The 115232-nt window shown below is 44.0% G+C and overlaps 2 protein-coding genes across 3 annotated transcripts; one reads left to right on the forward strand and one right to left on the reverse strand.

The window, feature by feature from the left end:
* Positions 1-11492: 11492 nt before the first annotated feature.
* Positions 11493-12674, forward strand: Atoh7 (atonal bHLH transcription factor 7). Its single transcript, XM_076916515.1, has one exon. It carries the CDS (start codon positions 11649-11651, stop codon positions 12096-12098), a length of 450 nt encoding a protein of 149 aa, XP_076772630.1. The 5' UTR covers positions 11493-11648; the 3' UTR covers positions 12099-12674.
* A 7865-nt stretch (positions 12675-20539) lies between these two features.
* Mypn (myopalladin) lies at positions 20540-114909 on the reverse strand. 2 transcript variants are annotated; one of them, XM_034524828.2, is made up of 20 exons: positions 110200-110435; positions 98455-99351; positions 74538-74713; positions 72694-72745; positions 69323-69434; positions 67861-67932; positions 57824-57965; positions 55512-55535; positions 53295-53411; positions 51000-51372; positions 42298-42888; positions 41139-41277; positions 36237-36458; positions 34254-34403; positions 32356-32438; positions 30063-30189; positions 28723-28930; positions 25242-25407; positions 23228-23361; positions 20540-21766 (listed from the first exon to the last, which is right to left on the reverse strand). In XM_034524828.2, exons 2-20 carry the CDS (start codon positions 99348-99350, stop codon positions 21597-21599), a joined length of 3954 nt encoding a protein of 1317 aa, XP_034380719.1. In that variant the 5' UTR covers position 99351; positions 110200-110435; the 3' UTR covers positions 20540-21596. The 2 variants fall into 2 exon arrangements, with proteins under 2 accessions (XP_034380719.1, XP_076773309.1); XM_076917194.1 differs by lacking the exons at positions 98455-99351; positions 110200-110435 and adding an exon at positions 114832-114909.
* Between the last annotated feature and the right edge of the window lie 323 nt (positions 114910-115232).

A 115232-nucleotide genomic window follows, 5' to 3' on the forward strand; every position in this document is an offset into this window, starting at 1 on the left:
GGTGCTGGGAGTTGAACTCCGGTCCCCTGTAAGAACAGTACATGTTCTTAACCATTGAGCCATCTCTCCAGCCTATTCATTTTTAATTTTATTTCAAACATGCCCCCCTCCCAGCTGTGTGTCTATCACAGTGTCTATAGTTATCCACTTATAACCAGCTTTGTTTCCTATATTCTCAAAGTGAAACGTTCTGTGCTCCTTGCCTGGGCTAACGCCACAAACCCACTTCCTGACGCACACGGTGTCTGCCCACTCCACTCTGGAGGACCGAAGCTTGAGAACACTTCAGTGTCACATTCTATTTTGCTTGATGGGAGAAATTCAAAGCGTCCTGGCGGCTAGCAGGACAAAAGCCCAGCTGTGCCGGGCTGCACACAAACGAGGGCATCTCTGGAGACTACCTTCCAGTTTGCCCTCAAATCCTGGGAGAGTTTTAATCATGTCACCAAACAGCCTCACTGGACCGATCTCAGGAACAATCATAGGCGCTAGGCTGAGTTGGGAAAAGTGACAAGCCTGATTTGCATAAGCATGTATCCTAATTAGAATGTCAAAAGTTGGCGCCAGAGAGGTGGGGTTGTGCTCTGACTTCCATCACTTTAATTCCCTTCAATTTCCAGTCATTACAACTGTCTGCTAACTCAGATCCTCCTTTCCAAAGCCCAAACACTGGCCTCTGGTAACTGGAGAGGCTGAACTCTTCGGGAAGCTCCTGCCTCAAGACTATGATTTTGTTTCTACGTAAACCGACGAAAGCACAAATATTTAGATTCGCAACTGAGTTCGGAAGCAAACACCGTGCTCCAAATCCAGAAGCTTGCTCGCGGGTGCAGGGGAGGGGTCGGGAGTATTTAAATCTTTTCAGGTTGTCCCCCGAGAGGAAAAAAAAAAAAGAGCATCTTCCAATAGTCGCTGAGATTTTGCTATTTGAGCACAAGGATCTGTAGGAGGAATTGTTCAATGCGTAGCGTTTTAATATTGTGTGGAGAGCATCTAGGGCGATAAGACTTGAAGTAGGAAGGGGCTGAGAAGAATCGGAACTCTGGGTCTCAGGCATAGAACCGCCCCGACCCATTAGCGATGTCTTAAGTATGCATCAGTGATCTCCGAGCCTGATTTCTGGGCTCCCGGTTTAATCAGGCATTCTCTCCTTCCGCCCTCATTCCTTTCTGCGGCGGGAGGCCACCTTGTTAATTAGAAGGTGGGAGCGTCTCTAATCTCCTGGGGGTGGCTTCAGGCTCCAGAACTAGATAAGAGGGTGACTCCACCCCGGGGGAGGGGGCATGGCTGCCCTCGCTCATGCAACATATGGGAAACCTGCCAGGCCTTCAATTGGAGTTTCTGCAGCAAGCATTAGTGAGAAGCCTTCCCTGCTGGGAACGCACGGTGCAAAGCCAAGGGCGGACAGCATGGCCAGGAGAGGCTGAGTCAGTACTTAGACTGGGTAGCATCTGGCAAGCTATACCAATTGTCAATCAGTGGCCCTCCTTGGGTGGGTTTAATTTTATGGTTATTTGCACAGACTTGCTTCTCCTAATGGGCAGGGAGGAGCTCAGAGCATCCTCCCATTGTTCTGGTGGAGAGTGATGTCTTGGTAGTCAGTCCCACGGACTAGCTGACGTTGAGGCTGTTAGAAGTTAGTTGGAATCTAGCCGTGCCGCTAAGGAGGATAGGTGGGCTTGCTGGCCACCAGACAAGTTCTGAGCTCAGTGAGAGACCTTGTCTCAAAGGAATAAGGCAGAGATCGACAGAGCAGGACACTCAAGTGTCTTCCTCTGGCCTGCTGAGTATGCCTATAGTATTACTGCACACATACGTGTCCGTATACCACACATACACTCGCACACATACACACTAAAACAAAATAAAATAACACAGAAACAGTGATGGAGCCCACCGCTCTGAGCTGCTGACAGGCTACACTAGGGTAATTTATTGAAATGGTTTAACACAGTATCTGGATCATTCACAAACTATTATTATTATTATTATTATTATTATTATTAATCATTCCATTCGTTTACATCTTAAATGATATCTCCCTTCCTTGTTAATCCTTCACAACCCCCCCATCCCATTCTCCCTATCCTCCCTCCCCTTTAGCTCTATGAGGGTGCCCCCCCATCCCCGCCCCATCACGGACTTTTATTAAATCTTGAGTATTGGAAATTACAATAAAGCCAAGTGGTAATGTTGTATGCTTTTAATCCCAGCACTGGGGAGGCGGAGGCAGGTGGATCTCTGAGTCGGAGGCCAGCCAGGTTTGTAGAACGAGTTCCAGGACAGCCAGGGCTACACAGAGAAACCCTGTCTTGGAAAACCAATAAACAAACAAACAGATCCAGCAAGGGCTCGTTGGTAGAGAGCTTGCCCAGTGTTCTGTATGGCCTGGGAAATGATCTGTGATTGCTGTACATTTGGTTTCAAATGAGAGGGTTTATGTACAACCAAGTAAAAGAAAACAAGGAGCAGACACACAGACGGACAGGGAGATGGATAGCAAAATCCCACCAAATCAAGTGCTAACAATATCCAGTAGACATGGCTGGAGTAGCCTAATGAGGGGGAAGGCATAAAGATCACATCATTAAATTGAGGGTTTACAGTGTCCAGCAGAAATCCACATAACCTCAGCACTCAGGAGATGAAAGCAAGGAGTTCAAGGTCATCCTTAGCTATACTGGAACTTGGGGCCAGCCTTGGATACCTGAGTTCCTCCCCCAGTCCCCAAGTCTTAAAAACTTTTCCTCCAAATACACACACACACACACACACACACACACACACACGCACACACACACGCACACACACACACACACACACTCAAGTTTAAATATGCAGGGTCAGAAGACTTGAATGAGGAGCACTGATTTTTAAAATATTAAATTTTAGCATTTTGTGTGTCTTCTGGCTGGCTCAGTGAGGCACTTGACACCAAGCCTGACGACGTGAGTTCTAGGCCCTGGTTCCAAATGGTAGAGGGGAAAAACAAACCCTGAATGTTGTTCTCTGACCTCCATGTGTGTACCAGGACATGCACACCCAGACACACACAAATACGTCAATGTAATTTTTAAAAAGTGGGACTTGAAGCCGGGTGATACTGGCAGATGCCTTTAATCCCAGCAAAGGCATAGGCAGGCAGGGGTCTCTGAGTTCAAGGCCTGCCTGGCTCTCTATAGAGAGCAAGTTCCAGGCCAGCCATGGCTACACAGAGAAACCTGGACTAGAAATAAAATAAAATAAAATAAAATAAAATAAAATAAAATAAAATAAAATAAAATAAAATAAAATATAAAAGTTGGTTTTTAGGGACTGGAGGAGATGGCCCAGCAGTTAATAGTTCTTGCAGAGTACCAGGCACCCATACGGTGGCTCACAATGCCTATAACTCTACTTCCACAGGCTCCGTTATCCTTGTCTGGCCAACTCAGGCACCAGCTATGCATATGATGCACATATAAGATAAAATAAACTCTTTTAAAAATAGTTTAAAACAAATGAGAATCTAGCATCATTAACTTCTTCATTTACATTTCTTGCTCGTTCTCTGTCTCTCTCCTTTTTTTAAATTATTTTATTTTATTTTGTTTTTCGAGACAGGGTTTCTCTGTGTAGTCCTGGCTGTCCTGGAACTCATTCTGTAGACCAGGCTGGCCTCGAACACAGAAATCCGCCTGCCTCTGCCTCCCAAGTGCTGGGATTAAAGGCGTGCGCCACCACTGCCCGGCCCCTCTTTTTTTAATCAGTGAGATGAAGCCCTAACTATCTTGGTACATTTTGATTCACTCTGACATGAATTGGTGAATGAATGTGTTGAAAGTTCTCCCTGCCAATTGCTGGCTCTTTGAACTGGTTACAGTTATGACAGTGGCTTTGCCATGTGGAATACATACCGTGAAGGTTTTATGCTGCCAAAGTTGGTCTCCTTAGCTCAACATCAGCTTCGGGTAAGAACTGCAGCCAACCAAACAACTAACACTGAACACTCTAGGGAGACCATCGTGTGTAAACCCTGCCCCTTCCCCCAGAGAACTTACAATCTAAGTGGAAGGATAGGAAATAAGTTTACAGGAAGGTACAGATGACATCAGTTTAAAGCTTTCAGTTCGGCTTCTAGTGCCTACAACCCTTGTACCTAGAGAGTCAATAAATCCATGTGAGACAGTTAAACAGGTTGGTACATTGTTGCCAGTGAGTAGAAGAGGGGAGCCATTCAGGCATCCTATAACTTAGGCTTCCAGTTGGTCTCCTAAGACAGCATCGTATTGTTCTAATTTGTCCTTGCTGGAGGGAGCTGAGGCAAAGCTTCTGAAGAACTACACAGGACGGCCAGGACGAACTTCTAGAAGCCCAACTTCAGACTCCAGAGACCAGCGTGTCTAGACATTTAAAATAACTTCAGCCAAGGAGCTTAAACTGCTGACGGAACAAAGCACCCCCCCAGGTGCCCCCCATAAACACCCCCCTCCCACAGGCTGGGAGTGGACATCAGTGGCTGGGCTGGGCCACTGAAACCTGGGCTCTTAGCTGACTCAGGAGCTGCCTAAAACCTGGTTGGTAATGAGAGGACCCTTTGGGGAGGAGAGCCACCTGCTCACTGAAAAACAGCGGATGTCACATTTTTCAGAGCAGGAACAAAGGCAGCAGGCTTTTGGAGGACACAGTAGTCACCCCGCCCTGCCCCCTACAGTCCCCCCCCCCCCCCAGTCACTATTAGCAGAAGGAAAAAGAATTGAGTTGCTATGGGAACCGGGACCATTCTCTGGGTCTCTCATTTTCTGGCTTCTTTTTATTCCCATTTTCCATCTAATATTCAGTATTTTATTTATTTATTTGTATATCTGCATGCCAGTCAGAGGACAGCACGTGGGAGTTGGTTATCTTCTTCCACCGTGTGGCTTCAGCTTGTCATGAAGCTTACTGCTAAGTACTTTACCTGTCCAGCCTTCCCACTGGCCCTATTTGTTGTAGTCTTTGTTTGTTTTGTGTGAAACACCTTTAACTAAGTAACCCAGGCTATTCTCAAGGTCAAGATCCTGCTGTTTCAGCCACCCAAGGGTTGGGGCTACAGAGTGGTACCCCATGTTAGTATTCTGTCTAAACTCTACCTTCACAGTTACCTGGCAACAGCCAGGTATGCTCCTCCCCACAGTTACCTAGCAACAGCCAGGTAGGCCTGGTCCACTATAAAAGGGGCTGCTTGCCCCCTCCTCACTCTCTTACTCTCTTACCCTCTTGCCCTCTTGCCTCTCTGTCCCCTCCCCCCTTCTCTTCCTCTCTCTCCACATGGTCATGGCTGGCCTTTACTTCTCTTCTTCATCTTCTCTCTTATTCTTCCATCTTCTTCCCCCCACCTTTGCCCTATCTCCTGAATAAACCTCCCCCCCTTGGAACCGTGTGGTCTGGAGTGGTCTGTTTGCTGCAGTCGGACTTCTAACAACTAACACTGGTGGGGAGGAGCATACCTGGCTGTTGCCAGGTAACTGTGGAGGTGGAGTTTAGACAGAATACTAACACCCCACATCCGGCTTCCAACAATATTTCTTGTGCATCTACTTTGTCCTAGCCACCAGGTTAGGTGCTGAGGATACAGTTGGGAGCCACACAGAAGTTCCTGAATTTCCAAACACAGAAGGAAGGAAACAACATCAGACGGAGCTGAATGGCACCCTGTGTAAAGAAGAAAAGGAAATAAAGGATTGAGGTGTAATTCTTAAAAGCCACTTTGGAAAAATTTAGTCTGCCTAGCTGGGGAGCTGGGAAATGGCATTTAAAGCTGCAGGAACAGCTAGTGGGATGGACATAAGCAAGCACTGGCAGGGATAGAGGGATGACAAGCATACTTCCGGGGGAGCCGTAAGGTGGCAGGCAGAAAGGTGTGTGCGTGTGTGTGGGGTGATGGTATTTACGCACATTATACAAGGATGACAAAGACAGCAGGCAGGTTGGTTTGGGAAAGGAGGTGACACAAAATTTCCCTTCAGGAAATGAACTGTAGTAGGTGACGTGTTTATAAAAAGATAAAGAGATAAAGAGACTATGTTCTGTGGGTGTGTGGAGAGGTAGTGGGGAAGGGGATGTCTCAGCGGGCCCATGCAGAGGCATCTCTTCCTCCCCTCCCCACCAGGGACCAGTCACACACTGGTATAGCATAGAATAGAGTTTATTCAGGGCATGGGGAGGGGAGCCAGGAGGGTAGTAGAGGCAGAGAGAGAGATAGAGATAGAGATGAGAGAGAGAGAGAGAGAGAGAGAGAGAGAGAGAGAGAGAGAGAGAGGAAGAAGGAGGAGGAGGAGGAGGAAGAAGAAAAGAAGGAGGAGGAGGAGGAGGAGGAGAAGGAGGAGAAGGAGGAGAAGGAGGAGAAGGAGGAGAAGGAGGAGAAGGAGGAGAAGAAGGAGGAGAAGAAGGAGGAGAAGGAGGAGAAGGAGGAGAAGAAGGAGAAGAAGGAGAAGAAGGAGAAGAAGGAGAAGAAGAAGGAGGAGAAGGTAGAGGAGGAGGAGGAGGAGGAGGAGGAGGAGGAGGAGGAGAAGTAGAGAAGTAGAGGCTGGCCATGACCACATGGAGAGAGGGGGGAAGGAAGGGGGAGGGGCGAGGGGGACAGAGAGAAGCTAGAGGCAAGAGATCAAGGGGGGGGGGCAAGCAACCCCTTTTATAGTGGACCAGGCCTACCTGGCTGTTGCCAGGTAACTGTGGGGAGGAGCATACCTGGCTGTTGCCAGGTAACTGTGGAGGTGGAGTTTAGATATAATACTAACAGTAGGAAAGATGGCCTCAAGACCACAGGAGCCATGGTAGGCCTGGAGGGGAGAGAGCACAAGAAGAAAAAAACTGAGACATGTCAGAGATGGAGAAACTTCTCTTTAAAACCTGGAGTAGCCTGCCTTTAATCCCAGCACTCAGGAGGCAGAGGTAGGAGCTCTGTGAGCTTGAGGCTAGCCTGATCTATAGAGTTCTAAGATAGCCAGGTCAACACAGAGAAACCCTGTCTCTCCCCCCACCCCCCCCAAAAAAAAACCCTCCCAAAACAATGAATGCCAACCCTGCCCTTCCTACACACATAAAAACAAACAAACAAACAAGCAAATAAACAACCCCCACAAAACTAGAGTAATGCTTTATTAAAAAAAAAAAAAAAAAAGCTTAAAGAGTTACAGAGATAGATACCATGGGTAGGATGATGGCACGAAGTCCAGAAGGAGTCAGACATGCCAGCCAAACAAAGGAAACTCTCTGGGTTTCATATACTCTCAGAGGGTGCTGGAGTTTTACACCATGTGAACTCTTTGGGGGAGATAGTGCAAGCTTTGAGGATGTGAGTTCAAATCTCCAGCTCCCACATAGTGCAGCTGCACTGTTTGTGGTCTCAGGGTTGTTGCAGGCAGAGACAGAGGCATTGTCTGAGGTTTGTTGATTGTCAGCCTGGCTCAAGGATCAGTGAGAGACCCAGTATGGTGGAGAGTGATCACAGCAGGTGTCCTTGAAGTTTACACCTGGGGGAGATGGAAATGCCATCTTGCTCTCTCCTCCTCCTGTGGTCCTAAAGACAAACCAAGGTATGATTCCACCAAAGTTCACCCCAGTGAACCAATAACTTTATTAGGCTTACAGAGAGACGGATTAGAGTGTGTAGGCAGGAGTTTGGGTGACCTTAGGGCAGCCTTACTGGAAAGTTTGGGCTCAACAGGGTTACTGGCTCTCCATGGCTGTGAAGGTGAAGCCACCTCTGATAGTCCTTCGTTACCTATATTCTTAGATCCTCAGAGATTCCTATAATCCTCAGAGGCCCTGAGGTCTCATTCAATAAGAACAGAACTGCACATATGTTTGGGAGGGGTAGTTAGATACTCAGGTAAGGGTCCCATGATCCGATTGACCTCCTTCTGAGACGGAACATCAACTCTCAGTAAACCCAGTTGTGATGATCTTGGTTGAGCAGGCACGGCTGAACTCCTGAAGACGGTGGCTCTGAGGACAGTCCTGTACAAAGACAGGACACCAGATGTCCTCCCCCAGCTTCTTCATTAGTGTGAACATTTTACACACACACACACATGCACACACACACACACACATGAACACACACATGAACACACACAATAATAATAAAATAACAACAAATTCAGGGCTGGGTCTCAATATGTAGCCCTGGCTGGCCTGGAACACTCTATGTAGACCAGGCTGGCCTCAACCTCACAGAGGTCCCAATTGCTTTCTAAGTGCTGGGATTAAAGATGTTCCTCACCTACAATATAAAGATAATAAATCAGCCTTCTGAACCACAGCAGGTTCGAAGCGTTCTGCCGGCAGCTCATCAGGTGGTTTGTGTGGATGGAAAGCAGAAGTTAGCCAAGAGATGCGATGGCCTTGTTTGAATCAGTTGTCCGCATCAATTAACCAAAGTTTAGCTGCTGCACCGATATGCAGCCATTCATTGCTTGGTTAGATCCCTCACCCAGTTAATTTCATTGAATTTGAATGACGCCATGTCACTTTGGTCTGCTGGGCTCTGGGGCTGAATACAAGTCAAAGGTCTCCTGCAACAGTAACCACCAATTCAACTGGTTAGTCAAAGGCTGCCTGCAACAGTAACCGCCAATTCAACTGGTTACCTTAAGCTGTCAATACAGACCTGTGGAGCTTAGCTGACACATAATGTCCTTCCCGTCCAAAAGTTTGGAAATAAGAATCAGCCCCAGGATTGAGATGTCGCTCAGTAAAGAGAGTGCTTGCCCAGCATGTAAGAAATACCACATAGTCCTCTGTGGTGGCACATGCCTGTGACCCCAGCATTTGGGAGGTGAGGCAGGAGGATCAGAAGTTCAAGGTTATTCTTAGGCTGTATAGCAAGGCCAGCAAGAGCATCATGAAACCCTGTCACACAGAAGAAAAAAAATCTTGTTTACAAAATACAAAATTCAGAGATAGCTTGGGTTCCCTGCAGGTAGGTGTGTGTGTGTGTGTGTGTGTGTGTCTGTCTGTCTGTCTGTCTGTCTGTCTGTCTGTCTGTCTATCTCTGTGTGGGGGGATTGCAAATCATTACTATGGATTATTCAAGAGACATGTACTTATTATTAAATCAGTTTATCTAATTATTGCCCCAGTCACTCCATCTGGGTCATTTACTGACTACTAAGTATTTTCCGGGCCTTGTCCTAGACACTGGGGTTGCAAACGTATACAAAGAATGTTCATAAATGTGTTGAAGAGAATTCTGGCTTCAATCAAGTCTATTATTCAATGTTGACATCGATAGATTTCCTCTTCTCCTATTGATCTCAGAAGCTTTCCTGTGCCAATTTTCTGTCACAAGTGTCACAGGACTGTCCAGGTGTGGGACAGCAGTACTCTCAATGTCTTCCAAGATGCCTTTGGGAAGTACATTACTAGATGCTTCCCCCACGCCTTGTCCCTGACACCCTTTTAGTTAAGGTCCTCTAACTTTGGATCAATTTCATGTCACATGTAGTTTGTGTCCCAGTGTTTCTCTGTCCTCTGTATGATAATGCTTTTGATTCTCTGGTAAGTGGGCCAAAAATCTTAACCTATTCTGGAGACACAATTTGCAAAACCATACGCCTTATTAATACTTTGGGCACTAATGGGCAGAAGAAGCACATGGGCTGTTGTGCAGGGAGATAATCCACGGTGCCTCATAGAGAGGACTCTTCAGGGGAGGAGGGCAAGCTAAATTAATACGAGGAACAATAGCACTAAGAAAGCAGACTTCTGCGAAAACCTTCAAAAGCGTACGTTTGACATCCCGATGACTGAAGAACACAGTTGTTCCCAGCACAGAACTGCTGCTTCCACCGTGACTGTTAGGACTGAGGACTGACGGGCTGAGTGGCTCTGTGCAAAAAGTCTGTGTCCAACATCTGTCGCTCGGAAGATTATTAATGTTCAACTGCTTCCCATTGTCTTCACGTTATTCAACTTCATTTCCCTGTCAGTGCTTTAGCTGGGGATTAATAAACTATTTATGGGAAGACAGGGCTTGAAGTCAGGGTGACAGTGTTGGGGTTGTAGTCTGAGGTACCGGGGGCGGGGGGAGGGGAGCGCTGGGAGGGCGGGGAATCAGTCCAAGTTAAAAGGCCTCTTGATTTGTATGAATTTGTAGATGATTTAATGAAACAAAAATGTCTGAGGATATACCTATGGTTCGAAAGGAGAGAGAGAGCTTCCTCAGCCCTTTCTGAAATATCAAACTGAAACCACTGCAGCCTGTCTCTTTGCCTCTGGATTCCCCTGAAAAACAAGAAACAAGCTGAGATGAGAGAAGGAAATTAAAGATTTCTCCGTGCAAATGTAATAATTACCAATGGTGGAAACCATGTTTTGTTACTGTTCTTGAGGACAGAGGATATACTAGAACACTGAGTTGCATGAAATATTTTTTAGTGGTATAAGAGATGGGCAAAAAAGAAAATCCATTAAAAAGTATTTTTCAACTTCCCAAAATTATTTAGATGTTTCTATTTTGCACACACATGTGAATGAATGAAGATGTTTTATTGAGTTTAAATGGCAAATGATGAAGTGATTAGTTATCATTTCAGTGTGTGACCCACCTATATTAATGGACAGGAAAATGAAATGGAGACGCTGAATTAATGTGCCAAGGCCTCGGAACTCACAGAACATAGTATCAAGTTGAAAACAGACATGTTAGCATCTTTGGATTCATTTTAAATTGTCTCACAGAAATTACTTGCAGAGTCACATTCCAGACCTGCAACAGCATTTGGACTTCCTAATTTGTATGAATTTATTTAGTAAATTAAATGAAAATGTTAATGCTTTAGAATGTAAAATTGCCACTTTCTTAACAAAGCAAAATCTTGCTAGACTTCAAATATGGATGTCAGAATCAACATCTTCCTTCAAAATGGTTTTCTACTTAATCATTTAAAAACCTGGCCTTTGTTTTTGATATGTAAGCTGCCCGCTGGTATGGGAAAAGATGGACCAGGCTCTCCCTCCACCCCCACCTTGTTATTCTATTGGGGACAGCCAGACTAGGCCACTCCAGATGGTGTGTTAGTTAGCGTTGGACATAGCTTTGGAGAAACTTCAACAGACGAAGGCAGTGATGTCAGGATTTTGCTGTGCGTCGCCCCCCTCCCCCCTGCCGTTCCCAGGGTAGGAAGGTGCTGAGATGGGAGCGGAGGGACGCCCGCCCACCTGCCACCACCTGTTCCCTCCTTGAGCCCTGGGCTATAAATTCTCATCCCTCACCACCCTGTCCGGCGCTCTTCAACATCTTCTGCAAGCGATCCAAGCGCTCCTGACCTAGCTGAGCATCTGCGAAGATTTCGGCACCCCGAAGAGCAGTCTCAGGCTTTCCCAGAGAACTGGAAGGGCTTTCGGCCCCGCACCCCCAAGAACGAATCGCAGCAAGCTGCAAGAAAGTTTCCTCCTTGTTCAACTTCTCGTGTTTGGGGTGGGGTGGGGTGGGGTGGGGGTGGGGAAATGACTTTTTCCTGAGCATCCCTTCCACTGCATCTGGGCAAGGGAAGGGACATCAGCCTGGCTACCCAGCAGGACACAAGCCAGGGTCCCACACAGTGTCCTCTGACCACAGACTGATTGCTCGTGAGTCGCTCCGTCCGTGTCTTATTCACTCCCCGGAGCCCCGCAGAGCGTGGATGAAGTCGGCCTGCAAATCCCACGGCCCTCCGGCGGGAGCGCGCGGCGCGCCCCCGTGCGCGGGCGCAGCCGAGCGCGCGCCCCCGTGCTCGGGGCCCGGGCGTCTGGAGAGCGCGGCGCGCAGGCGCCTGGCGGCCAACGCGCGCGAGCGGCGTCGCATGCAGGGCCTGAACACGGCGTTCGATCGGCTGCGCCGGGTGGTGCCGCAGTGGGGCCAGGACAAGAAGCTGTCCAAGTACGAGACCCTGCAGATGGCGCTCAGCTACATCGTCGCGCTCACCCGCATCCTGGCCGAAGCCGAGCGGGACTGGGTGGGGCTGCGCTGCGAGCAGCGGGGTCGCGATCACCCCTATCTCCCATTCCCGGGTGCTAGGCTCCAGGTAGACCCTGAGCCCTACGGGCAGAGGCTCTTCGGCTTCCAGCCGGAGCCCTTCCCCATGGCCAGCTAAGCCTCAGGGCAGTCCCCTTTTCGGCTTAATTTCCTTCCCCTTTCAGACCCGTGGATGAAATGAGTTCATTGCCCGCTTTCCTCCACTTTTCGTGTGTTTTGTAGGTTTCCTGAGTGGACACTGTGAATGACTTTGGACTGCTGTGAAAATAATGTTCTATCCCCTTTAGCCTAAGGCACGGGGCTAGGGTCTAGCCAAGTTGGTAGAGGACTTGTCTTGCATGTATAAAAGCCGTGGGTTCGAGCCCCCAGCTATCGCGTAGGCAGAACACGGTGATGCACGGCCTGTAATCCTAGCGTCATTTAGGAGGTGGAGAAATATATATATATATATATGAGAGACCCTGTGTCAGAAAAAAAAAAAGTTGGGTAAGACTGGTACTAAACCATCAGACAGATAGTTAACCTTCTTAAACTTTCCAAGTTTGTCCCTATTGGGAGAAGTTATATTATGTGATTCATGTTCTGAGCAGCTACTTCGCGGTGTAAATGCATTTATGCCCTGTATATTGTGTTTGCATGCATCAGGTAGAGCAAGACTTGTTTTTTTGTTTTTGTTTTTGTTTTTTTTGGGGCGGGGGTGGGGAGGTTGGTAGAGTACTTGGGCATGAGCGCTCCGTATTTTTTTAACTGTACACATTAAAATATGGATTTTGTAAAATACAACTAATGTGAGTGTGTTTTAAACTTACACATATTCTCCTAGATTCCTGGAGACAGTCAAGACCAACTGGGAGGGTGATGTTGAATGCTTCCCGGGTATAGACCGGGAGTGTTTTAACCCCCCAAGCCAGTGTGGTGGCTCACTGTACAATCTCAGCTCTCTCTTGAAAGCTGAGGCAGGAGAAGTATCCTGGGTAATATTAAGCTAAATTAAAATAATTTAAATAAATAATTTAAAGCTAAATTAAAATAAATTAAAATAATTTCAGGTTGGAAGATATTTAATAGTCAATATTTTAGTTTCCTTATCAAACCAGTTAGTAAATTTCCTTACAAGTACCCAGATATATATGCATTCCAACACGTGTCCACACACATAGTTATATACATCTGCATACAGTGATGCATAGCCAACCAGAAGAGTATTCCTGTTTCTATAACAACAGGAAAATCAATGTTGCTTGAGGAAGTGCTTTCCTTATAATCTGCAGTCTGAACAGTGAAGGCTTCACTACTGTCATGGCTGGTGGAAAGAGAGCATCTAAACACACGAAATGGGTTCGGATTGCTTTAACCAGTTTGCTGAGCCGTGAACAGACCAAACCTTCATCTAGACTGGCTGTGCTCAGCAGCACTTTGTGAATTGGGGGCTTTGTGAATCGGGGAGGGGGGGGGAAGCCTGTTCACAGTTAGGAAAAGCAGGACACTGAAGTTATCGGTGCATTTGGAATTTGTCTCAAAAAGTCAACAAAAGCAACAGCACCCAAATTTTCTGACTGTGGACTCCAAAGCCCAGCTACCAGCACAGTCTATAAATCTATAGGACATCTCCATCAAAATGACTGTCCTAGCTTAGTCATGCTAAAGTGTTTGCCTAGCCTGGCCCTGGGTTCTATTCAAAGTTCGGTATGAAGTGCCTGCATTCAGGAATGGAGGATCAAAAGTTCCCAGGCATTCTTAGCTACATGGTGAGTTTGAGACCAACCTGGACTACATGAGACGCTGTCTTAAAAAAATAATCAAAAGTCTATTATGGGCCCCTGGAAGGCTGTTGAAGGCTGTCCCTTTCATCTGCTGCTGTTAATAAGATAACAAAGTTGGTTCAGGACTTTGATTTCTCACCGTCAATTATAGAGAAAAATGCTTAACCTCTTGACTCCCTAGCCCCAGAAAATGCTATGACAAAAAGCAAAGAAAACAAAACAAGGTGGTGGGAGGAGTCCTGAGGGTGACCTCTGATCTCTCATGTACACACACACACACAGACACACCCATACTATACAGACACACACACCCCACACATATACAAGCACATACTATAGATACACAAACACCACAGCACACATATACACCGCATATACACAAACACACATACACAAGCACACAAATACCACACATACACAACCACACGCACCCCACATACACAAGCACATCCACTCACCACATATACACATACAGATACCACACATACACACACCACACATACACACACACACCACACAAGCACACACCTGAGCACACACACATACCACACACACAGCACATCACACACACACATACCACACACACAGCACATCACACACACACACACACACCATACACACAAGGACACACATACAAGCACCCACACATACCACACATCTTGGTGAAATCAGTATTCAGATATTCTCAATCTTTATTCCGTTGTTTTTGAAGACTTGCCCATCAGCTACGGCACTTTTTCCAGTGTTCACATTTGAAATAGTTTTCTTTCCTTCTTAAAGATCTGTTGACTTCTACGACAACACAGCATATGGGTTGCTCTATTTCAGCAAAGCATGGATATTGACCGTCACCTGTTTCTACGCAGGTTCCATCCCTGCTTGTGCAGCTGGGAGGCCCGCGCATGCGCATGTCACCATCACTGGCAGTGCCGCAGGCCCCCCACCCCCCCCCCACCCCCCCATTGCTTCAGTGCAGGACCAGTGCAGGATGGTGAGAGAGCTCCTGAGGGGCCCCGGGGAATTAAAACAACGACTGGGGTGGGGAGTAGATTCTCTAAGCAACCCCCCATGAATAACACTTGCTTTGTTCCTGTCCCAGGAAAGCTGAAACATTTTGCTTATTTTGCCGCTAAAAAAAAAAAAAAAGAAAAGAAAAGAAAAGAAAGAAAATGAAAAGTGTGTGAAATCCATGCAAATTATTAAAATTCCCCTTATGTTTCCCCTAATAATTCATAGACATAAAGTGTTTTAAAATGCAGATCTTTCTATTGGAAATGAAGGGCTAAAGTAGGCCAGAAAATTTATTTATTTATTTATTTTTATGTGCATTTGGTGTTCTTGACCTACATGGATTTCTGTATGAGGGAGTTAGAGCCCTGAAGCTTGAGTTACAGGCAGTTATGAGCCTCCTGGGCTACATACATATGGGTTCCGGGAATTGAACTTGGGACCTCAATGCTCTTTATTTACCAAGCCATCTCTCTGGCCTCGAGGAAATTTAATGTTAAAATTTATAAAAAGTAAATGAAACAGAAGTTCTCATTTAGAAACAGAAATGGGGACAAGGTACAAACCTTCATTTACCAATGTTATATTAAAAAATCCAGTTACAGGGTGGGGTGGGGGAGGGAGAAGGGGGGAGGGGGGAGAGGAAGTGCTCACTGGTGACCCAAGTTAGACGCACATAAGGTAGGAGGGAAATCCTTTCTGAAGAGTGCCAAGACATTTTACACCCCGCCCCCCACATCACACACACACACACACACACACACACACACACACACACACACACAGAGGATGATGATGATGCCGGGCGGTGGTGGCGCACGCCTTTAATCCCAGCATTTGGGAGGCAGAGACAGGCGGATTTCTGAGTTTGAGGCCAGCCTGGTCTACAAAGTGAGTTCCAGGACAGCCAGGGCTACAGAGAGAAACCCTGTCTCGAAAAAACAAAACAAAACAAAAACAAAAAAAAAAAGAGGATGATGGTGACGATGACGATGACGATGACGATGACGATGACGATGACGATGACGATGACGATAACGATAACGATAATAATAATAATAATAATAATAATAATAATAATAAAAACATCGATCGCAGAAGCTTGGCCTGTTGGCACATTTTTGTAATCCTACCACTATGAGATGGAGATGGAGAGTTAGTTCAAGGTCATCCTTTGCTACATAGCAAGCTGGTCAGTGAATAGCCTGGGCTACATGAAACCTCTCAAAAACAACACGCATGCGTGGCCTATAATCACAGCGCTTGGAAGGCTAGGCATGAGGATTCAGAGTTCGAAGCCAGCCTGTTCTACTTAGTAAGAAATGGATCAGCCTAGGCTACAGAACGAGATTGTCTCCAAAATTAAACAAAATGTACATGTATCTCAGCCTTCAATTGTTTATTGTCAGATGACATTCAGCAATTTTAATTTCCCTATTCACTCATGCGTTAAAATCTTTTAGCAAACTGGGCTTTAAAGGCATACAGCCGTTTCTTTATGCCTCAGCATTTATTGCACCGTCCCCAGAGATTTGAAGCGTGTGTTCATTGTCTGTTTCTTGCAACTCTGGGGCTATTACTTCCGTATTAACAAAAAGGTAGCGTGCTTGCAGTTTCCTAACGTCCGGGATGCTGACTAACATAATTAGGCAGAAATCAGGGGTGAACATGTTTTTAACTAATATGCAATTTTTTTGCACTGTACAGATTTTTTTTTAAAATAAAACAACACATGATATTAGCAACTTTTAAAAGCATCCAGATAAGCACTGTGGCGTCAAGTTTGTACAATGCTTCTTCGGTCATTCGCTCTCTGAAATACTGATGCACTTCAAACAGGAAAAGGCAACTGTGGTGAAAAGTGTACTCTCACAAATTCGGTTGGAGCCCAGGTGAGGTACCCCACTGGTAAGATACATTGACTTTCAACCCAGTCACCAATCCAAATATTTGACCTCAGGGTTACCCAAGGGCTCTTGAAGGACTTTTATAAGGTCAATTATGAGTGAATTTGCCTATGCTTCCGGTTCCTCTAGCAGCTTTGAGTTTATAACCAATTTATAACATTACTGGGACATGGGTGAGGGGGTTTCTTACAGGAGCAGAAATGACTCAGAGACAGCTGTGTCACCAAGGCCTACCCCATCCTTGGAGACAGCTCACAAGTGTTGGGAACCTGGAGCAACTGCACACCCTGCTGGCAGGTTGGGGAGCATTCTTTTTAGGTGCCTCGATTGGTTTGAACCTCTCCACCGGATTGGTCTGCTTGGCTTGTCTGAGAGCAGTCTGTACTGTTTCATCTTGGGAAGGAGGGGCCTAGTGAACCTGGTGGGTTTCAGGGCTCTCTCAGTGAGCTGTAGTCTTCACCCGCTTCTGTGGTTAAAACAACCCATTCATAAGTAAACATTAATCTCAATCGGGGGCTCCTACCCTTTGATCATTCAGTTCCTGGATAAAAGACCTTTATATTTACAATAAGTCTTTATTAGCACTAAACCTGGGAAGATATCTACCCTTTATGCTTTTAAAGTATATTTCCTGTTATAACCCTGAGTTATTACTTACTATGTTTCATCTGGACTGCCCTTAACTCCAATTGGCCAGTCCTCAGGGCCATGCTTTCTTGACTCCTAACCCATGGCATCTTTCTCCTCTCTCCATCTTCTTCTCTCTCTCTCTCCCTCCCTACCTGCAACTTCCTCTTGAGCCTCCAGCCCCACCATTCCCCTCCACAGGCCAATCACAGGCTCTAGCCTTTTAAGGACCAATTAAATTAGGGGGAAGGTTCACATTGTATTACTTGAGTACACTGATGTTTTGCTATGGTGTGTGTGTGTGTGTGTGTGTGTGACCACTTCTTGAAGATCCAGTATTAACATTAGAATACAAGCAGCATCAGGCCAACCCACTACACATTTGCAGGACAAACATGAACCATTTGAGGAGTCTTCAAAGAACCTGTCCCTACAAAAGCCAGCTTGACTCCTAGGGGAACAATTCTCCATGATAGGTTACTCAGAGCCCTGTCAGGGAACAGCCAGTTATGCCTAAGATTGGGGTTACCACAGCTTGGGGTAGGGGGACAGGCCAGGGGTGCCAAGTATCACACAATGCATAGGACAGCTCTCTACAGTGAATGATTACCCAGCAGTGAGGAGACTGGTGAAACCTAGTAGCACAAACTGGAGCACTGAGGCTTGTTGTATTTTGAGTGAGACAGCGCCCCCTAGTGTCAAACATTAGTATTTTAAAAAATAAGATTTTTTTTTTTAAAAAATAAGATTTTTTAAGATTAAAAAAAAATACTCAGTGAGCTGGCATCGGAGATGAAGGGTATTAGAAGACATAGGATTAGAGCCAGGTACAGTGGCGGCAATATTACACATACATATTCCAGAGGCGTTCTCACAATCCAGAAAGTGGTTTTTGGTTGTAAGGGATTTCATAACAAATGCCACTATGGAAACAACATATTACTACATTCTGTGTGAGGTTGAAGTTGCCCCTAGAGCTGACAAGATGGCTGAGCGGGTAAAGGGGACATGCTGCCAAGCCTGACAGCCTGGGTTTGATCCCTGGGACCTTTTTGGTTGAAGGAGGGAACAGACTCCCTCAGGTTGTCATCTGACTTCTACATGTGTGCTGGGGCACGTCTTGCCCTATGTAAAAATAAAATTGCCTGTCATTTCATATATGACATGGGACACAAGGGTCACTGCCTGGAATCTGCATTTCCGGTGGATGTAAACTTTTACTCAAAACTGAAGAGTGAGATTTTTGAGTGTGTTTAAATGTGTGTGTGTGCGCGTTCGTGTGCATATGCATGCATACGTGCCTGTGTCCACGTGCATCTGTCTGGGAAGGCCAGAGGTCAACACTAGTGACACCTTCAAACGTTTGATACTTTTTTTTTCTTGAGACAGGGTTTCTCACTGAACCCGGAGCTCAATAACTGAGCCAGGCTGTCTGGCTAGCAGGCTTCACTCAGGGCCTCTCCTGTCTTTCTGTGTGTCTCTCCCCAGGGCTGGGATTACAGGTGCATGCTGCCTCAGTTTGCTTTTGTGTACTCCTAGCTGACCTGGAATTCACTGTGTAGATCAGGCTATCCTAGAACTCACAGAGATCTGCCTGCCTCTGCCTCCTGAGTGCTGGGATGATAGGTATGTACCACTGTATCTGGCTGGTTTTGATTTTTTGAAATGGGGGTCTCATGTAGCCCAGGCTGGCTTCAAACTCCCTGTGAAGCAGAGACTGATTTTTGCACTCTTAATCCTCCTGCCTCAACGTCCCATGTGCTAGAGCTATGAGCACATACCACAATGCCTGGCCTGACAAAATTTTGTTATGAAAAAAAAAAAGTTAGGGGCTGGAGAGATGGCTCAGTGGTTAAGAGCACTGACTGCTCTCCCAGAGGTCCTGAGTTCAATTCCCAGCAACCACATGGTGGTTTACAACCATCTGTAATGGGATCTGATGGGGTGTTTGAAGACAGTGACAGTGTACTCACATACATGAAATATATAAATAAGTCTTTTTAAAAAGAAAAAGAAAATATAGGATGAAGAACACTGGAAACTTCCGTTTACAGATGCCTTAAATATATATCATCTCTCTGTTAATCACATTGTGAGCTCTGGAGGGCAGAGCCTGTGTCTTACTTATTTGGGGTGCTGTGTCTTACTTATTTGGGGTACTGGGTACCGTACAGCATGTGTATAGGTTAGAGGACAACTTACAGAAGCTCACCTTTCACCAAGAGAAAGGTGGGGTCCTGTGGGTTCCAGGTCTCAAACTCAGGCAACCAGACTTGGTGGCAAGCACCTGTTAAACCAACTCTCCTGCCCTTTATTTTTGTTATTTTTTTCTTTTTTTATTGGATATCTTATTTACATTTCAGATACCATCCCTTTCCCCATTTTCCCTACCTAGAAAACCCCTATCCCCCTTCTCCTTTTTGCTTTTATACAATTTTTTTAATGTTAACGAATGGCTTTATAAATTTGGTAATGCTCAATATCAATCAGAAGTGTAACCTAATACCCAACCTAGAGATATCAACTATCTTTGACTGGCGGAGATATGTGAACATCTGCCTCCATGTCTGGCCCCCCTCTCTCTTTCTCTCTCATCACCTAGCTCCTCCTCTCCTTCTCCTCCTCCTCTCCTTACTCCTCTTCTCCATACTCCTCCCACCTTAGCTCCTCCTACATATCACCCTTCCTGTTAAAATAAAACTTTTCTTTCAAAATACAGTTAGAGCATAACTATACCAATTTATGTCAGTAAGGTGCAAGATAGACCTAATACCCAGTCCATCATTTTGTTGACTAAGCGGAACCTCTGTCATCTGTCCTAAATAAAAGACTTAGTTCTGAACCTGGCTTTTTTTTTTTTTCTTGGCTTTAAAATGAATGTCAGCTGAAAACCATTCTCTCAAATCTTTTCTCTCAAAGTAAATAGCAATGATTGGCTATGAGACTATAAGTTTTCAACCCCCTCAGAAATCCAGAATGACTGAGTTAAATGAAATTATGGGAAGCACAAAGCATAGCTTCTAAAACATAGCCAATTTATAGAGACTGCTGAACACCCGGACAGTCCCTATACTACAGAACGTTGGAGCATCCGATCTTCAGCCTTCTGGCCCAGGATCATCTGACAGACCTTAGTGATGCAGAATTATTAAGGGCTGATTACTCTGTCTTCTGCCCTTTATTTTTATTTTCAAGTCTCCCACGGTACCTAACATAGGATCTTACACAGAGTAGACACACGTAAGATTTTTTTTTTGAGTAAATGAATTTTATTTTTATACTGGAAATCCTTGCCTTGAAGCAAAGGAAGTTTCAAGCCTTTCTAAGCAATTACTATCTCCAGCTAAAACCACTTGAGAAGGATACCAGCTGATGGGGGACCTGGCATAGAGAACATCCGAGATTTGAGCAAAAGGAATTGACAACAGACGCCTGGCCCTGGCTTGCCTGCAGCAAACCACTGTGACAACCATTCCCGGGGACATGTTTGGACTGGCTAAGAAGGGTAGAAACCGAATGGTAGTTCAGTCTAGGAGTCATTACCCAGCAGATGTATATTTCGAAGGTCTCCACTGTGTTCGGTACCCATCTAGGCACTAGGGATGGAGGTGGGTGTGGCTTTCTGCCTAAAATGGCGCTGATAGGCTGGTGGAGCTTTGTTTTGACCACGTAATAAGTGGAGTGTGAAACCTGAGTGTCCTAATAAATTCTCTCTTGTTTTGTTTTCTCTTTAAAATTCAGGCACATTTTGGCTTCTTATTACGTGACTTCACAGGTAGAACAATGCAAACTAAGCGTTTTGCCACTTCGGAGGGGAGGGGCGTTTGGCAAGATCCTCTAATGTTACACGGGTGAGTTCATTTAATGAATTCACCAGGATGACCGATACAGATGTAACCCATGAAAGGTGACAATGAGATCCCCATCTTTCTCCTCTGTGTCTATCCTAAGGTTGCTAACTTCTCTCAGCCTTGGCTATGGCTCCTAACTCTTCCTAGTTGGGCCTAGTATCCCTAATACACCGGGTGGGGGAGCATGCTAGCCCCCTACCCCCCCACCAAATTGTGTGGCAGTGGTTTGGGTATATTATCTACTGGCATCTACTGGCATCTTTAAGATGCACAGCCTTATATCTCTCCCTCAGCCAAGGCTCAGAAAGCCCCAGCCAACGTACTGAAAACACTTCTTGCCGCGAGTCCCCACACGATGGAAACTCACTCAAAATCCAGTTGTTGGGAAACCACTGCATACGATGAGTCTTCCTTCCCCTCCACAGTCCACCCTCTTTCCACAGCAGACACCCAGACACCCTTAAAGTTCATCGCTCTCCACTACACTCCGAGAAGTGCAGGAATACATCATCGTGCTTTCCATGGAGGAGAAGGCAGAAAAGATGTCGAGTCCTTTGCTGGTGAGAGACCCGTAGCGGCTGCCGCTGGGCCGGATGGATATGGGCGTTGGGATTTGCTGGTGCCACTGAGCTGGAAAATGGACCAAATAAAGTATTATGATCAAAGGAATCAATGGGAGGAATATTGCTGAACACATTTGACCCTTGTGTCATTATTTTCTGCTTGGTAAAGCATTTGAGCATAGTTGAGTCTCAGAGAGCCCATTTTTAAATTATTATTATTATTTTATTTTATTTTATTATTATTATTATTTTTTTTTTTTTTTTTTTTTTTTTTGGTTTTTCGAGACAGGGTTTCTCTGTGTAGCCCTGGCTGTCCTGGAACTCACTCTGTAGACCAGGCTGGCCTCGAACTCAGAAATCTGCCTGCCTCTGCTTCCCAAGTGCTGGGATTAAAGGTGTGCGCTACCACTGCCCGGCTGAAGAGCACTATTCTTAAGAGGGCCCAGGAAGAGTTCCTCACACTCAAATGACAGTTTGTCTCCAGTTTATAGGGGATCTGATACTCCGTTTGGCCAAGTACTCATTGTACACTTACATGGATGGAGGCACATAACACACCTCCCCATTTGTAAAAAGAAACATTAAAACCTTCCTGATGCTAACTTGGTAATATACTCCTTTAATCCTAAGCACTTGGGACATGGAGGCAGGAAGATCGGGAGTTCAAATCCAGCCTTGGCCACATAGCAAGTTTGCGTCAGTCTAGGCTTCATGAGACCCTGTCTAAAATTGAGGAAGTGCAGAGAGACAGGTAGAGTTATGGAGACTTGAGAAGAGAAAGAAGCCTTCATCCTGGAATGAAATCTCCCACCAGCTGGGAAGTAAATATTCCAGCATAAGGCCAGGCATGGTAGAGCATGCCTTTAATCCCAGCACTCTGGAAGCAGAAGCAGGTGAATCTCTGTGAAATTCACCAGCCTAGTCTACAGAAAGAGTTCCAGGCCAACTAGGGGTGTCGCAGAACAAACAAGAAAATCCAGCACAATTCACAACTGCTTGCTGTTTCCTCTTCCTTCCCAGCTGGAAATTACTAGTTGCAACTCCAGGGATCTGGCTCCCTCTTCTGACCTTCCCAGGTGCCTGCACTCACTTGGTAAGGACTCACACAAATACACATTAATAAAAGTAAACTTTAAAAATAAAAATCTCTACTCATGTCTTTTCCCTGTTGATACGTGAGGTTATAGAAGGGTTCTGGAGATGGCTTCACTAGAATTATAATCTGATAAGGTAAGTCTGAGAGTCAATAAGGTCGGACAAGGAATTCAATACATGCCCTTTTCTTTGTACATGGAGTTTCTGTCAGAATTCCTAGAAAAAGAAGGAGTAGTAAAGGCACTTGATGCCAAGCAGTCTGACCACTTGATTCTCAAAACCAGAAAACAAATGGCGGGGAGAGGCCGTCTTTCAATCACTAAGTATAATGTAATCTATCCAATGTATGCATGGGACGTTCTACAATGATCTTTAAAATTACTTAAAAACCGTCATCCACACACAGATGTTCCTTGCATGAGGTCATACTTACCATATATATCCAACCTAGCTGTGCATGACACGATGCCGGCTTCGTTCTTGGCTGACAGTGTGTACCACCCAGCATCAGACTTCTTGGCTGGCTGGATGAGGAGGCAGACATAGCCTGTTGTGTCCTGGTGCATGCTGGGAAGAGAAATATTCACCTTTAACTTAGGAGCAGAAGCATCTCGGTTCATTTTAGGCTTGGAGAAACTTTGAGGAGGGACAGGAGAAATTTTGCTTTTTAACCTTAGCCTAGAGAAGCCTTCATCTTGTTCTCCTTTGTGTTCTTCCTATTCCTCCCTCAGGCCCCGACCTCTCTTTGAGACAGAGTTTCCTGGCTGGTCTGGAACTCACTAGGTAGACCAAGCTAGCCTCAGCTCAGAGATCCTCCTGATTCTTCTTGTTATTACATCTAGCCCTCTCCTCCTCCCCCTCCTAAAGACTAATTTATTTGAGTATGTATATATGTATGTATGCATGTATGTATGCATGCATGTATGTATGCATGCATGTGTGTATGTATGCATGTATGCATGCATGTATGTGTGTGTATGTATGTATGCATGTATGTATGTATGCACGTATGCATGCTGTATGTATGTATGTATGCATGCATGTGTGTATGCATGTATGCATGCGTGTATATATGTATGCATGCATGTGTGTATGTATGCATGTATGTATGCATGCATGCATGTGTGTATGTATGTATATATGTACACCACATATATACGGATACCCATAAGGGGGCATCAGATTCTCTGGAACTAGAGTTACAGGTGGTTACGAGCCACCATGTGGGTGCTGGGAACTAAACTTGGGTCCTCTGCAAGAGCAGCAAGTGCTCTAACTACTGAGCCAGCTCTCCACTTCGCCTTTGTAAGACAGCATCTCATGTAACTCAGAGAGGCCTTGAACTCACTACCAAGCTGAGAACTTCAACTTTTGGTCTTCCTGCCTCTACCTCTCAAATGCTGGGATATGACATCATATCCAGCCCCAACACAGCCTTTTACTTCTTAAAACACCAAAACCAAAATCTTTCCCAGGTCCTAATACAATAGAGACTATGACACAAGTATGCAAGATCTTATGTGTTCCTTGTATAATTTTTAAGATTTATTATTTTCATCATGTGAATATGTGTGTGCCTCTGTAAGCTTATGTTCTCCATGTAGACGCAGGAGCCGGTGGAGGTATCTTAAAGGGGGTGTTGGGTCCCCTAGAAGTGGAGTTACGGACGGGCAGCTGTGAGTTACCCAGTGTGCATGCTGGGAATTGAACTTGGGTCCTTTGCTGAGCCCTTTTTCTGGTCCCTTCCTTGTATGTTTTTAAAAACTTTTGTTTTCATTTTGAAGGCAGAGTCTCCTATAGTCCAGCACAGCCTCTGACTTGCTATGGAGCCGAGTTGTTAACTGTGAACTCCTAATCCTATGGATGCCTGGGCACTCACTTTTCCTCAGTCTTTCTCTCTCTCTTTCTCTCTCTGGTATATATATATATATATATATATATATATATATATATATATATATATAATTTATATAAATACACTGTCACTGTCTTCAGACACACTAGAAGAAGGCATCAGATCCCATTACAGATGGTTATGAGCCACCTTGTGGTTGCTGGGAATTGAACTCAGGGCCTTTGGAAGAACAGTCAGTGTTCTTAACCACTGAGCCATCTCTCCAGCCCTGGTAAACACATTTTTTTTTCAAGGCAAAGTAAAGGAAACAAAACAAAACAAAACAAAACAAAACTTCTGAGAGGGAGAGGGGCTCAAAGGAAAGAATTCCACCTCTCTCCCTCCTTTTGAGACCAAGTCTTACTCTAGTCTAAGGTTGATTTGGAACTCACTGTGTAGCCCATGCTGGCCCAGAACATATACAATGTGGCTGAAACTCAGGAGCACTGAACTTAATAAAAGCAGCCAGCTGCAAAAGGCTGCAGGCTTATTTGGATGGTCCCATGGGCCCTTCTGAACATAGAAGTGTCCACGGAGGTGGTGTCTGCTGTACCTGATCCTCTCTCTAGTGAACGGGATGGTCTCGTTGTCTTTCTTCCAGTAGAACACAGGCGGGGGCATGCCTATGACTCGGCCTTCCAGTCGCACAGGGTGGCCCTCGGGAACGCCGCTGTTCTGGAGTTTTTCCAGGATCACGGGTGCCTTCTTTACCTCTTTGGCTGAACAAGAGAAATGACTTTTCTATTTGTTTTTGAGACAGAGTCCTATGGTGTAGCCTTGGCTGTCCTGGAACTTTCTTTGTAGACCAGGCTGGCTTTCAACTCTGCCTCTGCTCCCAAGTGCTGGGATTAAAGGTATGCACCACAATACTGAGTCTGAAACGGTGACTTTTTAAAAATGTTTTTTCAAACGTACGTTCAAATGGTTAACGTGTGTGTGTGTGTGTGTGTGTGTGTGTGTGTGTGTGTGTGTATGTGTGTGTGTACTTTTTTTCAGGATTCAGTTCTCCTATTCCTCTATATGGGACCCAAGGATTGAACCCAGGACAGCATGCTTGGTGGCAGGCAACTTTACTCACTGAGCCATCTTGATAGTTTTGAGAATTTTTCATGCACTAAAACTGATTTCTTTTTGGAGGAATTTACTTCATAGGAATTAAATTTTCACTAACTTTATCTCTTTTTTTTTGCTTATTTATTATTTATGTGCACATATATGAGCCAGAATGAGTTTATGTGCACTATGTGAGTTCAGGAACCCTTGAAGGCTAAGAGAGGACTTCATACCCACTGGAACAGGAGTTAAAGGCTGTTATGAGCTGCTGTGTGGGTGCTGGGAGCCAAACCCAGGTCGTTTGCATGAGCAGCAAGTGCTCTAACCACTGGGCAACCTCTCCAGCCCCCAGCCAACCTGCTAGGTTTAATCACACTGTCATTTTTCTTTCTCATAATGTATTTGGAACAAAAGTCTATACAGAGGTGATGGCACACATTTTTAAATCCCAACACTTGGGAGGCAGAGGCAGGCGGATTTCTGAGTTCAAGGCCAGCCTGGTCTATAGAGTGAGTTCCAGGACAGCCAGGGCTACACAGAGAAACCCTGTCTCAAAATACAGAACAAAACTCCCAAAATCCAAAAACAACAACCAACCAACCAACCAATCAAAACCAAAACCAAACAAACAAACAAAACCAACCCCCCCAAAACCAAAATCAAAACAAAAACAGAAAAAAACTTTACGAAATTATGCATTCTAAGAAGCAGCCTCATATATCAAAGTCATTGTTTTAGAAATACGAAGAAAATGTAAAAGTCCGCTGTCCATGCAAAATGACTGTTTTCTTATTATGTTGGCAAGGCTAAATTAAGAGCAGGGAAAAGGATTCACAGAGGAATGGCCACGGGCCTTGAGGGAGGGGAAACAGTCCTGGATTTCTTTCCTCTTCTTTCTTCCTACCTTCTTTTCTTTTTGAGGCATTTTCTCCGTGTAGCCTTGGCTGTCCTTGAACTGAGAGACCCACCTGCCTCTGCTTCCCGGATGCTGGGACTAAAGACATGAGTCACCACTGCCTGGCTCAATCGGTTTTCTTAATGAGCCACCCACAGTTAGAGGAAGCCTAGCCTTAGAATTCTTAAGTTCCAAAATGAAATTCTGGCTGGACCCTTGCTCTGCATCTGAGGATACCTGACTTCCCTTTCTTAGGCCTTGCTGTGGTTGGTTCACATCATCTTTTTTTTTTTTTTTTTTTTTTTTTTTTAAGATTTATTTATTTATTTTATGTGAAGAAGGCATTGAATCCAGTTACAGATGGTTGTGAGCCACCATGTGGGTGCTGGGAATTGAACTCAGGACCTCTGGAAGAACGGCCAGTGCTCTTAACCCCTGAGCTATCTCTCCAGCCCAAGTTCACATCATCTTAGAAAGGTAGAGGCTCATTTGTTTAGCGATTCCACATTTGATGAGCGCCTTCCACTGAGGCAAACATCAGGGAAACAACAAGCCAGGGTTTCAGGAAGTGGCTCAGTGGGGAAAGACTTACCATTAAGCCTGAAGACCTGTTCTTGATCCCTCAGGCTTGCTGGCATGCCAGCCTACTCCTGCAACCTGTACGCTGACTGCCACACAGAGGCCATGGGATACCCCACCCCTTCTCCATAACTGAAAGTGAAAAAACTTAAAGGGGGATTCTCACTCAAGTCTCAGGATGGCGCCCACCCGAAAACTCACGAGAGACTGGCTTGCTGCAAACACATGAGGCAGTTTAATATCAGAGCTCTGGGCCAGCCCATATCTCTATATCTCTCACATAGGAGATACAGGGACTGACCCCGAGGCTCACAGGATTAGGACTTTTTATAGGCAAGGGGTGGGGGAAGTGGGAGATTTTTACATGGGTACACATGATTGGTTGTTTTACATTTTTGAACATCAGCAGGCTGTATAGGCCGAGCGGGCCCAAAAGGGGGAAGGGTGGAAGAACACCAGATGGCCCATTACTCATTTGGACATATCTCTGTTCTAAGGATGTCCTCGTATACTTTTTTTCTTTCATGGTCCAGCCAGGTCCTTGGAAGACTTAACAGGCCTTTGTCCTTCATCTTATAACTCTATATTTTCTGTAACTCATTAACTAGGACCAAACCTGCTGACAGGCATTTTTAACCATTTAGGTTAGGGAAAAAGAAATCACAGGGCCCTGCTATTTTTATTTAGTTTGGGCCTATTTCAAAATTTTCTTTCAAAAGCACAACACAGCAAACCAGAGCCTCTGGCCTCAGAAGCCCAGAGTCTGCAGGGAGGCAAAGCAGTGAGCCATTATCCAGTAGTCCACGCACTCTGCGAATCTTGCCTGTTCTTGTGCCGTAGAAACAGAGGCGGTTGCCAAGGGCTGTCTGACAAACCCACTGTGCCCCGGTTGTGACACTGGACTTAGGCTGTTACATTATTCACTTCTGTTTTTATTCTTGAGAGGGAACCTGTGATAACTAGGCTGGTCTCAACCTCGCTGTGTAGGCCGACTTCCTGTTCCACCTGTGCAGCTGTAGAGTATCAGATATATGCATGCCGCCATAGCTGGTGTAAGTTGGCTACCTGTGCTCTCAGGCACTCTACCAACTGAGCTGATAAACCCCTGGTCCTGAAATTAGGCTTTACAAAAGGGTGCTAGGTAAAGAACATTCCAGGTAGGAGGACCATGGGCGTGATGCAAGGATATGTAATTTAGGCAACAGAGGAGCCTAGTGTGGTCCAAGAATCAGTCTGAAGGGCATACGGTTAGACTGTAGTGCCAGCCAGTTAAATAACGCATTGATTGCGTGGTCGATTATTGCAATTTCTCCCGCTGATTATATGATTACAATGAAGAAGCAGCCATTTTACATGTCTAGATTACTACGTACCTCAGGAAGCGGTGCAGAAAATATGGTCTGCTACTGCCAAGGAGGAAGAGATTGCTGGATCGAGGGTCTCGTCTGAGTATTTGGACAGTCACTTTGGAGGGAGTTCTGCCCAGGAGTCCCATAGCAATCCTTACCTACCACAGTGAGCTCCAGACTAAAGGAATTCTGCCCCGTTTTGTTGGTGGCCACACACGTGTAGGTTCCTGCATCCCGTTGGGTGAGCGGGTCGATGAGCAGAGAGTGGACTCCCGTCTCTCTGACCAGCATCTTGTGGGAGGCGTCGGGTAGCACAGGTTGCCCATTGAGCAGCCATGTCAGCTCCGGGGGTGGCAAGCCACTCACCTAACAGATGACAGAATGGTTGATGCAGATGACATAGACAGGCAGATTCATCTGGTGACTGAATTCTTTATCCTTATTGGCACCAAATATAGAGTCAAGGAAGACACGGAAGAGTGGGGACTCTGCCACAGCCTTGGAAGGGGGGGTCTGAATGGGGCTGCGACTTTGAACCATTTCAGTCCTGAATGATCCACGTGATTGCGTCCCAGAGTGATGATGGAAACAAATAGAAAAACCCAGGCTGCGGCGTCAGTAAGAGAGAGATGACTTCAGCTTAGATACCAGAGTTAGAAAAGGCAGCTATTAAATCAATGTTCTCAAATTTTGTTCATGGACTAGATTTTAAAAAGAAAACTTTGAGAACTAATTATAACATTAAAACAGAATCTCTGGGGAGAGAGACCAGGAGCTTGTATTTTTTAAAGTTTAGAGACTCAGGGGAGCGTACAACCTGAATATTATTTAGGCACCAACTGGGGGAATGAGAGCCGCACACAGAAAGGGGCTCTCCGCACAGGCTTGCTCTCCAGCCTGCACTGACCTGCGCCTACATTTCCCATAACACCCTGCACAGTTGTCTGGCATAGAAGTGATGACATCAGTGTCCTGTTACACAGAGAGGGCAATGTTACCATTGCCCTGCCTATATGAAGCCTCATTTCTGATTGGGAAATTAGAATGCAGAATGACAAAAGGTGACAGAAGTGGCTTAGTGCAAGAAAAAAGGAAGTTTCTCCCTTCCCTGTAACCAAAGACGCAAGATTCAAGCTTCTGACTTCATAAAGGGTTCCAGGGACCACATAGAAAAGTCCACAAGTTATCTTCTCAGAATAATCAACCTGATATAATGCCCACATAAAATGGTTTTACTTTAACGATTTTATGTTTCCATACTCTGTATTATTAAGGTATGGTGATTTAAGATGCTAAGGACACATTTGTATATGGTATCAAAAAGATTAAGCACTCTGGAAGAGCCTATGGAGAGGACAGTTTCCCTCCCCTTCCCCAAGACCCCTTCATCTGAGAGGAAAACCTCGTAAAAACAAATACAAACAAAAATGAGGGTAAAGAAATAACCAGATGCAAAATCTGGACAGGCCTGGTTCTAAGGACGGGTGCTTGGAAGTACCTTACAGTCCAGCCGACAGAGGCGGCCCTCGTGAGCCACCATATCCCCAGGGGCCTGCAGGAAATGTGGTCGGAAAAACCGTTCCTGTAGAGGCTCTTTGTCTCTTTCTTGCATTCTGGACCTTCCTCTATAAGAAACATTTACAAACATATGACAATAACTGTATGCATTTAGGCTATATGGCTATCATGAGATAGTCTCCTGTAGCCCAGGCTAGCCTTGAGCTCATTAGTAATCAAGGATGATTTTGAACTAATCTCTGATCCTCCTGTCTCTACCTCCCAAGTGCTGGCATTACAGGCTTGCAGCATTGTGCCCAGTTTATATGGTACTGGGGGAAATCTAGGGCTTGGTGCATGTTAGGTAAGGACTCTACCAAGTGAACCACACTCCTAGAGTAGAGAGGAATGACTAGACCATCAATCAATCAATCAATCAACCAACCAATCAATCAATCACAGCTTACAACTGATACAAATACACACACACACACAACCCAAATCAAACCCAAAGCTTTTTGTGGCAAGTATCCCGTACACTATAGTATTATTTCTGAGCTCTGAAATCAAGTCAATAAGCTCAGGGCTGAGTGCTTCCAAAGGACCCAAGTTCAGATCCCCACACCCATGCTGAGTGGCTCACAACCACCCTTCAGCTTTCAGAGGGTCCGCTGCACCTGCACTCATGTGCACATGACCTGCCCATCCACATAACTAAAAATAATAAAAACTAAATAAGCAGTCCCTGGCCTCTTTCTCTCTGAAGTCATTCAGTGTCAATCGGCTTAGCTCCTCTCCCTGTGGCATCTGGCATTTGTTGAAAAGTCATCAAAATAAAGAAATAAATCTGTGAGCCCAAAGAAGAGGCCTGTGAGTCACCCGGAACAGGATGGCTGTGACCGCAAGAAAAGTCAGTCTGGTAATAAAACTATGTCTGAAATTAAAGATGACCATGAACTTGAACTAGTGAGAGTGATCGGTTGTAACAGCTGTTCTCGAAAACAAAACAAAGAAGATAAAGGAGGGGCTGGAGAGGTGACTTCACAATGGCAGCCGTAGGAAACACCCCTCTTTATTTTTAGTTCCTTTGGTAAACTATGTCGTTCATCAGCCTCAGCAACTATGGAAAGTTCACTGACTTAAGTCTTTGTGGCACCCCAAGACTCAAGGAGAAAGCCGGGTTCTTTCTCATTAATGGTTTATAAAAAGCCAGGAGGAAAGACCAGTTACCATGAAGACTACAGCAGAAACATGCAGCCCTCAAGTTTCTGTCTGGTGATAGAAAAGTCAGTCAGTTTTAAAGTGTCTCATCACGCGTTACATGAACAGGTGCTAATGGTTACAAGTTTTGTACCACCATGATGGTGCCAAAGGGGTTGGGGATATAGTTCAGTTGGTCCAGTTGGTTCAGCATATATAAAGCTCAGGGTTCACTTCCCGGCGGCATATAAACTGGGAGTGGGTGGGGCATGCCTATGATCCCACCGCTTAGGAGGTGAAGGCAGAATTATCAGTTTAAAGTCATTCTCTGCTGTATATTGAGTTTAAGGGTCTGGGCTACATGGGAGCCTGTCTTTTTTTTTTTTTTTTTTTTTTTTAAATTTTTATTTATTTGTTATTTGTGAGTACACTGTAGCTGTCTTTAGACACACCAGAAGAGGGCATCAGGTCCTATTACAGATGGTTGTGAGCCACCATGTGGTTGCTGGGAATTGAACTCAGGACCTCTAGAAGAGCAACCGGTTCTCTTAACCACTAAGCCATCTGGCCAGCCTGGGAGCCTGTCTTTAAAAGGAGTTGGGGGCAGGGGGCTGGAGGGATGGCTCAGCTGTTAAGCATACTGGCTGCTCTTCCAGAGAACCCAGGTTCAATGTCTTCGAAGCTCACAACTGTCTGTTCTAGGGGATCTGGAGTCCTCATATATGTGTGTGTGTGTGTATATATGTACACACACACACACACATATATACACACATATATACATATACATACATACTTGCATATATACGCACACATGTGGGCAAAATACCAATGCACATAAAGTTAAAAATAATAAGAAAAAAGTGCCCAAGCCCAGAGCTTCTCAAACATAAATGTGCCTGTGCGTCTGCTGGGGGGTTTGTTAAAGTGTGGATTCTGACTTGGATTCTTGGAATCAGGCTTAATGTCTGTATTTCAAGGAGCTGCCTGGTGGTGGCGCTGCAATGTGTCTGGTACATGTAATCAGACCTTACAACTGCTAGTGAGTGGGGATACGGGAGGACTCTAGAAAAGGGAGAATCTCCTGCCTTTACCTGTGAGGCTGACCACCAGGGCTGAGTCGGTTTCGAATAGGCAAACCCTGTACCATCAAGTGGCCAGAACAGCTGATTCTCCCCTGAAAAGCAGAAAACAATCAAGATTAAAATAAACAGAAATCCGTATGTTTCAATTTATATTAATGGTTTCTTCACCAAAACATTATACATTATTTTTTTAAAATAATAAAGAGCCTTTCTGTGTTCAAAAGGAAAAAAAAAAACACTACAACCTTAGTTTTGGTTTGGTTTTCAAGACAGGGTTTCTCTATGTAACCCTGGGTATCCTGGAACTTGCTCTGTAGACCAGGCTAGCCTTGAACTCAGAGATCTCCCTGTTTCTGTATCCCAAGTGCTGAGATTAAAGGTGTGCGACAACACTGCTTGGTTAAAAGCAATACAACTTTAAGTGTGTGTGTGTGTGTGTTCCTGTGCTTAGGTGCATTTACATGTGTGTATTGAGGCCTGGGGTTGATGTTGGGAGTCTTGCTAGACAGCCCTCCACCTTAGTCATTGAGGAAGGATCTCTCTGTTGAACCCAGTGCTTGCAGATGTGACTAATATGGCTAGCAGCTTGCACTGGGGCTCCCCTATCTCTGCCCTCCGGGGCTTGAATGCCAGGTGGGCCACCACACCCACCCGGCATTCACAGGAGGTCTGGTCCTCATACTTAAACAGTCAGTGCTTCACAAAGCTGGCTTTCTGGGGCTGGATAGATGGCTCAGAGGTTAGGAGAGCTTGCTGCTCTTTCAGATGACCCAAGCTGTTCCCGGCACCCACATAACCACATAATTCTAGTTTTAGGGGATCTGACATCCTCTTCTAGTCTCTGAGGACATATGCATATTTTTTCCCTTAATTTAACATTTCTTGTAGCAACAATGCAAAGAGCATGGCCAGATATTCTTTATGCTTTCCTCAATAGAAATCAGTCAATACTGACATTTCTGGGGGTAAGGCATGGAAATAGGAATAGTGGCTATATGTATGTTGTACATTCTGTCCTGTCTTTTAGGGGAAACTAAAACTTGGTCTCATTCAGAAAAGAAAAGCAGAAGATTGCAGCTCTCCAACTTTTATCCATAAAGATAAAAGAAAAAAATCTGAGATGAATTTGAGAGATATTTCAAGCCTTTTTATTTTTTCTCTAGTTTATTTTAATTTTCAAAAGGTTTGTTTAAAGTATGAGTATTTGGCTCAGATATGCCTCTGTGTACTATTTATGTCTGATTCCCTTGGAAGTCAGAAGAGGCCAGAACTCCTAGGACCAGAGTTATGGATGGTTGTCCGCTACTGTGTGGGTGCTGGGAACTGAACCCAGGTCCTCTGCAAGAGTATCAGGTGCTGTTAATGTGCAGATCCACTCTTCTACCCTCTTTTATTTAATTAATCTGTATTTATTTGTATATGTATATATGTTTGCCAGGTATGTGGGTGTCTTCAAAGGCCTTAGAGCCCACTGAGCCACCGAGCCATAGTTGCAAGTAGTTGTGAGCTGCCTGATACGGGTGCTGGGAACTAAACACGGGTCTTCTGGGAGTAGCAGCAAATGCTCTTAACTACTGATGCCCTTGGTTTTGTTTTGATTTGTTTTATTTGCCTTCAGACTCGATACATTGTGTCCTTGAACTGATCCTGCTTGCTTGTTTCTATATGGTGTTGAGGAAAACTGCAGGGCCTCAAGCATGACAGACAAGCACTCTAAATACTAAATTGTATCCTCCAGCTCCACCAATGTCTTCTGACAAGGGCACCAAGTAGCAAGCAGACTGGTCTAAATTTGACCCTGTGTTCTAGTTAGGCCCAATCACAACACTTCTCTCCCATTCTCCTTAAGGTCTCATTCACAAGGGCCATCAACACACCTGATGGTGTCCAGGAGCCCTGCAACTGACCTGGGGGTTGGCCGCCATGATGGTGTAGTTGCCGTCATCGTCGCCATGGGTGGACTCAATGTGTAGCGAGCAGGTCCCATCCCCTTCTCTCCTCATTTTACAGTGCTCGTTTCTCTTAGAAATCTGCTTCCCATCTTTGAACCAATAAACCTGGCATGAGAGGGAAGCAAGGAACTGTTGGTGAGAATATACTATGAGCATAACTTCAAGGGTAGAGACATTCAGAGCTACGAGACAAAAGGCCAAACGCCATCTCTGTTGCAAGACACTCATCTTTTACAAACACTGAGATAGATCATAAAACATGTTCAAAATGACTATACTATGCAGTCCCACCTGTACCTATACAATACCTAAGTTAAAAAAAGTACACTACGATCTAAGCACTGTGGTAAAGTTTTTTACTATCTTTATTATACCTCATAATTAGCTTAAGGATACTCAAAGGATCACTAAGTCTTCCCAGGCAAAATGATGAACAAGGAACCCGGGTCATCCCTCCATTACCCGATGTAAGTCCCAGTCATAAAACAGATGCAGGTCTGAGCATCCGGATGGCTCACCTTGCTTGAAAGGCTAGCGTGGTTTATTGGATAAAAAAAGAATAAGGCTAGCATCAAGTTGCTAGGTTTACCCTCTGGCCAAAATCCAAAGTCTCAGACTGAAATCTACAGATTTGCTGTGCATGTTTCTATGGCTGAGCTTTTCAAGGCAAGGTAGATAACGTGATGGTTATAGGTGGTTACCTAACCCTGTGTGGCACCACCACACTCCTGTTTGTGAATGCAGATCCCTGCCACAGCCACACTGGGTGCAAAGCCTTCTCTGACTGCCAAGGAATGTGATGACTCAGAGCCAGTGACAAGCATGGGACATTCTTGGCGTTAGCTACCCTAACAGTAAGGACACCAATATAGCTCTCTTTGTATGACAAAAGGCACCCTGTGGGTCTTAAATAGAAACCAAATACAATGAGAAATATTAACTGGATGGGTTCAGTGGCTAAGAAGGCCAATAATCCAAAATAAATTATCATGACTAAGAAGTTTGTTTTAAACTTTTATTAAAATTCAAACAAAGTTTGACGTGATAGCACTTGCCTTTAATCCCAGCCCTCCAGAGACAGAGGCAGGTGGATCTTTGTGACGTTGAGGCCAGCCTGGTCTGCATAGTGAGTCCCAGGCCAGTCAGGACTACAGGAGACCCTGCCTAAAAAAATACAAACAAAAACCCCTAACAAGTCTGATTTCTTTTTGGCCTAATGATCTTGTTCCTGATACTTTTCAGCTAAATACTGGCGGCCTTGCTAATTTTTGAGAATTGTTTTCCATTCTTGTTCTGTAGATATTTCACTGTAGTATGACAAGTTTGCGTGTATATGTGTGCATGTGCATACGTGTGTGTGCATGTATGTTTGTGTGTATGTGTTTTTTTTTTTTTTCCTGAATTAGGGTAGCCTAGGCTGGCCTCAAATACACTATATAGCCAAGGATGATCTTGAACTCCTGATTCACTTGCTAAGTGTTGGGATTATAGGCACGCATCGCCATGTCCAGGTTGTATATGTTTTGGGGGATTGAACCCAGGGCTTCATGCTTGCTACATAGTGAGCTACATCCCAAGCCAGAGACTTTTCTTTTTAATGTGTCTCTGGTGGTTGGGTGGCTGGAGCAAGAAGAGTCCAGAAGAGGGCATCAGATGTCCTGGAGCTTGAGTTACAGATGTTTGTGAACCATCCTAAGTGGGTGCTTGGAACTAAAGTCCCATCCTGTAAAAGCAGCAAGTGCTCTTGGCTGTGAAGCCTTCTCTCTAGCCCTCTGAGACATTTTTTGTTCCTGGTATGAAGGACACATGCTAGTAGTGTCTGTCCACTCAAGGGGACAACCCTGTCACCGAGCTACAGCCAAGCCCCGTGAGACTTTTTGAAAACCCTATATATAGTTCCATGCTGTTGGTGATCAACTGGCAGGTCATCTTCCCTACCTTTGGAACAGGTATCCCAACAATTTTGCAGGTGAAGGTGACTGGGGAGCCTTCAGTAACCCGGAAGTGCTTGAGTCTTTTGTCAAAGATGGGTGCGATGCACTTGCCCGTGGGGATTTCCTCGTGCTGTATCTCGTCATCGGATTCGTCGACAGGAGTACGCTCCAGACGGAACTCTATCTCGTTCATCAGCCTCTGCTCAAAGCTGGAAATTTTATATTCCTGTCAAAGAAGAAGGATATGTTGAGCCGGGCAGTGGTGGCGCACGCCTTTAATCCCAGCACTCGGGAGGCAGAGGCAGGCGGATTTCTGTGTTCGAGGCCAGCCTGGTCTACAGAGTGAGTTCCAGGACAGCCAGGGCTACACAGAAAAACCCTGTCTCGAAAAACAAAAAGCCAAAAACAAAAAAAAAAAAAAAAAAAAAAAAAAAAAAGAAGAAGAAGAAAAGAAAAGAAAAGAAAAGAAGGGTATGTTGAAATGACTATGTAAAATAAACTTTATCATCATTGTTAATATAATTGTATAAGGGACTGTGTATGCATGCCTTGGCCCCATGCTAATGTCCTAGACAGCTCTCTGGAGTCAATTCTTGTCTTAGGGTTTTTTGTTGTTGTTGTTTTGTTTTGTTTTTTGTTTTAAATAGATTTATTTTTACTTTACATGTCTGGATGTTTTGCCTGCATGTAAGTGCTTGGCATTAAATTCAGGTCTTCCGAAAAAACATACAGTACTCTTAACCACTGAGCCACCTCCCTGTCCCCTTAGATGGGAATTTCTGTTGCTGTGATGAAGACTAGGACCAAAAGCAACTCTGGAGGGAGAAGGTTTATTTCGTCTTGGAGGTTACATCATCTAGAGAAGTCAGGGCGGGAACTCAAGGCCGGAGCTGAAGCAGAGGCCGTGGAGTAACACCGCTTACTGGTCTGCTCCCCATGGTTGTTCAGTTTGTTTTCTTATACAGACCAGGACCACCTGCCCAGGGGTGGCACTGCCTACCATGATAGGCTGGGCCCTATCACATCAGTCACTGATCAATACGATGCCACAGAGACTTGCCTGTAGGCCAATCCAATGGCGGCATTTACTCAAGTAAAGATTCCCTTCTCCTAGAATAGTCTGGATGTGTGTGAAGCTGAGAAAAACCAGCCGTAGCTCTGCTTCTAACTTGTCGTGGGTTCTGGGGATGAACTCCAGCCATCAGGCTTACGGAGGAGAAGTATATAAAAATATATTCCATGGTAAAATGGAAATTCCAGCTTCAGAAAAACGCTGTTCAAGCCGTAGAGAACGTCACTGACACGGATGGTTTGGGTCTGGTTCACTTCAATGTGTGACCGTTAAGTTTATTTGCAAGCTTTTAAGTAATAACATTTATAAAGTTAAAAAAAAATATGGACAGGTATACCTGATCAATGTACCAACCATGTAATCCGATGTGTTAACTGAAGATGAGGGTTAAGATAAAAATGTAAAGGCCAAGCTGCTTCCGTGGTGACAGATTAAACATTTGGCAGGCGGAGCCTTAGGAACAAGGGCACTGTGACAGAGAATCCTGCGTGGCCTGTTACTAAATCCCTGAGCTGATGGGCGGTTTGAGCAGCAGGTTTGTTTGATCTCAAGGTCAAATGTGTTGGTCACACACAGATCCAACTGTAAAGTTACAACCTATGTCACAACCCCTGATAGTCTGTACAAGTGTGAGCATTAGTGTGTCTACATTAAACCCACAGGTCCTTTCTGTACTGTTACTAGTGAAAAGGACTCAACTGGTCCACCACTGATGGATGGTACTCATTTCTGATTTCCCAGACTGGGTTTGGGTCACATCTCACTTCTGCCTTATCTACTTTTGGAATAAAAATGCAAGTTTCTGTATCAGCTGCCTTCAGTGATATCTGTAATCAAAAGAAAGAACACAGAGATGAGTGTGTGTGCCTGCACACACACACACACACACACACACACGCACGCGCACATACACACACGATTTAGAATAGAGTTGTGTGAAGAGAATTTTGAGTGCCTGTGAGAAAACTCCAAGAAAACAAGAGTCTTGTGGCCTCGGTTTCTTTAAATACACGGAATTGTTCTTGGAACGTGCTTCCATGCCTTTCTCTGTGGCAGATAGGAGTGAGTTTACTTTAGATTTTTCATTGCCACTGGTTACTGCTATTTGTTTATATGCCTTAGTGGAAAAACACGTTTTTGCCTCATGTAGCTTGTCCCCATGATTGTACACTTTACTCATGTGATTTCTTTTAACCCTCAGAGTGTAAATTGTCTGATGCTCTGAGAAAAGTTGACTGTTGCATGAGACTACAGTCTGCCTCTGTTTTAGGCTCTATTCTCCCAGGTTTCCTGCCAACTAAAGCAGTAAACACACACACACACACACACACACACATACACACACACACACACACACACATACACACACACACACATACACACACACACACACACACACACACACACACACACACACACACACTCACACACCCCCTTCTGTGTAATATGGCCAGTATAGAACTCAAATAAATTTTAAATGACCTGTTCTTTCTGGTTCCATAGAATTACAGCGGCTGTGCATAAAAGAAAATGAAAATCTAAAAGTAAAAATTTCAGAAGATGCTACTTGAAATGTGTGCCTTCTTTCAAAAGTATAAAAATTCTTCTGAAGGGAGATGTGGTACTCTGAGTGAGAATGGCCCCTGTAGGCTCACATATTTAAATGTTTGACCCCCAGTTAGTGGAACTGTTTGGGAAGGACTAGAAGGTGTGGCCTTGTTGGAGGAAGTGTGTCACTTGGGGTGGGCTTTGGGGTTTGAAATGCTAGGCCAGGCCCAGTCTGTCTGTCTGTCTGTCTATCTATCTATCTATCTATCTATCTATCTATCTATCTATCATCTTCTTGTTGCCTGTGAATCAGGATGTAAAGCTCTCAGCTACTGTTCCAACAACATACTTGTCTGCTTCCCAACTTGTTATGATTAAATCCTCTAAAACCGTAAGCCAGCTCCAGTTAAAAGCTTTCCTTTATGAGAGTTGTCTTGGTGTTTCTTCACAGCAATAGGCCAGTGACTAAGTCAGGTGATAAGTTGACAACTTGAAACATTGGATTTCAGAGGTACATCTGCAGGACAGGAACTCAAGCAGGGGCAGGAACCTGGAGACAGGAGCTGATGCAGAGGCCATGGAGGGTGCTGCTTACTGGCTTACTCCCAATGACTTTCTCAGCCTGATTTCTTATAGAAGCCAGGGCTACCAACACAGGGATAGTACTACCCACAATGGGCTGGGCACTCCCCCATAAATCACTAATTAAGAAAATGCCCTACAGCCGGGCGGTGGTGGCGCACACCTTTAATCCCAGCGCTTGGGAGGCAGAGGCAGGCGGATCTCTGAGTTTGAGGCCAGCCTGGTCTACAGAGTGAGTTCCAGGACAGCCAGGGCTATACAGAGAAACCTTGTCTCGAAAAACCAAAAAAAAAAAAAAAAAAAAAAAAGAAAATGCCCTACAGGCTTGTCTACAGCCCGATGTTATGGAGGCATTTTCTGAGAGGAGGCTCCCTCCTCTCAGATGACTCTAGCTTGTGTCGAGGTGACATAAACCAGCCAGCACATCCATCCTGATGTTGCTCTTTTCACTTTCCATTACCAATGGCCAACACAGGTCCAAAGACATTAAATAGAAAACTTTCAGAAATAAACAATATGTAAATTTTAAATAGTTTTTATAAAGAGTGTATTATAACAATTCTATCACTATGTACATTGTTTTAAACTTATATTTATTTTTAGTGTATGGTGCCCATAGGAGTGTGCACCGAGGTCAGAAACTGCCTTTGTGGAGTCCTCTGTTTGTCTCTTTTCATCTTAACATAGGCTTCCATATCAAAGTCTGGTTGCTGGGCTTGCATGGCAAATGCCTTTTCCAGCTGGCCCCCCATGTCTCATCCAGCTGCCCCCCCACATCCCATCCTCCTAGACCCCACATCCCATCCTGCTGGCCCCCACATCCCATTCTGCTGGCCCCCACATCCCATTCTGCTGGCCCCCACATCCCATCCTGCTGGCCCCCACATCCCATTCTGCTGGCCCCCACATCCCATTCTGCTGGCCCCCACATCCCATCCTGCTGGCCACCACATCCCATCTTGCTGGTCCCCACATCCCATCCTGCTAGACCCCACATTTCATCCTGCTGGTCCCCCATGTCCCATCCTGTTGCCCCCCACATCCCATCCTGATGACCCTCCCCCATGTCTCATCCTGCTGGCTCCCACATTCAATCCTGCTGGACCCCACATCCCATCCTGCTGGCCCACATCCAATCCTGCTGGCCCCCACATCTCATCCTGATGACCCCCATGTCCCATCCTGCTGGCCCCCTATGTCCCAAGGAATCAAAACAAGGTTTTATATATGTTAGGTGGGTGATCTATGTCCCACCTGACACTTCTTTTCCCTCTATCTTTCCCATCTCCCTTTCTCTTTCTTCCTTTCTTTCTTGTACTGGAAGTTGAATTCTGGGTCTCACAGCTACATTCTGCAGCTACAGCCTCAGCCCTTATCATGTCTTCTGTCTAAATTAAGCTTTAATATAAACATGTATCTGTCTAGAGATAGCATCTCAGGCATGTATTGAGAGTCCTGGAACCCGTCTCCATGGGTAACAGAGGACCGCCCTAGGCAATCACCTGCAAACAAGTAACCCGAGTTACCTGATGGGGTGTTTCAGGGCCACAATTTTCCATCAACAAGCTTCCTAGCTGGTTCTACAGTCGAAGCTGTGACTGACTTTGTGAGGCCAGATGACCTCAGTACCCAAAGACTCTATTAAACAGAGTTACATCCTTATAACAAAATTCCATCCAACCATCTGACTTTCAAAGGCCTTACCTGCTGGTGTGATCTGACGTCACCAAAATTCACTTTCTTCCCCAAGTCTAGAATCACCGAATTCTTTGTCTCTCGGATATAATCGTCACTCACTGCTTGAAGGGCCTTTGTGGCTTTCTTCATCAGGCCCTGGGATGGCCTGCAAAATAAATTCCCACACCTATGAAATGACTGGTCCGTCTGTGAGGGTCTCCAGGTCACCGTGGGTAAAACGACAACCCGACTTCACCCATCAGGGGATTAAACACCATGTGTAGAAACATTTTATTTTATAACTTTTATTAGTTTGAGACAAGATTTCATGCAGCCCAGGCTGGCCTTGAGCTAGCTGTGCAGTCAAGGATGATTTTGAACTTCTGTCCCTTCTGCCTTTGGCTCTTAGTGTTAGAATTACAGGTGTGCAAACCACATCCAGTTTATAAGAGGTGCCGACCTACAGAGGGTGAGCCCGCACCCTTTGCTCTCTCTCCCGGTTCGAATCCCGCTTTCCCTGTGTGACTCTGCCTGTGGAGTGGAGGCAGAGGCAGGGATTTCTGAGTTCGAGGCCAGCTTTCTCAGCCTGATTTCTTATAGAACCCACAGAGTGAGTTCCAGGACAGCCAGGACTACACAGAGAAACCCTGTCTTGAAAAACAAAATAAAAAACAAAATAAAAAAACAAAACAAAATAAAAAAATAACATAAAAAATAAAAAAATAAAAATAACATAAAATAACATAAAAACTAATAAAATAATAAAAAATAACATAAAAATTTAAAAAAACATTTAAAAATAACATAAAAAAAAAATGCCAGACACGGAACCTAGGGCTTCATTCATGCTAGGCAAATGCTCTACTGCATATTTTTAATTGCTGGGCATGGTGGCAATGCCTTTAATCCCAGCACTCCAGAGGCAGCAAATCTCTGAATTCAAAGCCAGCCTGGTCTCCAGAACAGCCATGGCTATACGGAGAAACTCTGTCTCAAAAACCAAGATCAACACCACCACCACCACCACCAATCATGCCCCTTGTCCTGAGCCATTCAATATCCATTCTGTATCTATTCGATAAGATTATTATTTCAGAATCGACTCACTTAAGAGTCTCTGCCAGACCAAGCTCTTCTGTGCGCATGCCCCTCTTAATTGGCATCTCTGAACTTTTAAGACACTTACACGGATGGTGCACTTTTAGGCAGCCCCATGGCATTGGTGGGTGGAACGGAAGGGAGAGAAGGCAGAACAGAGCTAAGGAAAGCCACCGGATTCTGGATCCGACCGGTAGGAGAGACAGGAGTTGGGGATACACAGTGAGGCTGAAACTGGTTTCCACTGGGGATGGAATAGGCGGCTATTGGTGACGCTGCTGGCTCTGCTGGGCTTGGAGGAGCTGGCTCGTTTTGGATGGAGAGCCCACCAGGAGATCTGCCTTGCGTGGAGGGGTGAGACAGTAAGAGGCTTTCTTTGCTGACGGTCCTCTGAATTGTTTGAGGAGTATTGGTCAAGGTGAACACTGGGGAGCTGGACAGGGGCACTGTTGCTGTGGAAGTGCTTGAAGCGGGTAAGAAATGCTTCGGCCGGGCTAAGTTGAACGTCTGTGGTGCGGGACCCTTCGCCTGCTTGCTAGAAACGGTCACTGCTGGGGGAGCCGAGTTCAAGACACTCATGGGGAAAGGAGACTCCTTGGGTGATGAAGGAGATGTGTTTTGCAGTTGCTGCTGTTCCAGTAACACTTGGTTATGAAGCTGTTGTAACTGACTGGAGTCACTGCAGGAAAACAGAGCAGGGAGAGAGGAGGCACATGTTACCATCAGTCTCACCCTTCAGAAAAACCTACAAACTGGCCTGCGGATGCAACCCATTGGGAGTGGGCTTACCTGGCATGCATGGAACTCTGGGTTCAGTCCCTGGCACTGAATTAACACGACATACACCTGTAACCCTAGCAACTCAAGGGTTTGAGGCAAGGGATGAGAAGTTCAAGGCCATCCTCAGCTACACAGTAGCTGGCCAGCCTGGGCAACCGATGGCTATTTTAGACTGGGGGCAGGGGCACAGAGGGAGTGACAGAGAGACAAAGAAACAGAGAGAAACAAACAGGGCCAAAGTGGCAAGACATCACCTGACAATTGCTAGTGAGCTGTTATTTTTTGTCTTTCCTGCTTCCAGAGAGGATCACAAACAATATTCTTTGTGCTATGACACTTCAGTTGTATAATGGTGGGTGTTGATAGACAAATTGGAAAGTAAAAGAAATGGAGACAATGTTACTCTTGTTGATACTGTTTGAAGTTCTGATGGCCTTCACGAGCTCAGCTTGGACAGAAAGCATCTCTCTGGGCACAGGTGGAGATGCTGTAAGCGTTGAATTCTCCAAAGGAATATCTCGCACACTGTGATGGGGATGGGATCTAGTGATTGGTTCATACTAAGCAAGTGCTCTATCACTCTCAGCTCACCTCCAAAACCAGCCTCATGGAAAGAGCTGAGTGTGTCCGAATGGTCCCCATCCTCTCCAGGAAAGGTTTTATGGAGAAGATGTCCTTTTGCCTCTATTCATTCAAAGCAGTCTTGCCTTAAACCTTTAGCATTATAATTATTACAGATGTTAAGTTTTGCTCTCCAAAGGGTCCTACAGTAATAATGAGGTGGGGCACACTTCCATCCCTGTGCTTCAGTGTTCAAGGAAGGAGGCTCAGGAGTTCAAGGCTAGCCTCAGCTATGTGCCAAGTGTCATGTTAGTCCAGGCCACAAAAGACATTGCTTAAAAAAATTATATAGTAATATATGTGTATATATGTATGTGTATATGTATATATGTGTATATATGTATATATGTATATCCTGATAAACTTTACACTTATCTTGCTTATAAACATTGCCTTTGACTTTTCTTGTTCTTAAAGAAAGGAGGCTGGGGAGATGGTTCAGTGTGTAAGATTACTTGCAGCGCAAGTTTGAAGACATGAGTTCAAATCCTTAGCACTCCTGTGAGAAAGCTGGTGTGGCAGCCATACCTGTAATCCAACACTGTCCCCCAGGCAGCAGGATCGGTAGGGCTCTCTGGCTGCCTGTCTAGATACAAGTTGAGTGAGACTGTGTCTCAAGGGAACAGACATAGGAATCCACTCCTACATGTGTACACACTACACACGCAGATACCGCACAACGCACATCATGTGTGTGCACAGCCTGAGAAAGAAGGAAGCCTGGAGGTGAGGCTGCTCTTGTTGAGGATCCAGGCTCAGTTTCCAGCACCCACATAGAGGCTCATGCCTGCCTGTAACTCCAGTTCCATGGCATCCGATGCCCTCTCTGGCCTCCAGGTGCACTTGCACACAAGTGTTCACATAATACGCAGGCACACGCACACATAAAATAAATAAAGGCATTTAAAAAGAGAGAGAAAAGAAAGGAGAAGGAAAATGGGGGAGTGGGAGAGACCTGCAGGAGCCTGGGCCTCAGAGGCACCACAGGACTCGCCCTCCTCTTCTCACAGCTTGTTTCTCTTCACAAGTGAATTATTGTTAGGTAAGACGGAAGGAAAGTGTCTTAAGATCATGTGTGTGTGAAGGCAGCGAGACTGCCAGACTGGGGTGTTTAGGAGGGTTTACTCCAGAAAGAGAGACCTGGAGGAGAGATGCATAGGAGATGGAGACATTTCACTGGTCTCCTACCCTTTATAAATGTGTGCTTCTGGACCATTGAGGGTGAGTGAGCTGATGATTATAAGATGTATTAAACATGAAAATGTTTCATGTTAGCTGGGCGGTGGTGGCGCATGCCTTTAATCCCAGCACTTGGGAGGCACAGGCAGGCGGATTTCTGAGTTCGAGGCCAGCCTTGTCTACAGAGTGAGTTCCAGGACAGCCAGGGCTACACAGAGAAACCCTGTCTCGAAAAACAAAACAAAAAAACAAAAACAACAAAAAAAAACCAACAACAAAAAAAGAAAATGTTTCATGTTGTCCTCTGACCCCCACCAGTGTTACAGCACTCATGGGCACATGCACACATGTGTGCATCACACACATGCTCACATACACACAAGCACACACACCCCACACAAATATAAAAAAACACGTTAAAAGAGAAAGTCAATGCTCACCATGATGAACCAGAAGTTTCTTTAAATCTTACATCTTTTGGGGGTGTTGCGGGTCAAACCCAGGGTGTCAATGATGTTAAGTATGTCCTCTCCCACTGAGTCACACCCCCAAACCTTTGGTTAGTTTTCTTTTAAAACAGAATCTTGCTATATAGCCCAGGCTAGCCCAGGACTCTGAATCTTCTTTCTTCAGCTTCCTGAGTGCTGAGAATACAGATGTGGGCTGCTGTGCCTGGCTGATTTTTCCTAATTTTTGGAGTTTGAGGCTTCTGCCCCCCCTTCTTTTTATTGACATTTCTAATACATTATATGTAGATGAGCAATTTACTAAATAAAAGTCCCTTTCTGCCTCCATTTCTACTGTGCAGTAATATCTCCTAAGCAGTCCTCTGTCCAGCTGTAGGAAAGCTGATGTCTGGAATTACACGAATAATTCAGTACTTTTGGTGACTTCCTCCCTCATCTTCAACTCCGATTTAAAAGTAAAAGGATAAATGCAATTAAAATGTAATCAAACAATTAAACATGAAAGAGTGGTGGTGGTAGTGGCCCGTGCCTTAACCAGCACTCGGAAGGGAGAGGCAGGCAGATCTCAAAGTTCTTGGCCAGCCTGGTCTACAGATATACTTGCAGGACAGCCAGGGCTACACAGGGAAACCCTGTCTCAAAACCAAACCAAACCAAAACAAAACAAACCAAACCAAAACAAAACAAAACAAAACCCAACCAACCAACCAAAAACAAAGAAAAACCAACCCACAATAGAAAGAAGAAAAAGAATGCAAAATCTTTTAACTTTTTAGTTTTTTTGAGATGGGTCACCTATGCGTCCCCAGCTAACCTGGAGCTCTCAATCCCCCTGCCTCAGTCTCTGGAGTGCTGAGTGTACTGGCAGCATACCCTGTGGATTTTGAATCTCTGAGATTAAAGTATTAGACAGTCAAAATACAAGCCTGGCTATCCAGTTTGAAGGTGGCTTTCGCAACAATTTTGGATACCGTGTGTCTGAGCCAACTTTCCCTGGCTCTGAAGGACAACGGATAAGCACCAGGCCCTGCATCCCACTCAGCGGCCTTCTCTCAGTGGCCTACAATCATGTGGGAGAAGTTGGCAAACGCTTTTAGGGCTCTCCAACCCTGTCAATTGTTAAACATTTCCCCGGCTGATCAGGACAACTAATTCCGAGCATATGTGCACCGGCTTTACCAGGCCCCCAGGTGTAGGCTGTTCATTACTGTCATGAAGTCTGTAAAACAAACAAAGCTGACTGACTCTTGCCTGACTGAGGCAGCTATGCACACAGAGCTAATTGGATTAGGAAGGAATTTAAACACAGTGATTTCAAAATATAGGTCAGCTGTTCTTCAATTTTAGTCAGCCTTGGAATCTAGTTAAAACACAGACTTCCAAGTTACCAAGGGTTTCGGGTTCCGTGGGTCTGGCTTGGGGGCTCTTGGTCCACCTATCATTCCTTAGGTGACTCTCATATGCTTACCACTGTGCTAAAGATATACTTGTCTGGGGTCTGGAGAAATAGGATGTTTGTCTAGCACTCAAGAAGTCCTAGGTTCAACCCCAGCTCCCCCTATAAAAACTTCAATCCCAGCATGAAGGAAGTAGAGGTAGAAGAATCAGAAAAGGGTCATCCTGGGCTACATAGTAAATTTAAAGCCAGCCTTGGTTACATGGGACCCTGTCTCAAGATAATAGCAAGAAAAAGATATTTGTCCCTAAAACATAGGCTTTCTAGTTTATCCCAATTTTCATCTGACAGTTTGCTTATTTTTTAAAATGTTATTTTTTTCCCTGAACACAGAAAAGTGAAGGGTAGGAAGGGTGGCAACTCAGATTATGTCTCTAATTCTAGGTCAGTGGCTTCCAAACTGGCTACATATTAATATAATGTATGGAAACTCAGAGGGTGTTGATGTTAGACAGCTTGATATTCAAGCTGCCAGTTTCAAAGAAAGAATTATCTTGGGCAGGTGGTGATGGTTCACTTCTTAAGTCCCAGCACTTGGGAGGCAGAGGCAGGTGGATCTCTGAGTTCAAGGCCAGCCAGGGCTACGAGGAACTCAGTCTCACAAAACAAAATGAAAGGAAAAGGGGGAGAGAGAGAGAGAGAGAGAGAGAGAGAGAGAGAGAGAGAGAGAGAGAGAGAGAGAGAGAGAGGTATGGCTTTGACTATAAGGGCAGCCCTTCCTTCTGCCGCATTTAAAACATTAACATTATCTCTATTTTCTATATGAATGGCTAACTGAAAGAATAAGAAAACAAGCAAAACCATCCAGATGGGGAAGAATGAGCCTTCATTTTAATGCAAAGTTTGTGGGGAGGAAGCCGAGCAGAGCAAACCTAGTATGAGCAGTCCCTACACAGAAATAACTGAGGCCCTGGCCTTTCTGATTATACTGATTATTATGCAGTGTATTTACTGTGCTGAAACGCCACCCAGCTCCCCACAACTGTACAATAATTATGTAACAAATTACAAATAATAATAATTTAAGGAAAAAAACCACCCAGGGCTTGAGGGCTGGCTCAGCAGTTAAGAGCACTGGCTGCTCTTCCTGAGACTTGATCTCCAGCACTCGCGTGGTGGCTCACAAGTGTCCGTAAGTCCAGTTCCAGGGGATTCAACACCTGCTTCTGGACTCTGTGGCCACTGCATATACATAGTGGGCATTCATGCAGGCAAAATACCTATACACATAAAGTAAATACAATCCTTTTTAAAGCGAGTAGTACAGGTTGTGGGCATGTGAGTTCACATGTGTATGTATCAACACATAAATACAATTAGGAGAAAACTAAAAAGGCCAAAAAAGGGGGCAAGGAATATTAAAGAAATATATAGTGATGAGGACTGGATTTTTAGAGGGTGAATATTTTTATTAATTGGCAGTCTTATATGATGGACACCACTGTCTATCACTACTTATTCTGTGCTTCATGAGGGAGCTGATTTTTCTTTTCTTTTTTGTCATTAGGTTTAGTTTCTTTAAGACAGGGTCTCATGAGGCCTAGCCTGGTCCTGAACTTGCTATGTAGCTGAGGACCCCCCTGACCCCCTGCTTCAACCTCCCTTCTGCTAAGATCACAGGTGTGTGCTTTTGTATCTGCCTAAAACATTTTGGGGGGTTTTGATTTGTTTTTTCAAGATTGCAGTATGTATAACTAAAGACTACACTTCCCAGACTCCTTTGCAGCTGGCATACCAGCTGACTCAATTCTGGTCAAAGAGATGAAGTCAGAAGAATTTGGCTGAGCTCTCTAAGAAGGCATTTCAAAGGGCTTCTAACGTTGAGACTGTGGCTTCTGCCCGTTTGCTCTTCCTGCTCCTGAAGTGACAATGTAATGGCCAGACTGTCAGACATCCTGCCCATGAGAGGTTGCAGGGAACAAATGCTGGTGAAGGCAAAGTAGACAGAAAGAGACTCATTCTTACAATAAATAAAGCCTTATATGTTTAACCTGTTACTTCAGGTTTTTGGTAACACAAGGCTCCACATCTTAAATGGCCCACCTTGACACAGTCCCTGGATGAGAAAACATCTCACAGAAAAGGCAGACCCTAAGGGAATTGTTTAGTTTACCCATCCCCCAATTCTCTTCTCTGAGAAGCATACCCCAACCAAAAAACAGAGTTGAAAACCAGAATTCCATGGGAAAGCCCTACATGATTGCTGGGCACATGCCGCTCTCCACAAATACATACATGGGTTTTTGTTTGTTTGAAAAACATGGATGACATCAACCTCTGGCTTCCACATGCACACACAAATTCATGTGCATCTGTACACACACACACACACACACACACACACTGTTGCCCCACTCCCAGTTCCTGAGCCGACTTCACCTGCTCCTCACCTCTAGTCTACCACTAACATCTCTGAAGAAAGACAAGAGTTGAAGCCTGATTTATTCACCTTTCCCAACCCTCTGCCTAAGTGTCTTCTCAAGCCACATCCTAGGAATGTGTCTTTGGGAATTGGTCCTCCGTCTCCACACATGGCCATCTCCTGAATAAACTCTTTCTCTTCTGGAAACTCATCACCTCAGTGAGCCTCACACTGTGCGGTGAGCAAATTCGCCTAGCTTGATGACTGAACTAAATAATGGCAATGGCACCTGGTGAGCCTCTCACCAGCTCCACTGAAGGACAAAGCACGCGACCTGGAGCAGTATGTTTGCTTGCTGACCTAGCTAGGGTTTCTATTGCTGCGACAAAATGCCATGACCAAAAAGCAAGTTTGGGAGGAAAGGGTTAATCTGGCTTATGCTTCCACATCACTGTTCATCACCAAAGGAAGTCAGGATAGGAATTCAATCAGGGAAGAAACCTGGAGGCAGGAGCTGATGCAGAGGCCATGAAAGGGTGTTGCTTACTAACTTGCTCAGCCTGTTTTCTTATAGAATCCAGGACTACCAGCCCAGGGATTGTTCCACCCACAATGGGCTAGGCCCTCCCTTATTGATCATTATTGAGAAAATGCCTTACAGCTGGATCTCATGGAGGCATCTTCTCAACTGAGGCTTCTTTCTCTCTGATGACTCTAGCTGTGTCAAACTGATCACAAAACTAGCCAGTATACTGACATTAAGGGTTTATATAATTATAAATAAAATTCTGTCACTGTTTCTAATATACACCATTACTATCCATAACAGATTCGGATGAACCACAACATGCTAAGGTCATGTTCTGTACTTGCTTGGCTGCAGGGGAACTGAACACAGGGCATGGCTCTGCCATGGGCTCTCCCGAGAGGTGAGATCCTGGGCCGAGTTGGAAGACCAAGGCTTCTTGCATCCCATCATATAATAGAAATGTATATATCTATACATAGAAATCATGCCATTTTACACTGGATACTCGACATTAGCAAAGAACTATATAAGTAAACAGAAGGGTTTCTCTAATGAGCACAGAAGCTCAAGTTGGTGCAGAGACACACAAGGACAGAAGAGTGGACTGACAAGACTTTCCGGTACAAGAAAGAGTATTCTATTCTGGGATGGAAGAACTGTAACATCAGTCAGGTGCCATGCCACTGGCAGGTGGGGTGGGTGGGGCGGGGCAGACAGAATGTTAATACTGAGAATGGCAGTAGATATGTGTTCATGGTGATGAGAGATGTACACTCTGCATTACACTCAATGGACATTTTCTCACTTAAAATTGTTTTTTTTTTTTTTTAACTCTATCTTGTTTGTTTTGGTCTCATGTAGCCCAGGCTGGCCTCAAATTTCGTGTGAAGCTAGAGTTGACCTTGAATTTCAGATCTTCTTGCCCACACCTGGTAAATGTTGGGATCACAGGGGCGGCCTACTTCACCTACTGCAGGGCTGGGATCAACCCCTGGGCCTCATGCATCCTGGGCAAGCAATCTTCACAACTGAGCTACACCCCCAGCCCAACTTCACTATTAAAATTTTTAAATTTACTTTTTAGTGTGTGTGTGTGTGTGTGTGTGTATGTGTGTGTGTGTGTGTGTGTATGTGTGTGTGTGTGTGCGCGCACGCATGTGTACATGCACGAATGTGTGTGTGTACACACGTGCATGTGGAGGTCAGATGATGCTTATGAGAGTTGCTTTTCTTCTACCATGTGGGTCCCAGGGATTGAACCTGGGTTTTTGGGCTGGTGTGGTAAGCCCCTTTACCCAGCCGAGCCATCCTACCAGCCCCTGTCTCTGTCATATTCAAGGTCAGACTCACAGGAGGCTCACAGACACTCACAGTTACTCATTCTGTTCCTACTTACAGTTTGGGTTTGGCCAAGACTGGAGGGGGCTCTTTAACAGGTGAGGAAGGCTCTGGGATTCTGGCTTCCTGTCCATTGAACCTCTCAGGGAAGGAATCAGGCCTAGTCTGGCTGGTGTTGGCTGCACCACTCCCAGAGTACGCCTCTGTATCTTTGTCGTCTTCGGGCAGGTTGAAGTGCACCCGTAGTCCAATCCTGGAGCTGGACCGGGGCTCATTATGGTTCACCAGGACTCCTTCAAGTTTGGGTTTAGGGGGCTGCTCCTCTGAAGGAGGCTGAGGGTTGGGTGGGGAGGGCTGTTGCTCGGTCACAGCTGGGTTGGTGGCTGAGTTGGCTGAGTGAAGAGCTCCGTTGTCACTGATGTCTTCATTTCCTGAAAGGACAATTAGAGAACCCAGGCTGAAGGCCACCAACAGGACTGGCATGGGACTGTCACCTCCAGCTGGGGGGTGGGGAGGGGCAACAGGCACACAAGGGGAAAAATATCAGACCAGGTAGATGCATGCACAGAGAGATGCTTTCTAAAAACGGGACAAATCTGAAGCACTCAAGAATGGTGAGAGACAGAGAGAGAGAGAGAGAGAGAGAGAGAGAGAATTAAACATCTGCACACAGCTGTGCATGTAGCAGTGTGGAATACATGCTTAGTTTATTCAAGGATGTGAGTATGATACCCTGAACACCTACCTCTGAAATCTAACCATTCTCTCTCTCTCTCTCTCTCTCTCTCTCTCTCTCTCTCTCTCTCTCTCTCTGTGTGTGTGTGTGTGTGTGTGTCTGTGTGTGTCTGTGTATGTACATGTGGAGGCCAAAGCACAACTTTAGGTATTCATGGCCAATGAATTCCTGGGATCTATCTTGTGGTGGTTTGAACATGCTTGGACCACAGAAAGTGACACTGTTAGGAGGTGTGGCCTTGTTGAAGAAGGTGTGGCCTTGTTGGAGGAAGTGAGTCACTGTGGGAGTGGGCTTTGAGGTCCTATGCTCAAGTTTCACCCAGTGTGGAAGAGAGAATTTCTCCTGGGTGACTGCAGAAGCCAGTCTCTTCCTGGATGCCTTAGGATCAAGATGTAGAACTCTTGACTTCTCCAGCACCATGCCTGCCTGGATGCTGCCATGCTTCCCACCATGATGATAATGGACTGAACCTCTGAAATTGTAAGCCAACTCCAGTGAAATGTTATCTTTTATAAGAGGTGCCTTGGTCTTGGTGTCTCTTCAGAGCAATGGAAACCCTAGCCAAGACACATCTTTCTCCCCAGCACAGGGGTTAAAACCATAGGCTACCATGCCTTTTGTATGCAGATTCAGGGCATCGAACTCAGGAACTTAAGTTTGTGAGGCAAGCACTTCACCTACTGGACTATCTCCCAGCTCCTTAAAGTCCTCTGAAGAATTTGAGGAGTTTATGTAAGGTCAAGGAGATGCTTTTGGGGATGCAAGAAGCGACACCCAGGAGATTGTGCTTTTAAGTATAATAAGAACTTGAAAACTGGACATTGTCCAACAAATGTATTTTTGGAGATAGGGTCTCATGTATGAGAGGGTGACCTTGAGCTCACTCTGTGCCCAATGACCTGGAACTCCTTATCCCCAGGCCTTCACGTTCCCAGTGCTGAGATTACAGGTATGTGCATTTATGCATGGTCTATGCAGTGCTGGAGAAGGAACCCAGGGCTTCATGTATGCTAGGCAAGTGCGTTACCAACAACTATAATCTCCACCCAAGAGCACTTTTCTTTTTTACTACTACTATTTTATTTTTTGTGCATGTGAATGAATATACACTCATGCAGGCAGGCAAAGGGACGAGGGTGGAGATCAGAGGTCAACTTGCTGGAACCAGTGTTATTCTTATACCGTGTGGATCTCGGGGACTGAATTCAGTCAGTCAGGCTTGGTGGGAGGTACTTACCCCTGCTAAGCCATCTTCTCACTGGCCCCCAAGAACATTTTTCTTAATAATTGATTTTTCAAAAATATTTCCTCTTTAGTCTATGTGTGAATGCTTTGCCTGTATGCGTGTGTGTGTGTGTGTGCACCATATATAGGCGGTGCCCTTGGAGGCCAGAAGAGGGTGATGGATCCCCTGGAAGTGGGGTTACAGATGGTTGTGAGGCCACCTTGTCAGTGTAGAATGTTGAACTTGGGTCCTTTAGAAGAATGACCAGTGAGCGTATTCTTAACCACTGAGTCATTTCTTCAGGCCCTAATTTAAATCTTTATGGTTCAGGCATAAATCGGGAAGGGAAGACGACTCTGAAGTTCACAGCCAAACTGCCATGAAGCGCTCACCTCTCACGTTCAGCTGGGCGATGCTAGACACCGTGCCGTATTTGTTGCTTGCGGTGCACGTGAAGCAGCCCGAGTCTTCCGAAAACACCTCAGCAATGACTAACGTGCAGATCTCCTCTGTGGGCCAGCAAGGTAGAAAAGATCAATGACTTACTCACAGAGACAGAATCCCGAGACATACTGATAGCAAATGACTCGTCCACAAAAGTCGATACAAGGAGCTGACTTAATTAGTTCTCCTAACACAACAGCACCAAGTAACTATTTGATCAAATTGACCGGTTAGGAGGCGGAAAGAGTCCAAAGATATAAACCCAATAGCTCTGTGCTGATAGGCTGAGAACTGACAAGAGGGTATTGGGATGCTGGGTTACGTACCCCACTAGGGGAACCCTCTAAGGATTGAAATACATCCCAAAAGGTGCAGCTCAGGCCTGCCTCAAACTCTTGACTCTCCTGCAGTATTCTCTCCAGTCTTTGCCAGCTAGGGTGGACCAAGACTAGCGGTTACACATGATGCACGTTCTGTTTCTATCGCTGATCCAGATGACAAAAATTAAAGTAGCAATAAACTTGTCAAAAGTCACAAAAACAAACTAGGGGTCAAAGGAAGAACATGAGTGAAATAGAAAAACTAATAAAATAGGTTTCTAAACACCAATCCCTCATTATCTTCAAGGGGAAAGTCCACTGTGAGATAATTTTATTTTATTTTATTTTATTTTATTTTATTTATTTATTTACTTTTGGTTTTTCGAGACAGGGTTTCTCTGTTAGCCTTGGCTGTCCTGGAACTGTAGACCAGGCTGGCCTCGAACTCAGAAATCTGCCTGCCTCTGCCTCCCAAGTGCTGGGATTAAAGGCGTGTGCCACCTCTGCCCAGCAAATGCTTTGTTTAAGTAGCAATTAGCTGATAGAGAATAGAGATTCCAGCTGAGGAGGGATTGAAGTGTATCTCCCTTTATAATTCCACAGTCGTTCCCATGGATTAGCCAGATACATAATATGAAGTCTTGTGACAGCACAGGTAATTTTCAGATATGACTAGAGCCTGAAATTCAGTGAGATATTCTTTGACAACTGAAGAAGAGCAGGGCCATTAAAACAAAATCACTAAAATAGTTGTTCTAGGGGAAACCTGGCATCTCAGTACTTTGTGATGACGGAATTAAGTCACCTAGATCATGCCAGCACAGCTTTTTCAACCCATGGGTTGGGGTCACATATCAGATGTCCTGCATATCAGATATTTACATTATGATTTATAGCAATAGCAAACTTGCGGCTATGAAATAGCTAGGAAAATAATTTTGTGGCTGTGGAGGTCACCGCAACATGAGGAACTGTACTAAGGGGTTGCAGCATCAGGAAAGTTGAGAACCACTTATCTAGACCTTCCCAGGAGGCCATGACAGTTGCTCCTTATAGGAAAGGACTGTTGTCTTTATTATGTGCTCCCTGGTCTGGCACAGATGTACCATATGACTATTCCAAGCTTACTTCTGGAATGCCTTTATCGTGAGAAGAGAACTGTAATAAAACTGTGAACAATCTCGTCACCCGGGTTACAGATACAGCCTGAGGGTTCTGGTTTGTAAAGGACTCGCATTGTCTACAGACGAATTTTTCCTGGCTCCCACTTCTATTTTAGTAGAAATTAAAAAAAAAAAAAACATTAAAAAAATTAAAAATTAAAAAAACTATCCAAAATAAAAAACTCTATAAATTCCTGAATTTGATCCATAAATTATTTCTTTCTTTACTTTGATTGGTACCCTAGTACCAGTCAAGCCCAAAAATCAAACCCATGGCTTTGAGTAAGCTATGTATGTACGTGTTCTCAATTATCTACATTCCCAGCCTCTCATCCATTAAGTTTGAGACACAAAGGCTTTAGGGATTGGACTTGACTTGGCATCAAATAAATCCCAAGCCGGATTTTGAGGAGGGCATGAAATGGGCGGGAGTAATGGTAGGAGGGAAAATATCCCTACGAAAGGCTAAAAAAATACTTAACTGGACTCATATTAGATAATGAATTGATATGCAAATTTGAACGTGCTCCATCTCCCCTGCCCCCTTCTACAATAACAGAGTTCATTTGAATCTTTCTGGAAGTCCTTATTTTCACTTTGTCTCGACACTAGAGTAACTGCGACATGTGTGTCTCAAACCACTCATAGCATATGAATAAGTTAAAGGTGAGATGATCTTTACCTGGCTCTGCCATGGATCGAGGTTCTAAAGAGAGAAAAGAACAAACGGCTGTGAGCATTTGTTGGCTGAGAAGCTACATTTCCATCAGAAGCTTTCGGTAGAACCCCAGTGTCTTGCTTACATGGGGGCGAAGTGATAAGGACAATCTGTCAAGGTTATGTAGTGACCCAGGTACCAATGACCTCAGGAAGGCTACAGAGGGGCAGTGGAAAGCAGCTAAACAATGCTTCCTCTTGGAGCACACCTGGGTTAACAGAGTGGACAATAAGCTTCAGGCCCCCAGGCAAGGAAGAGTGCCAGAGGGAGGTGAGATTCAAAAAGAGAAGCCCCTGTCTGTCTGTCCATCTGCCCACCCATCTATCTATCTATCTATCTATCTATCTATCTATCTATCTATCTATCTATCTATCTATCTATCCATGTATGCATGTATGCATCTATCTATCTATCTATCTATCTATCTATCTATCTATCTATCTATCCATCCATCCATCTATCTATGTATCTATCTATGTATCTATGTATCTATCTATCTATCTATCTATCTATCTATCTATCTATCTATCTATCTATCTATCTATCATCTCTTGTGTGCATTCTACAGCACTCATGTGGAGGTCAGAGGACAATTTGCAGGAATCAGCTCTTTCCTTCCATCATGTGGATCCTGAAATCAAACTCGGGTCTTAAGGCTTGAAGGCAAGAACCTCTACCTACTGAGCCATCTCACGGGCCCATGACTTGCTTTACCTAGAAGAAAGCTCATGACTTTTGAGAAATATTTCTCCTCTGCTCTGGGGTCTCAAGTGCCTATAAAATGTACCTTCTTCCTTCTATAAGTTTGTAAACTTGAGAGCCTTGGGACATGCAAAAGAGTCCTTGAAGGAAGCAAGTTCATTATCCTAAAATTGTTTTGTTTTCCTCCAAGTGCCTACCACAAAATACAGGTGTTCCATATACATTTATCCAATTGCAGGCATTCAATTAATAGCTGTACATGTACCACCCATCTTCTACACAATACACAGAACTACTGAAGCGTATTTCCTTTCTCAGTTAGATGCTGTTCAGAATTATTGCGGTTGCTGCAACCATGCATGTCGAGGCCAGAGGAAAGACCTTCAGGAGTCAATACTTTTCTTGCTCTATTTGGGTCTAGGGATATAGGCAGGCACCCTTACCCACTGAGCCATCTCGCTGGCCCATGACTTATACTAGTTTTAAGGTTAACAGAACTTATATGTAGCTTAGCAGTAGAGCTCTTTGTCTGGCATGCAGAAGGTCCTGGGTTCAATCCCTAGCACTGCAAGAAAGAAAAAAAAAATTATAATGGTCGGCAAATGGCTCAGTGGGTAAAGGCATTTGTCACCAAGGCTGATCGCTTGATTAGAACCAGCAGGAGCCACACAGTGAAAGTAGAGAGCCTGCAAGCTGTACTCCAATCTCACAGATGTGCTGTGTACATGTTTCCACACATATAGACACAGTAAATACATGTAACTAAATTTTAAAATAAGACATACAGCTAAGAACAACATTGCAATACAAAAAGATGTCTATATACTCTAGTGTAAAAAAATCAATTCTATTTGGGCACGGTGGAACATGCTTTTAGTACCAACACCTGAGAGGAAGAGGCAGGGGAATCTTTGAGTTCAAGGCAAACCTGGTCTACATAATCCTAGGTCAGCCAGAGCTACACAGTAAGACTGTGTGTCAAAATGCAAAATCAATTACAAAAAAAAAAAAAAAAGTGATTTTTTAAACTAAAAATATATATGGAGAAATCTTGGAGAATATATACCAAAATATTAACAATTTATCTTAGGAGACATTCTAGCTTTGTTTTGTTTTTAAGAAAGGGTTTCTCTGTGTAGCCCTGGCTGTCCTGGAGCTCGCTCTGTAGACCAGGCTGGCCTCAAACTCTGAGATCAACCTGACTCTGCCTTCTGAGTGCTGGGATCAAACACATGTGCCACCATGCCCAGCCTTAGGAGACATTCTTACAAGTGATTTTTATGTTGGGTTAAGAAATTTGAACAGATCTTTTACACATATGGGTGTTTTTGCCTATATTTATGTCTGTGTACAATGTGCTTGCAGTGCCCACAGAGATGAGACGAGAGTGGCAGATCTGGACCAGTTGTGAGTCTCCAGTGAGAGCTGGGAATTAGGACCATGTCCTCCGGAGGAGCAGCCAGTGCTCTTAACTGTTAAGCCATTTCTCCAGCCCCTTTATGTTAGCTTTAAAAAAACATATATTTAATTTGTTTTTCAAAAACATAAAATCAATTAGAACAGCATCAACTTACTCTTCTGTAAGATCCTGAAGTCTGGGGAGTCTTCTATTAAGGCCCCTTCTCTGTACCACTCGACTTTAGGAGATGGGGCCCCTTTCACTCTGCACTCGAAGACAACCAGCTGCCCCTCAGAGGCTGACAGGTTCTGCAGCATCTGGGGTGAGAGAGAAGTAGTGTTATCACCTATGCACTTGGGGATCACACCCCCTCCTGGGTGTTAGGGAGGCCCTCTCCACCCTTGGTTTTTTTCCCACATCTTCTATACCCAAAGACAGCACCATCCAACCTGCTCAAGGTTCTTTCCTCATTATCTCTCTTTTAAAGATTTATTTAAATGTTTATTTCTTTTGTGCATGTGAGCACACTGCAGCTGTCTTCAGACACCCCAGAAGAGGGCATCAGATTCCATTACAGATGGTTGTGAGCTACCATGTGGTTGCTGGGAATTGAACTCAGGACCTGTGGAAGAGCAGCAAGTGCTCTTAACCGCTGAGCCATCTCTCCAGCCCCTTCATTGTTCTTCTTTACTTCCATTTGAGTGCTAATCAAATTTATTAAATATTAGGTAAGACATTTTGAGTAAAGGAGATATTTTAAAACAATTTCTGTTATTATTTGTTAGTTTTATTTCTTTAGTTATTTACTCCCATAATTTGTGATTTTTTTTTTACAGTTCTGGTCTATCAAAAACCTTACTGTATTTGTGCATTTATCTGACACATTTATAACCCTTGTCTAGTGATGTGGGCTGTATGGACCCCCTCCCAACAGCCATGAGCCATACCTTACACAAAAACCACAAACCTACTTAAAAATATTACAAAGTGGGGTAGTTCTGGTCAACTGAACAGTTTTCCTTTCTTTCTTTCTTTCTTTCTTTCCTTCCTTCCTTTCTTTCTTTCTTTCTTTCTTTCTTTCTTTCTTTCTTTCTTTCTTTCTCTTTTGTGTTTTCAAGACAGGGTTTCTCTGTGTAGTCCTGGCTGTCCTGGACTCACTCTGTAGACAAGGCTGGCCTCAAACTCAGAAATCTGCCTGTCTCTGCCTCTCAAGTGCTGGGATTAAAGGCGTGTGCCACCACCGCCCGGCTTTTTTTTTTTTTTTTCTTTTTTGTAACTGAACAGTTTTCAAGCATCGGTTTCATAGATGACAAAGGTCTTGTCCCAGTATCCAAAGGTTGAACACTGACTGGTCTCAATGCATACAGCTGTTGACTCTTAATTCAAAGGTGTCTGTGAATTGGCATCATGACAGCCAGGGGGCACTGTAGTTCAATGTCAGTATTTTGTTCTTTCCGTAGTCCCAAATTTATTTGCTGAAGTCATTCATGACCAGAATAACAGAGTGGGTTCTGAATTAATAAAAGTGCTATTGGATTGAAAAATCTAGTCATTCCTCACTTCCCCTAGAAAGCAGGCCACATCTGCGAGTCGCTGTGTGCTATGCTCTTCCCTGACCTCTGAGAAAATTCTGTGCTCAAATGTCAACTTTGGGGCCTCTTGAAACCTTTAGTGGCAGTCAAAAATATCTCTAGAATGAATATATAATGGAGTTTTCATTAGTTCTGAGGGAAACAGGTTAGAAAATGAATCAACAGTCCCCAATAAAAACAGTAGTGGCAGAAGGGGTTGTGTAATTGATATATGGCACTTTTATAAAATGGATCTATACAAAATAAAGTCAGTCTACACGTTCTGGCTCAGTTCATTTGCTAAGCGGATTTTCAGCAGAGGGTCTGCAAAGCCGTTTTACAGACGGACCCTCTGGAGAGGCCGTGTCACAGCTGAGACAAGCCCCACCTTGTGGTTGTAATTTTTTCATTTGACAATGAAAGCAGAGACCTGTGTTCTATTTGAGAGGTCAGCCAAGACACCCGCAGTGCTACTGTGTACAGAGTATGCCTGCTAATGTTTTGGGTAGGAGGTAGAAGTTCATTCTAGCAGGGGTCAATACCCAGAAGGGCAGAGTCCAAGGGTAATCTTACAAGCCATTTAGGAATAGTTGCTGAGAGTCAAAGCCATTATTGTTGCAAATTGTAGGGTTTTTTTGTTTGTTTGTTGTTGTTTTTTTTTTTTTAATTCGAGACAGGGTTTCTCTGTGTAGTCCTGGCTGTCCTGGAACTCACTCTGTAGACCAGGCTGGCCTCGAACTCAGAAATCCGCCTGCCTCTGCCTCCCAAGTGCTGGGATTAAAGGCATGCGCCACCACTGCCCAGCTTTTTTTTCCCTTTTTCTTAAAAGTTTATCAGCATAATTTTTATTTTTAATTACATTTAGATGTGTATGCTTATTATGTGTATGTGGGTGGAGTGACTTCTGAGGCCAAAAGAAGGCACCAGGGCCCCCCTGGAGCTGGAGTTACAAGCTGTCCTGAGTGGCCTGGTGTAGTCCTCTGAACTCCGGTCCTCGGAAAAGCAGTACAGACTCTTTACTGCTGAGGTTGTCCTTTAACCCCACAACTGAGCCATCTTGCTGGAGCTGGTTTGCTTTTGTTTTGCAGATTAAAGTGGCCTTGTTATGTATCAGAGGATGACCTTGACCTCTAGATTCTCTAGCCTCCATCCCCTGAGGGCTGGAATCAGAGGCATGCACCACTAGGTCGAGGAAAATCCAAGGTCTACTACAAAGTCTCATAAGGAGATGGCCTGTGTTCCTACTCGCACATACAGATGAGTTAAGCCATTTGGACACAGTGTGGATGGCGCTGTATTAGTCATGGCAGTAGACCTCAGGCATCCTCTGATGCTGTGATGATGATGTGGGCTATACAATGTATCTCCCTAAATGGTCACAAGTTGGAAGCTTGTTCCCCAGTGAGACAGTGTTAAGAGGCAGTGGGACCATCAGGAGGTGAATTGAGAGGTTGTTACTGGTTCCTTTTCTCTTCCCTTTCTTTTTTCAAAAGAACTTTTATGTATGGTGTTTGCCTGCATGTATGTCTGGAGACTACTTATATATGTCTGGTACTCAGGGAGGCCAGAGGAGGGTGCTGGATCCTCCTCTAAAACTTGCGTTATGGATGGTTGTGAGCCGCCATGTGGGAAACAGGGTACAGGTCCTCTGGAAGAGCAGCAAGTGCCCTTAACCACCGAGCTATCTCTCCAGTCCCTCCTGTTTTTTCTTTTAAAACCTATCTCTCTGCATGATTCTCTTCCTATTCTCTGTCTTTCCCACTGTTGTGTTAACCATCCGCCACAAGATCATCACCAAAGCTAAGGCAATACCACTGTTAGACCCTTGAAACTCCAAACCTCTAGGGTACATAAACCTCTCTCCCGTATAAAGGACCTGCCTTTGGTATTCCATTGCAGTAACAAAACACAAACAAACACACACGAGGAACACAGACTTGATTACATTTATCTAATTCAAGATAAACGGGCTAAATGAGACAGTCCTCAACTGAGAAAGCCTGAGTTAATCTTTAGTAGAAATTATGGATCTGAAATAAAGTCTCTATAGTCAAAAGTCCACATTCCCCTGAGGTAAAACACAATGAGCAAAGTACAAATCTGCCTTATTTGTCACTGAAAAGTTTGTGTTCGAGTTCATTCATTACACACCTGACACAGTCTGGAAAGTCTCCATGACCAGGCAGGAGCAAAGGTTCCTGCTCTTCCTGAAGATATTCTGAAGCTTCCGGAAATGAAAGTATTACTGCAGAACAGATTTGACTACATGTCTGCTTCCTCCCCACCCTGTAGTGTCAGGTGCTATAAACGGGAGTTCCTGTTTAGTGGATCTTGGCTGGCAGACTCAACGCAAAGATGCCTTCACAAACAGCATTTCAGCCAGGCATAGTGGCACCCTTTAACCCTAGCACTTGGCAGGTAGAGGCAGGTGGGTCTCTCTGAGTTTGTTTGTAGTGAATTCTAAGACACACAGAGCTATATAGTGAGACCCTGTCTTAAAAAACAAAATTAAACAAAACCAACAAACAAAACCAAAACTGAAACAGCATCTCCCTTATTGGTTAAAATACGTTATCAGTTAGGAGCACTTGTTCCTGTAGAGGACCAAAGTTTGATTCCCAGCATCCACATGGTGACTCACAATTGTCTATAGCTCCAGTTCTAGGGGGTCTGATGCCCTCTTCTGGCCTCCTTGGATACAGGTATGAATGGGACATATATGCAGACAAAATAAAAAACACTCATCTGCGTAAAATAAAATATTTTTAAGAATAGCTCCAAGGTTCATTTTTGTAATTTATCTTTTAAAATCCAGATGTTTCAGCCTCTCAGGGCATGAACCATGGGAATGTATATAGTGCCTGCCTTAGGCTGCAGTTGGCCCAGAAAAGTTTACTGATATATACCAATGGGAGATGACAAGATGGCTCAGCAGGCAAAGGTATTTGCCACCACGCCTGAGGATATGAGTTTGATCCCAGGACCTATGTGGTGGGAGGAGAAAACAGATTCCTATTAATTGTCCTCTGACTGCCATACTTGTGCTGACAGTTTGGTTGTCATGGGTGCCCTAGGCTAAGGATGCAGAAAGGTCTCTGGAACTGGTGGGTTGGGAAGAGGGACGGCGAAGCCTTGAGAAATCTGGATCTGGCCACTGGCCCAGTTATTTCAGGGTTTCCTGCCTCTGCTCTTATATAATGTAGTGCTCTTCAAATTCTCCCTTCCCCTGCCCCCTTACCATCTTCAAGTTACTGCTGAAGCTGCCAGAGCTAGGGCTGCAGCAGCCTTGAAAGCCCGCCAGGGCAGCTGCCATTGAGTAGGAGGTGACAGGAGCAAGATTCTAATTTGGTCACCTCTCCCCCTCCACACTCGAGACGTGTGAATGCTGTCCTCGTCCTAAGCAGAGTAAAGTGTTTTTGATGTTGCAAAGAGGGGGAGGAAGGGTGGTCTAGCTCCATACACAGAGTGTTTCAAAACATACGAAGGGCGGTGAGATGGCTCAAAGGGGAAGGGCACTTGTTGCCAAGACTGAGAACCTAAATCCCATCCCTGAAACATACGCGGTAGAGGGGCAGCTCTGACTCCAGCAAGCAAGTTGCCTCTAATCTTATGTATGCATCGTACCCACCCCCACGCCAAATACGTGAATATATGTGAAAAATTAAAAGAAACGAAGCATAGAAGGTGGGCTGAGGATGCGACTCCATTGGTAGAGAGGTTGCCTAGCAGTCACAAAGCCCTGGGTTGGATTCCCAGCACTGCGTGAAGCAGGTGTGCTCACGGATACATTGTAACATTGTTACATTGTAACCCCGGTGGAAGCAGGTGGAAGCAGGAAGGCCAGGAGTTCAAAGTCATCCACTGATACTTAGAGAGTTTAAGGTCAGCCTGAGGCTTTGTCTAAAACAACAACAATAAGAGCAAGAACGACAACAACAAAAAGCAGGGGCTGGGGATGTAGCTCAGTGGTAGAGCACTTACCTAGCATTCAGAAGCACAAGTTCATCTCATAACAAGCCAACCAACGGCACTGGCACTCTGTATGAATAAACATACAGGGACCCATGGTCTGCTCTTAACAACGTCACCATTTGGTAGGGCAATTCTCCTTCTCACTTAAACCATTTATTAAAAGCCATGTGGTGGTGGTCCACATCTTTAATCCCGGCCCTCGGGAAGCAGAGGCAGGTGGAGTTCGAGGCCAGCCTGGTCTACAGAGCAAGTTCCATGACAGCCAGGGCTACACAGAGAAACCTGGTCTTGAAGCCAGCACCTATACACCCCACCCCACCCACCCCCCAAAAAATTAAAAAATGAAGATAAGCATTTTCTATCATTAGGGGGAAAAAGGGGTTAAATAAAACTCCACTCTCTAATCACAGCTTTTAAAAATAAAATGATGTCTTGCCATAATTGGCAAAGAAATGCTTTGTTGGGCTGTATAGAAAATGAGTCACAGGAACTGTGCTGTGCTGCCAGAAGTCCCTAAAGAGGTAAACAGAGACAGAATAACCAGGACCGATGTATGCAAATCACCTGCTATCATTGCTCCAGTGGCATAATACCATCCTTGGTAACTGTGACTCAGATATTCGCTAATGACCCTGGCAGTGACTGTGACTTCAATCCTGCCCTCACTGACAGAAACTGACGCAAGCACACTGGGGCTGATAAGTCTCTCTGGAATCTGAACTCCAGCCTATCCTGGTGCCCCATGTCCCTGGGCCATTCTGATCCCATTTACGGAGGCAAAAGCCTACATCCAGTGGGCAGAGAAAGCCTCCTCATAGCTTCCGTCTGTGTACTAAGAGCTGATTTCCTACCAGCAAGTTGACATCTTTAGACTTCACTGTATCTAATGGTCAAGTCATTTCCCCGTTTTTTACGTCAAAGGCATTTGTGTCTGCCACCCAGAACATCCAATCAGAAAGAGGCAACCAGAGTCACCTCAGTTAAACCAGTTAAAATGGGTGCTATGAGTGACCTTGGAAATTAAATATAAAGAATTAGTATCAAAGGGTCCTATCTGACTCCCTCTGTGCATCTGTGTCTCTGTCTCTCTCTTTCTTGTTCTCTCTCATGCTGAGGGCTAAACCCAGGGCTTTGTGCTTGCTAGGCAAGTACCTAACCACTGAACTATACCCGGAACCCAGATTTTTTTAAATTAAGAAAGAAAGAAAGAAAGAAAGAAAGAAAGAAAAGAAAAGAAAAGAAAAGAAAAGAAAAGAAAAGAAAAGAAAAGAAATTAGCATTTGGAACTTAGCTTTTGAGAAAGGATCTTTCTATGTAGCCCGGGCTGTCCTTGAACAGCCTCTCTCTGTCTCAGCCTCCTGATCTGCATCATTGTCCCAGATTGCACCTTTGTAAACTTTGTAAACTTCTCTCTGCATATTACACATAGCTTTCAGGATGACTGGGAAATACAAACAGCTCTGTCTGTGTTGAATGTACAAGGCATGTGCTCTGAGCGCTGTGAATCTCGGCACACCTAAGCTTTGAAATCGGGTGGTGATAGGCGCTGAGAATGGGAAGTCAGGAGGCTTTATTGGGACCAGATGTTGTGTATTTGGTGGTTTAGCTATTCCTGAAGTCAGTACTGTTTCTAACCTGTAGCAAATAGACATGATACATTGCTTCATTTCTATATCACTTTTATCTTAAGACTATATGACTTAGCAGTGTCAATAAGAGATGACAAAAATAGGTTTACTGACACACACACACATATATACACACACATACGAATGTGCAAATATACACATACATACATATACACACAGACATATATACACCTGTACATATATGCACACACATACACATTCATCACACATACACACACGCACACATATACAGAGACATATACACACTTGTACATATACACACACACATACATCACACATACATACACATATACACATATACACACAGAGACATATATACATACACACATAACATCACACATACATATACACACACATACACCATGTACACATACATATACACACATATACACACAGAGACATATATGCACATATGCATATACATGCATGCACACAATACACAGACACACACAGTCCATCTACAATTGCACTCCACAATTCCTCTTCAGAGTCTTCTATCTACTAAATCATAACATGGTGGTTTCCTACTTCCAGCCTTTCACAACAGTGAGGCTGAAACACCAGAGGCAGAATATTAAGTGAATTAAAAAAAAATAGATAACTTATTCATAAGGAAGTGTGTCTAATTGACATGGAAATGGGTAGACAGAGATCACTCTAGACTCCATGATGGGTTTTGGGAAGCCATCTTGGATGATCTCATACAATATGGCGGAACTCCCCTTCTGGGACAGTTGTGGATCTAGCAAGGCTTATCTTATCGGTATTGCTAGAAAAGACCACATTTGCCATTTTTCTTAAAACAAGGCTTCCTCATTTTGGGCATTCTAGAGATTTGGGGGTAGATAATTCTTTGCTGGAGGGCATGGGCTGGCATCCTGCACTCACTGTAGGGTGCTTAACAATATTCTGAATGTCACTAGCATGGCCCACTCATGTGACAACCAAGCATTTCCAGACATTTCTAATGACACTTTAAGAACAAAGTTAACCACAATTAATATCTATGGCTCCAACCATATTTCTTTTTGAATAAAAACCTCCGCGGGCCTACATGTACTGTTCATACTAAGAAGAATATTGTGCAGATACGTTTAGTTTTCAAAATACAAAAACTCCGATGTGATTTATTTTTCATCTTTGAATACATTGTCTTGGGCAACGGTGTATGTTATACACATTGTTAGAAGTGAGAAACCTGTTTTGACTTCTAATCCTGTCATTAACCAGTCCTGTGACACTGGCTAAATTTTATATTAATCTCTCTGATCCTCCTTTGGCTTTCTTTCCCTTTGTAAACAAAAAGCTCTGACTGAATTTTCAAGTTCAAAATACAAAGACTGTGTGATTTAGAATTTGACGACTCCACAGTTGCTAATACAGAACAGAAGAGCAAGCTCTGTGTCCTAAGCCAGGCTTTATGTTAAATGTCCTAAGATCACTTAGCTCTGTTTCTTTGAGCACCAAAGGCAACCCCCCAACCAGATTCTCCTGAAAGTCGGGATCCATCTCTAGAAGAACAAGTGGCCAGAATCTTGTCACGTGATCTCCAGGAATGACTGCTTGATGGTCGTAAAGGTCAGTGTAGTTAGCAGTGAGTACACTTCCCTCATTATAGAAACTGTCATTAGAAATCAGAGACTTGGGATGACGTGGAACTGCACAGTCTACGGCCCGAGGAACAACATGCTTAAGTTTTACAGTCACATCTGTGATACGTATCTTACCAGTGATTCTCCGTCTGTGAGATTGCAGCAGGAAACACAAAGAGAATGTGAAAGACTATTACCCAGTCAGAGCAGGCCTGACTGACAAAACAATGGAGGCAGCTCAACAAGGAAAGATACCCCCAGCTCTACTCCCTGCTCCTCCTCCTGCAGGGGACATGACCCCACCTCTCCCCAGTTTCCAGGGTCCTCCGTGCCCTGGTATGCTGCCTGCATCCCATATGATATACCCTCCCATGATGCCAGTAGTGACGGCCTTCCTCCTCCTGGGATGATGCTCATGGGACCTGCTCTAAGAATGAACGAAGGCCATCCATGGGAGGATACATCCCCGTGATGCCCAGGCCTCCCCCACCTGCCTTACGAGGGTGACCACTCTGCCTGGCGTGACTCAGCCAGACAGATAAGAGCAGAAGGTTCTTTATCAGTTTTGTGTTTCTTGTTCTGTTTTACCAGGAGATTGCTGTGCTGAGCCCGAGTGTTTTTTTTTTTTTTCTAGCTGCATGACAAGGAAAACTACCCCCTTCCTAACAGAATAGTTTTGAAAGGGAGGAGTGAGATTTAAAAAAAAAAAAGTGTGTTTTCACTTGCAGTGTGAAAGGTGGAAATAAAATTGTCAGCTGTTTTAGTGCAAAAGAAAGGAAGGAAGGAGAAAAGGGAGAAGGAAGAGGAAGAAGAGGAAGAGGAGGAGAAAGGAAAGGAGGAAGAAGAGGAGGAAGAGGAGGAGAAAGGGGAGGAGAAGAGGGGAGGAAGAGGAAGAGGAGGAAAAGGAGGGGGAAGGGGGAAGAAGAGGAGGAAGAGGAGGGGAGGAGAAAGAGGAGGGGAAGAAGATGAAGAGAAGGAGGAGGAGAAGGAGAAAAAGAAGGAGAAAAGAAATGAGACTTGGAGATGGGCTGGGGATAGAACTTAGCTGACGGTCTTGCCTAGCACACACAAGGCCCTGAGTTCAGTTCCTAGCAATGAATAAAATTGGATGTAGCAGTATGTATACATCTACAGCCTCAGTACTCAAGAGGTTGAGGTAAAAAGAATCAGAAATTCAAGCTCATCTTAAATTACATAGTAAGTTCAAGGCCAGACTGGGATATATGCAATCCTAGCTCAAAAAAGTAAAATAAAACCAATAAACCTAGGTCTGGCTATAATACCATAGAAACTTCCGAAAATACCTTAAGTCCTACATTGTACTCCCAAATGACAAATCCTGAGATAAACTCTGCTGGTCATAGGTCCTTTGTCTGGGTTCCACGGTGTCTAAAGCCCTGACGGACAGAAAGAAGTCTTATCGATTACCTTCGTGAACACCGGAGCTGCGATGATGGGTTTCCCGTTCAGGCCTTGCAAATAGTTGGTAGGACTCTGACACTGTTAGAAAAAAAAATCAGCAATAAGGTCACTGTCACCAAGGTTACTGAATGGATAGACCTAAAGATAACAAATCTACAGGCCTTGTCACATAACATTAGCTTCACGTCAAAAGACCTTGTTTTCTAAATGCATGAATCATAGACTTGAGATCGTAGACCAAAGCTATTGCATTTCTTCCTAGGTCAGGCTGGCTGTAAAATACACTCCCCCAACCCCCTGTAGGTCTGTGTAAGCCGCCTTAACCTGAAGGGGGCTCATCAAGTCCCTGGGGCTATACAAATCACAGTTTAAAGACCGATGTAGGGCTGGAGAGATGGCTTAGCAGTTAAGTGCACTGGCTGCTCTTCTAGAGGTCCTGAGTTCAACTCCCAGCACCCACATGGTGGCTCACAACCATCTGTAATGGGTACCCAGTGCTGTCTTCTGGTGTGTCCGAAGACAGCGACAGTGTACCCACATACATGAAATAAATAAATCCTTAAAAAAAAAAAAAAAGACCAATGAATTTGGATTCGAAGTTGACATCTGTATTACCGAAGAGGTTAGATAAGCAATCCTGAATATATTTTTTAAGATTAATACATTAAAATATATTTAGATCACCACCAGCATGCAGCAGATATACTTAGTATAATTTTGCATTTTAAAGTGTATACATAAATAAATAAATATTTTTATATATGAATAGCAGATGCCTAGAAGTCTCCCCCAGCAATTATTACTGCGGACTAGCGATTTTTGAGGAACAGGGGTGTAGAGATAGAACCTTGACTAAAGTAGTTTTTTTTTTTTTTTTTTTTTTTTTTTTGATTTTATTTTAGTTTTAGCTATTGTATAGGTCTGTATCTCTGTTTGTGCATGTGCCTGCTAGTATCCATGGAAGACAAAAGAGGCAGCTGGATCCCCAGGAGCTGGAATCACCGTTGGTTGTGAACCCAAAGTACATGCTGGGGACTGAACCGGGTCCTCTGCAAGAGCAATATTTAATCTTAACCACTGAGCTGTTTTCTCCAGCTCTGGCTAAAGTTTTTACTTAATATGCTTCTATACATTGGGTGTCTTACACTAAACATCATCACCAACTTGAAAGATGTCTTTGTTATTTTTTCTAAAACGACAACAACCAACCCATCAGCTTCCTGCTTGTCTTAGTAAGGAGAATCATTCCAAGTTCCATGAAAGAACGGAAAGATTTACGTCCATTGGTTCACATATGATTGGCACTTTTTATAAAACGGGGGTGTAGGGGATTAACTTGTCAAGTGTCTCTTTTCCTAGAATGTTCCCAAAGCCATCAGAAGCCCATGTGGCAGAAGGACAAAGTGATTATCTTAATGACAGATTACACATGAGGAGTATGACCCTGCCATGACCTAGATTCTTGTACCTGCTGGACGGTGGACACTCTGGGCTGGGCCACCAAAGGCTGGACTTGTGCTGCTGGAGGGACAGCTGCAGAGGTGGCAGGAGGTGAGGACACCTCATTTGGCTTCTGGATTCTGAGAAATTATTAAAATATAGATTATAAAACAGAATTGTATGCGCGTGAAAAGTCTCTCAGCAAAACCAGTGGTGTCGGCACTGCTTATAGTTGGATATAGTAAGACTTTGACAAGATCCTACAAATATCCACCCGCATTCCATTGCTATATGTCTACTGGGCAGTGCACACAGGAAGACAACTTCCTTAGCCTTGGATTCCTTGCTTGGGGCACAGCCGGTGAGTCAAATATATCAACAGTGTGTGACCTGAGGGTCACATGTGATGGACACAGTGCAGGCTGGAGATGATTTTTAACGATTTATCTTGCTGTCACTGTCTCTATTTCTTTCTCACTTCTTTTTTCTTTTCTTATTTTTCCCCTCCTCCCTGTCTCCATTCTTTACTTTTTTTTTTTTCCTTTTTCTTTTTTTAAAAATGGGGTTTCGCTGTGTAATTCAGGTTGGCCTTGAAGCTACAGAAATCCACTTGCCAGTGCTGGGATTAAAGGTCTACACCACTAAATTTAGCTTTCTCATTCTGTCTCTCTGTCTCTGTTTGTCTCTGTCTGTCTGTCTCTCTTCCTCTCTCCTCTGTCTTTCTTCTGGCTTTGAACTAGCTCTGTGGCAGAGGGGGACTTTGACCTTCTGATCCTTCTATTCTACAATTACCTTCTGAATGCTCTAATTAGAGGCCTGAGCCCCCATGCCTTTTTATGTGTTGATGGGAACAAACCCAGGGCTTTATGCACACGGGACAAGCAAACCATCAATGGCTTCTTCTCTTCCCATCTCAAGCAAGAAAAGAAGGGGGGGGGGGGAAGGCCAGGCTTTATAAATCTTTATTTCTGGAATTTGTCCTGGCAAAAATAAAAATATCTTAACGTCAACAAGCTCTTCAAATATATACAAGTTAAAGAAATTTGAACCAGGAAGTACTCGTGAGAAGGATGCAGAAGGAAAATTAGTTTTCTGAGAAAGATAGAGGCCTGGGGATCTGGCCAGAGGACCTGACAAGAGAAAGAGCCTAAGGCAGAGGGGAAGGCTCTGGGTGAAAGATTCTTGTTTTCCAAAAGAGCCCTGGGAAACAGGAAGCACTGGGCTTAAAGGGCCCCTTGTGATCTTGAACCTGGGCCTCTCACCTATTGCCCATGAGAACAAACAACCACTGACCACTGACAGTGGACTATTCTTTCTTTTAGTCTGGATGTTGCTTCTCAGCTTCTTCATCTCTAAAATGGGTACATAATCATTTGGCCGGTAAGGCTTTCAAGAAGGTTAAAGGAGGTAACTCCCACCAGATGTTTCAAATGTCCTCACTTTCAGCATGCTCGGTAGAGATGCTTGTGGGATCCCAGTACAACCAGAGAGGACATACGGACACAGAATGAATTTTTCTCCTAGACAGGCAGCATGTATTCTAAGGAGCAAAATTGCATGTCTTCCCATACTTGTTCAGTTCTACAATAGAAGAGTCTTTTTTTCCCCCTCTCATGGCTACTGCATAGAAAGACTGTTTCCTAACCTTTGCTGTATCCATGCGTGTCCCTAATGATGACTTCCTGGACATAGCCCATGAGGGAGAGTGGGTATGTGCAGCTTAATTCCAGCACTCAGGAGACAGAGGCAGGCAGATCTCTGTGAGTTCCAGGCCAGCCTGTTTGTGGTTACAGAGTGAGTTCCAAGACAGCCAGGGCTGCACAGAGAAACCTTGTCTTAAAAAAAAAAAAAAAAAAAACAAGGTTGAGGGAACTAAAGAGAAAGGTTGGTGCATTCCTAGTTCCTTCCTCTCACGCTAAAGAGATGGAGGCCATATGTTAGCATGAGGTGAGGCAGAAAGCCGGATCTGGCCACCAGAGATCCATGGTAGTGCACTCTGGTGCCAAGTACACTGAGATGCCTGTTTGCCAGACAAATCCTGACATGTATGTAAATAAGAGATATATACCTGTGGGGTTTTTTTGTTTGTTTGGTTTGTTTTTTTTTTTTGGTTTTTCGAGACAGGGTTTCTCTGTGTAGTCCTGGCTGTCCTGGAACTCACTCTGTAGACCAGGCTGGCCTCGAACTCAGAAATCCACCTGCCTCTGCCTCCCAAGTGCTGGGATTAAAGGCGTGCGCCACCACCACCCGGCGTACCTGTGTTGTTTACGTCGCAGTTAGTTTGCTCTCTGTTGTATACAATGGAAGCTAAAAATCTCTGCTGTGCCAAGTGAACTTAAAGCAAATGGATAAATGTGACCTCCCTCGCTCACTTACTGAGTCTTGCACACCCAAACTTGTACCCATTGTTAGCCTTTGTAGCATTTGAGCAACAAATAAAATAGAGCTTCTCCTCTGTGGGGAGGGCAGGATGTGCTCCCCAGCTTCGTGAAGCCTTTCTTGGTCTCTCTCTCCTCCCTTGACCAGCACTGAGGCCAGTCCTGTTCAGTTTATGAATGGTCCTGTTTCACTCTACTTTATTACTCTTGGAATTTCTTTCTTTCTTTCTTTCTTTCTTTTTTTTTTTTTTTTGGTTTTTCGAGACAGGGTTTCTCTGTGTAGCCCTGGCTGTCCTGGAACTCACTCTGTAGACCAGGCTGGCCTTGAACTCAGAAATCCGCCTGCCTCTGCCTCCCAAGTGCTGGGATTAAAGGCGTGCGCCACCACTGCCCAGCACTCTTGGAATTTCTTACCCTACTTCCTGTACATGACCTTCTACTAGACCTTAAATCTTGTACAGGCAGGAAGCCCATGGTTCTTCTAGGTATCTACGGTATCTAACGAAGTCCCTGGGCCACAGCAGGTGGTCAATTGAAGTTGTAAAAAAACAATGGATAAAACTATTCGGTGCCACTGGTTAGCAAAAAGGCTAAGACTTGCAAAGACATTTCTATTGTCTGAAACTCGTGGCAATTCTCCTGCCTCAGCTTCCCGAATGTTGAGATTACAAGTGTGCTTCACCACACCCAGCTTTATAATTACTATTTTAGAATGTACTTTAAAAAGTTGGGGGATATATATACATATATATATATACATATATATGTATATATATGTATATATATTTTTTAATCCTTTAGATAAAAGTATGATGATATTCATAAGGGACATTTCATTTTTTTTTTAAAATGAATTTGAATCTGGAAAGATTCAAATTAATCTGGCAGGCAAGATGTAAGCAAAAACAAACGGAGTCGTCCCTCATTCTGTCCATGTATATGTACATATATATGTTTTCTTGAAATGACATTAAATGGAGGTTCTCTTGGGGTCTGAGAATGCTTAGGCTGTTAGAATTACCGATTCATCTCTTCTTTGTTAGGGTCCCCTTCTGAGTCAGAGGAAGAGACTCCTGGAGAAAGGAAAACAAGAGACGGGATTTTTAAGTTGTTCATTTACTAAACAAACTCTTAGGCGTTCAAAGACGTAAAAAAGAAACTTAGACTCAGGAAGGGACCTAGTGGTTCCTCACGTGAACATCCAATCTGGCAAAGGAGGAAAGTCGGCTAGTGAGTATTACAATGTTACAGTTCAAATGAACTGGACCACGTTCTGAATCCCAGTGCGTAAAACACCTGCCAAGGTCTTCAGATTGACAGGGCAGTCTTTGCAGGCACTCCCTTGTGTTCACAAATCCTCACAGAGTGGGTGAAATAGGGGATTATTCCGGATTCCAAACATTTTGGATGTAGGTGGGGGCTCTTCCGTCCTGTCCTAATATTAACAAGTCATCCTTCATCTTAGGGGTGGGAGTCTTCCAGGTCTAGATGCCAGAATGGAAAGACACACAAACATCAATGCAATCTCAGTTCTCCTACAGATGCCTGAGCCTAGATTGCCTTCTCAAGATAGCAAACTCCAGGAATGTACAGTTTAGCTAAACCTGGAGGTATTTGCTCCAAAACCCTGAGGCTAAAAAATGTCAATCACATTCCTGCCGGTGTATTTACTCACTAAATGTTTGTCAAATGTTCAATATGTGCTTAGTTCTGTGGAAATTATCAAGAGATGGAAATATGGAGGAAGGAGACCACCTTGGCCTTGCAGTCTTCTCGGTAAATGAGTGTTTATTCCATGATCATATAATATGCAAGGGATTTGTACAATACTTAAGGTGTTGAATAGGCAAGAAAGGGGACTAGAGACTAGTGCCCCAGATCAAGCCCAGAGGACAAAGCAAATAGGATCCCAGGCTTTTAGGTGTCCAAGGACTACAACTTAAGTTTTCCTCTAAAATGACTCCGGTTGAAACCGCCTTCCTTTCCAAAGCTCTCAGGTGGTCACCAGACATCTAAGCCTGACTCCTGACATGTCTATTCTCAGCCAGCAGCTAGGGAACCCATTATGTTATGCCATGCCCCTCCTTAGAACCTTCCAGAATGTCCTGTGTTACTCAAAAGCAAAGCCCTTGAAGTGACAGAAAAGGACTTAGGATCTGCTCACCTGCCTCCTGGCACCCCAACCTCACCTTGAACTTCAGGCTTCGTTTGCTATTACATTTATCCTTGCTTTTTTTGATTATTATTATTATTATTATTATTATTATTATTATTACTATTATTATTATTAGAGTGTGTGTGTGTTGTATAGGCATGCATGTAGGTGAGAGGGCAGCGTTTCTGAGTTGGTTCTCTCCTCCACTGTGGGTATTAGTGCTCAACTCAGGTTCTGGGTTTTTATTCACTGAGGCATCTCGTTGGGCCAACACTGGTTCATTTCTGTCAAGACTGGGACTGGCCTTCTCTTACTTCTGAGCTGCCACACTTGCTGATTTCTCTGCCTAGGTGATTTTTCCCTTGACTCTCCTGTGGCCACCAAGTTTGCCCTCAAATGTCACCTGGTTAGCGAGGTCTTTATTGGTCACCGAATCTAAAATTATAGCTGACAAACACAAAACTCCTATTCATTTTTTTTCCTATTTCTTCTCCAGTGTTACGTATTTATCATGGTTTATCTCATTTGTTTGGCGTTTCTCCCATTATAGTGGGAATTCATCGGCATAGCATCTGAAGAGTTTCCTCTACTTGGTTCGTGGCTGTTTTCCTCAGTGTCTAGATGGGTAGAGAAGCACCCCCCCCCCCGCAAATGCTTATTTAATTACATATAATTAGAACATGTCCCGCTCCAAAAGTATTTAGCTGTACCTTCTATGTAAATCTCAGCGGAAGTTGAATCTGTCCCATAGATGTTGGAAGCAAAGCATGAGTATCGTCCTGTGTCCTCTTCGAAGGCTTCGGCGATGGTCAGGGAGTGAAGGTTTCCTGCCTGCACGATGTGGATGTCTGGAGAGTTTTCAAGCTCCTTACCTTCACAATACCACCTGCAACGACACAGCGGAAACCGGAGCGCAGTCAGGGATGGTGGGATTTACCTGTAATCCCAACACTCAGGAGGTGGAGGTGGCAGACGTTCAAGGTCGTCCTGGGCTACGGAGTGAGGTGGAGGTCAGTCTGATCTGTAGGGGAACCTGCCTCAAAAACCAAACCAAACTAAACACATAAAACTGAATAATATCAAAGGCTCAATAGCAGAGATAACTCCAGCTGTTTCCTGAGAAGGAAACCTACAAGCTTTGAGTCAGAATTCGAAGTAAACCTCTGGTTTGGTATTGTTTGATTGTAACAGCGAGAAGAGTTGGCAATATTCAAACCACACTGATATTTTACTCTGGGAGGATCAGAGGTTAAGAGCTACTGCTAACAAAGAAGCCTAACTCCAGTTCCAAGGATGGAGCTCACAACCACTTGGGATTCTGGCTGGGGGGGGTGGGGTGGGGGGAATCGGGTGCTCTTCTGTTCTCCACTGATGCTGTTTTGCTACATTGTGTACAAACGCATACGTATACACACATGTTTCTGTTTTAAGAATTATACAACTGAGAGATGTTGAGAAAACCAACACTGTCAATCACCTAGCTGGGTCTGTGATACTGATGTTCATTTCTTCCCAATTTTTTTATAGTATGTATCAACTGGTGCTTCATCTTATCTAGGGAGCCTCAAAGAGTTGGAAAGTGCTTACAATGTTGGGTGCACTTACGTTGTATCTGGCACTACAAGAAATTTAATTTATTCTGTTACTATTCCTCCTTGGACTGGCCTGCCCTGGTAGATAGCCCAAGTTAAATGGTTCTATGGGTGATGCATAGTTTGTTTGTTTCTTTTGTTTGTTTAAGACAGGATCTCACTATTGTAACCCTGCATGGCCTGGAACTTACTAAGACCAGACTGGCCTCAAACCAAGAGGTCTACCTACCTGCCTCTGCTTCCTAAGTACTGGGATTAAAGGTGTGGACTACATGTCTGGCTGATCTTTTATTTAAATTCTATATATTTAGTCAGAATCTTTTACTACATATAGCATAACAGGTTTTTTTTTTTTTTGCCAAAAGTTTATACAAAATAGTATATGAAATATTTAGGGGCTGGAGAGATGGCTCTGTGGCTAAGAGTGCTTATTACTTTTACAGAGGACTGCAATTCAGTCCCAGCATGCTTATAAGGTGGTTTATAACAGCTTGTAACTACTCCATCTCCCGGGGGATCCAACATCTTTTTCTGGCCTCATGAGCACCTGCATTCATGTGCACAGACATACACATAATTAAAAAAAAAAAACCAACATGTATCTTTAAAAATAGAAAGAATAAAATGTGGAAGGTGCCTGGTAAGAAAAACAAATGTTGAAATACAGTTTCTCACATAACAGTTTTGAAAAAAAAATCTATTGATCACTTTCATATATATTAGTGATAAGAAAAGAATAGCATATCATTCCAGCTGGTTCATGGTGGTGCACACCTTTAATCCGAGCACTTGGGAGGCAGAGGTAGGCACATTTCTGAGTTTGAGGCCAGCCTGGTCTACAGAGTGAGTTCCCAGGACAGCCAGGGCAATACAGAGAAACCCTGTCTCAAAAAAACCAAAACCAAAAAAAAAAAAAAAAAAAAAAAAAAAAAAGATTTATCTTATGTCCTGAAAGTTCTGATTGTCTACGATCTTTCACTGAGTCTCTGTTTTGAAGTTCTGTTTGTCTGCTAATTCCACTGGATTGTCAACCTTCACAGGGATAGTCTGCCTTAGCAACTTAGCAAGGACAGTACCTTCTGTATTCCTGAAGCATCTGCAGAGCCTAGCACAGCTCTGTTGACATTCTCCTTCATCATCTTATGTCACCCCTCAGTGCCAAGCACACCTCCATCTCCAAATCTGCTTTCTCAGCCTTGACTGAGTCTCTCCTCTCCTCTCTCAGCCTTGTTGACCTTTCTACTCTGTGAGCCCATTTGAGCCCTTCTCTACACAGGTATTTATGTATTCGGTGTTTCCAACCATAGGGGATCTTATTACATCTGTAAAAAGCTTTTGCATGGGAGAACATGCCTGCCATAGCATGCTTGTGGAGGTCAGAGGACAGCTTGTGGGAGTCAGCTCTCTCCTTACACCGTGCAGGCTGCAGGGATTGAACTCAGGTCACCAGACCTGGCGACAGGTGAGTCATCCTCCAGGCCCTTCACAGGGTCTTACTAGGTATCCCAGTTTGGCTTGAAACTTGTTATATTCATCCTGCCTCCACCTCTGAGTGCTGGGATTACATGTACGTACTCCCACATCTGGCTTCACTGTGGGACTTGTGTGATCCCTAAAATCATCTGTCCCACATCTTTACTAAGATACTTCTCTTTGGGGCTTGGTCTGGTGCTGTGTATACAAATGTTATATTCTGTACTCCAAGATCTGGTTGTTCCCAGAGGAGAGAATTCTCACATACACCAGCCTTGGTTATGGAAACCTTGCTCCCCAGTTTAAAGTTAATTGGTTAATAAAATGCTAGAGCCTGAGATTGGGCAGGAGAGAGAGAAAGGCGGGACCTGAGGATCAAGTGAGGGTTCTCAGGAGAGACCAGAAGAGGAAGGAGGAAGGAGCCAGGGGGAAAGGATAAGGTCACCATGAGGATAAGGTGGCCAGATGGATCATGAACACAGACCATGGGAATGACTCAGGTGAGACTCAAACAGGAAGTAACACGGGACTATGGCTGGAAAGTCAATTTCAAAGCTTACAGCCTGCCCAACGTAGGTTCACAGCTTGTAAATAAAATACCAGGTTCGTGTGTCTTTTATACAGGCTAGCTAGAATAATAACTAAGTTTTACATAAGTCTTGCTAAGTGAGACCACTGCTCAAATGTCACTTTCTGGGAGAAGCTTCACAGACCCTTTTCCCAGGATGGTCTCTTTCTATTCATTCTATCATCGCTAACCCAGGCATTAGTTACTTTCGGGTGGCAGGGACCAAAACACCTAGGCTAACAATACAAAGGAGGAAGGATTTACCTTGGCTCACAATTTCAAAGGGTCTAGTCCTTGCTTACTTGACCCCATGCACTTGGGCAGAACGTCATGACAGCAGGAACAGGAGTCAAAAGCAGGCACCAGGTGCCACCTCCGAAGCTGCTCCCAGTGGTCTACTGCCTTCAACTGGGCCTATTTCCTAAAGTTTCTACTCTTCCAACATGGCAGCAGGAGATAGATGACCATTCAATACATGAACCTATGGAGACTTTTATAGCCAATCCACAATATGTTCCTCTGTCTTTCTCTCAGTATCCCTTACTATTTGAAATCACATAAACTTACTTGGTCACCGTATGTCCCCCTTCCCTACATTGTAAAGCCTACACCACAGGCAGACTTCATCTGTCATAGTTACCATGACAATGCCATCACTTATAGCGGTGCTCTGGTATGTGACAGTACTCTGAAAGTAAGTATTGATGGACTAGCAAACAGAACGACGGAGAGCATTCGTGGTTGATGTTTTGTGGGTGTTTGCCTCCTCACATTTACTTCTCATCTCTGAGCAGCAGACACAGGACCTGCGACTGCCAAGGACAGGTTCACACACTCCCTGGGCGAACAGCTAACCCAGACTGTGAGGAGTGGCCGTGAATGAACCTGAAACACTGGCTTTTGGTCAAACACCGTGTAATTAGTGCATTTATCATCATTACTTTCCATTTGAAATACCCAGAAAATGAGACTAAAAAGATGTTCTTCCCTCCCTCCCTCCCTCCCTCTTCCTCCTCCTCCTCCTCTTTCTTTCTTTCTTTCTTTCTTTCTTTCTTTCTTTCTTTCTTTCTTTTCTTTCTTTTTTCTTTCTGTTCCTGCACAGGCGTGTTGGAATAGTCTCTTGAAGTCAAAGCAAGTTTTAAAAACTTGGTAAGTGGACAAGGATGACCTTGAATTCCTAATCCTTCTGACCCCACATCCTGAATGCTGAGATGACAGAATAAAAGAACTTTTTAAAGGCAGAGAGCCACAAAAACTAAAAGAACTTGAAGAAAAAATGAGAGCAGACGCTAGCCTTCAGGCACCGCCGTGGGAAGATGGACAGAGGAGAGATGTCAATCCAGCATTTCCTTGGGGCTGTCAGTGAAAGATGCACTGAGCAGCCAGATCCCAGAAAACTGGGTCATGGAGACAGGAGATTGCTGACAGCAGGGAAGAGGACACAGAATGTAAATCGGGGAAGGGTTACAGGTTTGGGGAATGAGCCTCCACTCCAGGTCGCTGCCCCTCAGATGAGCAGTCAGCCATTGTCCCTGGAAGGCTGAACTACAGGGTGAGCAAGCGGAGGTCCTGGAGGGGAGCAGGGGAAAGAAGGGCTTCAGGAGGGGTTTCTCGGGGGAAAACCCAAGGGCTTAACCTCACAGACCAGGCCGTTTTGAAGTTTCACAAACTGACGGTGGAATCGAGTCAAATTTGTTTCATGTTCAAACAAATATGGACAAAGAAGCCATTACCCATAGTCAGTGTTGGCGGTGCATGCCTTTAATCTCAGTGCTTGGGAGGCAGAGGCAAGCGGATCTCTTGAGTTCAAGGCCAGCCTGGTCTACAGAGTGAGTTCCAGCTCATCCAGGGATACACAGAAAAATTATATATGTGTATATGTATACATATGTGTATACATATATGTATTCTATTATATATTTAAATATATAAAATATATTATATATATATTAAATATGTTATTTATTCGACACAGGGTTTCACTGTGTATTCCTAGCTAGCCTGGAATCCACAGTATAGACAAGGCTGGCTTCAGATTCACAGAGATCCGCCTGACTCCGATTCTTAAGGGCTAGGATTAAAGGTATGTGTCACTGTGCTGAGCCTTTAAAATGAACTTTCAAGTTATCTCGCACACATGGGACAATACACTTTGTTCTGTCCTGTTCGTCCTCTAACGTGCCACTCCTTGTCTCCGCCATAGGTCCTTCCCACCCCTGCTCCGTCACATGTCACATGTCTGTTATCCACTCTTTCCTCTCCAACCCTAAAGATGTAGTCTCTCCCATGTCGTGTAGACACACTGTAAAGGGACAGTCTGGAGTCACAGCTAAGTGACCAGGTAACTGCTTCCCACGCAAGAGGCCTTGGGCTTAGACCCAAGCACCATGACAGGAAAATATGCATCAATTATATGCAAATAACAAATAAAATACATGGCTTTATATAGGGGACTCAAGCATTATAGATGTTGCATCCACAGGGAACTTCTGGAGCCAACCCTCTGATAACAGTGGGGTGCTACATAAACAAGAAGAACCTTACCCCATAAGGCTGTAGAGTGATGGACACTTTCCCAGTAACAAGCAACTAACCACTAAATATTTTTGATATAATAATATATTGAGGCAGCATAAAAGGATGAGATAGGGGTGCTGGTTTAATGTACGGATGCTGTTACGGCCATCAGACGGAAATCAACAGAGAAAAGCTTACGCCTGCGTATTCTCAGTAACCACTTCAGAGGTGTCTTGCTGAACTAATGTCTCTCACTTTCTGAGAGAACAAAAGCGAGATTATTTGCCCTTTGTATTCAGATTTACCCTGATGCGGCAGAAGCCACAGTAAGGAAAGAGTGCTTGGGTGTTTCAGCCACATTGACATGTCACAGAGCTGACTATGGTAGTGGGGCCACCACACCCACAAACGACAGATTTTGACAAAGCAGCAAAAATCACTTGCTTTTATCAACTCCCCGCCTCTTTGGAGGCAGGGTCTCACTATGTAGTCTGGGCTGGCCTGGAATTCACTATGTAGACCAGGTTACCTCATTCCTCCCAGGTGCTGGAATGAAAGGGATGTGAACCCAGCAGCTTTTTTATTGAATCTTAACCTTGAGTCTCCTTTTTTTTTTTTTTTTTTTTTTAATATTCTGGGTGGTGGATTGGGATGTGGTATAAGTGATTCCTGCAGGGTGAGGGAGGGTCCTTGTGCTATGCTCCAATTGAAGGTTAAGCTAACTGTTTAATGCATGGTGTGATCTTTTAACTTGAAATTTAACTTGAAACCTGGTAGACGGGGATATGGACCCTCAGACCTGAGTCACAAACCAAAGGAAGCAAGTTTGTCATCTCAAGTAAAAGCAATGGACGATATTTGCTGCTCGTGGGTTAAAAAATGCCTCTTCTGGGAGAAACCAGAAAACTTTTGTTCTCCCGCAGTGAGTTTAGGTTTTCTATGACCTTAAAAGTTTTGATTATTTTTTTTAAAAGATGAAATCAATGATCTAACAAATGTTTTTTTTTTCTTTTAATGCCGCATTTTGTCTTTTTTTTTTGTTTTTGTTTTGTTTTGTTTTGTTTTTCGAGACAGGGTTTCTCTGTGTAGTTCTGGCTGTCCTGGAACTCACTCTGTAGACCAGGCTGGCCTCGAACTCAGAAATCCGCCTGTCTCTGCCTCCCAAGTGCTGGGATTAAAGGCGTGCGCCACCACCATGCCTGGCTTAATGCCGCATTTTGGAAGACCTGCATTCTTCATTTCCCAAATGACAAATGGAAGATATTGTCCCTGTGGCATTCAAAATGACATGCTGGGTTTTAACATGGGGGGAGGAGGGACAAAAGTTCTTTGGTAGGGTTCAGGTTTCCCCACTTTAGGAAGCTGTGAGCTGAAAGGCTGAGAAACACTTCTGTTTTCAATGCCCTATCAGTACTGACACCTCAGTACTGGGTGTCTTCAGCCCCAACAGCATATTACAATACACTGAGTGCAGAAGCAAATTCACACATGTACATACACATATCACACATACGTATCATACAGGCACTTACTAAAGTAATGCCACTCTTCTGGCTAAGGTTTTTTTTTTTGTGTGTGTGTTTGTGATTTAGAAAATATTCTTCATCAAATTATTTAAAGTGACCTGTTTTTTTTTTTTTTAAATTATTATTATTTTAAAGTGAATAAATATTTGGAACACTCCGTACTTTTCATTTCTAACATGATATGTAATTATGACTCATGTAAACAAAACTTCTAGGCTGGAGACAGTAAGGAAGGGAGGGAGGGGAAGGAAGAGGAGGAGACAACAAAAAAGCCTTCTTTAGGGCCTCAGTAATCTTTAAGATTGTAAAGGGGAACTAAGAACAAAAAAAATTGAGCACTGTGCACTGTGAGAGACCTAGAGGGAAATAAACAGGAAACTGTGACAAGAATTGAAAGTAGTCTGCCCTATAATATTTGTTCTTTTTTTTTTTTTTTTTTTTTTTTTTTTTTGATAGTGTCCTGGCTAACATGGAACTCGCTTTATAAAAACCAGGCTGGCCTCAGACTCTCAGGGAGCCCCCTATCTCTGACGCTGGGGTGCTGGGATGATGTGTGCTACCATTCCCTGACCAATATTTGAATCTAGATTGTCATGTGTGCTGGTGTTTGGGTGTACCGTGTGTGTGCCTGGTGCTCACAGAGAAGGATGCATCCCCTGGAATTAGCGTTTCAGAGGGTTGTGGGCCGCTAGGTGAGCGTCGGGATTTAGCCTAAGTCGTGTAGAAGAGTATATAGCGCTCTGAACCACTTAGCTATCTCTCTAGTGTCTGCATTTGAATTTTCAAGCCATGCGTCACGGTGATTTTTTTTCTAAAACAAATAAATGCCTTCCTTTCTTTATATAAACATTATAGGACTGTCTCAATTCCCTAGGTAAGCTTTCTCCTCCTTACCAGAAGAAAGTGGAATCATCTCTGGTAAATTGGATACCCAGAGGGAGCTAAGTGGGTGGGGCGGGGCGGGGCGGGATGGGATGGGATGGGGCGGGGTGGGCTGGGGTATGTGTGTGTCTGTGTATGTTCACATGCTTGAGCCCTTAGTCAGACGCACTGAAAATGCTTACTCAGTTTTCCGCTTCAGCTTTCACACCAAGATCCAATCAGAAACCAGAGTGCCCAGGCCGCCTTCTGAAAGGCCCCTAATCCTACCCAGCACTCTGAAGCCTTCCGAGGGTGGGAGAGACACACCTGAGCACAGAGCTACCCAAATTAGGGAACGCTCTCAGAGAGATGGCCTCACCGCCTCCCGGTTCCCAGAATGTCAATCACCTCCTGACACTCACAGAAGGCCAGAAGATGCCCAGCGTGATTCACGGTTCAGAAGTGAGTCACGGGTTGGGCAAACAGGGCCGGATCCAAACCTACCTTTTACTGGCTGGGCCTGCTGATTTGGCCAGCTATCAAGTCATGGAAGGAAGACACTCAAGAAATATGTTTTCCAGATTTTTTTTTTTTGGGGGGGGGGCTGCCTATCATTACATTCTACTGTTAGTCACGAGTGCATCTAAAACACGACTTGGATAAATATTGTGACTTGTCATCTCAGCACATTAACAAGTTTTAAGTATAATTTGAATATGCTGTTCTGACTCACCAGTAGTAAAGAGAATGCTTGCTGGGAGTCCTCTCTTAACCTTGCCCCGGTCCTTCCAAAGTCCCTGTCTGTCACACCTTCTGATATTCTGGCAGTCTGTTCCCTTTCCTTTCTAGAACCTACAGATGATGAATTGATTTGCAGGTTTATGTCTTTAACCTCTCTTTCCCTAACTGGTTTTGAAAACCACGAGAGCTATCAAGGACTAAAAGCTGTGCTGTGTTTTAAAACGATTTATATTCTCTTTTTAAAAAAATGTTTGTGTGCTAGGCAGTGGTGACACACACACACACACACACACACACACACACACACACACACCTTTGATCCCAGTGCTCTGGAGGCAGAGGCCAGCCTAGTCTACAGAGTGAATACCGGGACAGCCGGGGCTGTCCCCGCTGTCCTGTCTCACAAAACCAAAATCCTGTCTCACAAACAAAAAGAAAATAGGAAAAAAAAAAATGTGTATGAGTTCCTTCGGCTGAGAGCTAGTCAGTAACTTAAGAGAAGCACAAACAGGCGACTGTCACAGACAATGACCCCGCCCCACAGATGAAGACACTGACCCGCCCACCCCTTACCACTTAGATAAATTTATGTAGAACAAAAGAGACTCTTCTGGGCAACAAAAAGAAATTCCCAAGCAACAAGAAGAAAGCAATTCCTAAGCCCAGGCTGACGTGGGATTCAGAATTCTCTATTCCCTGTCTCCTCCCAGGTACTGGAATCAGGTTTTTATAGATCCCAGGCTGGCTTCAAACTCTACTAGCTGAGGACGACCTTGAACTTCTGACCTTCCTACCTCTACCTCCTGAACTTATCTACTGCTGGCATCAAACCAGGGCTTTGTGCCTACAAGGCAAATACTTTACCAGCTGGATTTCATCCTCTAAAATAATATGTTTTAAAGAGTAAATTACTTTGGCCAAGGCTCACTTGCCCAAAACTTTTAACTGCTTCTCCCTAGAAACTCTTTTCTTCAAGCCACTGACTTCATGCCTACATCACTACACATCTGCTTATTTACTAAGGTTAGCCTTTATTATCTGCTCTCCTTCCCAGAATGGAGTATTTTAGAGAGCTTCACTTTCCTTAAAGGACTCCTGTGTCACTGAAATATTTCCTGATACGTAGCAAGGGCCTTTAATTGTGATTGGAGGAGAGCAGCCAGATAGATTTTTTTTTTTTTTTCAGTATTTGTTCTCATCAATTTGATGTGTTGAACTCTGCGCTACCTGTTTAAAAAGTATAGTTCATTCCTTCATTTGTCTGCTGGCTTGGTAAGAATGTATGTGTGCTTATGTGCTTACGAAGGTGAAGGCCAGAGGTCAATGTTGGGTGTCTTCCTCAGTTACTCTCAACCTCCTACCTGGTTTTGTTTGTTTGTTTGTTTTTTGTTTGTAGGACAGTGTTTCCCAATGGCCTGAGGCTCACAGACTTGATTTGGATGGTCTGACTGGTTATCACGCACCAGAGCTCCACCCTAGTCATGCCAGTACAGCATGCTCCGGTGCCTAGGCTATCCTGTGTGTACAGAGAAGCAAAACTCAAGCCCTCAGGCTTGTGCGCCAAGCGTTTTATCACACAAGCCATCCCTGGACCCTGCTAAGTAATATCTTCTAGAATGAACTCTTTTGTCTGCTCCCCAGGGAGCTGGGTTGGTGTTGATTTTCCTGAGCTGTCTGAAACTCTTGTCTGTTCAGGACAATCGGCTCTGATTACAGGAGACAATGGTTTCTGGTGATTGCTGGGGAGAGGTTGCCGTGATTTCAGCTAGGCGAACATTGTGTACCAGAAGTGCCTCAGCCCTCCTGGCTATTGTTAGCTATCTGGGCCACTGCCTGGGCCACTGCCCAGGCCTCTCTAGAACACACTTGATCCATTGGCTTCTGTATTCAGGGCTGTGCTTGGTACTCAGCCCAAGCAAAGAAAGTGGGAAGCCCTGACCCACACAGCTGCTTTAACTGTAGTCCCTAGGTTAATCACGCTGACTGCCAGGGTCCTCTCCTAGCCATTGGGTTTTCCCCCTCTGAGTCTGGAGCATGCCCAGAAGAGTTCCTAGTACCTATCCCATTTTCTCTGGGATATGATTTGGATTTTGGTTTTCCTTGTCAATCAGGATTCATATTATTTAAGGTATCAGTGAATCTTTAGATTTTACAGGACCCTTCAAGGCCTTTATTGTGTATTCTGTATACATTTCTGTATATTCAGGAGGTTGGATTATTTATCTTAAAGAAGATACCTCTAGTTTATAGATGCATCAAGACCCACAGAACTGGTATCTGTCTTCCCTATGGGATCTCTACCTCTTAGGGAATTTCTGAAAGTCTCAGATTTGAGGCTAGTGATGTAGTTTGATTAGTAAAGTCTTGCCTAGCATGCATGAGGTTATGGGTTGGATTCCCAGCACACACACACACATACACACACACACACACACACACACACACACACACACACCAACCAGATGTGGAGGTCTACAGTTGTAAGCCTAAAGTCTGGAGTTGGAGGTGGCAAAACCAAACTCATCCTTAGCTATAGAGTAAGTCTGAGGTGATCCTGAGATATAAGAGATCTGTCTCAGATCTCAGATGTTCTCTATGGTTTTTAAGTCAGGTTTGGGAGAGGATTGGAAGGGAAGGCAGACACATGTCCTCAGGCTTCCATTTTGGTATGAACTTCCCCCCACCCCCTTCACTTCTTGTGGTGGTTTGAATATGTTTGGCCCAGGGAGTGGCACTACTAGTAGGTGTGGCCTTGTTGGAGTAGGTGTGTCACTGTGGGCGTGGGCTTTAAGACCCTCATCCTAGCTGCCTGGAAGCCAGTATTCTGCTAGCAGCCCTCAGATGAAGATGTAGAACTCTCAGCTCCTCCTGCACCATGCCTGCCTAGATGCTGCCATGTTCCCACCTTGATGATAATAGACTGAACCTCTGAGCCTGTAAACCAGCCCCAATTAAATGTTATCATCTTAAGAGTTGCCTTGGTCATGGTATCTGTTCACAGCAGTAAAACCCTCACTAATGGGCGGTGGTGGTGCATGCCTTTAATCCCAGCACTTGGGAGGCAGAGGCAGGTGGATTTCTGAGTTCGAGGCCAGCCTGGTCTACAGAGTGAGTTCCAGGACAGCCAGGACTACACAGAGAAACCCTGTCTCGAAAAACCAAACCAAACCAAACCAAACCAAAACAAAACAAAACCCTTACTAAGACACCTCTAATCTACTTGCTGTGCCAACTATCCTTTCAATTCTCCCGAGGTCACACTACTATTAAGTTAAATACTTATTTAATTTAATACTTATTTATAAGTTAATAATAATATAAATAAGTTAATATTTAACTTATGATACTTTGCTTTTCTCGTATTTGCCTCTAATTTGCATTCAGTGTAGACCACAATATATTCCATCTTTTTCGAAAGAATTTTTACTTATCAAATTTCAAGGCAGGGTCTATATAGCCCAGGCTGGCTTTGAACTCTAAATCCTCCTGCCTCAGATTCCAGAGTGCCCTGCCCAGTGTGACCTATTCCTTTTTAGGGCAATTTCTCTTTTCTTTTTGTCCCTATTTTTTTTTCTTACCATTTGGGATGCATCTTCCCAGTGTGCCCTGCAGAGAGAATATCTTGTGTGTTATACGAATGCATCACTTGTCAATTTAAAAAAAAAAAAACCCAAAAACCTATGGCCTATAGGAGGGACATCCAATAGGGAGAAAGGATCCTGGGAGAGAGCCAAGCACAGAGAGATTGGCCCAGAACATGAAGGAGGATAGATGTATTGACAGAGATACTTGGGCAGAGGTAACCAGCCATGTGGCAAAACTTAGATGAGAATAAATGGGTTATTAAGTTATGATCTAATTAAGGAACCAGCCAAGGCTATTTTTGGCCAGGGTATTTGTTTATATACTTTGAGTCTCATGGTCATTGTTCTGGGAGCTTGGGGCTGGGAGGAAAAACATTCATGAGGAGTTGGTTTTCTTATTGACCCGAAACTTGTATGCTGTCATTTCTTTACAACACTGACTAGATGGGGTGAGATGGTGGTGATGATGATGGTGGTGGTGGTGGTGATGATGATGATGATGATAAGAGCGATAGCTGACTAGATTGGAGGCCCCTACCAGTCATAAAGAGGCAAACCACAGAGAGTTCCAATGGCATGGATTAAGCATCACCTTTGGGGTTTGAGACAATTCTTTTGTGACAGAAGTAGGAGAGGGACAACTGAAGTTGATGTTGTACTTGAACAAAAAAGGCAAAAGTTCTAAACCAAATGCCAATAAACAGAATCCAGAAACATATCAAAAAGATAATAGATTATGACCAAGTTGTGTTTATCTCAAAAGAACTGAGTTTATCTTAACATTATAAAGCCAATATTCTTTGCTATATTAACAGGATGATGTTGGGAGAAATCAATGATCTCCATAGGAGAAAAAAACTTTTAAATTCTCTCTCTCTCCTTTTTTAACTCAGGCTTGGATGATGATTCAGCTCATGAGATGCTTTCTGTGTCAGTAGGAGAGACAGAGTCTAGATCTCCAGCAAGGACATGGTGGGAAGAGAGAACCCACTCCTGAAATTTATCCTCTGATCTCCTTGTGCACAGTGCGACACATACCACACACGTGTGTGCACACACACACGAGGGAAGAATAAAATCCAGGGTCAGTGGAGCACACCTGCAACCCCAAACACTGTAGGTGACCGGCAGTCAGTAAGTTGGTAGGCAGATTTCCAGAGGCTCTCTGGCCGGCCAGTCTAGGCAAGACAGTGAGTTCTAGGTCAGTCAAGAGACCTTGTTTCAAAATGTGAAGAGCAGCTGAAGAAGCAACTCTGTCCCCTATATGAGCATTCATGTATGAATGTCCCTGCACACACACACACACACACACACACACACACACACACACACACTACATCTCTCTCTTATTCATGTATACAAATTCAATTTTTTTCTCTTTTTTTTTTAAAATATAAGCTCACCTAGTCCCTGTGCTGGCCTGAAACTCTTGCCTTTGCCTCTAAAGTACTGGAATTATAAACATGTGCCATGACGCCTGACTGGATTTTTAAAATATGAAACTTCCTAGAGGAGGGGACTTGTAACAAAATCCCACATAACGTTGAAGAGTAGAAACCAATCTTGCTAAGGTCAGAAATAAGGCCAGGCCACAAAGGGCCACCACCTGTGATCAACCGTAAGAAAGGAAAGTACAAGACAGAGGCAAGAAAGAAAGAACGTGCAAACAATCCGTAGGTCAAACTTCCAGCAATTCAGCGGTTATTGAATGAGCAAAGTTTCCCAAATAAGAATGTTTTGTGCAAATGTTGTGAAAGTCAACTCTATTTCTCCATATGCTACACATGCCATGTCATTTTTTTTTTAAGATACCATTTATAGTTACATGAGAAATGAAATACCTGTGAATAAAGGCAACTGAAGATTTTGGCGAAAGCTGCAGACATGATTTTAAGTCTTTACTGAGATAAATAATGGGGCCTGAGGGGCAGCTTGGCAGAGTGACTGCCTTGCATAAATAAGACTTAGATTTCCAGTAGCACAAGCGATTCCCTAATCCTAACACTCAAGAGACTGAGCAGAGGGTCAGAGGAGGAAGGCCAGCCTGGGAGTTCTCAGCCAGTGGGAATTACAAAACCTAAAGCCAAACCCAAACAAAACAAATTTGCTACAGGATGCCTTAGGAAATAGAAAACTCCACCATGCTTGTGGATATTAACCCCCATCCCCCCCTTTTTTTTTTGAGACAGGGTTTAACTAAACAGCCCAGGCTGACCTTGAACTAACTTTATAGCTCGTGTAGGTCTTGAACTCATGATCCTTTTGCTTCGCCCTCTTGAGTATTATAGGCCTGCTCCACCAAGCTCAGCTAATGTCCAGACTATTTTAAAAGTCTTACAAGCTGGGCAGTGGTGGCTCATGCCTTTACCGAGCCTGGTCTACTGAGTGAGTTCCAGGACAGCCAGGACTATACAGAGAAACCCTGTCTCAAAAAAAAAAAAAAAAAAGTCTTACAAAAAGAAAAGAACAAGCAATTCAGTAGAAAAATAAGAACATTCAGAGCCAACAAGATGGCGCTGGGGTAACAGGGCTTGCTGCCAAGCCTAATGTAATGGTCCTAGTTCTATCCCATAAACTTCCATGAAGAAAGGAGAAGGAGAAAATTGACTCCTGAAAGTTATCCTCCAAGCTCCATATTCACACCATGGCATGTATATACACTAAATGAATAAATATAATTTTTTATACTGACAACTAATAATAATATGCGACAGTGCTTCATATCCATTCTATTGGTTAAACTGGTAATGTCGCTATTGACCACGATGCAGAGAAACCGGAACCCTTACACGATCTCCGTGAGAACATAAGTCAGAACAATTCTTTGGGAAGACAATTTGCTACTCTTATGAGGTTGATGTTATACAGGCACTGCCTCCAATCCCAGCCTTACCCACATTCACGAAACAAGTGAAAACACAGTCACCAGGATATGTTCGAGGTATATACCATTATAAACGTGGGGAAAACCACTGAAGCTGATAGTGTACAGGAACGCAACAGTGTAGCCACGTGCTGATACACCACCATGTGTGAAAATGGGTGAACGGGGACTTGTCTTAAAGAAGTGAAGTCATGTAGTAAAAGAATATAGACAGTCTAATTCCACTCATCTCACATCTTTACATGGCAGGCTGACCAATACACTTACATTTTAAAAAATATTAATACTTAAACATTGTGTGTGTGTATGGGGGTGTGTGTGTGCGTGCGTGCGTGCGTCATGGCGTGCACGTTGCGGCTGGAGGACAACCTGCTGGAGTCAGTTCTCTCTCTCCACTGAGTGGGCTCTGCAGATCGAATCCAGGTTGTCAGCCTTGGTGGCAAGTATCTTCACCTACCCTTACCTCTTTTTTTTTTTTTTAACTTTTAAATTATGGACACAAAATTTGCTAAGCACCACCAATTATCAGCAAGTAACCAGCCGCTTGTTACAATAGTGTCTGGCCTCATCTTGAGACCCTGACTCAGGGGCTCCTGGGTGTAGCCTATGACGTTGTGTGACTGTTCAGGTTCCCGGTAGCCCTCACGCTGTTAGCCCAGCAAGCCGCTCTGCCTGGTTCAGAAGCTATCTGAAGCTGCCTTGCTCTCTGTTCAAAACCACGTCTGCCTCACTTCTCAGGTTCTGGCTAAATCTATTCTTTCAGTTCTGTATCCTCAGCAGTTGCCTGATTGTGTCCCCCAAGGGCTTTGCATTTTCTGTGCCCCCCCCCCATCCCCTCCGTCCCACAGCCTGTAACACTCTGCCCACCCTCCACTTGACTGGGCTTTTAGTCATCCCTCAGGCATCAGCTTTAGCACCACTCCTTAGGGGGAAATCTCCCCAGCCAATCATCAAGCTCGCTCCCTACTATGTGTCCCCTCCTTTATAAAGTCCACCGCTATTAAAAGTTATATATCATTGGTAGAATTTCTAATTATCCAATCTCCCCCTAGGCGCCAAGCCAGTGGCTTTCAACCTGTGGGTCCGGAGCCCTTGGTGTTTCAAAGGCCCCTTTCACAGGGACTGCATATCAGAATAGCAATTCGTAACAGTAGCATCGTAACAGTAGCAAAATTACTTTCAAAGGCCCCTTTCACAGGGACTGCATATCAGAATAGCAATTCGTAACAGTAGCATCGTAACAGTAGCAAAATTACGGTTATGAAGTAGCAATGGAAATAACTTTATGGTTGGGGTCACCACAACATGAGGGACTGTATTAAAGGGTCGAAGCATTCAGGAAGTCGAGGAAGCGTGGCTCTAAGCTTTCTGGAGGCAGAGAATTTGTGAGTCTTGCTTGATGCTCTAACCTTAGACACATGACACATAAATATGCTAAATACTCATTGGGTGAATGGGAGAGTATGGGGTTTCCCAAAAGGTACAAGAAAAAGTCCTAAAATAGCAGAATATTAATTGCCTATGTATTATTTAAGATAGCCTTTCTTTCTTTTTTTCCTCTCCAAACCCCACTCCCAGACAGGAATTTTTGTATAGAACTGACTGTCCTGGAACTCGCTGTATAGACCAGGCTGGCCTAGAACTCAGAGACTGCCTGCCTTTGCCTCCCAAGTGCTGGGATTAAAGGTATGCGTGAGCCACCACTGCCCAGCTCAAGATATCCTTTCTTTATTTTATTTTTAGTTAGAGTCTCATGTAGCCCAGGCTAGCCTCCAACTTGCTAAGTAGCCAAGGAAGACCTCAAACTTCTGACCCTTCTGCCTCTACCTCCCAAACTTATACACACGAGCCACTGTGGGTGCACAAGATCCTTTCTTCTGTTTTAAAACATCTCATCTCATTTCCTCGGCATGCTACCTTCAAGCAATGATCCAGAAGTAGCAATAAGGAAACCTAACAACCACAGCAAGCGCCGCCGATAACTATAAAAAGGCAAACTTGGCGTTGCCTTAGAAGTTTGTGTACAAGCAAACAGAGAGTGACCCAGCTGCACATTCCTGGGCAGAGAATTTGGAGTCAGGACACAGAAAGGGATCAGGGCCATTTGCTGTGGATTCCTGTGGACCCTTTTATCTGCAGCCACTCCATCAGTAGATGTCATTTTCCAAGACTCGAAAATAAAGCTCTGCCCAAGCTTCCTGGGCTTCCGGAAATGCTGAGATCATCAGTGAGATGGGTCTTCACTCCTACTGAGAGATCTCAGCATCATTAATTTGGAAGCCAAGAGTATAGGCACAAATGTGTTTCCAGCTAAACTGAAGTTACGTGAACATAGGTAAAGTATCGAGTATACACAGGAACCCTGAGGCAGTAGCCCAGCACATTAATATTTTCTTACTAAAGTAGTAGAAAACGTTATTTTCTTCTTGACCCTGACGCGCCTATGTAACGAGCCAAAATTACTCATTGTTTTAACTATCCTTATTACTACTATTATTATTTGAGACAAAGTCTCAGATTTCCCTAGAACTTTTTTTTTTTTTTTTTTTTTTTTTTGACCAGGATGATGACCATCTGGTCCTTCTGGCCTCCACCTCCCGAGCTCTAGGATCACAGATGTGCGCGCTGTGGTGCCTGATTTACTGTGGATCCCGCGTTGCTATGGATTGAACTTGGGGCCTCGCGCATGGCGGGCAAGCACTGTAGCAGCTGAGAGCCCTCTCCAGCTCAACTCTGATGCACTGTTAGGAGAATCCGGGGGATCAAACATCTGTGTCGCTGGGTCCTCTGACAGAGATGTTGCAGGGGCATTAGTCTGCAGCAAGCAGGCTTCAGGGTGTCTCTGCTTCAGCTCCTTTAAATCTAACCATATTGATTTTATCTTAAGTGTGTGTGTGTCTCCCCGCCGCCGCCCCTCCCCCCCCGTGATATTTGGGGGATTTTTTTCCCTCTGGGGGAGTTAGTTACTGTTGAAAGAAAGTTGGAAAGTATTTTCCATTGTGGCACTGGACTGAGTCAGGAGTTGCTCTTTGCTGTCACCTGTGTGACCTGTCCCTTTGTAAACAGTAGGGAAATACGATCACTCCCTCTGACCTTTTGTATCAACTCAGCTTTATAAAAGGCACCGGCACGAGGCAGACTCTTCTCACTGTCCCGGTTAACTTTTTGAATGTCCTAACTCCTTTGAGACGGGGTCTTGGGCTGGCTTCGACTCATGTGTGGCTAAGAAGAATGTTCAGTTCTTGGTCCTCCTGGCTCCACCTCTGGAGTGCGGAACCCCTCCTCTGGAGTGTGGAACCCCTCCTGGCTCCTTCTATTTTTCTGACTGAGAATTGTGCTCCTTTCAGACCCCTGAACTCAAAGTTTGTCAGCATCTTCCAGGAACCTACTGTTTCTTCCATTTAGTTAGCCCTGGCCTGTGAAGCCTTTTCCCACCCCCACCCCCAGGTACACAGCTTCAAACTTGTGAAATAGTGTATGTGCGCCTGTGTGTGTGTGTGTGTGTGTTAGTGTTTGTGTGTCTGTGTGTGAATGTGTGTGTGCATGTGTATTAGTGTCTGTGTGCCTGTGCGTGTGTGCCTGTGCGTGTGTGAGCGTGCGTGTGTGTGTGTGTGCAGGTATGCACACACACGTTTGTACCAGCCAGAGGTTGAAATCATTCCTCAGTTATGGCCTACCTCTTTCTCTCCCCCAAATTCATTCTCTGAGAATTTCATACATGTATACAATGTGTTTTGATCATACTAAGCCCTCCGTACCCCCGTCAAACTCCTTCCAGAACACTCTCTGCCACATCCCCCTGCCAATTTCACGTCTTCTATTCACGTCTCACTGAGCCCAATCAGTGCTGACTTTATGTGCACCGGGCCATTTACTGGAGCATAAGCATCCTGAAATCCATCAGGATCTTTCATTGCCCCAGAGCCAGCAAGCCTCAAGGATCCGCTTGCTACCTCCCCTGCACGACAGGACAGCCTCCCTTTAAGTCGTTTCTCAAATCATTTGTCCCGTCCAGTCAGTCACCAAATTCAGCTCCATCTAAATGTCTGGCATCCTTCCTTCTCTTTCTCATGGCATGCATCCCACCGCGCTGGAGTATCTGATGCCCAGGGCACCTTCCATGGCTTCCCCAGAAGCCTCGGCATTCCATCCTTTTCTGATCTAACTCATCCTTCTGGAACCATCCTCCTGAAATGTTCCCTTTGTTTTCGGTTTGTTCTGGCCTTTGCTTTTGAGGTTCTGAAACATCATCCTGCTCTACATTCTGGTCAAATCAGCTTCCTCTCCGTCACACCAAAAATACTCTGCCCTATTCTCCAGTAGACAAGGACTTGAGACTCCCTGATCCAGTGGGTCTCATGGAGCCTAGTCTAGCCTCAACAACCTTGCTATTGTAGCTAAGGATGACTTTAAACTTCTGACCCTCCTGCCTCCACCTTTCAAGTCCTGATTATAGGCATGTGTCACCACGTTTGGTTTTATGTACAGCTGGGGACCAAACTCAGACGTCCCCAGCCCTCCTCCTCGGACACCCCTTATTATACAACGCTGCAGCATTCTGATTACACGTCTGCTTTCCTGTACTAGATTATGAGTTGCCCTCTCAGAATTGTTTAGATGTGGTTTTAAAACCAAGGTCACTAACTTCCAATAGCTCGCTGCTTTGAAGTCTTGCTTTGAACAGTGTTAGTGACTCCATGTGTGTTTGTTGAATAACAAATGAGTTCATTTCTAACTAGCTCCGGTTTAGTCTACAAAGCTCAACAAGAATGTCCCATAGCTCCATAGCCTTCCTCTACCTTCCTGCCTCTCAGCCTGAAAGCATTCTGTTTATTGTTATAGAAATTAAGAAGAAGCCAAGCATAGGGGCGCATGGCTTTAATCCCAGCACTTGGGAGGCAGAGGCAGGCAGAGGCAGATCTCTGTGAGTTTGAGGTTAGCCTGGTTTATGCACCGAAACCCTGTCTTGAAAAAAAGCAAAAAAGCAAAAAAAAAAAAAAAAAAAAAAAAAAAAAAAAAAACCAACCAAACAAACAAAAAAAAAACCCAAAAAAACAAAAAACAAAAAAACCCAAAAAACAGAAAGAATAAGAAATTAAATTAGGGCAACTTCTTTCTCATCTTCCTGGAAGGCATTGTTATGCATTTATATTATTTGTAGGTATTGACAGTCATGCTAAGCAAAATAAAAACTGAACAAAGACTGTTATATGAGTAGACTTATATAAACCCTGTGCTTAGAAAAACAGCGACAGCTGATAGCTGACCAGGAAAATTATAGTTTTCTTTATATAATTGTAGGCAGGAAATTCAGTACCAGTTCGTTCCGAAATGAATGTAATGGATTCCTATGAATGTCCTGGCCTCAGACCAACTGTTGATATAGACACGAGCTCTATCAACAGAGAAATTCTTCCTAGGTAAAATTCGTATTGCTGCATAGAAGCCACATGCATGACTTTCATTGTGTGTGTATGTGTGTGCACACGTGAATGGGTTGCACGTGTGTTTGTACATGCTTTGTGTGTGACCATGTATGTGTGTATGCAGTTTGTCTGTGTGTGAGTTCATACTCTTGCCTGGGGTCAGGGTGAGGCTGAAGTCACCTCAGAGGTCTTCCTCAATTACTCTCTACAATATTCACAGAGGCGAGGTCTCTTCTGACCCTGGAGCTCACCCATTCTATCTAGTCTAGCTAAGCAGTATAGCTGGGAATCTTGTATTTATGTGGGTTGTGGAGATCTGAACTCTGGTCCTCATGTTTGTGATTTAATCCACTGAGCCATTCTCCTGGCTTGAAAATTTGTACATTTTTGCCTGGCTGATTAACCAGTTTTGCATGGCTATTGGATTACTTCTATTTGGGGGAAGGTGTACTTTATAATTGTGAGGTTTTGTTGTTGTTGTTGTTGTTTTGCTTTTGGTGGTGTACTGAACTGGTTCTTGTAGCCGAGACTGTCACCATTGAGAAATGTCAGGAATAGGGCTGGAGAGATGGCTCAGTGGTTAAGAGCACTGACTGCGCTCCCAAAGGTGCTGAGTCCAATTCCCAGCAACCACATGGTGACTCACAACCATCTGTAATGGGATCCGATGCCAAGTTCTGGTATGTCTGAAGACAGTGACAATGTAATCACATACATAAAGTAAATAAATCTTTAAAAAGATGTAAAGAATGAGTGATTTGGACCTTTTACTTAAAAAAATAAACAAAAGAACAAGCAAGCAAACAACAACAAAAAACCAGTCTGTCTAGAAACTAGTGAGTTGGATGGACTTCTCTAAGGTGTGTGTGCTGTAAACTGAGGGCTAGCCAGCTTACTCAGACCGACCTGAGGCTATGGAGGGGCATGTGTCACGCTGCTGGAATGACAGCTCACAAGCTTCCCTGACCATTGTCCCAGCCGGTGTCATCAGCTATATTTAAAGGAGAAGGTCGGACACCACTATTACTGCTCTTTCCTGTGTCTTTGGCCAACCACATAACTCACGATTTAAACGTAGGGAGAATCTCTTGCTTTCCTGTTTTTGTTTGTTTGTTATTAACACTCAGATGGTGTCCCCTGCCCCACTCTCCCAAATGACAAGGACACTATCAGTTGTATTCGATCAGTGCAGACAAGCGATACTGGGAGCCAGCTTCGCTCTGTAGCTTCTCCTCCTGGGTCTCAACGCTCCTCACACCCGGAGGGACTTCTCTAGTAATTAATCATGAGAATGCCCCTGAACATAGTATAGTTTCCCCTGATCCTTACTGAGTCATTGATTTACTAATGTGGGCCACAAGCAGAACTTGACACTCAAGACTCAGAACCATCAAACCCCTGCTACGAAGGTCAGCTGGGTAACCTGACCTGTCTATATCATTGTGAAAATAATATCAGGTATGCTTTTTTTTTTTTTTTTTTGGTTTTTCGAGACAGGGTTTCTCTGTATAGCCCTGGCTGTCCTGGAACTCACTCTGTAGACCAGGCTGGCCTTGAACTCAGAAATCCGCCTGCCTCTGCCTCCCAAGGGTTGGGATTAAAGGCGTGCGCCACCACGCCCGGCTCAGGTATGCTTTATCTTGAAAGGAAAACTTTTTTTTGGGAGGGGGGAGTGATATAGGAGGGGGTGGTGTTTCAAGATAGGCTTTCTTGTTGTGTAGCACTGGCTGCCCTGAGACTATCTCTGTAGACCAGGCTGGCCTCAAACTCACAGATCTCTCTCTGCCTCTGCCTCCTGAGTGCAGAGATTAAAAAGCGTGTGCTACCACAGCCTGGCTCTTGAAAGCAAAACTTAATATATGAATGTGCCTTTGGACCAGAATACCTTCAATTAGAATGCATACATAAAATACAATTATTCATATTACTATGATTGTTTCATAGTAGGAGTATTATGAAAGAAAAAGATGAAATACTGTTGACTACCGAGAATAAAGCTCACACAGTAATGATGTCAGATTCTAGCAGTTATCAGGTGATTAATGAAACATAGTAACTCTTACAGGACTCTGAACGCCAGTAATTCCCCATAAACGCAATGCATTTTATGTACGCTATCCACATGTTACCATATGGTAAGAAGAGAGGTAGCAGATACCACCTTAGGTTCATGCCAGATTCTGTGGGACCAAAAACATAGAAGGAAACGATTCAAAGTATAGAATAAAATTAGGACCTAAAGTTAGGAACAACATATGTAAGTCAGGAAGCCTAAAGTTCATGTGCCTTAGAGGAGTGTCTCTGAGGCTGGAGAGAGTGTCTCTAGGTGCAGTGGGTAAAACTCGAAAAGCATGAGAAGCTGGGTTTGGAGCACCCCAGAACCCAGGTAAAAGCAAGGACACAAGCATATGCACACACACACACACATACACATGCATGTGTGTACACATACACATGTACATGCGTACACATACACGATGGACATCCCCTCTACTCATTAGACATATTAGGGAAAGACTTTTATATATGTAGAATGAATTTTTTAAAAGATCGGCCTTATCCACACCACTATTCCATCTTGAAAGCTATTGGCCGTTATCTTCTTACTTGCCCCGCCCCCCATTTGTTTTTAATTATTTGAGACAAGGTCTCATGTGGTCCAATCCGGCTTCCACTAACATCCACACACATAAGCACATACATAATTTAAAAAAAAAAAAAAAACTTTAAAAATATATGGCTTTTAGAAGAAGAAAAAAAGCCAGGCAGTGGTGGCGCATGCCTTTAATCCCAGCACTTGAGAGGCAGAGGCAGGTGGATTTCTGAGTTCAAGGCCAGCCTGGTTTACAGAGTGAGTTCCAGGACAGCCAGGACTATACAGAGAAACCCTGTCTCAAAAAACCAAAAGAGAGAGAGAGGGAGACAGAGAGAGAGAGAGAGAGAGAGAGAGAGAGAGAGAGAGAGAGAGAGAGAGAGAGAGAGAGAGAAGAAGAAGGAGGAGGAGGAGGAGGAGGAGGAGGAGGAGGAGGAGGAAGAGGAAGAGGAAGAGGAAGAGGAAGAGGAAGAAAAAGAAAAATGGAGACAGGGTCTTTCATAGCCCAGACTGCTTTGCACTCTATAAGTAGCCAAAGATGACCTTAAACTACTGATCCCTTGCCTCTCCCTCCGGGGTACTAGAATACAACCATGTGTTGAAGGAATCTAGACATTTGTTGCAGTGCTGGGGCGAGGGGGTGAACTCAGGCCTTCATGTACTCTGGGCAAGCAAGCGCTCTACCCGTAGTTCCAAGACACAGCCTCAGCCCTAGAACAAATTGAGTTACTTATGTAGCTGGTGCCATGTTCCTGCCTTTCCTCCTAGCTCCTTTTCTCAAAGGAAGTGTGGAATTTTCTGGAGCAATGATCATGGCAGACAAATAGCATTGCTGAACACTGCTCACACCGGCCATCTTTACCTTACTTGGGGCGGTGGAATTCCTACCACTATACAATCCAACTGGACTCGGCTTCCTTCCGGGACTTCTCGGCTCCGTAACTTTTGTGTGAAGCGGGGAGGCTGCCCCAGAGGCTCTTCATAGTACAGGGAGGAAGGTGAAGAGCCCGGGGTGCTGTCTCCAGCCGCAGCCTCACTCGCAGCCAGCTCGGCTTCCCGCCTCTTGGCTTCCCGCTGCTCAATGGCGTGGTTCAGCTCGTTATCCCTGCTGTCGGCAGGGATAGGGATGGGGACGGATGCTCTCTCGCGCCTTTCCGTCAGATCTGAGAAAGCGGGGCTGTTTTCTTGCAGAACTTTGTTTTGGGATTCCGTTTTGCTCTTGTGGTTTTTGCAGGCCCGCGGTCTGATCCTCTTGGAGCTGTGAGCCTTGAAAAGGGAGGAAAGCTCTTCGATGAAATCGGCAGCCTTGTTTAGGAAGACTTTCTTGGACTGGCTTTCAGAACTGTACTGTGGCTTCTTGGCCTCCGGGGTGCTGTCTTTAGAGCTGGCAGGACCTCCGGAGCTGTCCTGGAGGAAGGCGGGTTCGAAGCTTGGCTTGGACATATGCTTCGTCTGGTCCGAAGACAGACGCTTCCTGGCTTGAGTTTCATCCACTCTCTCCAAGGGGTCGTGGTTGATGGCCAGCCTTGCCAGATTGACACTTTCATCTAACTCCTCTTGGCTCAGGAAGGCAGAAAGATCCGGAAGGTCCTCCGGGCCTCCTCCTTCTGCAGCCCCAGGACTGCTGAAATGGAAAGGGTTGGAGGAGGGTTCTGCTCGACTCCGCTCATTGTCCCCGCGATGTCTCGTTTCAGCCAGATAGCTTTCTCTCAGAAGCTGAGAGATGGAAGTGGATGCCTCTATGCTGTCGTCTTGCATGCTGTAACACAGTGATGAGAATAGCAGAAAAAAAATAGGATTATTGCCCACAGAATAACAAGCCTGCATTTACTTCAGCACAGAGACTTAACATATATTTAAAAAAAAAAATCTCACACCACCTAATATTGACATTTTCACAAAAGCGAAAGACTTAAAATGACAACTTCTAACTCTAAAAGAAACAAAATAAAGTTACCCTGAAATTAAAAATAAAATTTTGCCGAATATGGTGGTCCATGACTTTAATCCCAGCCCTTGAGAGGCAGAGGCCATATGAATCTCTGTGAGTTCTGGGCCAGCCTGATCTACATAGTGAGTTCCAGGATAACCAGAGCTTTGTAGAGAGACCCTGTCTCAAAAATCCAAAACAAACAGTTCAACAAACAAACAACACCTGGAGATTACTATTTCAGTAAAACAAACAAAAAACAACTTTACATTAAATTCAATTGTGCAAGTTATGAGATAACCATAGTGATTTTATACAGTATCGGGGCTGGGAATGGAACTCGGTGGCAGAAGGAACATTTGCCTGAGATGTGAAATATGTTTAGTCTAAGCCTAATTTTTAAAACATTTATGTATGTATTTATTTATTTAGTGTGCATGCGTACATGTGCACGTGCACACACGCATGTGTGTCTTTCATGTGCCATAGAGGTTCTTTCTTTCACCATGTGGGTCTAAGGATCATACTTGGGCTTGGCTGCAAGCCCCATGGACCCACTGAACCATCTCTCCGGCCTGATTTTGGTAACGGTTTCCATGGTCCTTTTTGTTATGAGGAGCTTCCATACGAGAAACAGGCTTGTTCTACATCCTGTCAGTTTTGCTAACTCGTTAATAATAGAATTCTAGAAAAACAAAAAGAAATTGGCAACGTATTCTCATTTAGCTACTGAAGATGTAGCCTTGACAGAGCTCGAGAAAAATGAATGTCGTTTGATAGGAGACACACTGTTTAAATTCAGTGTTGTGGCTGGACTCTGCTCTCAAAAGCTGGGGTCATCTGCCCTCCATGTTGAGTCTAAATTGTTGGCCTTCTTCTTCTTCTTTTTTCAAGATTTAAAATTTAAGGGCTAGTGAGATGGTTCAGCTGTTAAGAGCACTGACTGCTCTTCCAGAGGTCATGAATTCAAATCCCAGCAACCACGTGGTAGCTCACAACCATCCGTAATGAGATCTGATGCCCTCATATGAGTGAGCTGGGGCCTGGAGCGAGTGGGGCCTGGAGTGAGTGGGGCTGGAGCAAGAGGGAGGGGGAAGGGGGAAAAGAAAAAAAAAAGGTTTAAAATTTAAACCATAGTTATTTGTATGTCTTTGTGTGGTATACGTGCAGGAGAACCAGTGCTCAACAGGGCCAGGGGTGTGCTGAGAATAAAACTGGATCCTCTGCAAGAACAGTGTATGCTCTTAATGGCTGAGCCATCTCTTCTGTCCCCAAGCCTAGGTTTTTAAAAGTATCTCAAATTAACTTTGGCTAAAAGAAGAGATGAGAGGGTAGCAGGAGGTCTCAGTCTTAGTTTTGAAATAGTAAATGAATATATCACTTTTTGAGAATATTTTTACAACCTTAAGTAAACAGTAGAATGTGTTTGGTGCTGGTGATATCGTCCACATAGTCCTTCAGCAGCTTACTAGAGTGATAGCTGACCTTTGACCCCTAGGGCAGTTAATTTTCTTCTATCCCACACAGACACTCAGAGATGGCCATCATCTTCCCATTGACTAACACCACCCACCCTCGGGGATCAAAACGGAATGAAGACTATGCGCCATTCTTTGCTATTTGGTATTGGCCTTGTCAATAAAACGGGGAAGAAAATAATAACCTAAATCTCCGCTCTCTCTAAGATTCATGACAAAGTCTGTTTCAGTCAGTCTGTCTCTTCTGCCTGACACAGAAGCCCCTCACACTGAAGACCTCCTAGGAAGTTCTCTGACCCCCAGAGTTCCATGGTGCTATCCCAAACTAACCTCAGCATTGGCAAAGTAGGCGGTCACGCCAGAGCCTGAGACAGTTCGGACGAGTTGATTCCGTGGAGTCTACTGTGCCTTCAAAAGGGATGAATTTAAAATTCAAAGGTGTTGGGTGCTGCCATTGCCTTAATCTAGAAAGGTGGTCATTTACGGTATGGAGGATGGTGTGAAAGTTGGAACTACGTTCAGCAAGAATCAATCGAGCAAATGATTAACTAGAATGGTTTTAAGTTTTGTAGGATGGTAATATGCAAAATAACACATGAAAGCAAAACCAATATATCCCAGTTGAGAATTTTCGTGTGGGCAGGAACTCTGTGGGGGAACAGATGTATGTTTCAAAATGCTATCTGAAAACATATTTAATATACTGATGATTGTCATCAGTAATACATAGAGGAATTATTATAACTACCCTTTTGGTTACTTGGTCTCTAGATACACTGAAATTCGAGGGTGAAAGGTGGCCCTGCCTTATAAACCAGGAAGCTTCTCCGTTTGAGGGATGTTGGTGTTTTACTATGTTGTAATGTGACTTCATCTTTATCTCTAAACCAGGAAGCTTCTCCGTTTGAGGGATGTTGGTGTTTTACTATGTTGTAATGTGACTTCATCTTTATCTCTGTGTGTTGTGTTGGCTTAGATTGAAGCCAGCACAGAAATGAGCACTGACCATAACATTTTAGAGAGAGCTGACTTAAAATTATGGCTTCATCTCAGCAGATGAGTGACTGAGACGGTTGTGCAACTTTCCTGAGCTTCCAGATTTTCTTATCTTTAATTATGTGTAATCCCTTTCTCGGGGCAGTTAAGAGTAACAACCTTAAAAAGGCAGAGCCCTTTAAACATGGCCTGTGGCTATGGGTATGCAGCTGATATTATCATTTTTTTTTTTAAAGAAGCACATGACACTGATGTTAACGTTGAAGAAATTTCCAAACATTTATATTTATGTTGGAAGTGGAAAAAGAGAAGAGTCACTGCTTTCTGCGTCCAGTTTTTTGTTTTTAAAGAAGCCAATTGTTGTATGTGATTTTTTTTAATGCTTATCATCATTTAAAAACTACTATGGTACTAAAACTTCCAAGCATTCAAAATATAAGGTTTCTGTAGTAGTTTAAAGTTTTATGTCCCAAGATGTGTGTGCTTGGAATTCAAGACCTGCTTCTGATGCTTCCTGGCTGGACTGTACTTAAGCTGAGAGGTCTAACTTCTATGAGCCTCCATCTGGTGAATAGGGAAAGCAACAGTTGCCATCTCTAGGTTGAAGTGATGACTAAACGCCATTAGTAAACATTCAAGAGAGGGCAGTTACTGCAGTCAAGTGACAGCTAGGACCGGCAGCCCCATTGTGTGAGGAGAGATGGTAGTTACACGAACAGGCTTCTGAATGGCCTGTCCTTGCTGTAAAACACTGAATATATTCTCTTTGCTTGGCCTGCTCACTCTTCCCTCCTCTCCTTACTCTCTTACCAGACTAGATTCTGCATAGTTTGCAGTTCCTTGTAGCTAATACACCACTGCTCTGAAGTCTCTTCTTTCTCTCCAATATGCCCAAAAAGCTCATGTTATCACCAAACACAATATACTGCATTTGTAGACTGAGCATGGTGGTTTATGCCTTTCATCCTGGTGCTTAGAAGGCTGACACAGGGACAGCGTCATGGCTTCCAGGCCAGCCTGGGCTACATAGTGAGTTCTGAGATGTCCTGAACTATGGAGTAAGACGCTGTCTTAAAATAATAATAACAACAACAGAAAAAGAAGGCAAGGAAGAAAGGAGAAAAGTAAGAAGGCCAGATCATGTTAGACCTGCAGACCACAGGAAGGACTTCAAGTTTTCCTACATTCTGAATGAAGATTCTCCTAGGAGGTGGTTGTGATGTGTTAGTGTGGGCCAGTGAGTGACGGCAGCTGGAGGTGGTGAGGAATGGCTGGACCTGAGATCCTCTGTGAACACAGAGGCCAGTGATTTGGTCATAGGAAGAGAATGAGAGATGAGAGAAAGACCAGAGTATTTACGGCCTGAGCAAGCGGGTGGCTAGCAGGATGCGACTTGGGGAGTGGAAGTCATGAACTCTCTTAGACATTTCATCTGGGGCGTTCTGTGACATTTGACTCTGTTCTCCGGTTTTTGGTTTTTTGTTTGTTTGTTTGTTTTGTCCCTTGTAAACTGAAATGCAGGTTTTATGCCACTTTCAAAACAAGATGAACAGTTGCTCTGGAGGAGACTTATAGTGTTTGTGAACTGGATCAAGCTGGAATTGAGGCGACCTCATCAGTCATCCTGAGAGACTTGACTTAAGACATCCTAAGACAGAGCGGCCACACAACAAACTTACTGACTTGGCTAAATTTCTTTGTATTTTCTTTTCCCTATGACTTTTCCTGAAAAGACTCTGCCCTGAGAACTTGTTTGCTTCATTTAAAACAAAACTTGTTAAAAACCTCTTCTCTGTCTCTCTGTCTCTGTCTCTCTGTCTCTCTGTCTCTCTGTCTCTCTGTCTCTCTGTCTCTCTGCCTGTCTCTGTCTCTGTCTCTGTCTCTGTCTCTGTCTCTCTCTCTCTCTCTCTCTCTCTCTCTCTCTCTCTCTCTCTCTCTCTCTCCAAGGCCTCACTGTGTAGCTCTAGCTGTACTGGAATTCACTACATTAGACCAGGGTGGGCTCAAATTCACAGAGCCCCATCTTCTTCTGCCTCCCGAGTGTGAGATTAAAAGCATGCCCTGCTCCATTGCTCCTTTTGCTCCTTCTCTGGTTCATGGGGTTGAACCCAGAGCCTCAGGTATGCTGGGCAGGTGCTATTATCAAGCTGTATCCCCAGCTCATTGGTCATATTTCTTGCCTCATTATAACTCAGTACAGTCTTTCCTCAGGCTTTAAGAAAGCTAATGTACTATAAATTCATCTTCTGTTTATAAAGTGACTATTTAAATTGGGACACTGGGGATTCATTCATTTCAGTGGCAGAGTACTTGCTGCCTGTTCAGGAGGTCCTGGGTTGAGGCGCCAGCAAACAAACAAGTAAACAAACTGTGGTAGTGCCCAGAAAATTGGCAAAGCCCAGCATTGACCATCTCAAATTTAAACATAAAGTGCTAGAAAATTCTGTCTATGATGTATCAATAATTGTTAGTCGATTCATTATTATTTTTGGTGCTAGAAACTGACCTTAGAGCCTTGCACATGCTAAACATCTCAAGTATAATTATATATTTAATTGAAAAAACCAAAACAACCACAAAGGTTGGAGGTGAGGAGAGGTAGCTCAAGGGTCCAGAGTCTCAGTTAGACAGAAGAACTACATTCTGGAGATGCTCTGTGTAACATGGTAACTATAGCTAATGGAGTAATGTATGTCAAAACATAAGTATGTGAGGTATATTAATTACCTTGACTTAATCACTGTATAATGAATACATATATCAAAACACTGTTATTTCCATCAACAAGCACATTTGTCAATTAGCCTTAGTAAAGCTGTAAAACAGGAAACATATTATATGTATATATATATATATATATATATATATATATATATATATATATATAATATTTAAACATTACTGTACAGCACAGTGTGAGACATGTATTCATAAAACAAAACACACCCATAAAATGCAAACCTGGTTGATGCAAAACACAGCCTCATACTTAATAGTTCTTTATAATGAATGCTGGCACAGGAAAATTAGTCATCTCTAAGCAACTTGCCTTCAAATGCAGACACACAAAACAAGCCCACTCACCCCCTGGTTTGTGAGAGCATCTTAAAAATAGAGCGCTGTGCACGTGTAAGATAGTTATTTCTTACTGATATGTAATTACTAGGCCTAGAATTTTCATTAGGGTAATAATAAGACCATGTTCTCTTTGGGCTTTGTTTACGTTTCAGTGACAAGGTTCTCTTGTAGCCCATGCTACTCTCAGACGCAACTTGTAGTTGAGAGTAACTTTGAAGTTCTGATCCTCCGGCCTCTACCTCCTGAGTGTTTTCTTTTTAAAAAATTACATTCATTTGTAGTGTGTGTGTGTGTGTGTGTCAGAGAGAGAGAGAGAGAGAGAGAGAGAGAGAGAGAGAGAGAGAGAGAGAATATGATGTGTGGATAAATAAGTGTACCATTGAATACATGTGGAGGTCAGAGGGCAACCTGTAGAAGTTGGCACTATCATGGGTTCTACCATGTAGGTCCAGGAATCGAACTCAGTTCATTAGTCTTGGCAGTAGACACCTTTACCCACTGAGCTATCTTACTGGCCTCACCTCGATTCCCTTCCCCCCACCCCCCCCACCCCCCGCCCAACTCCCCAGACAGAATTTTCCTATGTAGCTTGGACTAGCCTTTCAATTCTCCTACCTCAGCTTTCTGAGTGCTTGAGAATTACAAGCAGAATTTCCCAGAATTACCTAAGATAAGCGAGTTCTTTGGGGAAAACCCTTGCTTGGCCAATAGGCGAATCTCAGTGCAGAGGGACCAGCTGTGGAGAGCTGTGTGCATGGGACACATTTGGCTGCAACTGAGATGCACTTCATGCACCATTGCAGTGCCTGCTCCTCATATTACATTGATCATTCCCACTTCTGCATTACTTGTAGTCTATTCGTAATGCAAATGGCATTGGGCATTTATATCCATCTAGATAGACCTGGGGAGGAGATGTGGGGAAGTGCCAAAGGTCCAGAACTAATATGACCCATTCTCTTAAAGAGCTTCCAGCCTGAAGGAAGGAAAACAATAGATAAAGATAAATCCAGACAACTGACTTGGTCAAAGTATTCGCTGAGGCTGAGCCCAGAGGCACACAAGTATAACCCCAGTACTTAGAAAGCTGAGGTAGGGGCAGGGATTGTGAGTTTGAGACCAGCCTGAGTTACACCGCAAGATCCTGGGTTTTAAAAAATTGTTTTTGTTTGTTTGTTTAAAGATAAAAATAGAGGGTGTTGGGATAGAGGAGTGAAGGTGAGGCCATGCACAGGAGCATTGGGGGGGGTGTCTCTTAACGGACTTCTCCCTGAAGGTCAGAGACTGGCACGGTGAAAGGACTTTGAAAAAACAGGGCAGAGGCAAGTAGAAGGAAGGGAGATTGGCTGTACAATGTAGCGAGTGTGTGTTTGTACACAGAGGAGCCATGGCATGAGAGAGATGCTGTAAGAGATTAGTGTAAGTGGTCCTGATGATGAGCCCTGTTTCCACTGAATCTGAAATACAGCAAGCAGTTGTGTTTCAAACCGAAATTCCCAGGGCCCATTGAAAGGCCAGTGGAAGGAGTCTAGGATTAGAAGGGCCTTGGCAGGTAGGAGTAGCTGCATGGTATACCAGGTAGCACATACAGAGCCCCGAGCTTGTGCCGGCATATGGGAGACAGAGAGAGAGAGAGAGAGAGAGAGAGAGAGAGAGAGACAGAGACAGAGACAGAGACACACACAGAGAGAGACAGACACAGAGAGAGAGAGGGACAGAGACAGAGAGACACAGAGAGAGGGATAGGGACAGAAAGAGAGACAGACAGAGAGACAGAGAGACAGAGGGGGGAAGGAACAGATACAGAGAGAGACAAAAAGAAAGAGACAGAGAGAGAAAGAAAGAGAAGGAGAGAGAGAGAGGAGAGGTTGATGATAGTCCCAATGACAGGGATGGAAGCTGTATGAGGCACTGAATTATTATATAGATCAGTGTCTCCCAATCTTTCTAATGTTGTAACCCTTTAATGCTGTTCCTCACCTTGTGGTGACCCCCAAACATAAAATTAGTTTGTTGTTACTTCATAAGTGTGATTTTGCTACTGTTATGAATCGGAATACAAGTATCTGGTATGCAGAATATCTGATGTATGACCCCTATGGAAGGGTCGCGACCCACATGTTGAGAACCACTGACATAGGTCATCAAAATAAATAAATAAATAAATAAATAAATAAATAAATAAATAAAATAAAACTTCCGTCAATCCCCCAAACTCAAATTTTCTTTTCTTTTTTAAATAAGTAAAGAGAAAGGGGCCCACTCACATTCTTCAACCTCTATTTATATCAGTTCTTTGTAAGGTAGGTAATTAAGACCTTGAAAAAAGGTTGAGTTCCCTGATGAAACTGGCACGGCGTGTTGAGGGGTTAGAGCCGTGAAGTGTGGTCTGGAGGCTCTGCGGAGGCTGGGGTGCACAGGTGCCAGTGGAGGGCTATGAGCCAGGAGCCTGTGCAGAGCGTGTCAAGGTGACTCACTCTGTGTGAGCTCTGGGAGCTCTCGAGTGACCACAGGTATAGTCACACTAACATTTATTGCCACCAACAATATCCGTCTATTCAAAATATGCTCTTGGCCTGCAAAGCCGGCCCCGTGGTTAAGAGCACTTGTTGCGGACCCAGGCTCAACTCCTGGGCGCTCCACTTCCGGGGGCTCCCGTGCTCTCTTCTGACCTACGAATGCCCCAGGCATGCATGTGGCCCACATACACACAGGCAGGTTGTTCCCTTGAAGCAAATGTGTGACACTCTAGAAAGTGTTCTAGTTATTCTGTAGACAATCATAGGAACGTAGGAAAACATGGGTGGAATATGTCATTAGCCTTCATTCCCTAACAAAGGGAAAAAGCTGTTTTAGAAAAACCCTTTCCCCGGACATTGCTTTTCAAAACTTAATTTCTAAAAGCTGTCTCGGTGAAGCCCAAAACCAGCTCATATATATATATATATATATATATATATATATATATATATATATGCAATATATATTTTATATATTATACAATATATAATATATATTATATATAAGCTATATATATATATATATATATTGCTTATAAATTATAGTTTAAGTGGATACCTTTTAAAAACATTTATTACTGTTGTTGTTATTATTATGTTGTGCATGTGGACCACCACATGGTGTGGAGGTCAGAAGAAAACCCGTTCTCTCCTTGCACAATATGGGCCTTAGGAATGGACCTCAGGTTAGACACTTGGCATTATGTGCCTTTACCCGTGGCACCATCGTGTTGGCCTACTAAGTGTATATTGTTGCTGCTTGTTGGAGCAGAAACTTTTGTGGAGCCTATCTGTAAATTATAGATGTATGAAAGACTTGGTGTTCACAGAGCTGTGATTGTCACTCACCACATAGTGTCAGTGGGGATAGAGAACCTTCCAGAATTTGGATAGTTTTACAACTCTGTTCCATAGTTCATTTATTCTCTCAACCTCTGGAAGTGTCATCTCCATGCGTTTCAGATTTTGTGTGGTGGCCTTGATTTTAAATATTTTGCTTGTTGTTAAATAGAATGTCAAAGTGGAGAGAAAGAGAGAGAGAAAACTTTTGGGTTTTGTTTGTTTGTTTGTTTTTCAAAACAGGGTTTCTCTGTGTAGCCCTGACTGTCCTCTGTAGACCAGGCTGGCCTCGAACTCAGAAATCTGCTTGCCTCTGCCTCCCAAGTACTGGAATTAAAGGCGTGCGCCACCACTGCCCAGCAAGAGAGAACTTGTAAGTGCAAATATTCTTGATTTCTTTTTCTTTTCTTTTCTTTTCTTTTCTTTTCTTTCTTTCTTTCTCTCTCTCTTTCTTTCTTTCTTTTTTTTTCTTTCTTTTTTTTTTTTTTTTTTTCGAGACAGGGTTTCTCTGTGTTGCCCTGGCTGTCCTGGAACTCACTCTGTAGACCAGGCTGGCCTCGAACTCAGAAATCCACCTGCCTCTGCCTCCCAAGTGCTGGGATTAAAGGCGTGGGCCACCACCGCCCGGCTAATATTCTTGATTTCTTAAACAAGTACTGTAGATTTTAAATGAATCTGAGTGTATTATTAAGAAGAAACAATGAAGTTATGACATTTTAATTCGTAGCCTATAAAACTCATTGTCTCATTACTAAATTATTACTAATATGAAAATGCTCAAATTACCTTAATGATTTGAGAGGAAAAAAAATCTAGATAGCCATTTCATCTCTGTCAGGCGGAGTGATGGGAATATCTTGAATATGTACGTAGTGAGAATCGTGGGTGAGGTGATACCATTGCTCCCCACCATTCACTGCTTATGACTGGAGACACAAGTGATCTACTTTTCCTCTTTGCTCGTATAGTTTTAAAAATATTCAAGATGTGCATCTTATTACTGCTAAGGGCTAAGAGTGCAGTGTACCAGGCCAAACATTTGCCAGTGACTGTCAAATATCACTAATGGAGCTGGGGAGAGGCAGGGACGGGAGGAGGAGGGAGGGGGAAGAGGAAAGAGAAGGAAAAAGAGAGGAAAAAGGGAGAGAAAGGAGGGGGAGAGTGAGAGAGGGAAGAAGAGAGAGAGGGGAGGGGAAGGGAGAGAGAGAGAGAGAGAGAGAGAGAGAGAGAGAGAGAGCGCTAGAGAGCGAAGTGTCTCTTGAGCAGGCTTTCTGCAGCTGTTGTGTACGTTAATCCAGGGAGCAGATCTCCCAACACTAAATATAGCAAGCAGATCCTTTTACAGAATAAAAAAAAAAAAGTTTTAAATGAAAGCCTCCAACCATGGAGTCTCATTATTTTAGATTTGATTTCCTTTAAGAAGGAAATAGACATTGTACTTGTATTCTTCGTATAAACGACTTTAGTTGTAATCGATGAGTTTGTGGGAAACGTCAGTAACATTGGTCAGAGAAATCCCCCCGTTCAAGTATTTCCCCTTAGAACCCCAATAGGATACAGACTCTGTGAGTCTCATCCCTATTTCAAACGCTTTGGAATAGAAATCCTTATTCCCCGTTTAACTGTATATCTCATGATACCTAATTAGAAAGTTAGCCTAGGTTTCACAGTAAGAAACAGTAATCAGCTGCCTGAAATACCCTCTTTCTCCATTGTCAGTAACCCACTATCAGAACACACTTTGCGGACTTAAATCCAGATATTACCTTTCTTTTTTTAGGTGACCCAGATGAGGATGCCCAAGCCAGGCAAGCTTCTGTGATGACAGTTATCCAAGGAGAAGTTTCTGATGAAAACACCGGAGAAAGGGGAAATTCTTCACGCCCTTGGAAAGAGAGAGTAGCTGTCCATAGAGAGCGAGGAGTTAACCGTAGTTTTGGTGAGGATGAAGCTGGGCAACCGTCACCACCGCGGCCAGAGCATTTGTCAGCTCACAGGTCCCAAGTTATTTTGAGCTGTATAAACCATGTGCCTGCGAAACATTCCACCTGATTGGACAGGAGAAAACTGAGCAAAGGGATTCCATTGCAGGACAGTACCTACGGGAGCTGGGGTCAGTGGTATTTTTCTACCTACAGAATTTCATTTACCCGCCAGAGGAACAAGGTGTTTATTGATTGATATTTTGAATTAATAGTAAATGAAATACATCACATTCCACCTGTCAAAAAAATGGCATTACTTTAAATGTGTATTGGAATTTGTTATTTTTTGTTAAATATATCTATACATATATATCTTTGTGAGTGCACAGGTATCCTAATGTGCTTGTAAAGATCTAGGGACAGCTTTCAGGAGATGTTTCTCCTCTCCCACCCTCACTGTGTAGGACACAGGGATCAAACTCAGATTGTCAGTAAGTACCCTTACCCTCTGAACCATCCCGCTGGTCCCATAACTCTTGTTTAATGACTAACATACTGAGGAAATCTGCCTATGAAAGAAAAGTAAGAGCCTTTTATAACTGTCTGTCCACAGGAAGCTGATTCCAAATTACAGACAAAGCAGAGGAAAACTCCATCAGTTTGAGGATAAATACCTGAACAAATGCATTTGAAAGACCTTCTTCCCAAGGTACAAATTAAGCCGGATGTACTGGTGCTCGCCTTTAATCCCAGCACTCAGAACGCAGAAGCAGGTGGATCTCTGTGATTTCCAGGCCAACCTGTTCTACCCAGTAAGTTCCAGGCCAGCCTGGGTGACATAGTGAGACCCGGTCAAAAACCAAACCAAACCAAATAAAACCTCACAAGTTGGATAAGCTTAGAATATAAAATGAGGGCTAGCAAGATAGCTCAGTGGGAAAAAGGCTTTTGTCCCCAAGCTGATGACTTGAATTCACTTCCTGGGATCCAATGGTGAAAAGAAAGAATGAGCTTTTCCATGTGCTTGGGTGTGTGCATGAACATACACACACACATACACACACACATACATACATACATACAATACATACAAACAATATATACACATGAATAAATACGTATAATTTTCAAATTAAAAAAAAAAAATCCTTTTTAGAAAAGTTAAGAAACTGGAAGGATGACGTCCAGGTGAGGGTATTTACTGCGTTTAGAGATGACATGAAAGTGGTTTCCAGAACCTACGTCAGGTGGCTCCCAACCGCCTATAACTCCAGCACTAAGATGTTTCTGGCTTCCTCCAGCAGTGCATTCACGTGCATGTACACACATACATACCACACACACACCATACACAGAAACCACATACACAAACACACACACATACCATACACACACACTCACTCAAAACTGCTTAAGTTACAATGACTACTAGCACACATAACATAACTCTTATTAATATATTAGTATCCAGAGATAACTTCTTGTATATTATTTTGAAAAAAATCAATGCTAGAAGTCTTTTTTTGTTTGTTTGTTTGTTTTTTTTGTTTTTTGAGACAGGGTTTCTCTGTGTAGCCCTGGCTGTCCTGGAACTCACTCTGTAGACCAGGCTGGCCTCGAACTCAGAAATCCGCCTGCCTCTGCCTCCCAAGTGCTGGGATTAAAGGCAGAAATTATTTTTCAAGGATGGTTCTTAAATTCTTGTGGCTTGAGATAGATTCGTTAAAATTTTAGCTTTGCTATTAAATATACAACCACATAACTGTTTACAAATTTCTTTTCTTTTTTTTTTTTTTTTTTGATAGGGTTTCTCTGCATATCTGGCTGTCCTGGAACATACTTTGTAGACCAGGCTGGCCTGGCCTCCAACTCATATAGAGATCCATCTACCTCTACCTCCTGAGTATGCAAGTTTCTTTACATCCATTCATCATTTTGCATCCAAACATAATTGTATACATCAATAAATATTTACCTAGTTTTCACCACGCGCCATGCAGTATGCATAAAGAGTGTACAAGATGCCCACATCTCTCTGTGTTCCTAAAGAGTGTGCAAGATGCCTACATCTCCCCGCCCTCATGAAGCTTCTAAGAGGTCTTTCTCCTCTTCAGTCATCTTGAGACTTTCTAAAGAGCATTGGATAGAGATGATGTTTGTTTATTGTGGTCACAGCAGAGGTTTCACTGGATCTTTTAAAGTTACCAGGTCTTGTGTTTATACACAACACACACACACACACACACACACACACACACACACAATTCACTGGACTTTTAAAGTTACCATGTTTTATGTTTAAAAAAAGAGAATCAATATTACTAAAGAAAGAAGGGAGCACAGGAAGGGCTGGGTTATCTGGTTAGATTACTTTTAGAAATTTTTAATTGAATTGAATTTAAAAATAGGCATACAGAGTAACAGATTTCTGTGTGGCATTTTGACACACACTTATTTTTCGTTGATCTTCTCCCTCACTCTGCTCCCCCCCCTGCCCCCACCTCTCTGCTGCCCTCATCCCTCTGTATCCCCTTCCATCCCAGAGGTCCGATTCCACTTCCATATCACAGGTAGTTAATTATCCTTCCCAGTCTCTCTCTAAACATCAGGACTATTTAACTTTGACACACTGTGGTAGCTCTGTAGACCAGGCTGGCCTTGAACTCACAGAGATCCACCTGTCTTGTCTCCCTAGTGCTGAGATCAAAGGTGTGTGCCACCCCCCCCCCCCAAAGTGACACACTATTGTAATCTTTGTACTTGGGAGGCTGAGGCAAGAGGACTGTTGTGAATTCAAGGCCAGCTTTCGTGACTGGGCTACAGAGAGAGACTCTTTCTTAAAAAACAAAAACCAAAACAACAGTGATAAAACGGGTCTTGGGTTGGGTACACAGCTTACATCATAGCTTAGTACCAAAGCACTTACTCAGCACTCACAGGCCCTGGGTTCAATTCCATCCTCCCAGCATCACCCAAACAAATGAAGACCGTCCATTCCGACGAAATCTTACTTCATAATCAATGTCAGCATTGCTGGGCCTTTGGTGCAGACATGGAAAAGTGCAACTTCTATTTTGAGGAGTAAATAGGTGTATCACAAATTTATCTTCCAAGAGGAAATGCTTATATCCACTAGGAGGGATCATGCTCACGTCCCTGAAAACTGCCATGACAGGATTGGTAGCTTACCTTTTATCTATGGATAAAATATTGAGTTGGGAGGAGACCCATACTCAAAGATTGACCAGAGTTGGCAAGACAGCGAAGCTAGGAATACATACAAAGCATTAAAACCTGTTTAAAATATGAAGGAATTACAGAAGAAACCAAGAATTTCTGTGTTCTACCTGCATGCCTATCTATCTATCTATCTATCTATCTATCTATCTATCTATCTCTATCTCTTTCTCTATTTGGCATTTTCAAAAACAAACACTGTACACATTCTTAGACTCTTAATAAAGTTAAATATTAGGTATCTAAGTAACTTGGGTCTCTAGGTATTATCCAGCAATGGTGAGGTGAGTGTTTTGCTTATAACGTCCAAAATTCTCATTCTAGACTTTAGTCTTAGTCTTTGCCTTGCTGATCAGTAATAATTAGGCAAATATCACACCACAAGCCTCTGAAGTTTCACCAGAGTTTATTGGTACAAAGAAGAATTCTTAAAGTTTTTAAAAACCTAACTCAGTAGATTTAACTTACTAGTGACTAGCAGATACACGGTGACATGTTAGAAGTCTTCCCCATAAAGCAGTGCAGCCCAGCTTTGTATGTGTTACTCAGTTTTGAGCCAGACCGTCTGCTGGTCTTCATCTGTTTCCTTAATTCAGTTACTTGCTAGAGACACAGCTTAGTCACACTGGGACGAGCTATAAAGATGCCAAGGAATCTGGGAGTCTATGACAGAGCTGTCTTCACTTGGAGGAGAGACATGAATTTCCATACTAGGAGATTCATATAACATTTCGATTTGCTATTTTCTGTATTGATCTAAACTCTACTGTCTAAAAGGAGCTGCTCTCATATACCGGAGTTTTAATAACCTTTGGCTTAAAGTTCATAGTTTTATATTGTGTTAAACATCATGTTTAAAGATCACTGATATAAGTTCATCTTCCAGATTTTTATAACGAAAACAAGTTTCGCCCTAGAGACAACAAGTTCTTAACCATTCCGAGTAAGAGCTAAGTGGTAGAGCATAGACTGTTGTCCAACCCTCTGAGGTAACTGAGAAATACAATGAGAGTCTTAAGAAGCTTCTTTTTCGATTTAAAATTTTTTTTTTAACCTGGGAAAATTAAAGACAAAAAAACAAACAAACAAACAAACAAACAAAAAACCTGAAAACAAAACCCTAAAAATTGTCAGTGCAAAACGCATTTAGTTATAAGAGCTTTCAACAATTCCTTTTCAAAGCTAAGCAGAACACCTCCTTGTAAGCATGAGTCCAACAAGGAAAGCTGCCATTACCTGTATCAGGAGAGGCGCCATCCCTGGATCAATCAACCAGGATCAGCTAAAGCCCCGCCGTCACCGTCTGACTGTGTCAGCCACAAAAGCGGTGTGGAGGAAATGTGACCCGGCCCAGCCTGAGTAATGAAGGGTATTTACAGGGTTCCCTCGCAGATCCAGGGACAGTCACTTAGAACACATTGCTCTTTCAGATCGACTTTAATAGCCCAGTCTGTACGACTAGTCTCCAGTGGTGGTGGGGGTGGATAATGACTGGGCTGGCTGAGGACACAGGCTGGGTCGGCCTCTCAGATGAGACAGAGAACCTGGGAAGAAAATTCTAAAGAATATCAACCAAAACTGAGTGTATGACCACACCATTAGACAGCACGACAGCGAGGAAATTGTTGCTTTATAGG

The sequence above is a fragment of the Arvicanthis niloticus genome, chromosome 20, assembly GCF_011762505.2.
Source record: "Arvicanthis niloticus isolate mArvNil1 chromosome 20, mArvNil1.pat.X, whole genome shotgun sequence".
Taxonomy (NCBI): Eukaryota; Metazoa; Chordata; class Mammalia; order Rodentia; family Muridae; genus Arvicanthis; species Arvicanthis niloticus.

What these genes read in the sequence shown, in the direction of transcription:
- Atoh7 (XM_076916515.1), top strand. Translation starts at nt 11,649, where the DNA reads ATGAAGTCGGCCTGCAAATCCCACGGCCCTCCGGCGGGAGCGCGCGGC.
- Mypn (XM_034524828.2), bottom strand. Translation starts at nt 99,350, where the DNA reads ATGCAAGACGACAGCATAGAGGCATCCACTTCCATCTCTCAGCTTCTG. An exon ending in CGCTGAGATTTACATAGAAG is followed by an intron (nt 72,746 to 74,537) that starts GTACAGCTAAAT and finishes TCCTTTCTCCAG; the next exon opens with GAGTCTCTTCCTCTGACTCA. An exon ending in TTCACTAGAGAGAGGATCAG is followed by an intron (nt 23,362 to 25,241) that starts GTACAGCAGACA and finishes TTCTCTTCCCAG; the next exon opens with CATGCACCAGGACACAACAG.